The sequence below is a fragment of the Pseudophryne corroboree genome, chromosome 8 (genome assembly GCF_028390025.1).
Source record: "Pseudophryne corroboree isolate aPseCor3 chromosome 8, aPseCor3.hap2, whole genome shotgun sequence".
NCBI lineage: Eukaryota > Metazoa > Chordata > Amphibia > Anura > Myobatrachidae > Pseudophryne > Pseudophryne corroboree.
In genome coordinates this window covers 13,810,863-13,932,758 of record NC_086451.1, presented here as the reverse complement: position 1 = coordinate 13,932,758, position 121,896 = coordinate 13,810,863, and the positions used below count along the sequence as shown (strand labels likewise).

The 121,896-nt window shown below is 49.5% G+C and overlaps 2 protein-coding genes across 15 annotated transcripts; one reads left to right on the top strand and one right to left on the bottom strand.

Moving 5' to 3' along the window:
- Positions 1-405: 405 nt before the first annotated feature.
- Positions 406-12,121, top strand: BRD3OS (BRD3 opposite strand). Its single transcript, XM_063935931.1, has 2 exons — positions 406-514; positions 9,902-12,121. Exon 2 carries the CDS (start codon positions 10,133-10,135, stop codon positions 10,382-10,384), a length of 252 nt encoding a protein of 83 aa, XP_063792001.1. The 5' UTR covers positions 406-514; positions 9,902-10,132; the 3' UTR covers positions 10,385-12,121.
- Positions 12,122-13,643: 1,522 nt separating this feature from the next.
- Positions 13,644-81,071, bottom strand: BRD3 (bromodomain containing 3). Of its 14 annotated transcripts, none has more exons than XM_063935923.1 (15): positions 80,916-81,071; positions 35,478-35,622; positions 33,568-33,878; positions 33,064-33,201; positions 32,814-32,864; positions 32,254-32,404; positions 31,303-31,491; positions 30,465-30,682; positions 29,674-30,045; positions 26,527-26,655; positions 25,434-25,625; positions 23,103-23,368; positions 22,409-22,707; positions 21,105-21,230; positions 13,644-19,057 (listed from the first exon to the last, which is right to left on the bottom strand). In XM_063935923.1, the coding sequence occupies exons 3-15, from the start codon at positions 33,766-33,768 to the stop codon at positions 18,939-18,941; spliced, it is 2,451 nt and encodes an 816-aa protein (XP_063791993.1). In that variant the 5' UTR covers positions 33,769-33,878; positions 35,478-35,622; positions 80,916-81,071; the 3' UTR covers positions 13,644-18,938. The 14 variants fall into 14 exon arrangements, with proteins under 14 accessions (XP_063791993.1, XP_063791988.1, XP_063791986.1 ...); XM_063935918.1 differs by having other exon boundaries at positions 29,674-30,048; positions 80,884-81,070; XM_063935916.1 differs by having other exon boundaries at positions 29,674-30,048; positions 80,916-81,070.
- Positions 81,072-121,896: the final 40,825 nt, after the last annotated feature.

Below are 121,896 nucleotides of genomic sequence, written 5' to 3'. Positions count from 1 at the left end.
ATAATAATGGTCACCTATCACAATGCCTTGCCTGATGAGGTGCGGCCTATAGTGAGTGTCTCTAGATAGATAGATAGATAGATAGATAGATAGATAGATAGATAGATAGATAGATAGATAGATAGATAGACGACAGACAGATACTATAGATAGATAGATAGATAGATAGATAGATAGATAGATAGATAGATAGATAGATAGATACTGTAGATAGATGACAGAGAGAGAGAGACTGCAGATAGTTGATAGACAGATATGAGATAGATAATAGATGGATATTGTAGATAAATAACATAATGCAGGAGACATATACATGACATGATGATATACATGATATACAGGTGTACATGGTCACATGCAGATGATTCCTCCCCGGAACCTCAGCGCCGCCGCTCTGTTCCCGGGGGAAGGTAGGATGAGCGCACAGCGCAGGGCACAGCCGCCGCCGTTGCCATGGTTGCAGCGGGATTGGCGCTGGAGGGCAGCTGAGGAGGCCGGGGGGCGCAGGAAGCGGGTGAGTGCAGCTAGCAGGAGGCTCGGGTCACCCTGAGGCCACGGATATGTAATTTGATCTGTTCTGACACCCGAACCTGGCGTGCGTGGCGTGCTGGGACTTGTTGTTCTGCAGCTGCTGGGGGTCACCGGGCTGTAGCCTGTCACTACTGCCCAGATACATAATAACAACACTGTTACCCGGATTTGAGCGTAGGACTTGCTGCATAGTGTGATGCTGTACATGTGTGCTATGTATGTGTGTGTGTGTGTGTGTGTGTGTACTGTATGTATAAGGCTGTACATGTATGTGCACTGTATAAGGCTGTACATGTATGTGTGTGCACTGTATAAGGCTGTACATGTATGTATGTGCACTGTATAAGGCTGTACATGTATGTGTGTGCACAATATGAGGCTGTACATGTATGTGTGTGCACTGTATGTATATGACTGTACATGTGTGTGTGTGTGTGTGTGTGTGTGCACTGTATAAGGCTATACATGTATGTATGTATGTATGTATGTGTGTGTGTATTGTATGTATATGACTACATGTGTGTGTGCACAATATGAGGTTGTACATGTATGTATGTATGTTTGTTTGTGCATTGTATGTATATGACTGTACATGTATGTGTGTGCACTGTATATGACTACATGTATGTGTGTGCACAATATGAGGCTGTACATGTATGTGTGTGCACTGTATGTATATGACTGGTCATGTATGTGTGTGCACTGTATAAGGCTATACGTGTGTGTGTGTGTGTGTGTGTGTGTGTGTGTGCACTGTATGTATATGACTGATCATGTATGTGTGTGCACTGTATAAGGCTATACGTGTGTGTGTGTGTGTGTGTGTGTGTGTGTGTATTGTATGTATATGACTACATGTGTGTGCACAATATGAGGTTGTACATGTATGTATGTTTGTGCACTGTATGTATATGACTGTACATGTATGTGTACTGTATAAGGTTGTACATGTATGTGTGTGCACTGTATGTATATGACTGTACATGTATGTGTGTGCACTGTATATGACTGTACATATATGTATATGACTGTACATGTATGTGTGTGCACTGTATAAGGCTATACATGTATGTATGCATTGTATGTATATGACTACATGTATGTGTGCACAATATGATGTTGTACATGTAGGTATGTATGTATGTTTGTGTGTGCACTGTATGTGTGCACAGTATGATGCTGTACATGTATGTATGTATGTATGTATGTATGTATGTATGTGCACTGTATGTATATGACTGTACATGTATGTGTGTGCACAATATGAGGCTGTACATACGAGGCTGAAGTTAGCTTCTTATTCGGCCAGCTTCTTCTTGAGATCATTCAGATTTAGCAGGGTTAACTAGTCTCGGGCAATAAATTTGACACCTGAAGTCATGCAAGTGACCCCACTCCGTTATGACCCACATGTACTTTGTCTTTCCCAACACTGGTTTGGGCATGAAATACGCTGGCATAGTGGGCACATACACCATATTATGATTTACTATTTTGAATAAGTAGCTGTAGTTTAGCAAGGGTTAACGAGTCTCGGGCAACAAATTTGACACCTGAAATCAACAAAGCGTGGTCACTTACATATGACCCACTTATATTTTGAGTGAGGTCAATTGCATATGAACCACATGTATTTTGCCTCCACACACATTACTGCGCCCGGTGTGACGCGATGACATCACACCGCCCGTGTCGCTCACAGACTCCTCACTGCCCGGCTGCAAACAGAGTGCCACGCCTGATACCGACTCACCGAGCAGGAGCCAGCCAGTGTTCCTCTTAGGAGCACTGGACTACAGACGCTGCCTGCGGAGTTGGATCATTCTTTAGGAAAGCAGCGAAGAAGAAACAAAAAAAATAGAATTAGTAAATAAATGTGACTGACACCGACTTTACTGTGGTGGGCAGGGCAGGCGGGAGTGTAATATATAGCTCTTCTATAATAAAGTAGTCATTCATGTTTTAATAGTTTTACATTGATGCCTGGTAGGCGGTGATAGATACGCCCGGTAGGCGGTGATAGAGATGCCCCTCCAATTGTGCACCCTCTCATAAAATGTGCTGCGCATGCCTAATTCAGACCTGCTCACTAAGCTGCGTATGTTCGGCGTATAGGAAGCAGAGTAACGCGGTCCCTTAGAACGCCCCCAAACACCTGTGCAGGGCTGCGAACGGATGTTACTTACCATCGAAGGATTTCTCCTCCTGGCTCCGGCGCTTGCAGCTACCGCGTGAGCCATGACTCACGTGGCAGCTGGACGTATTTGTCCGAAATCGGAGCAGGCGCTGACGTCATGTGACTTCATCCACCCGCCCCAAACCGGCAGGGGAACGCCTGCATTCCCTGGGACGTTTCCAGCGTTTCTATATGCGCACTAGGAAACCGTCAATCAGGCAGCTAGCGCTCCAACAAATGAAAATTTTGCCAAAGCGCTCGCAGCGGGGGCCTGCACATGCGCATTAGTGCCTATGCACGGGCCCCCACAATCAGTGACGGGGCCAAATTCCATGTCAGATTTGTTGCCCAAGACTTATTAACCCTTGCAAAACTGAATGATCTGAATAAGAAGCTGGAGCTCGAATAAGACGCTAACTTCAGCCTCGTGATGTACATGTATGTGTGTGCACTGTATCTATGAGGCTGTACATGCATGTGTGTGTGCACTGTATGCATGAGGCTGTACATGCATGTGTGTGTGCACTGTATGCATGAGGCTGTACATGCATGTGTGTGTGCACTGTATGCATGAGGCTGTACATGCATGTGTGTGTGCACTGTATGCATGAGGCTGTACATGCATGTGTGTGTGTGCACTGTATGCATGAGGCTGTACATGCATGTGTGTGTGCACTGTATGGATATGGCTGTACATGTATGTGTGTGCGCACTGTATGGATATGGCTGTACACATACGTGTACAGCCATATCCATACAGTGCACACACATATGTGTGTGCACTGTATGTATAAGGCTGCACATGTATGTGTGCACTGTATGTATAAGGCTGCACACGTATGTGTGTGCACTGTGTGAGGCTGTACACGAATGTGTGTGCACTGTATGAGGCCGTACATGTATGTGAGCACCTATTAGACTGTACATGTGTGCAGTGTATGTATGAGGCTGTACCCGTGTGTGCACACTATGGGCCATCCATGCAAGCAAACTGTGCATCTCAGCGGTCAGGAGAGGAGCCTGGGAGGAAATAAGAGGCACTTGGGAGGATTGCTGAGTGAGGAAGATGGCGGCGCTGTAGGAGGAGGGGGTGAGAGCAGGACATCCTCCACTGGCGCTCAGCGGTGCAGGAGAGGAGCCTGGGAGGAAATAAGAGACACTTGGGAGGATTGCTGAGTGAGGAAGATGGCAGCGCTGTAGAAGGAGGGGGTGAGAGAGCAGGACATCCTCCACTGGCGGTCAGCGGTGCAGGAGAGGAGCCTGGGAGGAAATAAGAGACACTTGGGAGGAGTGCTGAGTGAGGAAGATGGCGGCGCTGTAGGAGGAGGGGGTGTGAGAGCAGGACATCCTCCACTGGCGCTCAGTGGTGCAGGAGAGGAGCCTGGGAGGAAATAAGACACACTTGGGAGGAGTGCTGAGTAAGGAAGATGGCGGCGCTGTAGGAGGAGGGGGTGAGAGAGCGGGACATCCTCCACTGGCGCTCAGCGGTGCAGGAGAGGAGCCTGGGAGGAAATAAGAGACACTTGGGAGGATTGCTGAGTGAGGAAGATGGCGGCGCTGTAGGAGGAGGGGGTGAGAGACCAGGACATCCTCCACTGGCGCTCAGCGGTGCAGGAGAGGAGCCTGGGGGGAAATAAGAGACACTTGGGAGGAGTGCTGAGTGAGGAAGATGGCGGCGCTGTAAAAGGAGGGGGTGAGAGAGCAGGACATCCTCCACTGGCGCTCAGCGGTGCAGGAGAGGGGCCTGGGAGGAAATGAGAGACACTTGGGAGGATTGCTGAGTGAGAAAGATGGCGGCGCTGTAGGAGGAGGGGGTGAGAGCAGGACATCCTCCACTGGCGCTCAGCGGTGCAGGAGAGGAGCCTGGGAGGAAATAAGAGACACTTGGGAGGAGTGCTGAGTGAGGAAGATGGCGGCGCTGTAGGAGGAGGGGGTGAGAGCAGGACATCCTCCACTGGCGCTTAGCGGTGCAGGAGAGGAGCCTGGGAGGAAATAAGAGACACTTGGGAGGATTGCTGAGTGAGGAAGATGGCGGCGCTGTAGGAGGAGGGGGTGAGAGCAGGACATCCTCCACTGGCGCTTAGCGGTGCAGGAGAGGAGCCTGGGAGGAAATAAGAGACACTTGGGAGGATTGCTGAGTGAGGAAGATGGCGGCGCTGTAGGAGGAGGGGGTGAGAGCAGGACATCCTCCACTGGCGCTCAGCGGTGCAGGAGAGGGGCCTGGAAGGAAATAAGAGACACTTGGGAGGATTGCTGAGTGAGGAAGATGGCGGCGCTGTAGAAGGAGGGGGTGAGAGAGCGGGACATCCTCCACTGGCGCTCAGCGGTGCAGGAGAGGAGCCTGGGAGGAAATAAGAGACACTTGGGAGGAGTGCTGAGTGAGGAAGATGGCGGCGCTGTAGAAGGAGGGGGTGAGAGAGCGGGACATCCTCCACTGGCGCTCAGCGGTGCAGGAGAGGAGCCTGGGAGGAAATAAGAGACACTTGGGAGGATTGCTGAGTGAGGAAGATGGCGGCGCTGTAAAAGGAGGGGGTGAGAGAGCAGGACATCCTCCACTGGCGCTCAGCGGTGCAGGAGAGGGGCCTGGGAGGAAATAAGAGACACTTGGGAGGAGTGCTTAGTGAGGAAGATGGCGGCGCTGTAGGAGGAGGGGGTGAGAGAGCGGGACATCCTCCACTGGCGCTCAGCGGTGCAGGAGAGGAGCCTGGGAGGAAATAAGAGACACTTGGGAGGATTGCTGAGTGAGGAAGATGGCGGCGCTGTAGGAGGAGGGGGTGAGAGAGCAGGACATCCTCCACTGGCGCTCAGCGGTGCAGGAGAGGGGCCTGGGAGGAAATAAGAGTCACTTGGGAGGATTGCTGAGTGAGGAAGATGGCGGCGCTGTAGGAGGAGGGGGTGAGAGAGCAGGACATCCTCCACTGGCGCTCAGCGGTGCAGGAGAGGAGTCTGGGAGGAAATAAGAGACACTTGGGAGGATTGCTTAGTGAGGAAGATGGCGGCGCTGTAGAAGGAGGGGGTGAGAGAGCGGGACATCCTCCACTGGCGCTCAGCGGTGCAGGAGAGGGGCCTGGGAGGAAATAAGAGACACTTGGGAGGATTGCTGAGTGAGGAAGATGGCGGCGCTGTAGAAGGAGGGGGTGAGAGAGCGGGACATCCTCCACTGGCGCTCAGCGGTGCAGGAGAGGAGCCTGGGAGGAAATAAGAGACACTTGGGAGGAGTGCTGAGTGAGGAAGATGGCGGCGCTGTAGAAGGAGGGGGTGAGAGAGCGGGACATCCTCCACTGGCGCTCAGCGGTGCAGGAGAGGAGCCTGGGAGGAAATAAGAGACACTTGGGAGGATTGCTGAGTGAGGAAGATGGCGGCGCTGTAAAAGGAGGGGGTGAGAGAGCAGGACATCCTCCACTGGCGCTCAGCGGTGCAGGAGAGGGGCCTGGGAGGAAATAAGAGACACTTGGGAGGATTGCTGAGTGAGGAAGATGGCGGCGCTGTAAGAGGAGGGGGTGAGAGCAGGACATCCTCCACTGGCGCTCAGCGGTGCAGGAGAGGAGCCTGGGAGGAAATAAGAGACACTTGGGAGGATTGCTGAGTGAGGAAGATGGCGGCGCTGTAGGAGGAGGGGGTGAGAGCAGGACATCCTCCACTGGCGCTCAGCGGTGCAGGAGAGGGGCCTGGGAGGAAATAAGAGACACTTGGGAGGAGTGCTTAGTGAGGAAGATGGCGGCGCTGTAGGAGGAGGGGGTGAGAGAGCAGGACATCCTCCACTGGCGCTCAGCGGTGCAGGAGAGGGGCCTGGGAGGAAATAAGAGTCACTTGGGAGGATTGCTGAGTGAGGAAGATGGCGGCGCTGTAGGAGGAGGGGGTGAGAGAGCAGGACATCCTCCACTGGCGCTCAGCGGTGCAGGAGAGGAGTCTGGGAGGAAATAAGAGACACTTGGGAGGATTGCTTAGTGAGGAAGATGGCGGCGCTGTAGAAGGAGGGGGTGAGAGAGCGGGACATCCTCCACTGGCGCTCAGCGGTGCAGGAGAGGGGCCTGGGAGGAAATAAGAGACACTTGGGAGGATTGCTGAGTGAGGAAGATGGCGGCGCTGTAGAAGGAGGGGGTGAGAGAGCGGGACATCCTCCACTGGCGCTCAGCGGTGCAGGAGAGGAGTCTGGGAGGAAATAAGAGACACTTGGGAGGATTGCTGAGTGAGGAAGATGGCGGCGCTGTAGAAGGAGGGGGTGAGAGCAGGACATCCTCCACTGGCGCTCAGCGGTGCAGGGGAGGAGCCTGGGAGGAAATAAGAGACACTTGGGAGGAGTGCTGAGTGAGGAAGATGGCGGCGCTGTAGGAGGAGGGGGTGAGAGCAGGACATCCTCCACTGGCGCTCAGCGGTGCAGGAGAGGAGCCTGGGAGGAAATAAGAGACACTTGGGAGGATTGCTTAGTGAGAAAGATGGCGGCGCAGTAGAAGGAGGGGGTGAGAGAGCAGGACATCCTCCACTGGCGCTCAGCGGTGCAGGAGAGGAGCCTGGGAGGAAATAAGAGACACTTGGGAGGATTGCTTAGTGAGGAAGATGGCGGCGCTGTAGGAGGAGGGGGTGAGAGAGCGGGACATCCTCCACTGGCGCTCAGCGGTGCAGGAGAGGAGCCTGGGAGGAAATAAGAGACACTTGGGAGGATTGCTGAGTGAGGAAGATGGCGGCGCTGTAGGAGGAGGGGGTGAGAGCAGGACATCCTCCACTGGCGCTCAGCGGTGCAGGAGAGGAGTCTGGGAGGAAATAAGAGACACTTGGGAGGATTGCTGAGTGAGGAAGATGGCGGCGCTGTAGAAGGAGGGGGTGAGAGAGCGGGACATCCTCCACTGGCGCTCAGCGGTGCAGGAGAGGGGCCTGGGAGGAAATAAGAGACACTTGGGAGGATTGCTGAGTGAGGAAGATGGCGGCGCTGTAGAAGGAGGGGGTGAGAGAGCAGGACATCCTCCACTGGCGCTCAGCGGTGCAGGAGAGGGGCCTGGGGAGGAAATAAGAGACACTTGGGAGGATTGCTGAGTGAGGAAGATGGCGGCGCTGTAGGAGGAGGGGGTGAGAGAGCGGGACATCCTCCACTGGCGCTCAGCGGTGCAGGAGAGGAGCCTGGGAGGAAATAAGAGACACTTGGGAGGATTGCTGAGTGAGGAAGATGGCGGCGCTGTAGAAGGAGGGGGTGAGAGAGCGGGACATCCTCCACTGGCGCTCAGCGGTGCAGGAGAGGAGCCTGGGAGGAAATAAGAGACACTTGGGAGGATTGCTGAGTGAGGAAGATGGCGGCGCTGTAGAAGGAGGGGGTGAGAGAGCGGGACATCCTCCACTGGCGCTCAGCGGTGCAGGAGAGGAGCCTGGGAGGAAATAAGAGACACTTGGGAGGAGTGCTGAGTGAGGAAGATGGCGGCGCTGTAGGAGGAGGGGGTGAGAGAGCAGGACATCCTCCACTGGCGCTCAGCGGTGCAGGAGAGGAGTCTGGGAGGAAATAAGAGACACTTGGGTGGATTGCTGAGTGAGGAAGATGGCGGCGCTGTAGGAGGAGGGGGTGAGAGCGAGACATCCTCCACTGGCGCTCAGCGGTGCAGGAGAGGGGCCTGGGAGGAAATAAGAGACACTTGGGAGGATTGCTGAGTGAGGAAGATGGCGGCGCTGTAGGAGGAGGGGGTGAGAGCAGGACATCCACCACTGGCGCTCAGCGGTGCAGGAGAGGGGCCTGGGAGGAAATAAGAGACACTTGGGAGGATTGCTGAGTGAGGAAGATGGCGGCGCTGTAGGAGGAGGGGGGTGAGAGAACGGGACATCCTCCACTGGCGCTCAGCGGTGCAGGAGAGGAGTCTGGGAGGAAATAAGAGACACTTGGGAGGAGTGCTGAGTGAGGAAGATGGCGGCGCTGTAGGAGGAGGGGGTGAGAGCGAGACATCCTCCACTGGCGCTCAGCGGTGCAGGAGAGGAGCCTGGGAGGAAATAAGAGACACTTGGGAGGATTGCTGAGTGAGGAAGATGGCGGCGCTGTAGGAGGAGGGGGTGAGAGCGAGACATCCTCCACTGGCGCTCAGTGGTGCAGGCTGTGTATATCCGGGCTTATTGGGAATGTAGGGCGCTGGTGACAGCCCGGTTGGCGCCATAATTGTTGAGAGGAGGGTTTAAGGAAGGGGTACCCAGCCATGGTCCTCAAGATGCACCAACAGTCCAGGTTTTAAGGAGAGCCATGCTTGAGCACAGGTGACTTACTTAGTACCTCAGTTATTTTTAAGTAACCACCTGTGCTCAACCATGGTTATCACTAAAACCTGGACCTGCCAGTGCCTTAAGGACCGATATTGGAAACACTGCTGCAGAGCAGGACCGCTACTGCTTGTAATGAGCGATGATTGGTTGATTCTGATTAACGCGAGTCCCTGGGAGCGATGACGTTCTCTGCCATGTCCGGCTGCGCACGTTGCAGATTATTGCGGTTAGTGACCGCCACTTCTATTCCTGTCACCTCTATGAGGATCCATGGATAGTGAGAGATGACATTGCCTCAGAGTGGCTTCGTGACCATTCCAGGGACACAGGACACTGGCTGAGAAACAAGACTCTGATAAACATCTGCACACACACAGAATGAGCCAGTCTCCAGGCACAGGCGGACAATGACCTCTAGACCTGTGCGTGGGGTGCTGCAGCGCTACCAGTCACCTGAGAGCCCCCTCGCCGGGCACTGAGCCAGGGATCAGTCTGTCCGGGGTCACTCTGTTAGCGGCTTCCTGTGATCAGTGAAACGCGTCCGGCTTTGGTAGATAATATATAGCAGCCGCGTGGGGGGGTACAGGCAGTCTGAGGCCCAGTTCACCCCACTCTTCAGATATCCTTAGACGCTACACGGTTTACCAGACATGAACTGATGGCAAATAACAAATTGTCATCACCCCGACTCGTGGGAGCACGTTCTGTAAATTCCTGGTGCCATGTGGCGCATTTTACCAGTGATGTTCCGGTCTGCCTGGTTCCACCGCAGCCACGAATATTCATTTTCTATTTTTATAACAAAACTCCCCAATATGTGACAGGGAAGGTGTGCGTTGCAGAGCTGCGATTGGGATTGCCACCGTTTCTCTCGGTAGGGTGTGACGTTTGGTTGCCGTCAGGAAGCGCTTTGTATGACTAAAGTCACATTTGCTATCGTTACCCGTTATCCTCTTATTGCAGATGTACGTTATACGCGTGGTCGCTGAACGGTGGATGCAGCTTTTCCCGATGAACAGATGAAGCATTTCTGCCCCCTTACACCCCCCTGCAAGTAGCGGATTTACAGGAGTCATTACGATGCTGATCCGGAACCTTCACATCTACGGACTGACCTGACCACAGAAAGGGAATGGACATCATTTTGTAGCATTTAGCCGGAGATCTAAATCTAAGTTGACCCCACCGGAGGCAATGAGTAGCGGGCAGGCGCCATTGGCCGAGAAGGCCATGTCGGAGGGATACGCTAGACTCCGGTACAGGGACACCTCTCTGCTTATCTGGCAGCAGCAGCAGCAGAAGCTCGAGACCGCCTCCCCTGGCACCTACCTGAACCGCAGCCAGAGCATGTGGTACTCCCAGTACGGCAATCAGTCCATCTTAGTCCGCGATAAAAACAGTATTTCCAGAGACACCGGCCAATCAAAGTTCTGCTCCCTGATGTGACAGCGGATGTACAGTTTTTAGCCAGAGCACTTTAATGAGTCACGTGACCAGCATATAACGCCACATTGTACTGTATTGCACGCGGATATAATACCGTACGGCTGGAGGGCGAGATGTAGATGGTAGAGGCTGGGGATTACTACACGGCACATTTCCGCAGTCGCACATCACTCTCCTCCAGTGTTTCACATATCTATTGGTTTACATCAACTATATATGAATGTAAAGAAGTGATTATCTGAGACACTACATCTGTGATAGGAATATTCATTTACAAGTGTTACCTTTTACTACAGTATTTTCAGGTCCTCCGTAACAGCAAATGCTTCATCAGGAATGCCAATGAGGAGACGGACTAAATGCACAAGATCTGATCTATAGCACCATTTGCCGGGCGGTGTCGGGAACACCCCTTCATACATGCAGTGGGGTGTGGTATGGAGCATTGACCAGAGTTAGGTCGACAACGGTTGATCAACAGTGACCAGGTCAAAAGGTCGACATAAGGTTTTTTTGGTGTCGTTTTCTCCATACAGTGACCGGGAACCCCAAATTAGTGCACCGTGTCCTCTCGCCATGCTTCAGCTAAGATTACTGTTCCCGATTATAGTCCACGTGGATCATATAAAAAAAAAAAAAAAAATAAGTGAAAAACTCATATGTTGACCTTGTGACCTGTCGACCTAAGCGTGGTCAACCTAGACACCAGATCCCCGTGCAGCTGTATCACGTGAACGCGCATCAACCCGGAATTTCTGCATGTGTGAAAGGTAACAATCCGAGACCAGGTTATAGCGCTAAGACGCGGGAATTTACCTGCTTGCTAGATCCGCCAAACTCCCGGGTCACATGTCTGAAAGCGGCAGAACAGGTTTAGAGGCGGTTTCTTCGCTTAATTGTAAATGGTTGCAGCCAATCAGTTCACTAGAAAGGGGTGACATTACTGCTGCAGCTAGTTTGTCACATGCCCCATCTCCTTTAGATTGTAAGCTCATAGGGACAGAGACCCCTTAATCTCTTGGATCTGGATCGCTGCTGTCATTTCCCTATAGTGTAATGTACTGCGTAATGGGTCGGCGCTATATAAATACTGGGAATAATAGATAAGGGAAAGGACCCAGCGCAGTCAGAGTAGACAGTCTCGCCTCACCCTGATCTGGTTCCTCCACTTTGTGCAGACGACAGGAACCTTGTAAATAGGAGATTGTGCTGAAACACCTCCCGTATGGCTGCAAGCTACTGAGTGCACAGCGTGTAGCAAGTAACCAGCAGCACAGTATCCGTTACAGCACGCGCTATACCAGGAGGCACGGTACACGTGTGGCACACGCTGCAACCCTCGTCCCCCTTACAACAAACACTAATTATGGCTCGTGGCCAAGAAAAAAAACAAGGTCTGTATTACACCCCCTGGTAGCAGCCGTCCAGCCTTCATTTTTTCCAAAGACGGAGCAGATGCTCATCTCGTACCCTCAGGTTTAATCCGTTGCACACAGTTGTTGCTGTATCACACCCGTGCAGAACGGTCTAAGTTATAAAGTGACATGTTATTATATTACATCTACAGCGTAAGGGACTGCAGCATACACGGTAAGGACGGTTGGTTGATGGCAGCTCGGTACAGATGGATGAGTATGGAGCAATACTTTCTCCATCTACAATGCATGATATTCCCTTCATCTCTCAAACACAGGGGCAGATGTATTAACCTGGAGAAGGCATAAGGAAGTGATAAACCAGTGATATGTGCAAGGTGATAAAGGCACCAGCCAATCAGCTCCAATATGTAAATTAACAGTTAGGATCTGATTGGCTGGTGCCTTTATCACCTTGCACATATCACTGGTTTATCACTTCCTTGCCTTCTCCAGGTTAATACATCTGCCCCTCAGTCCTCAGAACCCCCTCCAAACAGACCTGGTTTTAAATATATCCAAGTTTGAGAACAGGTGACTTAATTAGCTTTTTGCTTTAAACATCTGTGCACAAGCATGGATATCCTTAAACCCTGGACTGTAAAAAAAAAAAAAAAAAAAAAAAGACTTTAGGGATAGGGGGGCAGATGTATTAAGCCTGGAGACGGCATAAGGAAATGATAAACCAGTGATAAGTACAAGGTGATAAACGCACCAATCAGCTCCTAACTTAATTTACATATTGGAGCTGATTGGCTGGTGCATTTATCACCTTGCACTTATCACTGGTTTATCACTTCCTGATGCCTTCTCCAGGTTAATACATCTGCCCCAGAGTTTGGGTAACACTATTAGTCACCATTCCTTGTCCCATTTCCCCTCCTATCAAAGCATGGTGAGAGACGAAGGGGTCTATTCATGAAGCAGTGATAAAGGTGGAGAAGTGAGCCAGTGGAGAAGTTGCCCATGGCAACCAATCAGCACAGAAGTAACATTTATAATTTGCATGCTATACAATTGTACGGAGCAGCTGGTCAGCTTCTCCGCAGGCTCACTGCTTCATGAATAGACTCCCAAAGCTCTGAACTCATGCTACAGGCAGTATTTGAAAAAAAAAAAAAAAAAAGACAGGTAGCAGCTGATTGGTTGGAATATGGCAGCGCCCAACAAGGAACTTCTGAATGATTAGCCAAGGACACCGCTTCTCCCTCTGAAACAATTGGGAATTTTGAGAAAGTCGCATTCACTTTAAAATGGGACGTTTCTGTCGTCTGCAAGCTTTAAAGGGAAGTTGTATCTAGTACAATAGGTGGAAAGTCTTACTATTGTGAATAAAGGCTGCATTGTGTCTGTATAACCAATGTTTAGCATTGTATCATTATAATATCTATGAAACACATATAGGGAGAGATTTCTCCGCATAGAAGACATTACAGTACTGTGGGGTTTATGTGGATCAACGGAACACTTCACACACAAGAGATTCCCATAGAGAAGTGTTGGCACCACCTAGTGACCGGATGAAGTACTACAGATTTCCCAATGCATCACCAAAAACAGCTCGTTTCACTACTACAAATAAGAGAGAGTGCAAACGATGAGTTGGGATGCCAACATTTGTTTAATGAGGGGCCCTGTGAATGTTCAATATACACATTAGGGGCCCCTGGGCGCCAGCACACACACATACAGGGCCCCACATAAAAGCAGAATTGGCACCAATAGTCTTAATGCCAATTAATGAGCAGCCATTTATCCTGGTCCATTATCTGGGGTGGAGCAGCTCTGATTTAGCGCATACGCAGGAGTAAAAGAAGCAGAACAAATAAGACCACAGGGGCGGATAAGATTTTGTTTTAGTTTATTATGAAAAAACAAAAATGCCCAGAAGGGCTCATGATTACCAGAACATCAAAGAGTACGTTCTACCTTTAATATTTTTCTTTGCTTTAATGTTGTCTCGAGGCCAGCATTGCAATAAACAAGCTAAAACTACTTACATTGACTTGGTATCAATATAACTGACATGTACAGTAATATACTAGAAACAGCACTAAAAGATCGGAGAAGTTACAGGAAACTTGCATGCACATCATGAAAATAAAAGTTATGTATTTAGAGCAAAGCTAAAGTCGGACAACTTGCAGAGGGGGCTACGTACGCTTCCGTCAGCCGATTTAACTCCTCCGCCGCCAACGCGGACACTGGCAGGGGAAGGGTTAGACGGACTGACGACCGGCACATTACCTAAAATGGGGAGCATTGTGGCATATGAAAAAGCAAAAAAATAAAAAATATATATAAAATTTCCCAAAAATGCAAAAATCGAAAAGAAAAAATCCTATGTAGTAATATGTGCACCTTACAGCAAACAGCATACAAATCGCTGCAGTAGACAGCTTCTACAGGTCATTTCTCCAGATTTACCACAAACCCCGTCGCAGGAGAATATATTTTGATATCAAACCATTGTACTAAAATAAACCCACACAGTTGGAAGTTTTGCACACATTACATTAAAAAGTGGGTGTAAAGGACATAGATTTTACCTATACTGAGGGCTCTATCACCCCCATATTGGTGTAAAAAACAAAGTTTACCCCTGGACCTCTAAACTTGTCTCGTACTATTATTTCTTCTTTATTCGGGTTTGTAGATTGAAAACCTTCGGTTATTCCCGTGTTTGCGGCAAAGCTACAGAGACGATTTATAGAGAACGGCATGGGAAATATGGAAGAGAGACTGCTTGTTCCCATGTATTGTACACTATCAGCACAGGCTACAAATGCAGGACGCGCTCTCACCCGCCTCTGTACGGCAAAGACTGGGTGAGATAACCGCACCCCTTTCCCGCTGCTGGTCGTTACTAGAGTACAACAAGGCGTAACCATCGCATAGTACAGACACGCGGCCTTGGTGCTGGCTAGACATGGTTACTGGTAAGATGTGATCCCTTATAATGGGGGGCACAGACCCCCATAATGTGATCTGGTTATCCATCACACCAGATGTTTCTGGGCACATGATTCTTGTGCTGCGTGTCCTTGAAATTTGGAAAGCGAGCAACAGACAGCCTTTGCCCTAATACGTTTAGTTGCTCAGAAACAGGCCAAATGCTGCCGCGTCCCCACTACACTGACCCCTAAATATATTAAGGAGAGAAAGATTACATTAGACTGGTCAATATTAAACAGATCCTACCCTGTCACTTCTTCAGGCTTTCCATGGTGCTCCAGCTGCTGTGAGACTACAACTTCCAGCATGCCCTGGGGCTTGAAGTTCTAAAGCGGCTTTCAAAGTCCCCCAGTTTGCAACAACGGGATACAGAAAAGCCAATCGTGTACATACACTAGCGGCTGTTATATACAGGTAACATTTACAGAGAGCAGGATACATTATCGGAGCTTCCCGATGGTTACGGGTGGTGGCTGGAGGATAGGGTGTGATAATAACCGCACCATGGGGGGGGGGTCTGTCTGCATCAGGCTAAACTCGAGGCTGAGAAATAGGAGCTTAGAATAATACACGTAAGACTACACGTAATGTCTTGTGCGAGATTCCTGGACTGAACATTGTTCACAAGACAAACTAGAACCCGGTCATCTTTCTCTTCCCGATGTAGCTCGGTATAGAAGTAACTGCGCAGATAATACACGTCCTTCCGAATAAATATTACATATAACTTACACGTAAAGATGGCCGATCGTACAAATGACTACAACGTGTTTTTATTAGCCAATTACAAAGTACTTTACGGTTAGTTTACTAAAGGGATATTTCTTTAATAAAAGTGAAATCTATGAGCGGGTTGGGGGTTATTTACCAGACATGGAGAAAGAAGAGCAAACAGTAAATGCAGGAATATAAACATTAAGAGATGCTGGGTACAGTTAGGAGTCAGACTCAGAGTAGCTGTGCCAACCGTACCCACATGGGTAGACGGCCAGCTTCAGGGTTTGGTTTTCAGTGTCAGCCCAAAGTAACCATGACATCTTAGGATCACTTAGAACAACATATGAAGGTCTAACCTCCTGGTAATGGTATATAATCCGCTCATGACACAGTATTTTGTTGGGATATCAATTCTTAAATTAGCTTTGTGGGTTCTCAGATTTTCCAGTAATAAGAATTAAGCACTAGCCGGATGATTACGGGAAAGACTCCAAAATGCAACAAGGTGGTAAAATAAAATAAGTACATTCACATGATTCGGTCACTAGAGGCACGTACACACGTGCGGATCTTAGCTCTCGGTATATAATACATACGCCGTGTATTCAGCCTTGTACACTAACACCCCCCGGACAAGGCTAGGGAATCCCCAAAACATAACTATTTCAAACCGGTGGAAATTCAAGAACAAACATGGACAAAAAACGCAATTAGCCCCGTTACCTTTATTGCTGCTCTCATCAACCACCTTATTCCTCCTTACAGAAAATCTAACATCTAATAAACAGACGTAGCGCAATGGAAAAGGCACCCTTGTCAGCACAACCCTATCCTACCAATTTAAACATGGTTTAAAAGCAGAAACAAAATAATCGTTCTTCTGTACGGGCCATATTGCTCTACCCGTCACTAGTGCTCGCCGAATCTAGACATTGCCAACATTAAAAGCTCCCAGAACAAATATATCCGGTTATTGCGGAGAAAACCAAAACTTACAAAACAGTTTAAAAAACAGTTAAATAAAAATGCTATCTTTTAAAATTGCTACAATGCTAGGAGTTGAGTAAAGCAGCGTAGTATGTGCCGCTAGGTAGTGGTATGAGGGGGGCAACGTATTTGGTCTTGAACCCCATTATGTTCAGCAGGTGTAGCAATTACGGAGCTGCGTGAGGAAAACCAAAAACATTCCATCATAAACATTGACGCGGGAGAAATCGACTGTACGGTCCTCCCCTAGAATTTGCAGCCTTCTGTGACGAACCCCTAATTAGGCACATTTACGCTTCTGTAGCCCTAAATGGTAAAATGACATCACACCTACCAAAAACATTTCAATGGGTGGAATCGGGGGAGACAGGATACTAAGTAAAAAAAAATAAAAAAAAATATATAGTTTGAGTTTTATTAAAACGCTGGCTTATAAAGACTACATATAGACCAAGTAATATTATATTGAAATACAGAAAAAAGTACACATTTTACAATTAAAAATAGACAACTACTTTTATTTTTTTCCACAAACCCTTTAAAGTCTGCCAATACGAACAGTCTTTTACGCTAAAATCCTCGGAGCTGCCATTTATTTTGGGTAGCCTTTTAGAAATAAAGAAACAGAACCATCTCCTAAAGTCTGCGTGTCACTTTACAATGCAAGAAAGCACTGTACAGCTTGTGTTCCGGAGATTATATTAATATTGGCATTTCAACTATTTCAGCTTCTCTAAAAGGATTTGCGGTGGGGGGGGGGGGGGGGGAATTGTATATATTTATATATTTATAAAGTATATTGCAGCCGAGGGATCAAGAGCTACAAGTCTCTGCATAAAACTGTACAGGAAGAGACAACAAAAAAAATAGCATCGAGATGACGCACGAAGGGATGAGACGAAGAGTGACAGTTGGGCCACAAGCGACATCTTCATCCATCCACAGTTTTTGAAAAATAAAATAACATTGCGCAAATTTAGACTGGCATAGGGTGTTTAAACACAAAAGGTCCTTAATGGTTGGAAATCCTTGTACATGTGGCTTTAATGGTCCACTACAGGGCTTTCTACAAAAGATTAAAATGTTCTATTGGATGCTCCAAAATAAAAAGTAGAGTAAGAGGAATAAAAATGATAAAAACAAAACCCAAACGGTACTAAGAGTCCCTAGAATTCCATGCAAGTCTAGCGAAGCGACAACCCTCTGGCACGAGCAGCGAGGCATCGGTGAATACGCTCATGCAGCAGGCTATAAAACCGCTTCCGCGACCCTCAACTCAAATTCTGCAACTGAAAAATGGCGCTCCTGTTTACCGCCGGCATTGAGACACACAGATTTTTTTTAAATTCAAAAACAGATACAAAAACTCTGACGTGAGAAAGGCGGGAAAAAAAACAAAAAACAAACCCCTATAAATTCTTTACGTGGAGACAGATTGTCAAAGATTATTTTTCCAATGAAGGAACGTCTCAAATGCAAACCGCACTCGTCATCGGAAGGTAAACACGGACATTATAGTTCCTTTCCATTCCCAAGAGCTTTCACTGTATGGTTTCCTGTTGTAGTATATAATATACGGTATAAAAAAAAAAAAAATGCACAGCAGGAAGTCAAATGGTTAATAAATAACGTGTTTCTATGTACATGACAATAACTGAAAAAACAGAATCTATTGGAATGTGGAGCCGGGGGAGTTGGTGCATCCATCTGATGCTCGACGTAGCAACGGCCTGAAAAATAATGCGGTTTTACTCTATTTTGTTCTCAAATCAAAAGAAAAAATAAAACAAAATGACCCATCCAGGAAAAAAAACAAAAAAAAAAACACCTATATCTCGTCCGCAATATAGATCACTCCCCCATGTATCAGCTACAGCCTACGAGTGTCCTGTGCACACTTTATCCAGAGAGACCCCAAGAGGACTGGCAGAGGGCTGAAGCTGTAAACGTATGGTTAGTATATGTAGGTGCTATGGATGAGGGCACGCACTAATTACAAGGCGGACAGTCTGTAGAGATAAAGTACCATATCAAACAGGACAATCGGTGTTTGTAGGAGGGATGATTAACTGGGAGCTGGATTCCGTCTGTGTCTCCTTCATAGTAAAAGTCGTCCCTTCCCACCTTCCCCTCTCGAAGAGATACCATTCAGGCCAAACAGAGGGGAAGGAGGGGTTAAAAACGCAATTAAAACCTTCATAAAATTCAATGAAGGCAATAGGGCCTTCCGCCTGCTGGGTTATTGCTGTCACCTCTTTGCCAAAAAGGGAGAATTCGCTGCTTCGTCGTCTTTAAAAAATAAAATTAGTTTGTTGGTTGATGTTTTGAGGGTTTGTTTTGTATATATATTTAGTTTTTGTGTTTTTTGTTTTTTTTCTTCTTAAAACAGCACACCAAAGTGTTTACATAAGCCTCAGACAGGAACACTGGGGGGAGAGGGGGAGGAAGGGGCGATAATTCGTGATTCCAGGGGCAGGAGTTTACTCCGAGTCACTGCTATCAGAGCTCGAGCCGCTGGAACTGCTGCTTCCGGATTCCGAGGAACTGCTACTGCTGCTCAGCCGCGATGGGCCGCCGGCTCCCGCTGCGCCAGACTTCTCTATAGGGAGAACAAGGAGAAACAATTGTGCGTTAGGCTCTGCCGAATAATACTGGGACATATATTTAAGGTGGCGCCATATTGGGTCAATTTGTTTCATAAATGCATAAACAAAACACGATGCTGCATATAACGTGTACACGAACGTCCATTCAATATTCACTACTCTAAACCAATAGTCATTTACGACTTCTCATTCTGAAATACTTATAGATCATGCTGAAATGGTGGAAGAACATGCTACCAACATGGGTGTATTTATAAATGAATGTGCCTGTAATAATATATATAAAATGATATATATATATTCGTCATTCATTTATAAAGTGAAAGCATGTCCCATGACGAGCTTACATGAACATAACACAAGCTTGCAAACTAACTGGGAACAAAGGAAGCGATGCGACCACAGAGCGGCCAGGAGTAAACGCGCGTTCAGGACGGGGGCTAAGTAGCAGATTCCTTCCTTACGGAGCAGATTTCCCCGCCTGGCGGGTAACAGACAAGCGCAGTGCGGGGCACGGAATGAGGCGGAGGGAGCAGCGGGGAGTTAGAACCGGACGGTACGATAGACTCACTTGGGAATGAACGTTATTTAGGGACTGGGTACAGCAGGGGTCTGTTTAGATTATTCAGCCGTTAGCTTTGGTCAATTTTATTATTTGGACAATGGAATTATTTTATCATTAGTGAAAGGTAGAATTATGCATATGTAACCATTAGCAGAGGGGTGTGGCATAATGCGGTCATGTGACCAACGCCGGAATCCAGACACCGGGATACTGACAGCCCAAAAGGCGAGTATGGGGGTGGGGGTTAGGGTTAGGCACTAGGTAGGGGGTTAGCTGTAGCCGACACCCCCGGAGGGTTATCCCTAGCCGACACCCTCCGAGTGTTCGAGTTGGGTATGACAGCCGGTCATGTGACCACCGGCTTTCATACCCAACCCGGTGCAATAGATCAAAAATATCTAAGCAGAGAGTCCGTATCATACGGTCGTCATGTACAAAGTGTCGACAGATAAAAGGCAGACAATGGTTAAGGTCAACAAGTAGAAAAGGTCAACATGACAACAGTCAACAAAAATGGTTGACACAAGTTTTTTTTAATGTTTAAGCCACATCTTGTATATTCCAAGTTATGTGACTGCCATCAGCACAAAACGCGTACGCTCGCCACAGAACTACTATCCCCAACAACTGTCTATGTGGATAGAAAATCAAGCAAATTTTGGAAAACGTGGAGAATCCCAACAAACTTGTGTCGACCATTGTCGTGTCAACCTTTAGAACCTGTCAGCCATATAGTGTCGACCTACTGACTATCTATCTACCTCAGACACTGTAGATCTTCTGGATACCTTGGAAAATACAGATGCTAAATCAATGGGACTCCGCTTGTGGGTGCTGGTCCGATTCCACACGAGAACCAACCTCAATCACAGGAGGACCGGGGACACGTAGCGGAAACATTGCGCAGCCAGGAATGGGACGCGGCGATTAGGTCCGATATAACCTAAATTACAACTCTACGGTATAAATAAAATCATGTGCGCCAGCTGCAGCGGACCACTGGCGCCTATAACTCAGCGCAGAGCTAACACGCACCTCAGTCCTGCGCGATTACATCACCAGTGACCAATCCATAACCAAACCCTCTTGAACACTGATTAGGAGCGTGAGCGATGTCTCTGCATTCTGCAGGGGAGCGGTGGAAGGGAAATGAGTGAAGCAGCAGCTATTAGTGATCCCTACAACAGGAGTAGGGATCCCCCGGCACACCTAGAAGGTTCTGTACAGAATACTTCCTGCCAGGCCGGTTATTTATAGGTTCATCCTCTCATAGGGATCGTGAACGCTCTAATCCTAATCCCAGCCATTCCTCTATTGACACCTGATGTTTTGGCGTCATTATTCAGAGCTGCTACGGTCTATGCGGCTACGACGCCGGTAAGGAAACGCTTCTCTTGTTACGCGAGTCTGGCGCCGCTTGGCCATCTTAATCAGTTTAGCGCCAAGTCGTTCTCGCAGCAAATCTAACACGGTACCTTTTTTTGCGGGTTTCTTGTTATTTAATTGGCCGCTCACATCCTGGAGTCTCTTCTCCAGCTCCTTTTTCTTTTCCTGAGCCAACTCCTCCTTGGACTTTACGGCTTGCTTCTTCCCCGAGGCTGCTGGGAAAGTGAAGCAATGAGCCAGGAACGCTAGACACAGAGGTTCAGGTAACAACCTCCGGAGCAGTGTTTGCCAACTCTGCTCCTCAAGCCCCGCCGCAACGTGCAAGTTTTAAGGATTTCCTGATTGCAGACAGGTGGGTTCTAGTCGGAGGATCAGCCTTAAAAAGCACCTGTGATAAATCAAAGAAGATCCTGAAAACCTGACCTGTTGGGTGGGGCTTGAGGACTAGAGTTGGAAAACACTGCTCTAGAGGGCTCGAGGGAACTTTGTAGGACTCCCAACAGGCCAACATTTTAAGCATCTTTGCTTGAGCACGAGGGTCAGATCAGGAGGAGGAACCCGCTGGGTGATCCGCCTGTGCCCGAAGCAACGCCATGCTTAAAAATCGGATTAGGGACAATTGTGCACCAGACCGAGAAACCATTCTGAATTCAGCCTCGGGACAAACCCGCAAGACACAGTTATATGGCGTGAAATCAAATTTATAGACTATACATATATACAGATATAAGTAACTATAAATCTGGGGTGACTGTATACAGACGTCTTCATTCTCTCGGTATACGGTTGTCTGCTCGCTGACACACAAACAGAAACCTCACAGCGCTACGTACCGCAGCAAAGGGACAAAAGAAAGGAAAATTAACTGGAGCATGGAAATGACATGCGGTGGAATGAACATATTGCTATGAAGGACACGGTCTGTAGATTACAGCATATCTACACTATTCCAGTGCAGGTACAGTGGGTGTAGCATCTGCTATAGCCGCAGACGGCGCATGACTGATGCAGACTGCCTGTCGCCAACCTCACAACCAATATAGCGAAGAGATGGTTGCGTTCCGGCAGCGCCAGATTGTGGTGTTCACCTGAATGAGCCATGTTCCGTTCTGTGGACAGCAGAGGAAATTCTATGTGTAGAATAAAGGTTCCTCATCGTGTCGATCAATTGTCGGTAATCACCATGTATAATATCAATTACCTGTTTCGGGTCTTTAAAAATGGCGACTTACTGCAATGCACACATGAACACGAAACATTTACTCTAATTAGGGTCAGCGCAGATACAGATCTTTAAATATCTCTCACTGTAAAAGTATCAGAGAAATCCAGCTCATTCACCGGTCGCAGAGCGCGGAAAAGAACGCAAACGGAAAGAAACATGGCTACTCACAGAAAGGCTTCCTTTGCTTTTTCTGCAAACACGACTTGACGTATCGCTCCAGTTCCCGCAAAGTGGTGGGTTTCAAGGTCTCAAAATCAATTTCTATCTCGTCGGGGTTGGAGTCTCTTAGGGAAGGTTCTCGGGATTGTATGATGTGAACGACGCGGCCCAGCTTCTCGCCGGGGAGCCGGTTAATGTCCAGGCTTAGCTGCCTCTTCTCGTCGTAGGTCATGGGAAGACCTTCCTCTTCCTCGTCGGAGTCGAAGTTTGCAGTTGGAGGCTGTTTTCCTCCTTTTTTCGGTTGCTTGCTAGGCGTGGGAAAAGGAAAAGGTTGGACGTCAGGATTACAAAGAGGCTGTGCTGTAAAACTTGACTCGGATGGGTCTTCAACCTGCATCCCTCCAGCTGCTGTGAAACTACACATCCCAGCATGCCCTGCCACCGTTTTGCTATTAAGGTATACTAAAACTGAGGCAGGGCGTGCTGGGATGTGTAGTTCCACTGCAGCTGGAGGGCCACAGGTTGAAGACCCATGCTTCTAAAGCACACAGTTAAGAGTGGTCACAGTCACCCCGTCACAGTCATATGGATAACGTCTAACCGTATTTAAAAGTGAGCACATGAAGCAGTTATTGGGGCAACTAGAACCCAAATAAGGCACATGCTCAGTCCCAGCTGCAGAAGTTTATCAGCGTACACCTACCTATTTGGGGCTGGGGTGGCGGTACTGGACGCAGTGGTAGTCGCCGTGCTGTTTGCTTTCTTTGCCGGTGCTTTCTTCGGAGGGACGAGCTTGGCCGGTTGCGCTGGCTTGATTTTTTTCTCCTCTTCCGTTTTCACCTTGTGCTTGTCTTTCTCCTTCTCTTTCTCCTTTTTCTTCTTCTCTTTCTCCTTCTTCTCGCGTTTTTTCTTTGGTTTATTGACCGGGGCCTGGGATAACGCAGCCAGCTGCTCGTGTACGGCTTTCAGCTGCGGAGAGAGACGGAGTGAGCCAAGCGGTCAGAATAAACATAGGTGTCATGGATTAAAGGGAAATTATATTCTGACCGCTTGGCTCACTCAGTCTCTCTCCGCAGCTGAAAGCCATACACGAGCAGCTGGCTGCGTTATCCCAGGACCCGGTCAATAAACCAAACCGGGGCCTGGGATAACGCAGCCAGCTGCTCGTGTACGGCTTTCAGCTGCGGAGAGAGACGGAGTGAGCCAAGCGGTCAGAATAAACATAGGTGTCATGGATTAAAGGGTAATTATAGCAACCCAATTTATAATGTACATGTGGGGAGGACGGGAGCCGCATCCTACAGACAAGCAGAGGTTTGCGTTCATCTACACTTCACATAAACCGATCATTAAAGTACAGCAAACGGTTTCCCACTTACTTAGGCACTGGTTCAATTCAATTCATATCAAGTGTTTAAAAGTATAATGAACACCAATAGTTCTAGAATTTGTTGCTGTGATATGTTGAATTTAACATTTATTTTTACCTATCCTGCACTAAACTTTGCACAGAAACAAGTCTGGGGTATACAGAACACCTGTAGACATATTCAAGACTGGTGCACTGTATAAAACAAGCACCTTGCAATTCACGTACACTTTAGACTGTAAGCTTTGATGACGAGGCTATACTCACTTTGTGTTCCTGTAGGTTGTTACAGTACAATATTTATCCTGAACTATACAACACAGCAGAATGGGTTGGCTCTATACAGCTGTAACAACCACAGCTCGTAACATTGTGCAGTAAAGACGTTAAGAGTAACAGAGACGTTGCGGATTCCCAGACAGGGAGAATTATGGGAGAAGACACGGGAACTGACCAATGCAATGTTCTAGCTAAGGGCCCTAGATTTAACGACAAAAAGAGACCATTTCCACTGGTTCATAAGGATCTGTCCAGCAACCATATATTTGGATGCAGCGGACCATGATGTAATTTCTCTGGATCAATATCTATCTGCAAGGCCTGCAAGAGATGGTGGCCCACCATATGACCTGCTGAGATCCCATATGGTACCGCATACTGACCGTTAGGAGCCCACGCAGTAGACGCACCATACCGGTGATATTCCAGCCCTAACTCTACCTGCACCTATTATAAGCCCGGGGGGACGAGGGGGTTGATGCATCTCCCCTTGAATGTGAGAACATTCCATTGCACCTTTAAGACCGCTGTGTTCTGTATACTATGTTCTCCCTTCCCTACGGTAGAATGGAAAATGGGTTGTGCGGTGTGGCGATACTTCTGCGGGAATTGTAACAGTTTCTGGATTCAGCCGTTTGGATAGTATACATTTTTTTAATTAATAAATACATAATTTGTGGTTAGGCACAAAAACGGGAGCGTCCAAACCATTGATGGTGGATTCACTACCCCTTTATCCATCGGTAGAAACCACCGGCTTGCTGAATTAAAACTGCTACATCGATCAGAATTACAGCACGTAGCTATTTTCTGGTCGGATCTCAGAGACCCCAGTACATCTAGCCATCGATAAAGCGATGAAGATAATGCACCATAACTGGAACCTGACCGGTGAGCCCCGGAGGCGGCACCTACAGATAATTTGCGTCCAAGACCAAGAAATTACCAGGACAACTGAACACTGTAAATAACACACATAAAACATATACAGAGACCACATTCAGGGAAATTCCAGAAGGACTTTTATTTATATTAAGTTTTCTTTGTTTTAAAAACCCATAAACGTTCCCCCTCCCCACGAATGTTGAATCCGAATTGGGGCAAAAAATCCATCAGTCCTCCTTTCTTACCTTTCTAATTAAATAAATGTATACCCCATTTTTCCTACAATCCCCAAAATGTGGCTAGGGTTGGTACCTCCAATTTCAAAACACTCTAAATGCACAAAAGAAATAAAACGTTCAGGCCTATCCTTAATGGAGCTAGATAAAACGTGTGGTGACCACAGACGGAGGGTGACTATATTTAACGACACGATAAGCAATACCCTATATGTCAGGTTACAAGAGACAGAGTCAGTGACCCCTCCGCGGACTGTTCTCCCACCTGCTCCTGCAGTTCGGCCAGCCGCGTGGCCCTCTCCTCTTCAGAATCCGAACTGTCCGACTGGGAGGAGCTCTCCTCGCTGGTGTGGCTGCTCTCCATGCTTTTGCTGACCACCGGAGCTGCCGCTGGAGGTGGTGCGGGGGCCTCCGGCGGCTCATCTGGCATCTTCGCAAACCTCATCTCAAAAACATCCTGTGGGGAAATAAAAAGAGAGCAGGTCACATATTGAGAACATGGATGAAGATCAGCAGCAGGCTACGTGTAAGCAACAGGAGGAAGAGGATGATGATGGCGGCGGCGGGGAGAAGTTTCAGGGGCGAAAGGAAATCCATGTTTCCCCCGTCAGTGGCAGTTATACCAGTAAGGCAAAGCTTTGAACAGTCATGTGACACAAGTGGGCGGGGCAACACCTACAGTGAAGGATACAGGAAGCCTCTGAAGATACAATGGGGCAGATGTATTAAGCCTGGAGAAGTGATAAAGCAGTGATAAGTGCAAGGTGATAACGCACCAGCCAATCAGCTCCAATATGTAAATTGACAGTTACGAACTGATTGGCTGGTGCATTATCACCTTCCGCTTATCACTGCTTTATCATCTGCCCCAATGTATCGATTTTACGCTTGATGGCTCTTAATGATGAGGGTGGGAACATGGCAATAAGAGCTCACATCCACCCAAACGTAGTATCTCACCAACCTCCCGGCACAGCTAGTTAGACCGCGGTGGGGTTCTGGGGTCCGTGGCATCCTTTAACATGGACCTACAATAGGTGCAGGTCATTTTATAGGGCTAGAGATTAGGAACTCGGCTTAGAAAGCTGCCTTGTGGCTAGAATGGAGCAGGTTTTACAGAACACAACGCTTCCACTGCAGTATAAGTATATAAATAACTGGCCGGATGTTCACACGCACAAATATTACTCCTAACGATTTTAGGTTGCATAGGTCATGACGGCTACAGGCCATGCAGCAAGGATTTGCTGGTTACATTTTGTATCTCTGGCTGATAAACCGCTACATGGATCTCTGACTATTACAATCTGCGTTACGGCGGTCGGGGGGAGGGGCGGAGACGGATGTGTGCCGATTACCTGGAGTTTCCTGGCCATTGCGACCACCTCGTGGTCAGGTGGGTTGTACTTGTAACAGTTTGAGAACATTAACCGTATGTCTGCCGCGAAAGCCTGAGCATCCGGGTAATCGCGCCCATCCATTTTTTTCTGCAAGGGAAGAAAACGTATGCGATAAGTGAGGCTAGGCACGAACTTCAGCAGTAGATCTGCAGAACAGCTCTACAATAGCACTGCAACATTTTACCCCACGTTACAGGAATGCCCAACATTTAAAGACGCAAGTAACACACTCCTGAGACCTTATGTACTTACCTGCGAGGCACAGGAACCGGCGCAATTCTGGCGAGGCTACCTGTATTTCTAAAGCTGCAATAATTTAAAAGGCGAAACCAAGATCGCTTTTTAAATTGACGTTTTAAAAAATACAAGTTGACTCACAGAATTGCGCACATGCCTGCATCCCACTGGTTAATACATAAAGCCCATGAACTTAGACCAGTGTCCAGCACATCTTAGCTGCACATTATCATCCCATCACTATGAAGCTTACAGCGGTCGCAGCAACTGAGCAATAATAAAACTCTGTGCGTCAAACGTATCTCAGGGCCAAATGTTAGCTACATAGTCTGCGTTTTCCTGCTGCGATTTTAAGGCTTCAAAGAAAATCGTGGAACTAGTAGCCCTTAACCACAGTGAATCTGGTCCATGTATCAAGAAATTCTCCGATGTAATTGATCTAAACAGAGTTCAAATAGTGTTTTAGCTGCTGGGCTACAAATCCTGCCAACTACTCTTCCCGCTGGCAGCAGGTCTGTGTAATGCTCTGGTGACACCTAGTGGCTTACAGAGAGCGCTGCAGGTAAACCTCAACGCTGCTAGATCAAATACAAGACTATCCCAGAATACCCAGTCCGAGGACGAACGCTCTCAGGCAGCAGCGTCATTTTCATTCTTACACCGTCTGAACTAGTAAGTGGGTCCCGTGCCAACAGACACAGCTCGGAGATACTGGCCTCCTACAGTATAGAAGGAAAGGACTTCGCTTCCTGTTAGGAATACGGAGTCGCCTCTTCGTTCTGGGCGCAGGCAGCAGAAGGATTCATTCAAATGTTACACGTCTCCCACAGGGATGCGATCCAAATCCCAGCAGTCGGGATCCCGACAGATCCCGGGGGTAAATACAAGAGCAGTCGGGATCCCGACAGATCCCGGGGGTAAATACAAGGGGATTAGGGTTAGGACGAAACTAATTACCGGGATCCGTCTGGATTTCACTGTCTTCTGACTGTTGGGATCCCTACTGCCGGAATTTCATATCCAACCTCTCCCACCGCGCACACGGGACTCAAATAATTAAACACGCCGATTTCCATCGCCCGCTTTATACTTACAGTAGTGTCATAAACCTCTTTCTGTACAGGGAGGGCTACTGACAATCTGCTCTTAGACCAAAGCAGCTATCGGTTTTTAGGTGTCCAGTAAAGTAGGTTTAAGACACAGCGGTGATAAAGCGCAAACAAAATAATAAAAATGGTCAGTAATACAGGCGATACATATTAAGGCGAATATCTGAACGGGGTGGACGCGATAAGGGTGACAAATAAATTGCGGACTACATTTAACAAGTTATGCTATGTATTTGGTGTTAATTCAAAAGGAGGGGGAAGATTTATTACCGAAGAGCGGTTATTTAACCTTTCAAACATAAATAATCTCACATAATAATAAATTGGTTCCCTGTTCTGCCAAACTAAGATACGAAGCACAATGGAGGCCAGGTCAAACGTTATCCCAAAATTAATTCAGACACGGAAAATGTTTGGAAGTGACGGATGGTGGAATGGATACAGGTTTGGCTACAAGGCCAGGGACACGGTGTTGCAGTTGTAGTGTAATCTCATAGGACTGGGAGGTGACCACAAGCACAGACCATTCATGGTACAACTTGCCTACAAACACAAGCGGTATCTATAGATGATGCAAGACTTGTAACAGTCATGATACCGCAGAAGAGGGAAATGTTACGTCAGTAAAGAGTTCAGTATATAGAATCATATTAACTTCTTATTGAAGATGTCCCAGGCAGTTCTTGTTTAAAACAGGAAGACAACATCAGTGAAAGACAAAGGAGCTTGATCAACTAGACAAGCATGACAAAACGCAATGGCCCAGTTACAGATAACCTACCCGCAACCTTTCCAGGGTGACTAGGGGTAATGGGCAGGTGACTGGAACAGACTAGAAACGCCAATGTATTCATGAGCTATAATCCCCGATACGGTTACTAGGAATGTAGCTACCTAAAGGACCTCATTGGAGTCAATCATGGTCCTCCTAGTTTTCCAGGAGTGGGGTGGGGTTGGATGTGGACCGGCTGGCAAAACCATTCCCAAAGTTGGAATTAGGAGGCTGCTCCTACTCCTTACTGGTGTAGTAGAAAGTATCGATTTCAAAAGACTCCTAGGTAAATCGCCAAAAAGGACTCCAGACTCCAACTGGGCGGCCAAACACTACTGGACTTTTGCATCCTTGTCGACTGCTCTGAACAGGACCTCAACAGAGAAACTGCCTAATACAGACCAGCCCAAGACACTGACCAGGAAGCTAGATGTCAACGGAAGTAATAAAGGCTCTGAACTGTTCTACAAAGATCCAAGACGGACTGAAAGAAGGAACTGCCACAGGTGGGTCCAACGTGGGACCCTGACCGAATTTTGTTTTGTTGGTCGGACTCTACAGTGAGCATTGTGGGGTGACCCAGCCTTACTCCACTGCCCCTCATCAGGCAAACGGAATGCACTATGGTGTACCCAGTTTTAAAACAGTCCTCAACTCCTCCCTATAGAGAGCTAGAGACGGAGATGTGTAGCCCTCCTGGTCAATGACAGCGTTGTGTCAGAGATAGACCAGCAAAGTTACATGGATCGCAGCAATACCCTCCCACAATTTAGGAGGCCAAGGTCCATGGAACACAACTCCTCTCGTGTAGAAGAAAGATGACCCACATATATGGGCACCAATAGGTCGTCATTCAGAATAGATGCTGTCTAGTTACAGAAACAGGCGGAGCACAAGACTAAAGGCAAAGTTGAGGTTGCGACGGCGCTTAATGCTACAACCCAAAACTGGGAACAGACCCAATACAAGAAGCAAAGATGGACGTACTTTAACAGTGCTGAGGTCCATAGGATGCTTGATAATGTCATGATAGTCGTGCAGTTCCAAGGCCTCAGCGTCCACCGGTTTGTAGAATGGCCACGCGTAAGCCGCATGTTTCTTGGAGAGCATCTCCTTCAGGATGCTATCACAGTATTTAAGGTGCTCAGTCAATTTGCCTTTCTTCCCAGCGTGCTGAGGAATCTCCCCATCTTCCAAGTCCTTCTTTGGCGGCTTGATGGGGCGGCCCGTGCTCTCTCTCCTGTTCGACACTTTTGCTTGCTTGGGCTCTATGACCGGTACCGGCGACTCGCTGCGGCTGGCAGTTATGGCAGATGTGGTGGGCGTTGTGGTGTCTGCTTTTCTCTTTACCCCTTTTTTCTGCTAAAGGCAGGGAGGGAAAGAAAGAAACATAAAGCAAGTATACAAACCAGGAAGCCCATACACGCACACTCAAATACAATTGCTCTATACCCCCCCAAGATATCTCTCCGCCATTACATTTAAAGGTGACTAATAACACACCTAGAAAGGAGAAACGCGTTATGTATTAAAGTTACTTGTTAATAGAAAAATAAGAAGTAAAAAACCGAACTATGAAAAATTGAACAGTAACGTGATGCACTACCATAACTAAATTACTGGTTCTATATGTATGAGGGCAGAGGATTAACTTCGCTTTATATACAGACGAAGAAAGACGAAGAAAGACGACCTTCCTCCCCTATAGTTTAAAAAAAGTGAACCAATTAGACAATAAGCAAATCAAAATATAGTCCTTCATTCCCTTTCACAGTTACCTTAATAACCGGGGCTGCTGGTGGAACCACTGGTGCGACTGAAACTGGGGCGGCAGGGGGAGGCTGCGGTGCCGTGGTGGCAGCTGGTAGGGCGACGTTTGCCGTTATAGTTGGCACAGGAGTGGCGGCGATGACCGGCGTCTGGGATACTAGAGGAGCAATGTTGGTTAGTTGGACTGTTGGGCTGACGGTGGACATGGCGGCTGCTTGGCTTGCGGCTGAAATGACAAGAAAGTGGATCACCCATTTACAATCACCGATACGGAGTTCCCAAACTATTGACTTCTAAACCCACTGAAGATCATTGGGCCCAAGCTAGACTTCTATGCAGTGTAGAACTTCCCCCCCATTATAATGCACCCCACCAATATTAGAAGTTAGAACAGAAAGGTCCAACAAAGGAGATACTGGAATCCCTTTCTAGGCACATCCCAGTTGCTATATGTCCACCTCTACACAACTAATCTACGTACGCACCCTGTATGCAAGCTGCAATATTTAATAACCAAGATTGGGCTCAAAAAGGGACCAAAACTTCATATCCACTACAGAAAAACCCAAACAGCACGCCCCTTGCCGGCAGAGGAGAGAGCAGGGGACCCAAAACGATGGCCACCCAGTTCTAGACCTGCGGACACCATCATCATTCATGGCTCTCTCTCTGCTGGCTTGGGGTAGAGTGAGATTTCCGCTTTGGTGCTGAAAACTGCTTTGTCTGATTCAGTGAGTTTTTTCGCCATCTAAATCTCCCTACTCACCTTGCACCAAGTCTGAACCTTTGTGTCATTACCCACAAGTGTGTAGAGCACATGCAGAAGAACTCAAGAACATAATAGACCTTTATATCGCTCCCGACGCCTCTCCACAGGTGGCTCAGATCTTCTTCCGGAACTGCGCTCCACTACGACAGGCTTGGGGGGACTACGTTCCACTACGGTGGATTTTGGGGAAGTGCGATCCACAACTACAGGTTTGGGAGATGGCGGTGGAGGTGGTTTCTCCACGGGAGGCTCAGGTTCTGCAATGACTGGATAGAGGGGAGAAAACAAAAAGGGTATTAAAAAGAGACTATCACAAAACAAAAAAGAAAGTTCAGCAGTTTCAGATCCTGGATTGCAGAAGCGAAAAAAGACTTAATGAACCGCGTGGGGCAAGACAGCTTGTAGCGGCCAGTACAGACACTACACAGCTTCAGATTCCTCCTTGACCCCAGGGGTCTGCCTGTGACAGCTTAAAATGCACCATTAAATAAAGAAAGATCTCATGTCCCACAAATGATCAATGAAAGGTCACACATTTTATCAATTCTTTGTGTGCGTACATACGTACAGATCTATAGATGAATGGTTGCTTGGCACTCACTGCTGACAATTCATAAACCTGGGTGCCATCCGTTCAGAACGTGGATACCAATATAGAAAAAAGAACAGCAGCACTCCAGGATTTAATTAAAGGTACAACTTGTAATTGTGAAGAAAAAAAAAGCAATCGCATTAGGCCAACGTTTCGGGACCCATAGCCCCTTTGTCAAGGCATGAGTACTCACGCCTTGACAAAGGGGCTACGGGCCCCGAAACGTTGGCCTTATGCGATTGCTTTTTTTTCACAAATACAAGTTGTACCTTTAATTAAATCCTGGAGTGCCGCTGTTCGTTCTTTTCTGAGACGCTCGCTCAAAGGTTGGGTCTGTTTAATAAGAGACAGTTCTCACAATGTCACTCCCCGGTCTTTCATGTATTCCTATAGACAGCCAGTGCGATGATCAGAGGAGAGATGGGTAAACCGGTACCTGGGGTCTGCGCCGCCGGTGGAGTTGGTTTCTTCCCTTTGCCTTTAGGGACAGGGGGCAATAACTCTACTTCCTCCTGGGGCATCTGTGCTACTTTCTGCAGGAAAATCTTTTCCAACGCTTGGGCCATTAAAACGATGTCATCTGTGGACTAAAGGCAGCTTGTGTTACGTACAGTTACTCCCGTAAGTTACACATCACTGTTGGGAAGACAGGAAGCCGGTGAGATCCAGCAGACATTGCACCAGTGGTCGGAGGTGTTCCTATAACTGGGGGTAACACTGCAGCAGCACAACTCAGAACAGTAGCAGAGTGGAAGGGTTTGCTGTGCTCACCCAGTGGCAGAATGGGGCTGGGGGGAGGAGAGGATGGTGATCTCAACCACCGATAGGGAGGCGGGGGAAGGGGGAGGGAAATCAGGTTGATGGGCTCACCCACGACATCCTCAACAAACCCACCCCTGAAAATCCTTCTCCAGGACTCTGCCTGCCAGTGGATTATACAGACAACCTATGGAGAATGTGTTGCACATAAATGTGCACCTTTAGGGGGAGACTTACCAAATCTCTTATCACCCCGTCTATACCCAAATGTACATCCTCCAGTGTCCCCTAGTGGATGAAGGAGAAATGACATTTAGAAGCCGACTGATTTATTACAGCCAACTTCTCCAGCCTCCCCACTACACCCCATGCTAGTACGGGTTTCCCAACGCTCAGTAGCACACCCCAATGTCTAGTATTTGGGGGAAAGGGGGCGGGACCTGGATTTCCCTCTTTGCGCCCCGTGGGAGAACCATCCGGCGCTTACCTTGTTGTAGATGTAACAGTTTGTAAACATGGTGTTGAAGTCTTGCATGCATTCATTCGCACTCCAATAATAGTTATTTTCAAGTCTCTTTTTAATTGTCCCCATATCCATTGGATTCTTAATTATCTTGTGATAGTCCTAAAAAACAAAAGGGATAAAATAGAAAAAAAATATATATATAAATGTAAAAAAAAAAAAATTCTTCCCAGGAGTGTGAGCATTAGGTCACATAGTAAATACGGCAGTGTAGAGGTTAACACGTCGGGTTACTGCACCGAAACACTGAGGTTGTGAGCGCAACTCCAGGCTAAGGACCTTTCTGTGCAGAGTTTGCATGTTCTCCCCATGTTTGCAGGCTTCTGCCAAGTGATCTGGTTTCCACCCACCCTCCATAAGACTTACTACTCGGTTAACTGGCTTCTGAACAAAAACTAACCCTAGTGTGTATCTGTTCCAGGGAATATAGATCATTCCGCCCCCCCACCCCCCGGCAAAGCCACTCACAGGTAGGTTGAGCTTGATGCAGTCCACAGGTACGTAGAAAGGCCAGGCGAACTGGTGCTTCCAAAGAGTCTTCACCACCACATTCTGCATGTACTGCAGCTGGTTGGTCTTCCGGCCTGGCTTGTTGGAGTTTGTGACTTCTGGAGGGGGCAGGTTCACCGGCCCTTGGGGGGCCTGGGCAGCGGCGGTCGCAGCAGACATATCGCGTGTCTCTGGGTCACTTCCGTTCACGGCAGCTCTGCAACACAATCTTTTCCTTTATGGCCCCCACCAGGGAAGGACATCCCATTTCAGGGGTCCGACCATAAAACCTGAAGAGTTATAAAAAAGAAAAAAGTTAAACCATATCAGCATTCACATTATCGAAACCAAAGAACACAGGTTTCAAAATAAAAACTATATTTATGTAATAAAAAAAATATAATATATATATATATATATATATATATATATATATATATATATATATATATAACGTCCGATCCTGATTGCAATTTATCTAACACCCAGCTCATGGCATGCTACAAGTGTGGTCGCAACTTGCGCGACATTTTAGTTAAATCTGACATTTTTGAGCCTACTCCCAGTATCTACAGAGGCAAGTTAGGTTGTATTCACTGTACATGTGTTACTTGTAATTTTTTTTAATTCCGGCCGAGATATTTTACCATCTACATACCGGTAAAAAATTATCCATTCGGCATAGACTTACATGTAACTCCAAATTTACAGTTCATCAGATACTCTGCTCCTGTGGTCTATCCTATATAGGAAAGACTGAGCGTCCATTTAAAGAACGGATGGCTGCACATCGGACATCTATTAAATCCGCTTTAAGTACAGGTACGAGTGATCAACCAGTTGCGAGACATTTCGCACTGACCTCACACAATTTGACCACCCTCAAATATCGCATGATTGATCATGAGCCTTCATCTCTGAGGGGTGGGAATTGTGGCCTCAAACTATTAACAGTGCGAGGCACGTTAGATTTTTCGCCTTGGGACGTTAGTTCCCAGAGGTTTAAATGAACACTCTGGCATTAATTTGCTTGCCAGTAGTGGTTAAAATTCTATGTGCTGTTGCCATCCCTGTCATTAGTTTTAAAAGATTGTCAGTAGGTATTACGATCTTCTTATGTTTCATGTATTTTTTGCTTTCTTTACTATATAGGCCGTAGAGGTAGTTTTGATGGTTTAATGTGAACCTGTTGGATGATATGTATTATCCGTTTATTTGTTTTGTTTCAATATTTATGATTTAGTATTAGTCCAGCATCAGCCGTTCAGTTAGTGCGCCTGTGTACTTCCGTATCTTTTGTTATCTGTTACTATGGTGATGGTCTATTCACGCAATGCCTGGCTTACTCTCGTAGATTGCCATGACGTCATTTTGAGTGCGCGTCCGCCGGGTGTGCGGTCCCGCTGCGACGTTGGCGCCACACTGGGTGTTACCTGCTTTATAAGGCGAGCTATTTGTGTTGTGGATTGTACTACCTGATGAAAATGCCAAATGAATAAAAGGCATTGAAACGTTGTGTATCAAGCATGTTGTACGTAGAAATCATTGGAGTGCCGCACCATTTTTGCAGTACATCAAGTTGTTTGTGAGGGCACCCAGTGTACTAATTTACTAAGTGGCTGTGCCGGACCCCTGCCGTGTGTGTGTGTATTATATATATATATATATATATATATATATATATATATATATATATATATATATATATATATATATATATATATATACAGAAATTATGTATGATGAGAAATATATGATGAAAACAAATAACCTACACACTGAAAAAGGCCACCAGCTAAAATGTAGCAGTCTAGTCTCAAGATCGCAGCCATCAGAATGAGACCTCTCTGTTCCCTGTATCACCAAACACAACATTATGGCCTTCTTACGCTCTGGTGCTGTAGTCAGGAGTCGGCCATCTTGGATCTGGAGATCATTCCCAACACAGGAATCTTGTCACACAGCAATCGGATTTCCTCACCAGACGCAGGACTGCTTCTTCAGAAACACCACAACAGGGTCCTTTCCACAATACTGCAGAGCATGGAGACAGACAGGGAAGGTCAGAATGTTATTTATAACATGCAGCCCTGTCCTCACTGACACACCACTCGTCTCCTGATATACTCTGTGCTGCTGGGGACCCTGCTCCTCCCACTATATAACTCTCAGTCTCTGGCTTCCTGCTGCCACCAAAGCCTCCAGTGACCATAGAGATTTAGCAATGCTCCAGTGCTATCACCATATGCTACCACGGTATGGCCGTATCTTATATATAGATAGTGGTGTTGTGGCCCCAGAGCCCAGCGGTATATAGGAATTACAGGGCGGATGCCAGGGATAGTTACATATATAACACACAGCAGAAATGCAGAACTGTACAGTAAGTACCAAAGTGCCAGGTACTCCCTAATCTATATATATTCCCTCAGATCAATGAAATTCACAAAAGTATTTTTATTTAAAAATATTGATAAATATAAGCGACAATACACCCCCAGCCGCACGCTAACAACACGAAACGCACTGATACTACGATGGCAATAGTGCAGCCATCAGATGCATAAAAACATTTACTAGAAGGAAGAAGAGAATTACCATTACATCTATCGCCAACTTACTACACAGCGCTGTGCAGAGAATATTTACACATGGACATCTGTCCCTGCGCCATGGGAGCTTACAGTCTAATTTCTCCACTACACACATAGCAATGAATCTACTTGTACGTTTCTGGCTGGAGATAAAGAACAGACACTGGTAAAACTGGGGCACACTACCACAGCGACACTGGTCTCAGGGGTCTCCTGACTGAGTTCAGGGGGAGTATAATACCACCATTATTTAAAGTATTGTTTATTACACAAGAGGAAGATACTATTGATTGGTAAAGGTATTGGAATGCCTGTTGAATTGGCACAGTCACACCCGCATGTTGCATATATCACAGCTCTCCACAATAAAACACAACACTTGCGGCTGTGTTCCCAAACACGAACGAATCTGCGCCTGCTGCAAAAAGAAGAAGGGACGTGGCCTTCCTGAACTGGGCGTGGCCTTGCTTAAAGGGGTGTGGCATTGCAGGAAAGGACTACCTTATACCCAGACGTTGGCCATTACAGGAAAAAAGAATAATCCTGATTCATAACCCTTATATTATTTGTCATTTTTCCTCCTTATAGTAATGCCCAGTATACATTATGCCACACACAGTAATGCCCATGACACAATATGCCACACACCATAATGCCCCCGACACATTATGCCACACACCGTAATGCCTGTGACACATTATGATACGCATCGCAATACCCGTTATACATTATGCCACACACTGCAATGCCCATGATACATTATACCACAATGCCCGTGATATAGTATACCACACACCATAATGCCTGTGACACATACCGCAATGCCCATTATACCCTATGCCACACACCGCAATGCCAGTTATACATTATGCCACACACCGCAATGCCCATTATACATTGTCACACACCGCAATGCCCATTATACCTTATGCCACACACCGCAATGCCCATTATACATTATGTCACACACTGCAATGCCCGTTATACCTTATGCCACACACAATGCCCATTGGGGCAGATGTATTAACCTGGAGAAGGTATAAGGAAGTGATAAACCAGTGATATGTGCAAGGTGATAGAGGCACCAGCCAATCAGCTCCATTATGTAAATTAACAGTTAGGATCTGATTGGCTGGTGCCTTTATCACCTTGCACATATCACTGGTTTATCACTTACTTATGCCTTCTCCAGGTTAATACATCTGCCCCATTATACCTTATGTCACACACCACAATGCCCGTTATACATTATGCCACACACTGCAATGCCCGAGACATTATACCACAATGCCCGTGATATATAATGTAATGCCTATGACACATACCGCAATGCCCGTTATACCTGTATGCCACAAACCGCAATGCCCATGACATCTGTATGCCACACACCACAATGCTCATTATGTCTGTATGCCACACACCGCAATGCCCGTTATACCTGTATGCCACACAATGCCCGTGACACAATATGCCACACACCGTAATGCCTGTGACACATTATGCCACGCATCGCAATGCCTGTTATACATTATGTTACACACCGCAATGCCCCTGAGACATTTTACCACATACCACAATGCCTGTGATATAGTATACCACACACCGTAATGCCTGTGACACATACCGCAATGCCCATTATACCCTATGCCACACACCGCAATGCCCGTGATATAGTATACCACACACCGTAATGCCTGTGACACATGACACACCGCAATGGCCGTTATACCTGTATGCATACACACTGCAATGCCCGTTACACCTGTATGCCACACACTGCAATGCCCGTTACACCTGTATGCATACACTGCAATGCCCATTATACCTGTATGCCACACACTGCAATGCCCATTGTACCTGTATGCCACACACTGCAATGCCCGTTACACCTGTATGCATACACACTGCAATGCCCGTTATACCTGTATGCATATACACTGCAATGCCCGTTATACCTGTATGCATATACACTGCAATGCCCGTTATACCTGTATGCATATACACTGCAATGCCCGTTATACCTGTATGCATACACACTGCAATGCCCGTTACACCTGTATGCCACACACTGCAATGCCCGTTACACCTGTATGCATACACACTGCAATGCCCGTTACACCTGTATGCCACACACTGCAATGCCCGTTACACCTGTATGCCACACACTGCAATGCCCGTTACACCTGTATGCCACACACTGCAATGCCCGTTACACCTGTATGCATACACTGCAATGCCCGTTACACCTGTATGCCACACACTGCAATGCCCGTTACACCTGTATGCATACACACTGCAATGCCCGTTACACCTGTATGCATACACACTGCAATGCCAGTTACACCTGTATGCATACACACTGCAATGCCCGTTACACCTGTATGCCACACACTGCAATGCCAGTTACACCTGTATGCCACACACTGCAATGCCAGTTACACCTGTATGCATACACACTGCAATGCCAGTTACACCTATATGCATACACACTGCAATGCCAGTTACACCTGTATTCATACACACTGCAATGCCAGTTACACCTGTATGCATACACACTGCAATGCCCGTTATACCTGTATGCACACACACTGCAATGCCCGTTACACCTGTATGCATACACACTGCAATGCCAGTTACACCTGTATGCATACACACTGCAATGCCCGTTATACCTGTATGCACACACACTGCAATGCCCGTTACACCTGTATGCATACACACTGCAATGCCAGTTACACCTATATGCATACACACTGCAATGCCAGTTACACCTGTATGCATACACACTGCAATGCCAGTTACACCTGTATGCATACACACTGCAATGCCCGTTACACCTGTATGCATACACACTGCAATGCCCGTTACACCTGTATGCATACACACTGCAATGCCAGTTACACCTGTATGCATACACACTGCAATGCCCGTTACACCTGTATGCATACACACTGCAATGCCCGTTACACCTGTATGCATACACACTGCAATGCCCGTTACACCTGTATGCATACACACTGCAATGCCAGTTACACCTGTATGCATACACACTGCAATGCCAGTTACACCTGTATGCATACACACTGCAATGCCCGTTACACCTGTATGCATACACACTGCAATGCCCGTTACACCTGTATGCATACACACTGCAATGCCAGTTACACCTGTATGCATACACACTGCAATGCCAGTTACACCTGTATGCATACACACTGCAATGCCAGTTACACCTATATGCATTAAAGAAAGATATTAGCGCTTAAGGTCACAAATGCAAAAGTGGGTCACATTCAATTCACAATTTATTAGAAAAATAAAATAAAATGCAATGCATAATAGTGGTTAATTACCACGTATAGAAAATGCTGATAAAATGCTAATAATAAAATTGTGTAGCTCCCAATATTGGTTTAGCCTGTTGGAAATTAGTAGGAAGCATGGACCTGTTCCTATATTAGTCCCCTTAGAGAGAAAAGTTCAATGTCCCAAATGTGGATTCAATAGTTACCACCAGTGTGTCACGAGGCAATTAAGCGAATCTGCGTCCGCAAAGATGCTGTTCCTCGGTAGGTGATGAAAGGATGGCTTTCCACAATAATAGGGAGATCCTTGTATCCAATGGAAATGTTCAACGGGGACTTGGTCCAGGTCCAGAGGTTCCAAAGGTGTGGGAGAATACACAAGTAGACAGGCTACACCGACGCGTTTCGTTGCATCTGGGCAACTTTTTCAAGGTGTTGAGAGTCCTGCTAATAGTGGTTTATATACCTTACCAATATGGTTGCTCATTAGCATATGTGATTGACATGTGACCACTTATATACATAAAATGACCAAATAATGACAGACATCGGAGAAGTAATATATTAATAATTAATGATAATGTGATTTATACATTTTGTATATCATTATATTTAAAATTCAAAATAATTCATTTAATAAAAACCAGTCACGTGACCTCTATTTAGTATATCCTGATTAGGTTCTACAAATACCTGGAAAAATAATAAATAGCTAATGTACTGTGGCTATTGATATGATAGTTGGGATATATCCCATGTTTTCCATAGAGCTAAGGGAACATCCCCCCCCCCCTTCCCCTCCGCTGGAAATCGCGCGGGAATGGGGCCGATGACGTGGTATTGGGGAAGTGTAGCCCCAGCCAATAGGCTGTCCGTGGATGCAGATGGACACAGTGTGTTTGTATCACATCATTCCCCTGCGTCTATGGGGACGATGTGTGGCTAAGTTGCCATGGTGACGCGTGACGTCACCGGCGTGTTAACGCAGGCAACTGCCGCGATAACTCACTCCGGGATTATTTCCGGAAGTAACATGCTGGTATACATCAGACGCAGCCAGTTGCCATGGTGACGCCTGTCAACAAATGACGCCATGGCAACTATTCTGCTGACATCTGCTTTGTATGCAATAAACTTTAAATAATATCAGTCTCAAATAAAAGATGATAATAATTAGCAATGGGGCATACAAAAATGTGTATTATGACCATATATAAGTTGTGCAGGATAGGAGTGATTACATCACCGAAGCCAATAGACAACTAAATAATGAGGATTTTTATAAAAAGTTAACTAAAGATCCGACGCCAAATTTTCTGAGAGAATTACAACATCTCCTAGATGATGCCCTGGCTGATGGAGTTATCTCCAAAGATGAATTTAATTTTTTGTTTAATAGACACCCCACAGTTCCTATCTATTATCACCTCCCCAAAATACATAAGTCACTTGTCTCACCTCCCGGGCGTCCCATTATCTCCGGTATAGGTTCTCTATCTTCTAATTTATCATTTTATGTTGATTCCTTTTTGCAACCCCGTGTCTCGACTCTGAGGTCACACATCAAGGACACTACACATTTCCTTCAACTGTTACAGGGCTTTGTTTGGAAAGAGACTTATGCTTTCATGACCCTAGATGTACAAAGCCTTTATACCAACATTCCACACGACTTGGGTCGTAATGCTATAGCAACCAGACTACATGCCGATGGTGACCTCACAGCGAGACACGAGATTTTTCTTTTGGATGCTATTTCTTTTATTTTACAGCACAATTATTTTCTCTTCATGGACACGTATTATTTACAGGTGATGGGAACGGCCATGGGGACCAGATTTGCGCCCAGTTACGCCAACCTGTACATGGGTGGGTTCGAGGACATCCATGTGTGGGGCGGGGACTGTGGCGCGAGTCTGGTCCTCTATGGCCGCTATATAGATGATCTTTTTATCATTTGGGATGGGGACTACACTTCAGCACAAAAATTTGTTTCCAGTCTCAACTCTAATTATTTTAATTTACAGTTCACTCACACCTATCACCCTACCACTATTAATTTTTTGGATTTAACTCTTGAAGCCAGGGAAGGTAGAATTTATACGTCAAATTATATTAAGGAGGTTTCTACCAACTCCTACCTACACTACCGGAGTGCCCACTATCCCCCGTGGAAGAGGAATATCCCTAGAGGACAGTTCCTACGCCTGCGGAGAAATTGTACAGATAGGGCAAAATATATGGAACAAGCAGAATCTATGGTAGAGGCATTCTCTCTAAGAGGCTACCCACGACCTCCCCTGGAGAGAACTATGAAAGAAGTGGCTGATCTTGATAGAGATATTTTACTTTGCCCGAAGGAACCAGTTGTTGAAAATAACCTCGGTAATAATAATAAAAATAAAACTAGATTAGATCTTTCCAATGACCAATTGGATGATTTAGCTTTTATATCTACATATAATAGGGATAGTATGCAAATCAAGAAAATAATCTCAAAAAACTTCGGTATATTGAATCAAGATAATATACTTAGGGCCTATTTACCTCCAAGACCTCAATTTATCTTTAAGAAAAATCGCTCTTTCAAGAATATTCTAGCACCGAGTTTCTTGAAAGACACATCCATCTCTATACCAGGGGGCACAATACAAAATACTTGGTTACCCTCCAGACCGAAAGGTTTCTATCGTTGTGGGGCTACCAAATGCACAACTTGCAAACACATCCCTAGAAAGACCACCCACATTGTCATTGAAAATGGAGAGAGATACAGTCTAACCAGTTTTATGAATTGTGACACCAATTACATAATCTATCTCCTTACATGTGGCTGTAATCAGAAATATGTGGGTCGCACCACTCGTAGCATTAAGATCCGTTTCATGGAACATCGCCGCAATATTATTAACAAGGTATCCACCCATAGTGTCTCTCGTCATTTTAGGGACAATCACGGTGGTGACCCCATTTCCTTGAGCCTAACAGCCATTGAACATATAGCATTAACTAAAAGAGGAGGGGACCGTTATAAAATACTTTGTAAACAGGAACTCTATTGGATGTATAGGTTGGATACTATTCATCCATCTGGATTGAATGAGGCGGTTGAGCTTAACTCTATACTGTGATGTACATATCCTGAATACCTCACCCCTTCTTCTTTAGTTTCATGTATTTAGTCCTTCCCATCCCAATTCCTTTTTTAGATTAATTTAAAATAAGGATTGATTATTTACTGGAGTTACAATTTTTTATTGTGATATTCATAGATTGTTTCTCTACAGAGATTATTTATTAAAGTTGTGGGCATATCTATTTTCATATGTTCCTTTTTATTTTATTTTCATTATATATATTTTATTAAAGAAAACTTTATTTTTCTTATTTTTTGTAATATACTTATGATTGTATTATTAAAGAACATATAGAGGTTGTATCAATAGGGATTAAGCTGTAAGAATTTCAATGGATATGAAAAAATGATGCTTGAAGAGATATGTGTATATATATACATATTTATCACTCCTTCTATTGACTGTTTCTTTTGTCATCCCTTTTATTTCATAATGCTAATCATATTGCCAGATGTTCTTTAATTCAAACCAGTTGCAGCACTTACTATTATTATAATAAAAAATCTTTTAAACTGATTTAACTGGATCACAACACCAACAACATATGTCCGATAAGAGTGAACCGGGTCAAATACGGGCACTTGTCGCCGTGATAATTGTTTTCATATTGTGTGGCTAATAACCATTACTTTCCATAAAAACTTATATATGGTCATAATACACATTTTTGTATGCCCCATTGCTAATTATTATCATCTTTTATTTGAGACTGATATTATTTAAAGTTTATTGCATACAAAGCAGATGTCAGCAGAATAGTTGCCATGGCGTCATTTGTTGACAGGCGTCACCATGGCAACTGGCTGCGTCTGATGTATACCAGCATGTTACTTCCGGAAATAATCCCGGAGTGAGTTATCGCGGCAGTTGCCTGCGTTAACACGCCGGTGACGTCACGCGTCACCATGGCAACTTAGCCACACATCGTCCCCATAGACGCAGGGGAATGATGTGATACAAACACACTGTGTCCATCTGCATCCACGGACAGCCTATTGGCTGGGGCTACACTTCCCCAATACCACGTCATCGGCCCCATTCCCGCGCGATTTCCAGCGGAGGGGAAGGGGGGGGGATGTTCCCTTAGCTCTATGGAAAACATGGGATATATCCCAACTATCATATCAATAGCCACAGTACATTAGCTATTTATTATTTTTCCAGGTATTTGTAGAACCTAATCAGGATATACTAAATAGAGGTCACGTGACTGGTTTTTATTAAATGAATTCTTTTGAATTTTAAATATAATGATATACAAAATGTATAAATCACATTATCATTAATTATTAATATATTACTTCTCCGATGTCTGTCATTATTTGGTCATTTTATGTATATAAGTGGTCACATGTCAATCACATATGCTAATGAGCAACCATATTGGTAAGGTATATAAACCACTATTAGCAGGACTCTCAACACCTTGAAAAAGTTGCCCAGATGCAACGAAACGCGTCGGTGTAGCCTGTCTACTTGTGTATTCTCCCACACCTTTGGAACCTCTGGACCTGGACCAAGTCCCCGTTGAACATTTCCATTGGATACAAGGATCTCCCTATTATTGTGGAAAGCCATCCTTTCATCACCTACCGAGGAACAGCATCTTTGCGGACGCAGATTCGCTTAATTGCCTCGTGACACACTGGTGGTAACTATTGAATCCACATTTGGGACATTGAACTTTTCTCTCTAAGGGGACTAATATAGGAACAGGTCCATGCTTCCTACTAATTTCCAACAGGCTAAACCAATATTGGGAGCTACACAATTTTATTATTAGCATTTTATCAGCATTTTCTATACGTGGTAATTAACCACTATTATGCATTGCATTTTATTTTATTTTTCTAATAAATTGTGAATTGAATGTGACCCACTTTTGCATTTGTGACCTTAAGCGCTAATATCTTTCTTTACTGCTTGTATTATTTGGGGTCTGACCAACCCGTGTTTATATACAGCTGCTGTGGTGAACCTCGCATCAAGCGCCTGAGAGTAGAAACACCTTTTGAGTGTTCCCTTCTTTATACACCTATATGCATACACACTGCAATGCCAGTTACACCTGTATGCATACACACTGCAATGCCAGTTACACCTATATGCCACACACTGCAATGCCCGTTACACCTGTATGCCACACACTGCAATACCAGTTATACCTGTATGCCACACACTGATCTGTACAAGAACTTCTACACACACTATGCACAGCACAGAGAAGAGGTGACCAGCAGTACAGGTGGTATGCTCAGTGCTGCACCCATCCGTTACTCCCCTCCCTGCTTGCACTGATTACCCCGTAATGGCTGGGCTCCATGTTGCTGTGCGCACCTGCGGCACTGGTGAGAGGCTTCTGGTGGCGTTGGTCTTCCCTCCCTGCAGTACAGATGCGGCCGCGGGTTTTAGGAGGATGAAGGTGGCGGTGTTAGAGCTGGGGTGGGACTTCCGGGTAAGGCTTCATGCGCTTGGGCGCCTCCAATCCTCCGCAGTGGCTGCGGGGGCTGTAGTTACGCCAGTGCACTAGCGTTCATTTTGGGAGCCAATTAACCACTTAACTGACAAGTTTTTCCCCCAAAAAAAACGCTCCAACATTATTGGGGCTTTTTATGAGTGAATTAGGTGAAGAACATGAATTTAACCTTCTCCAAAATGATGTTAGTTAAAAAAATAAAAAAAAAATTTGTAAAAAATAATAAAAATTCTCAAACATCGGAACATCGGTTGGGAAGATCGGTAACATTGGAAAATCGGTAACATCGCGACATTATTTTTTTACTAAGACAGCTGCCAGGTATACAGGGAGGTGGGTCTGGGGTTGGCTTGGGGGTTGTTTTACACTTTCCCAGCAGCTGCCATTGTCTGCAGCCGCTGGAGGAGGGGGTCCTGCTGTTCTGACCAATCAGCAGTGATCGGCAGCTCGGCAACACTAAGGGGAGAGTGCAGGGAGGCTGAGGGACCTGACAGCAGCAGCGGAGGGAAATTTCCCTTCCCTGCGGCTGCTAACACCGTATCTGACTGGCCGCATCCTGTGCCACCAGGTTAGTTCAGACGATTGCTGGTGTGGTCGCATATGAAGCCACCATACCAGGTAAGTGGTTAACCTACCAGTATATTTTTGGATTATAGGAGGAAACCCACGCAAGCATGGGGAGAATATACAAACTCCACACAGTTAGGGCCATGGTGGGAATGAACCCATGACCTCAGTGCTGTGAGGCAGTAATGCTGACCACTACACCGTCCGTGCTGCCCTAATATCCGCTCAGGCCCGTTTTCGGCTGATTGAGTGTGGACTCCCACAGACATATATATTTTATAATCTGTATATGTAGTGTGTGGCTGCTGTAGTATAGAAAGCTGCGGACATCTGGTCACGTGACATTTGTTACCACCATCAGGGCGAGAAGCCGCTGCACAGGTGGAGGAAAGCAGAATTTGGCTCCAAGAATTTCCTGCATTTGCGGCTGATGCGGACACTGGAATACATACGCAAGGTTTGCTTTTAAAGTCACCTTACAGGAAACATCCTGCCACCGTGCACAACAAATACCAGCAGATAAAAAGCCCCACTCCAACACATCGCGTACCAGACGGCACGGCAGATCCCACATTCACCTTAGGTCACAGTGTCTCAAGCTCGGTCCTCAGGACCCTTAACAGGTCATGTTTTCCTTATCTCCTAGCTAGCGCACAAGGGCAGTCATTACCATATCATACTTTTTTTTTTTTTTTTTTAGAAGATTTGCTGGTGGTCTGTAAAACATGAACGGCTGGGGGTCCTGAGGACATGACAACGGCTTAGGTTATGGATACAAGTTCTCACGGGTCTGGGACTGAGGGTCGACAGCAAAAAGGTCGACACACCTTAGGTTGAAGCCAATTGGTCGACACACCTTAGGTCGACAGGAACAAAAGGTCGACAGGAACAAAAGGTCGACAGGAACAAAAGGTCGACATGGAAAAAGGTCGACATGAGTTTTTAATGTTTTTTTGTGTCGTTTTCTTCGTAGAGTGACCGGGAACCCCAATTAGTGCACCGCTTCGCTCGCCATGCTTCGGGCATGGTGCCTTCGCTCCGCTACCGCTTTGCTCGGCACACTTTACCGTTCCAATCGTAGTCCACGTGGATCGTTAAGTATGAAAAGGTTCCAAAAAAGAAAAAAAATCATGAAAAAGTCATGTCGACCTTTTTCCATGTCGACCTAAGGTGTGTCGACAAATTGGCGTCGACCTAAGGTGGGTCGACCTTTTTGCTGTCGACCTGGAGTCCGGATACCAGTTCTCACACAGGTAAATACTCAGATTATTACCTGCTTGGCTTACAGAGAATACGCTCTCTCACGGCAGATTACTATGAGGAAAGCTGAGACTTTAGTATCCAATGCCACCTCTCCTCAGGTGCCCTTAACCTGCCTGATTTACCCCCCAAAAGGGTTAATGGCCGCAGGGGAGCAGGTAACAGGAGGCTGATAAAAATGGGCACATGGCCCTCTATAATACCAGCACATGTACTACACTTCATGCCACGTACACTGTACCCAGTATATCAGACGTTCCACATGATCAGCCACCAAACTGGAAAGCACCTTTCTCTCTCCAAGTGTTGATAAATCTCCCCCATAATTACATGCCAGTTACACGTTTTCCAGTGACTGTTGTGATACCGACCTCTAAAGAACTCATGTAGGGAACAGAACAGGATCCTACGCCAGCTACGTGGGCCACAGACACTGAACAGAGTGATTAAATTGTTTTGTGCGCCCCCTGCTGGACATCTATACAAATAGAGCAAATTAAATGCGTCTCCGTTCGGGCGCCCATTAATATTGATGCACCTAAAAGTACCGGGTTTAGCCATGCACGGTGGCTAAACTGGTCTAAAGTGGTTAGGGCGCCCAAACAGCGGACCATGCACACATTTCTCCTCACACCTCAGGAGGCCGTGAGAAGAAAGGTCTCCCCCCCCCCCCCATGGCTAACAGGCGTCTACACTGCCCCCTTATTGTCCATCCAGCCATCTAATTAAAAGCACATGCACAAAAAAAGGTCAACTTGTAAAAAAAGCAACAACAAAAAAATAAGATTTTACTCACCGGTAAATCTATTTCTCGTAGTCCGTAGTGGATGCTGGGAACTCCGAAAGGACCATGGGGAATAGCGGCTCCGCAGGAGACTGGGCACAACTAAAGAAAGCTTTTAGGTCACCTGGTGTGCACTGGCTCCTCCCACTATGCCCCTCCTCCAAGCCTCAGTTAGGACACTGTGCCCGGACGAGCTGACATAATAAGGAAGGATTTTGAATCCCGGGTAAGACTCATACCAGCCACACCAATCACACCGTATAACTCGTGATACCATACCCAGTTTAACAGTATGAAAACAACTGAGCCTCTCAACAGATGGCTCAACAATAACCCTTTAGTTAACAATAACTATGTACAAGTATTGCAGACAATCCGCACTTGGGACGGGCGCCCAGCATCCACTACGGACTACGAGAAATAGATTTACCGGTGAGTAAAATCTTATTTTCTCTGACGTCCTAGTGGATGCTGGGGACTCAGTAAGGACCATGGGGATTATACCAAAGCTCCCAAACGGGCGGGAGAGTGCGGATGACTCTGCAGCACCGAATGAGAGAACTCCAGGTCCTCCTCAGCCAGGGTATCAAATTTGTAGAATTTTGCAAACGTGTTTGCCCCTGACCAAGTAGCAGCTCGGCAAAGTTGTAAAGCCGAGACCCCTCGGGCAGCCGCCCAAGATGAGCCCACCTTCCTTGTGGAATGGGCTTTTACTGATTTAGGATGCGGCAGTCCAGCCGCAGAATGCGCCAGCTGAATTGTGCTACAAATCCAGCGAGCAATAGTCTGCTTAGAAGCAGGAGCACCCAGCTTGTTGGGTGCATACAGGATAAATAGCGAGTCAGTTTTCCTGACTCTAGCCGTCCTGGAAACATAAATTTTCAAGGCCCTGACTACGTCCAGCAACTTGGAATCCTCCAAGTCCCTAGTAGCCGCAGGCACCACAATAGGTTGGTTCAAGTGAAAAGCTGATACCACCTTAGGGAGAAACTGGGGACGAGTCCTCAATTCCGCCCTATCCATATGGAAAATCAGATAAGGGCTTTTACATGACAAAGCCACCAATTCTGACACACGCCTGGCTGAAGCCAAGGCCAATAACATGACCACTTTCCACGTGAGATATTTTAGATCCATGGTTTTAAGTGGCTCAAACCAATGTGATTTTAAGAAACTTAACACCACGTTGAGATCCCAAGGTGCCACTGGAGGCACAAACGGGGGCTGAATATGCAGTACTCCTTTCACAAACGTCTGAACTTCAGGTACTGAAGCTAGTTCTTTCTGGAAGAAAATCGACAGAGCCGAGATCTGTACCTTAATGGAGCCTAATTTCAGGCCCATAGTCACTCCTGCTTGTAGGAAATGCAAAAATCGACCTAGTTGAAATTCCTCTGTTGGGGCCTTTTTGGCCTCACACCAAGCAACATATTTCCGCCATATGCGGTGATAATGATTTACAGTTACATCTTTCCTGGCTTTAATCAGCGTAGGAATGACTTCCTCCGGAATGCCCTTTTCCTTCAGGATCCGGCGTTCAACCGCCATGCCGTCAAACGCAGCCGCGGTAAGTCTTGGAACAGACAGGGCCCCTGCTGCAGCAGGTCCTGTCTGAGCGGCAGAGGCCATGGGTCCTCTGAGATCATCTCTTGAAGTTCCGGGTACCACGCTTGTCTTTGCCAATCCGGAACCACGAGTATTGTTCTTACTCCTCGTTTTCTTATTATTCTCAGTACCCTTGGTATGAGAGGCAGAGGAGGGAACACAAACTGACTGGTACACCCACAGTGTCACTAGAGCGTCCACAGCTATCGCCTGAGGGTCCTTTGACCTGGCGCAATATCTCTCTAGTTTTTTGTTTAGGCGGGACGCCATCATGTCCACCTGTGGTCGTTCCCATCGATTTACAATCAGCGTGAAGACTTCTGGATGAAGTCCCCACTCTCCCGGGTGGAGGTCGTGCCTGCTGAGAAAGTCTGCTTCCCAGTTGTCCACTCCCGGAATGAACACCGCTGACAGTGCTAGTACGTGATTTTCCGCCCATCGGAGAATCCTTGTGGCTTCTGCCATTGCCATCCTGCTTCTTGTGCCGCCCTGTCGATTTACATGGGCGACTGCCGTGATGTTGTCTGACTGGATCAGTACCGGCTGGTGTAGAAGCAGGGATTTTGCCTGACTTAGGGCATTGTAAATGGCCCTTAGTTCCAGAATATCTATGTGTAGGAAAGTTTCCTGACTCGACCATAGTCCTTGGAAGTTTCTTCCCTGTGTGACTGCCCCCCAGCCTCGAAGGCTGGCATCCGTGGTCACCAGGACCCAGTCCTGTATGCCGAATCTGCGGCCCTCTAGAAGATGAGCACTCTGCAGCCACCACAGCAGAGACACCCTGGTTCTTGGAGACAGGGTTATTAGGCGATGCATCTGAAGATGCGATCCGGACCATTGGCCCAACAGGAAAGATTCTGGCATGAAACCTGCCGAAAGGAATTGCTTCGTAAGAAGCCACCATCTTTCCCAGGACCCGCGTGCAGTGATGCACCGATACCTGTTTCGGTTTCAGGAGGTCTCTGACTAGAGATGACAGCTCCTTGGCTTTCTCCTCCGGGAGAAACACTTTTTTCTGGACTGTATCCAGAATCATACCCAGGAACAGTAGACGTGTCGTCGGAACCAGCTGTGATTTTGGAATATTCAGAATCCAACCGTGCTGGTGTAGCACCTCCTGAGATAGTGCTACTCCCACCAACAACTGCTCCTTGGACCTCGCCTTTATTAGGAGATCGTCCAAGTACGGGATAATTAAAACTCCCTTTCTTCGAAGGAGTATCATCATTTCAGCCATTACCTTGGTAAACACCCTCGGTGCCGTGGAGAGTCCAAACGGCAGCGTCTGGAATTGGTAATGGCAATCCTGTACCACAAATCTGAGGTACTCCTGGTGAGGATAGTAAATGGGGACATGCAGGTAAGCATCCTTGATGTCCAGGGATACCATGTAATCCCCCTCGTCCAGGCTTGCAATAACCGCCCTGAGCGATTCCATCTTGAACTTGAATTTTTTTATGTATGTGTTCAAGGATTTCAAATTTAAAATGGGTCTCACCGAACCGTCCGGTTTCGGTACCACAAACAGTGTGGAATAGTAACTCCGTCCTTGTTGAAGTAGGGGCACCTTGACTATCACCTGCTGGGAATACAGCTTGTGAATTGCCTCTAGCACAGCCTCCCTGCCTGAGGGAGTTGTCGGCAAGGCAGATTTTAGGAACCGGTGGGGTGGAGACGCCTCGAATTCCAGTTTGTACCCTTGAGATACTATTTGCAGGATCCAGGGATCCACCTGTGAGCGAGCCCACTGATGGCTGAAATTTTTGAGGCGGCCCCCCACCGTACCTGGCTCCGCCTGTGGAGCCCCACCGTCATGCGGCGGACTTGGAAGAAGCGGGGGAGGACTTTTGCTCCTGGGAACCTGCTGTTTGTTGCAGCCTTTTTCCCCTACCTCTGCCTCTGGACAGAAAGGACCCGCCTTTTCCACGCCTGTTTTTCTGAGTCCGAAAGGACTGTACCTGATAAAACGGCGCCTTTTTAGGCTGTGAGGGAACATGGGGTAAAAATGCTGACTTCCCAGCAGTTGCTGTGGAAACTAGGTCCGAGAGACCATCCCCGAATAACTCCTCACCCTTATAAGGCAAAACTTCCTTGTGCCTTTTTGAATCTGCATCCCCTGTCCACTGGCGAGTCCATAAGCCTCTCCTAGCAGAAATGGACAATGCACTTATTTTAGATGCCAGCCGGCAGATCTCCCTCTGTGCATCTCTCATGTATAAGACTGAGTCTTTGATATGCTCTATGGTTAGCAGAATAGTGTCCCTGTCTAGGGTGTCAATATTTTCTGACAGGGAATCCGACCACGCAGCGGCAGCACTGCACATCCATGCTGACGCAATAGCTGGTCTAAGTATAATGCCTGTGTGTGTATATACAGACTTCAGGATCGCCTCCTGCTTTCTATCAGCAGGTTCCTTGAGAGCGGCCGTATCCGGAGACGGTAGTGCCACCTTTTTAGACAAACGTGTGAGCACTTTATCCACCCTAGGGGGTGTCTCCCAATGTGACCTATCCTCTGGCGGGAAAGGGAACGCCATTAGTAACTTCTTAGAGATTTACCAATCTTTTATCAGGGAAAGCCCACGCTTCTTCACACACTTCATTTAATTCTTCTGATGGGGGAAAAAATAAGAATTTACTTACCGATAATTCTATTTCTCATAGTCCGTAGTGGATGCTGGGAACTCCGTAAGGACCATGGGGAATAGCGGCTCCGCAGGAGACTGGGCACAAAAAGTAAAAGCTTTAGACTAGCTGGTGTGCACTGGCTCCTCCCCCTATGACCCTCCTCCAAGCCTCAGTTAAGATACTGTGCCCGGACGAGCGTACATAATAAGGAAGGATCTTGAATCCCGGGTAAGACTCATACCAGCCACACCAATCACACCGTACAACTCGTGATCTGAACCCAGTTAACAGTATGATAACCGTAGGAGCCTCTGAAAAGATGGCTTCCAACAATAAACAACCCGATTTGTTTGTAACAATAACTATATACAAGTATTGCAGACAATCCGCACTTGGGATGGGCGCCCAGCATCCACTACGGACTATGAGAAACAGAATTATCGGTAAGTAAATTCTTATTTTCTCTGACGTCCTAGTGGATGCTGGGAACTCCGTAAGGACCATGGGGATTATACCAAAGCTCCCAAACGGGCGGGAGAGTGCGGATGACTCTGCAGCACCGAATGAGAGAACTCCAGGTCCTCCTCAGCCAGGGTATCAAATTTGTAGAATTTAGCAAACTTGTTTGCCCCTGACCAAGTAGCTGCTCGGCAAAGTTGTAAAGCCGAGACCCCTCGGGCAGCCGCCCAAGATGAGCCCACCTTCCTTGTGGAATGGGCTTTTACAGATTTTGGCTGTGGCAGGCCTGCCACAGAATGTGCAAGTTGAATTGTACTACAAATCCAACGAGCAATCGTCTGCTTAGAAGCAGGAGCACCCAGCTTGTTGGGTGCATACAGTATAAACAGCGAGTCAGATTTTCTGACTCCAGCCGTCCTGGAAACATATATTTTTAGGGCCCTGACTACGTCCAGCAACTTGGAGTCCTCCAAGTCCCTAGTAGCCACAGGTACCACAATAGGTTGATTCATGTGAAACGCTGAAACCACCTTAGGGAGAAATTGAGGACGAGTCCTCAATTCCGCCCTATCCGAATGAAATATCAGGTAAGGGCTTTTATAGGATAAAGCCGCCAATTCTGATACGCGCCTGGCTGAAGCCAGGGCCCACAACATTACCACTTTCCATGTGAGATATTTCAAATCCACTGTGGCAAGTGGTTCAAACCAATGTGATTTTAGGAACCCTAAAACTACATTGAGATCCCAAGGTGCCACTGGAGGCACAAAAGGAGGCTGTATATGCAGTACCCCTTTGACAAACGTCTGAACTTCAGGCACTGAAGCCAGTTCTTTCTGGAAGAAGATCGACAATGCCGAAATTTGAACCTTAATGGATCCTAATTTTAGGCCCATAGACAATCCTGCTTGCAGGAAATGTAGGAAACGACCCAGTTGAAATTCCTCCGTAGGGGCCTTCTTGGCCTCACACCACGCAACATATTTTCGCCAAATGCGATGATAATGTTTTGCAGTTACATCCTTCCTGGCCTTGATCAGGGTAGGGATGACTTCATCTGGAATGCCTTTTTCCTTCAGGATCCGGCGTTCAACCGCCATGCCGTCAAACGCAGCCGCGGTAAGTCTTGGAACAGACAAGGTCCCTGCTGGAGCAGGTCCTTCCTTAGAGGTAGAGGCCACGGGTCCTCCGTGAGCATCTCTTGCAGCTCCGGGTACCAAGTTCTTCTTGGCCAATCCGGAGCCACGAGTATCGTTCTTACTCCTCTCCTTCTTATGATTCTCAGTACTTTTGGTATGAGAGGAAGAGGAGGGAACACATATACCGACTGGAACACCCACGGAGTTACCAGAGCGTCCACCGCTATTGCCTGAGGGTCCCTTGACCTGGCGCAATATCTGTCCAGTTTCTTGTTGAGATGGGACGCCATCATGTCCACCTTTGGTTTTTCCCAACGGTTTACAATCACTTGGAAGACTTCTGGATGAAGTCCCCACTCCCCCGGGTGGAGGTCGTGTCTGCTGAGGAAGTCTGCTTCCCAGTTGTCCACTCCCGGAATGAACACTGCCGACAGTGCTATCACATGATTTTCCGCCCAGCGGAGAATCCTTGCAGCTTCTGCCATTGCCCCCCTGCTTCTTGTGCCGCCCTGTCTGTTTACGTGGGCGACCGCCGTGATGTTGTCCGACTGGATCAATACCGATTGACCCTGAAGCAGAGGCCTTGCTTGACTTAGGGCATTGTAAATGGCCCTTAGCTCTAGGATATTTATGTGAAGAGACGTTTCCATGCTTGACCACAAGCCCTGGAAATTTCTTCCCTGTGTGACTGCTCCCCAGCCTCTCAGGCTGGCATCCGTGGTTACCAGCATCCAATCCTGAATGCCGAATCTGCGGCCCTCTAGAAGATGAGCCTTCTGTAACCACCACAGGAGAGATACCCTTGTCCTTGGAGATAGGGTTATCCGCTGATGCATCTGAAGATGCGATCCGGACCATTTGTCCAGCAGATCCCACTGAAAGGTTCTTGCATGGAATCTTCCGAATGGAATCGCTTCGTAAGAAGCCACCATTTTTCCCAGGACTCTCGTGCACTGATGCACTGACACTTGTCCTGGTTTTAGGAGGTTCCTGACTAGCTCGGATAACTCCCTGGCCTTCTCCTCCGGGAGAAACACCTTTTTCTGGACTGTGTCCAGAATCATCCCTAGGAACAGTAGACGTGTTGTTGGAATCAGCTGTGATTTTGGGATATTTAGAATCCACCCGTGCTGACGTAGCACTACCTGAGATAGTGCTACTCCGACCTCTAACTGTTCCCTGGACCTCGCCCTTATCAGGAGATCGTCCAAGTAAGGGATAATTAATACGCCTTTTCTTCGAAGAAGAATCATCATTTCGGCCATTACCTTGGTAAAGACCCGTGGTGCCGTGGACAATCCAAACGGCAGCGTCTGAAACTGATAATGACAGTTTTGTATCACAAACCTGAGGTACCCTTGGTGAGAAGGGTAGATTGGGACATGGAGATAAGCATCCTTGATGTCTAATGATACCATATAGTCCCCTTCTTCCAGGTTCGCTATCACTGCTCTGAGTGACTCCATCTTGAATTTGAACCTTTTTATGTAAGTGTTCAAAGGGGTCAATTCTATTCGGCAACTAAAGAATAGCGCCGGGAATTAGCTCCCGACGCTATTCAATTCAGCTAAAGTTAAGTCGGCGATGTCCCGTTCTCGCCGACTTAACAGGTAGTTTTGTCGGGAGAACGGGCATTCTCCGACTTAACTACCCGGCGCGAGGCTGATTCCCGACAGAATCAGCCTCGCGCCGGCCGCGAGGCAGCACTTTTGTCGGGTTTCTTCTCTCATCCCCCGGGGATGAGAGAAGAATTCCCGACAATTGCGGGCAACTAGTAGCAGAATTGAATAGCGTCGGGAGCTAATTCCCGGCGCTATTCTTTAGTTGCCGAATAGAATTGACCCCAAAGATTTTAGATTTAAAATTGGTCTCACCGAGCCGTCCGGCTTCGGTACCACAAACAGCGTGGAATAATACCCCTTTCCCTGTTGTAGGAGGGGTACCTTGATTATCACGTGCTGGGAATACAGCTTGTGAATAGCTTCCAATACTGCCTCCCTGTCGGAGGGAGACGTTGGTAGAGCAGACTTCAGGAACCGGCGAGGGGGAGACGTCTCGAATTCCAATTTGTACCCCTGTGATACTACCTGCAGGATCCAGGGGTCCACTTGCGAGTGAGCCCACTGCGCGCTGAAATTCTTGAGACGGCCCCCCACCGTGCCCGAGTCTGCTTGCAGAGCCCCAGCGTCATGCTGAGGACTTGGCAGAAGCGGGGGAGGGCTTCTGCTCTTGGGAAGAGGCTGCATGGTGCAGTCTTTTTCCCCTTCCTCTGCCCCGGGGCAGGAACGAGCGGCCTTTTTCCCTCTTGCCCTTATAGGGACGAAAGGACTGGGTTTGAAAAGACGGTGTCTTTTTCTGCTGAGAGGTGACCTGGGGTAAAAAGGTGGATTTTCCAGCCGTTGCCGTGGCCACCAGGTCCGATAGACCGACCCCAAATAACTCCTCCCCTTTATACGGCAATACTTCCATATGTCGTTTGGAATCCGCATCACCTGACCACTGTCGCGTCCATAACGTTCTTCTGGCAGAAATGGACATCGCACTTACTCTGGATGCCAGGGTGCAAATATCCCTCTGTGCATCTCGCATATATAGTAATGCATCCTTTAAATGCTCTATAGTTAATAATATACTGTCCCTATCCAGGGTATCAATATTTTCAGTCAGGGAATCCGACCAAGCCACTCCAGTGCTGCACATCCAGGCTGAGGCGATCGCTGGTCGCAGTATAACACCGGTATGTGTGTATATACCTTTTAAGATATTTTCCAGCCTTCTATCAGCTGGTTCCTTGAGAGCGGCCGTATCAGGAGACGGTAACGCCACTTGTTTTGATAAGCGTGTGAGCGCCTTATCTACCCTAGGGGGTGTTTCCCAACGTGCCCCAACCTCTGGCGGGAAAGGGTATAGTGCCAATAATTTATTAGAAATCAGCAGTTTTTTATCGGGGGAAACCCACGCTTTATCACACACCTCATTTAATTCATCTGACTCAGGAAAAACCACTGGTAGTTTTTTCACACCCCAAATAATACCCTTTTTTGTGGTACTTGTAGTGTCAGAAATGTTCAAAACCTCCTTCATTGCCGTGATCATGTAACGTGTGGCCCTACTGGACATTACGTTTGTCTCGTCACCGTCGACAGTGGATTCAGTATCCGTGTCAGGGTCTGTGTCGACCATCTGAGGTAACGGGCGTTTTAGCGCCCCTGACGGTGTCTGAGACGCCTGAACAGGCACTAATTGATTTGTCGGCTGTCTCATGTCGTCAACAGTTTTTTGCAAAGTGCTGACATTGTCACGTAATTCTTTAATTACTACCATCCAGTCAGGTGTCGACTCCCTAGGGGGTGACATCACTAACACAGGCAATTGCTCTGCTTCCACATCATTTTCCTCCTCATACATGTCGACACAATCGTACCGACACCCAGCACACACACAGGGAATGCTCTGATAGAGGACAGGACCCAACTAGCCCTTTGGGGAGACAGAGGGAGAGTTTGCCAGCACACACCAGAGCGCTATATATATACAGGGATAACCTTATATAAGTGTTACTCCCTGTTATAGCTGCTGTATTTATATATTAGCTGCCAATAGTGCCCCCCTCTCTGTTTTACCCTGTTTCTGTAGTGCAGGACTGCAGGGGAGAGTCAGGGAGCCGTCCTTCCAGCGGAGCTGTGAAAGAAAATGGCGCTTGTGTGCTGAGGAGAAAGGCTCCGCCCCCTTCACGGCGGCCTTTTCTCCCGCTTTTTTCAGGAAACTGGCAGGGGATAAATGCATCCATATAGCCCAGGAGCTATATGTGATGCATTTTTTTTAGCCATATAAGGTTTTTATATCGTTTTTATTGCGTCTCAGGGCGCTCCCCCCCAGCGCCCTGCACCCTCAGTGACCGGAGTGTGAAGTGTGCTGAGAGCAATGGCGCACAGCTGCAGTGCTGTGCGCTACCTTATTTGAAGACAGGAACGTCTTCTGCCGCCGCTTTCTCCGGACCTCTTCGCTCTTCTGGCTCTGTAAGGGGGCCGGCGGCGCGGCTCCGGGACCCATCCAGGCTGAACCTGTGATCGTCCCTCTGGAGCTAATGTCCAGTAGCCAAGAAGCCCAATCCACTCTGCAGTCAGGTGAGTTCGCTTCTTCTCCCCTTAGTCCCACGATGCAGTGAGCCTGTTGCCAGCAGGACTCACTGAAAATAAAAAAACCTATTTAAACTTTTACTTCTAAGCAGCTCAGGAGAGCCACCTAGCTTGCACCCTTCTCGTTCGGGCACAAAAATCTAACTGAGGCTTGGAGGAGGGTCATAGGGGGAGGAGCCAGTGCACACCAGCTAGTCTAAAGCTTTTACTTTTTGTGCCCAGTCTCCTGCGGAGCCGCTATTCCCCATGGTCCTTACGGAGTTCCCAGCATCCACTAGGACGTCAGAGAAACTACGGGTAGTTTTTTCTCCCCAAACATAATACCCTTTTTAGTGGTACCTGGGTTTATATCAGAAATTTGTAACACCTCTTTCATTGCTTCAATCATGCAACGAATGGCCTTAGTGGACATTAGACTAGACTCATCGTCGTCGACACTGGTGTCAGTATCCGTGTCGACATCTGCGTCTGCCATCTGAGGTAGCGGGCGTTTTAGAGCCCCCGATGGTCTTTGAGACGCCTGGACATGCACGAGCTGAGAAGCCGGCTGTCCCACATTTGGCATGTCGTCAATTTTTTTGTGTAAGGAGTCGACACGTGCACGCAATTCCTTCCATAAGTCCATCCACTCAGGTGTCTGCCCCGCAGGGGGTGACATCCCTTCTATAGGCATCTGCTCCGCCTCCACATCATTATCCTCATCAAACATGTCGACACAGCCGTACCGACACACCGACACACACACAGGGAATGCTCTAACAGAGGACAGGACCCACAAAAGCCCTTTGGGGAGACAGAGTGAGAGTATGCCAGCACACACCAGAGCGCTATATAATGCAGGGACTAACTGAATTATGTCCCCTATAGCTGCTGTTATATATACTGCGCCTAAATTTAGTGCCCCCCCCCTCTTTTTTACCCTTTTCTGTAGTGTAGACTGCAGGGGAGAGCCAGGGAGCTTCCTTCCAGCGGAGCTGTGAGGGAGAAATGGCGCCAGTGTGCTGAAGGAGATAGCTCCGCCCCTTTTTCGCAGACTATTCTCCCGCTTTTTAATGGATTCTGGCAGGGGTAATTATCACATATATAGCCTCTGGGGCTATATATTGTGGTATTTTTGCCAGCCAAGGTGTTTTTATTGCTGCTCAGGGCGCCCCCCCCTAGCGCCCTGCACCCTCAGTGACCGGAGTGTGAAGTGTGTATGAGGAGCAATGGCGCACAGCTGCAGTGCTGTGCGCTACCTTGGTGAAGACTGATGTCTTCTGCCGCCGATTTTCCGGACCTCTTCTTGCTTCTGGCTCTGTAAGGGGGACGGCGGCGCGGCTCCGGGACCGAACACCAAGGCCAGTTCCATGCGGTCGGTCCCTCTGGAGCTAATGGTGTCCAGTAGCCTAAGAAGCCCAAGCTAGCTGCAAGCAGGTAGGTTCGCTTCTTCTCCCCTTAGTCCCTCGCTGCAGTGAGCCTGTTGCCAGCAGGTCTCACTGTAAAATAAAAAACCTAATTCTATACTTTCTTTCTAGAAGCTCAGGAGAGCCCCTAGTGTGCATCCAACCTCGGCCGGGCACAAAATCTAACTGAGGCTTGGAGGAGTGTCATAGTGGGAGGAGCCAGTGCACACCAGGTGACCTAAAAGCTTTCTTTAGTTGTGCCCAGTCTCCTGCGGAGCCGCTATTTCCCATGGTCCTTTCGGAGTTCCCAGCATCCACTAGGACGTCAGAGAAACAGAGATGAAGTAAAGCCAAGACACGTCTTGTGGAGAACTGCAGGTCACAGGACAGAAAGGATGATGGGTATCTCCAAAGACCAATAGTAAAAGGCGCATGGCCTACATCAGGCTTCAACAAGCTGACCCTGGAGGACCAACTGTACGGCCACAAATTGCCTCCCTGTTGTATGGTGGGCACAGGTGAACCGGACACACTTGGTGAGTATTCAGTGGTAGGGGCTTGTGGCATTCCCACGGGTCGGTCAGCCACTAGCACAGCACTTCTCAAACGCGAGAACTAAATGGAGGCTAGCGCTTACATTGGGGGGACACTGTGCCCTCGTCTGTGCAGAGCGGACCCCGCCGTAGGTTCTTAAGGCACAACGCATATGGAAAAAGTTAAGCAGTTTACCAGTTACCTCACGAACTAGACTTCCACCATTGTTACAGCCTTTATTATGGTGTCCACAATAACGCTATATTCCAAAGATTTCCCTTTAAGACTCCGTTCAGTGTCAACACGTCAAGAAATATAAGCATATTATTATTACATTTTATTTCTAAGGCGCCACAAGTGTTTCGCAGCGCCGTACAAAGGACAGTACAGGGAGACAAAACTTACATTACAGTAAATAAATAACAGAAATAGAGTACAAGTAACAGAGCACCACAACTCTCATACATAATACAGCTAATATGTAAGTATCGAGGGAGTGATCACCGTACTACTAGGGGCTGGCGGCCATAGATAGAGATGAGCCGTTACCAGCAGGAGAAAAGCAGGTAAAGATGGTCGCTGAGTAGGAGAGAGCTGTGAGTGAAATGTGAGAAGAGGGCTTAGATAACAAGAGGAAAGAGGGCCCTGCTCTGAAGAGCTAACAATCTAGTGGGAAGGGGCGACAGGCAGATGACATGAGGTGCAAGCGAGCGGGAGGAAGCCTGATGGCAGGATGTAAGCTAAGCAGAGATGGTCAAGGCATGAGGCAGGGGGATGGAGGAGCGGCCTCAGGACTAGGTTGCATCGGGAGGGTATGCTTTGATGAATAGGTGGGTTTTCAGTGCACGTTTGAAGCTTTGCGAGGTCAGGGAGAGTCTGATGGAGCGGGGGAGCGCGTTCCACTGAAGGGGTGCAGCACGGGCATAGTATTGAACTTATGCATGGGAAGCAGTGACCAGGGCAGAGGAGAGGCGACGGTCATCGGCCGACCGTAGTGGGTGGGAGGGAGTATGAAGGGAGAGGAGGTTGGAGATGTAGGGAGCAGTGGAATTAGAGATGGCCTTGTATGTGAGGGTGAGGAGTGTGAGGAGGATTCTGTAGGGGAATGGGAGCCAGTGCAGGTAGGGATTGGCAGAAGTGGAGCAGCGGGAGAGGAAGATGAGCCTAGCTGCGGAGTTCAGGACAGATTGGAGGGGAGCAAGATGGGAGCAAGCGAGGACAGTGAGGAGAAGCATACTATACATACCACCACCAACAGCCCTACAGACCAGCTGTTGGATTGGCAGTTTGGGCCTACCACAGTCACAGGGCACCTGGTCTCTCAACGAGGCTTCCCTCCAGTCAGGGTTGTGAAACGCTTAGGTGGGGATGTATCAAACTGTGACGATCAAGCGGAGAGAGGTCAAGTACCAATGACCCAGGGTCTAACTGCCATGTTACAGGCTCTGATTGCAAAATGACAGTTAGGAGCAGATAGGCTGGTACTTTATCTCTCTCCAAGGTTTGATACACCTCCCCCCTTAAGCTGGGTACACACTTCATGACTTGTCGTGCAATCACAGTACCTGCGACAACACTGCAAGATCATTGTGTAGTGTGTACACAATACACTGCTGGATGAATTGCGTAGTCTTCCCACCTGATGTGCTGCACGCCTGTCGGGACGATGCGGAGCTTCTACATTAACCGTGACAGACCATGCGGACCGCGCAGTGTACATGCCATACGATATATATCGATACATTTATTGGTCTATCACAAGATCGCTGGTTCGTCAAACTTTGTACCTGGCTTTGGTAACGGGCTATTACTTCTGTTGTCAGCCTTGTATATGCAGAAAAAAGGGGTGGTGTCTAAGGGAGCTAGACCCAATAATACCTTCCAGAATTTGACCACAATTCACTTTAAAAGAATTTTTTTTTTTAAATATATTTATATAAAAGTATTCAACAATCACAGTGAATGACAAATGGCTGACATGATCAAAATGCAGACATCAGATATTAACAACGTATATTGCGGACAATTTGTTAATCCAATGTGGTTTTCTTAATTCGTACATATCCGATGTTCTTATATCCGAACCAGAACCCCAACGGCGTTTCGTCCAACTGGACTTCATCAGGGGCTCATTATCAGAACTAGTCGGAAGAACATAAAGAAATGGATAACCAATTAATGATCGTATTAATCCCACATCAGTAAAACAGGCTTTGCAATAACAGATGGATAATACTCAGCAGGACTGCTGACTAGGAAAAGCCACTCTTCCTGCTGAGTATTATCCACGTAAACGATATTGTGGCTTATACCGAATACAGCATTATTGTATTACTGTTTGCCTTACTGAATTGGCACATTCAATAAAAATCAAGCTGTGAAATCAGCGCATTCTTTATTGCATCTGAAACGCGTTGGGGTTCTGGTTCGGATATAAGAACATCGGATATGTACTAATTAAGAAAACCACATTGGATTAACAAATCGTCCGCAATATACGGTGTTCATATCTGATGTCTGCATTTTGATCATGTCAGCCATTTGTCATTCACTGTGATTGTTGAATATATATATATATATATATATATATATATATATATATATATATATATATGAGATTTTACTCACCGGTAAATCTATTTCTCGTAGTCCGTAGTGGATGCTGGGTACTCCGTAAGGACCATGGGAATAGACGGGCTCCGCAGGAGACTGGGCACTCTAAAAGAAGGATTAGGTACTACATCTGGTGTGCACTGGCTTCTCCCTCTATGCCCCTCCTCCAGACCTCAGTTAGGGAAACTGTGCCCGGAAGAGCTGACATTACTAGGAAAGGATTTGGAATCCCGGGCAAGACTCATACCAGCCACACCAATCACACCGTATAACTTGTGATACTATACCCAGTTAACAGTATGAACAACAACTGAGACTCATTCAACATATGGCTCATAACAATAACCCTATAGTTAAGCAATAACTATATACATGTATTGCAGAAAGTCCGCACTTGGGACGGGCTCCCAGCATCCACTACGGACTACGAGAAATAGAATTACCGGTGAGTAAATTCTTATTTTCTCTGACGTCCTAGTGGATGCTGGGTACTCCGTAAGGACCATGGGGATTATACCAAAGCTCCCAAACGGGTGGGAGAGTGCGGATGACTCTGCAGCACCGAATGAGCAAACTCAAGGTCCTCCTCAGCCAGGGTATCAAACTTGTAGAATTTTGCAAAAGTGTTTGATCCCGACCAAGTAGCAGCTCGGCAAAGTTGTAAAGCAGAGACCCCTCGGGCAGCCGCCCAAGAAGAGCCCACCTTCCTCATGGAATGGGCTTTTACTGATTTAGGATGCGGCAGTCCAGCCGCAGAATGTGCAAGTTGAATCGTGCTACAGATCCAGCGAGCAATAGTCTGCTTTGAAGCAGGAGCACCCAGCTTGTTGGGTGCATGCAGGATAAACAGCGAGTCAGTTTTTCTGACTCTAGCCGTCCTGGAAACATAGATTTTCAGGGCCCGGACTACGTCCAGCAACTTGGAATCCTCCAAGTCCCGAGTAGCCGCAGGCACCACAATAGGTTGGTTCAAATGAAACGCTGATACCACCTTTGGGAGAAATTGGGGACGAGTCCTCAATTCTGCCCTGTCCATATGGAAAATCAGATATGGGCTTTTACAGGACAATGCCGCCAATTCTGACACACGCCTAGCTGAGGCCAAGGCCAACAGCATGACTACCTTCCACGTGAGATACTTCAACTCCACGGTCTGAAGTAGCTCAAACCAATGTGATTTTAGGAAATCCAACACAACGTTGAGATCCCAAGGTGCCACTGGAGGCACAAAAGGGGGCTGAATATGCAGCACTCCCTTAACAAACGTCTGAACTTCAGGCAGTGAAGCCAGTTCTTTTTGAAAGAAAATAGACAGGGCCGAAATCTGGACTTTAATGGATCCCAATTTTAGGCCCATAGTCACTCCTGACTGTAGGAAGTGCAGAAATCGACCCAGCTGAAATTCCTCTGTTGGGGCCTTCCTGGCCTCACACCAAGCAACATATTTTCGCCATATGCGGTGATAAGGTTTTGCTGTCACATCCTTCCTAGCTTTTATCAGCGTAGGAATGACTTAATCTGGAAAGCCCTTTTCCATTAGGATCCGGCGTTCAACCGCCATGCCGTCAAACGCAGCCGCGGTAAGTCTTGGAACAGACAGGGCCCCTGCTGTAGCAGGTCCTGTCGGAGCGGCAGAGGCCAAGGGTCCTCTGAGATCATTTCTTGTAGTTCCGGGTACCAAGTTCTTCTTGGCCAATCCGGAACGATGAGTATAGTTCTTACTCCTCTCTTTCTTATTATCCTCAGTACCTTTGGTATGAGAGGAAGAGGAGGGAAAACATAAACCGACTGGTACACCCACGGTGTCACTAGAGCGTCCACAGCTATCGCCTGACGGTCCCTTGACCTGGCGCAATATCTTTTTAGCGTTTTGTTGAGGCGGGACGCCATCATGTTCACCTGTGGCCTTTCCCAACGATTTACAATCAGCTTGAAGACTTCTGGATGAAGTCCCCACTCTCCCGGGTGGAGGTCGTGCCTGCTGAGGAAGTCTGCTTCCCAGTTGTCCACTCCCGGAATGAACACCGCTGACAGTGCTAGCACGTGATTCTCCGCCCATCGAAGAATCCTTGTGGCTTCTGCCATCGCCATCCTGCTTCTTGTGCCGCCCTGTCGGTTTATATGGGCGACCGCCGTGATGTTGTCTGACTGAATCAGCACCGGTTGGTTTTGAAGCAGGGGTTCTGCTTGACTCAGGGCATTGTAAATGGCCCTTAGTTACAGAATATTTATGTGTAGGGAAGTCTCCTGACTCCACCACTGTCCTTGGAAGTTTCTTCCCTGAGTGACTGCCCCCCAACCTCGGAGGCTTGCATCCGTGGTCACCAGGACCCAGTCCTGAATGCAGAATCTGCGGCCCTCGAGAAGATGAGCACTCTGCAGCCACCACAGCAGAGACACCCTGGCCCTCGGGGACAGGGAGATCAACCGATGCATCTGAAGATGCGATCCGGACCACTTGTCTAACAGATCCCACTGAAAGATCCTTGCATGGAACCTGCCGAAGGGAATTGCTTCGTAAGAAGCTACCATCTTTCCCAGGACTCGCGTGCAGTGATGCACCGACACCTGTTTTGGTTTCAGGAGGTCCCTGACCAGAGATGACAATTCCTGGGCCTTCTCCTCCGGGAGAAACACCTTCTTCTGTTCTGTGTCCAGAATCATGCCCAAGAACAGCAGACGCGTCGTAGGAATCAGCTGCGACTTTGGGATATTCAGAATCCAGCCGTGCTGTTGTAGCACTTCCTGAGATAGTGCTACTCCGATCAACGACTGCTTCTTGGACCTCGCCTTTATAAGGAGATCGTCCAAGTACGGGATAATTATAACTCCCTTCTTTCGAAGGAGTATCATCATTTTGGCCATTACCTTGGAACACACCCTCGGTGCCGTGGACAGACCAAACGGCAACGTCTGGAATTGGTAATGGCAATTCTGTACCACAACCTTGAGGTACTCCTGGTGAGGTGGGTAAATGGGGACATGTAGGTAAGCATCCATGATGTCCAGTGACACCATAATATCCCCCTCTTCCAGGCTTGCAATAACCGCCCTGAGCGATTCTATTTTGAACTTGAACTTCCTTATATAAGTGTTCAAGGATTTCAAATTTAAAATGGGTCTCACCGAACCGTCTGGTTTCGGTATCACACACATTGTGGAATAGTAACCTCGTCCCTGTTGAAGGAGAGGAACTTTGATTATCACCTGCTGGAGGTACAGCTTGTGAATTGCCGCCAGTACTACCTCCCTTTCCTTGGGAGTAGCAGGCAAGGCTGATTTGAGGTTACGGCGAGGGGGAGACGTCTCGAACTCCAGCTTGTATCCCTGAGATACCTGTAAAACGCAGAGATCCACACGTGAGCGAACCCACTGGTCGCTGAAGTTCCGGAGACAGGCCCCCACCGCACCTGGCTCCACCTGTGGAGCCCCAGCGTCTTGCGGTGGACTTAGTGGAAGCAGGGGAGGATATTTGTTCCTGGGAACTGGCTGTCTGGTGCAGCTTTTTCCCTCTACCCCTGCCTCTGGGCAGAAAGGACGCGCCTCTGACCCGCTTGCCTTTCTGAGGCTGAAAGGACTGTACTTGATAATACGGTGCTTTCTTAGGCTGTGAGGGGACCTGAGGTAAAAAGGTCGACTTCCCAGCTGTTGCTGTGGACACGAGGTCCGAGAGACCGTCCCCAAACAATTCCTCACCCTTATAAGGCAAAACTTCCATGTGCCTTTTAGAATCAGCATCACCTGTCCACTGCCGAGTCCATAATACTCTTCTGGCAGAAATGGACATTGCATTAATTCTAGATGCCAGCCGGCAAATGTCCCTCTGTGCATCTCTCATATATAAGACTACGTCTTTAATATGCTCTATAGTTAGCAAAATAGTGTCCCTGTCAAGGGAATCAATGTTATCTGACAGGGAATCAGACCATGCTGCTGCAGCACTACACATCCATGCTGAAGCAATAGCAGGTCTCAGTATAGTACCTGAGTGTGTATACACAGACTTCAGGATAGCCTCCTGCTTTCTATCTGCAGGCTCCTTTAGGGCGGCCGAAGCCTGAGACGGCAGTGCCACCTTTTTTGATAAGCGTGTGAGCGCTTTGTCCACCTTAGGGGATGTCTCCCAGCGTAACCTATCCGTTGGCGGGAAAGGGTACGCCATTAGTAACCGCTTAGAAATTACTAGTTTCTTATCTGGGGAACCCCACGCTTCTTCACACTCGTTTAACTCATCAGATGGGGGAAAAGTCACTGGCTGCTTTTTCTCCCCAAACATAATACCCTTTTTTGTGGTAACCGGGTTAATGTCAGAAATGTGCAACACATTTTTCATTGCCGTAATCATACATCGGATGGCCCTAGTGGATTGTATATTTGTCTCATCCTCGTCGACACTGGAGTCAGACTCCGTGTCGACATCTGTGTCACCCATCTGAGGTACCGGGCGTTTTTGAGCCCCTGAAGGCCTCTGAGATGCCTGGGCAGGCGCGGGCTGAGATGCCGGCTGTCCCAAAGCTGCGTCATCGAACCTTTTATGTAAGGAGTTGACACTGTCGGTTAATACCTTCCACATATCCATCCACTCCGGTGTCGTCCCCGCAGGGGGTGACATCACACTTATCGGCACCTGCTCCACCCCCACATAATCCTCCTCATCAAACATGTCGACACAGCCGTACCGACACACCGCACACACACAGGGAATGCTCTGACTGAGGACAGGACCCCACAAAGTCCTTTGGGGAGACAGAGAGAGAGTATGCCAGCACACACCACAGCGCTATATAATCAGGGATTTACACTAACAAAGTGATTTTTCCCTATAGCTGCTTTTCATGTACAGTTTGCGCCTAAATTTAGTGCCCCCCCTCTCTTTTTTACCCTTTGAGCCTGGAAACTGCAGGGGAGAGCCTGGGGAGCAGTCTTCCAGCGGAGCTGTGAAGAGAAAATGGCGCCAGTGTGCTGAGGGAGATAGCCCCGCCCCCTTCACGGCGGACTTCTCCCGCTCTTATATTAATATTATGGCAGGGGATTTTTGCACATATATAGTTTATTAGACTATAATATGTGCTGTTTGCCAATGTAAGGTACTCTAATTGCAGTCCAGGGCGCGCCCCCGCCCCGCCCCCCCCCCCCCCCCCCAGCGCCCTGCACCCATCAGTGACCGGTGTATGTGGTGTGCATAGGGAGCAATGGCGCACAGCTGCAGTGCTATGCGCTACCTTAATGAAGACCGGAGTCTTCAGCCGCCGATTTCCAGGACGTTCTTCTTGCTTCTGGCTCTGCAAGGGGGGCGGCGGCGCGGCTCCGGGACCGGACGACCGAGGCTGGGCCTGTGTTCGATCCCTCTGGAGCTAATGGTGTCCAGTAGCCTAGAAGCCCAAGCTAGCTGCAAGCAGGTAGGTTCGCTTCTCTCCCCTAAGTCCCTCGTAGCAGTGAGTCTGTTGCCAGCAGATCTCACTGAAAATAAAAAACCTAATAAATACTTTCTTTACTAGAAGCTCAGGAGAGCCCCTAGTGTGCATCCAGCTCTGGCCGGGCACAGATTCTAACTGAGGTCTGGAGGAGGGGCATAGAGGGAGGAGCCAGTGCACACCAGATAGTACCTAATCTTTCTTTTAGAGTGCCCAGTCTCCTGCGGAGCCCGTCTATTCCCCATGGTCCTTACGGAGTACCCAGCATCCACTAGGACGTCAGAGAAATAACTAGTCCTATAATGAGACTGCATAGGAGACCACAAATAGGTTGAACTCGATGGACAATTGTCTTTTTTCAACTTTAGTTACTATGTTACACTGGGGCAGATGTATTAACGTGGAGAAGGCATAAGGAAGTGATAAACCAGTGATATGTATATGGTGATAAACGCACCAGCCAATCAGATCCTAACTGTTAATTTACATATTGGAGCTGATTGGCTGGTGCCTTTATCACCTTGCACATATCACTGGTTTATCACTTCCTTATGCTGTCTCCAGGGTAATACATCTGCCCCTATGTTACCAGGGTCAAACGGGAACGATCTTATTTTTTAAATGATTATTTATCATCTACCGATACAACGGCTCCACCACAAATCACTTAACTGCGAATATTGGGGATATGAGCGAACGTTACAGATTGCAGCAAGCGAACATTATTTTATTTCAATTACTCAAGCTGCCCAATAGCTCACCTACCAGACTTGGTCTGACACTACAAGACCCAGCATGCCCTGCAGACAAAGGCCTTTTAGTGAGCATCCAGCTGCCTTAGCACAACAAACCCCAGGGAAGTGTTGCAGTCACACACAGAGTGCCCGACACACCAGGACCTCCGGCAGGTAGATGCTTGTGGGTGACCCGAATGGCTAAATTCATTACATTTCCAGTCTGGGGCTGATCAAAGCATTTATCCAGCGTGAAACCACAACTGTATTGAGATGGGGAGACACGCCAACATTTATACCCAACCTGGTATTAAACAGACCTTCGCCCAGGGTGCTGCGTGTTAGGCAGCTCAGGACTATTGTACAGGCAGCACCCATGGGATAGAAGGGTGAGGAACAACTAAAGTGCAAAATAAAAACCCTATACGCCTCCAAACCTGGACAGCGCTATTAGCCAAAGGACAGAAAGCGCACGTTTTGAACAATCAGACATTGTTTTGCCTTATTAAACATTCATGAAGTTTCCAAACTGGATCTATAACTTATCAGCTGGAGACAAGTCATTCTATTGCGACCTGTCAAACGATACATTGCAATAGCTTATGATATGGTAGCGTGCGGTGTATCACCTCGGCTCACCAGTGTCATCTAGAACACGCGCTAGTGATGCTTTTAACATTATGCATGATCCCAAGTCAATGGGGTCAATTCTATTCAGTGACAGTTGAATAGCGCCGGGAATTAGATCCCGACGCTATTCAATTCAGCTCCTGTTAAGTCGGCGATGGCCCGTTCTCGCCGACTAAACAGGTTGAATTGTTGGAGGACGGGCATTCTCCGACTTAACTACCCGACGCGAGGCGAGGCTAATTCCCGACAGAATCAGCCTCGCGCTGGCCGCGCGCCAGCACTTTTGTCGGGTTTCTTCTCTCATCCCCCGGGGATGAGAGAAGAATTCCCGACAATTGAGGGTCACTCATCGCTATATTGAATAGTGCCAGGAGTTTCCAGCGCTATTCAACTGTCAGTGAATTGAATCGACCCCAATGTGTTTCACACGGATTGCGAGTTGCAACATGTACTTAAGTAGCAGCCAAGTGCGGATCTCAGTACAGCGGCTCTGGTCACACAGGACAGTCCACACCGCTATGTAATGGGAACTGCAGATGGCAACAGTTGCCCAGACCGCTAAGCCAACAGGCTAAAGACCTTCGCTCTGCTCAACGATGCCCAGGAATCCGAATCACATGGCCTGATTCAATTAAGCGTGAGATGAGTAGCACCAGGCAGGAGGTCACGGAGCTAGTCAATTGACTGCACTGTTATGTTGGAAAATGGCGGTTCTCACGCTTTAAACAGGGAGTTTAGTTGCGTTAACAGGCATTCTCCGACTTAAGTGCCTGCCGCAATGCTGTCTGCATCGCACTAAAGGCAGAGGTTTAGTCTGATGTTTGTTTTCACGCATAACAGCACGCTCATTTGAATTGCTATTCAGATCTCGCAGAATTGAATTTACCCCACAGAGATAAAAAACCAACCAATATAATTGATCTGTCACCAAACTGCATAAGGAAATCCATGTCCAGTATGGAGAAATAACCATCATCCTTTATTTATAATGACGCCACAGCGCCTAACAGAGTACGTAAACACGAGCACACAAGAAAACCGTGAATTACAAAACAAGACTAATATGTAACAATGTGTGAAATCAAACAAACAAATCTCTAAGCACTAACAGTAGGTACACTGCTGAATGGTTGTGCAAATCAGTGATGTGATACAATACATCACACTGCTGCACACACTACACTATGCGGATGATTCAATTGTCCCGGTTAGACAGGCTTTTTAGACGCCCAAAACAATTGAATCAGCCCCCTATACGTCATGAGACAACGTAATATCACTGCATGCTTAATGTAACACTGCATCGTTTGTGGAATCGCCCCACCTGACGTGCAGCTCATCAGACAGGACAATGCAATGAAGAATGCGTGTAAACGATAGATTCGGCCTACACACTACATCAGAGGTTCTCAAACAGCTCATGTTTTCCAGGTCTCCTCGCAGTGAAATAATGTATCAGTGAGTAGTGAATACACCTGTGCAGCGTATGGGTGACCTGGGAAATGTGAGCTGTTTGGGGTCCTGGGGACAGAGTTTGAGAACCTATGATAGTCGTACAGATTGGTCAAAAGTACCAAGACTGCACAATATACTGTATAGTCTCAATACTGTGTTCTCAACGCAATATTGTTATTCTGCCAATGCCCTGTATACAAGGCCCAGTCCATATACCAGAGATGCCAGTATTCCTGTGTATTTAAATAAACAAAAACTAGGCTTAATATACTTGAAATAAGATAACCAATGCGGTCCATCACAATCTCTGTTAACCTATGTAGCAAGTTAACAAGTGAAGATTGGGGGGTAGTATCCTATAAAATGGCAGATATCAGCGCACAGACTTGCTTAGAACAAATGTTCTGTCACTTCCCACGGGGGCGGAGCCAGTGATGTCACAGCAACTCAAATGACTGCATTCTTATCTGAAGGCGTCTAGTCTTCATTTACATACAGCACTGACCCCAGGGTGATATAAAACACTAATCTAAAGCGTCTGGCATAAAATACATGTATATATAACACATATAGCGCTCAAATATTTTATTTATATGTACTGTGTGTTTGGAGACGCTCAATACAGCGCATTCTACGTAACATTTATATCATGAAATACACACCATTTTTTTGTGCTTTACGGATGAGGTTAATATGAGGGGTCAGGCTCCACTACTGGGCGGATTTTTGCACGTGCAAATAAAACGGGATACGTTTAAGTGACCAACGAATATAGACGCTGGGATCCCGGCATCTGAAAATCCTGGCGGTCGGCGTGCCGACCAACATGGACTATTCCCACATGTGGGTGTCCACGACACTCAGAGTGGGAATAGAATGGCGCAGCAAGCCCGCAAGGGGCTTCCCTTGTGCTCGCCCCCCTGCTGGCCATCCAACGGCCGAGATCCCAGCGTCTGTATTGTGGTCGCCGGTCACACATACCCAACACGATAAAACAATGCTACACACAGACCCCTGAAACAGGCAGAAGGGCCCTCATACTACGATACAGGGGCCGCAGTGGAGTCACTGACTTTAGATATCCATATTGCAACACCTAACAAATGGCACCAAGCACTAAAAACAGCGGTTCCCAACCGCAGTCCTGAAGGTACACCAACAGTCCAGGTTTTAAGGATAGCCGTATTCCAGCACAGGTGACCTTAGTGCCTCAGTTATTTTGATTTAATCACCTGTGCTTAAGCATGGCTATCACCCAGGGTTCCGGTATGACTGGTCGACAGTCATTAGGTCGACCACTATTGGTCGACATTGACATGGTAGACATGGACAAAAGGTCGACACGTGAAAAAGCCGACATGAAAAAGCCGACATGGATTTTTGAACTGTTTTTGGTGTCATTTTTTCCGTAACATGACCAGGAACCCCAATCAGTGTACAGCGTCCCCTTGCATGGCTCGCTCTGCTACCGCTGCGCTCGGCACAGGTTACTATTCCCAAGCGTAGTCCACGTGGAAGGTAAAGTATGAAAAAGTTAAAAATCTATTTTTTTTTTCTTTCAAAAAGCCACGCTGACCTTTTTATGTGTCGATCTTTCATGTGTAGACCATTTTCACGTGTCGACCTTAAAATTGTCGACCATCTGAACGGATACCATCACCCAGACCTGGACTGTGAGTGTGCCCTGAGGATGGGAAACCCTGCACTGAAAGCATCCCTGTTCTATAGGAGCGGGCATTCTACCAGTGGGGCACGCGTCCGAGCCCTCTGGACAGGAACGTCAGAATACGATGAGCTCTTTATATTCAAGAGTTATTTGTTATGTACTTTATATCGTAACGCACAACGGAAGACAAAGAGAAGTGGGAGGGCTTGAAAAATTGGTCTAATTACAGTCAAAAACAAAAGTATCACCGTATTCCCCAAAAGAGGGATAACACTGTACATTTATCCACGTTCCCCAGAGGCGGCAAGTAACTAATCAGGCTCCGGAATTCCCCACAGGACTATTATGTTACGGGCAACACATGTAATAAGGCAACTCGGCAACTGTATGTACAGGCTGGATGGGCCGGAGATGACACACCTGGTGCTTATAACTCTGACAACACACAGGGTCATAAGAAATCCCCCTCCCCAAATCATCCTATGGAACAATAACCTGACACAAAGCTACAACTGCTACTGGGGCATCAACCCGACAGAGCCACAACCGCTACGAGGGCATCAACCCGACACAGAGCCACAACCGCTACGAGGGCATCAACCCGACACAGAGCCACAACCGCTACGAGGGCATCAACCCGACACAGAGCCACAACCGCTACGAGGGCATCAACCCGACACCGAGCCACAACCGCTACGAGGGCATCAACCCGACACAGAGCCACAACCGCTACTAGGGCATCAACCCGACACCGAGCCACGACCGCTACTAGGGCATCAATCCGACACCGAGCCACAACCGCTACTAAGGCATCAACCCGACACCGAGCCACAACCGCTACTAGGGCATCAACCGGACACCGAGCCACAACCGCTACTAGGGCATCAACCGGACACAGAGCCACAACCGCTACTAGAGCATCAACCCGACACCGAGCCACAACCGCTACTAGGGCATCAACCTGACACAGACCCATAACCGCTACTAGGGCATCAACCTGATACAGAGCCATAACCGCTACTAGGGCATCAACCCGACACAGCCACAACCGCTACTAGGGCATCAACCTGACACAGACCCATAACCGCTACTAGGGCATCAACCTGACACAGAGCCACAACCGCTACTAGGGCATCAACCCGACACCGACCCATAACCGCTACTAGGGCATCAACCTGACACAGACCCATAACCGCTACTAGGGCATCAACCTGACACAGACCCATAACCGCTACTAGGGCATCAACCTGACACAGAGCCACAACCGCTACTAGGGCATCAACCCGACACCGACCCATAACCGCTACTAGGGCATCAACCTGACACAGACCCATAACCGCTACTAGGGCATCAACCTGACACAGACCCATAACCGGTACTAGGGCATCAACCTGACACAGACCCATAACCGGTACTAGGGCATCAACCTGACACAGACCCATAACCGGTACTAGGGCATCAACCTGACACAGACCCATAACCGGTACTAGGGCATCAACCTGACACAGAACCATAAACGCTACTAGGGCATCAACCTGACAGAGCCATAACCGCTACTAGGGCACCAACCTGACACAGAGCCATAACCTCTACTAGGGCATCAACCTGACACAGACCCATAACCGCTACTAGGGCATCAACCTGACACAGAGCCATAACCGGTACTAGGGCACCAACCTGACACAGACCCATAACCGCTACTAGGGCACCAACCTGACACAGAGCCACAACCGCTACTAGGGCATCAACCTGACACAGAGCCACAACCGCTACTAGGGCATCAACCCGACACCGAGCCACAACCGCTACTAGGGCATCAACCTGACACCGAGCCACAACCGCTACTAGGGCATCAACCCGACACCGACCCATAACCGCTACTATGGCATCAACCTGACAGAGCCATAAACGCTACTAGGGCATCAACCTGACACAGAGCCACAACCGCTACTAGGGCATCAACCCGACACAGAGCCATAACCGCTACTAGGGCATCAACCTGACAGAGCCACAACCACTACTAGGGCATCAACCTGACAGAGCCACAACCGCTACTAGGGCATCAACCTGACACAGACCCATAACCGCTACTAGGGCATCAACCTGACACAGAGCCACAACCGCTACTAGGGCATCAACCCGACACAGACCCATAACCGCTACTAGGGCATCAACCTGACACAGACCCATAACCGCTACTAGGGCATCAACCTGACACAGAGCCACAACCGCTACTAGGGCATCAACCTGACATAGAGCCACAACCGCTACTAGGGCATCAACCCGACACAGAGCCATAACCGCTACTAGGGCATCAACCTGACACAGAGCCATAAACACTACTAGGGCATCAACCCGACACAGAGCCACAACCGCTACTAGGGCATCAACCTGACACACAGCCACAACCGCTACTAGGGCATCAACCTGACACAGACCCATAACCGCTACTAGGGCATCAACCTGACACAGAGCCATAACCGCTACTAGGGCATCAACCTGACACAGAGCCATAAACACTACTAGGGCATCAACCCGACACAGAGCCACAACCGCTACTAGGGCATCAACCTGACACACAGCCACAACCGCTACTAGGGCATCAACCTGACACAGACCCATAACCGCTACTAGGGCATCAACCTGACATAGAGCCACAACCGCTACTAGGGCATCAACCCGACACAGAGCCATAACCGCTACTAGGGCATCAACCTGACACAGAGCCATAAACACTACTAGGGCATCAACCCGACACAGAGCCACAACCGCTACTAGGGCATCAACCTGACACACAGCCACAACCGCTACTAGGGCATCAACCTGACACAGACCCATAACCGCTACTAGGGCATCAACCCGACACAGAGCCATAACCGCTACTAGGGCATCAACCTGACACAGAGCCATAAACACTACTAGGGCATCAACCCGACACAGAGCCACAACCGCTACTAGGGCATCAACCTGACACACAGCCACAACCGCTACTAGGGCATCAACCTGACACAGACCCATAACCGCTACTAGGGCATCAACCGAACACAGAGCCACAACCGCTACTAGGGCATCAACCCGACACAGACCCATAACCGCTACTAGGGCATCAACCGAACACAGAGCCACAACCGCTACTAGGGCATCAACCCGACACAGAGCCACAGCCACAACCGCTACTAGGGCATCAACCTGACAGAGCCACAACCACTACTAGGGCATCAACCCGACACAGAGCCACAACCGCTACTAGGGCATCAACCCGACACAGAGCCACAACCGCTACTAGGGCATCAACCCGACACCGAGCCACAACCGCTACTAGGGAAAAGTAAGTAACAATCCAAACTGCATAAGACGCTATAAACTAGCTAAAACTATACACGATATCTCCCTATCATACCAGTAACTAATAGTAGGTACACTCCTGAACAATTTCACGGTCGCTCGACTTTAGGGCCCTACACACTGTGCGATATGAACGATTTTTCAGTAACGATTTTTTGCATACACACTAACCGATTTGTATGAACGATTTTACAAACGTCTGAGCGATTCAACGACAGACACCATCCGATCTGGAGCGTGCACACTAGCGATTTATGCTTCCGATCCGTACGACGATCTGTCCTAAGAGGGGATGTTTGCAAAGAAACTAACAGCAGAAATGATGGACGGGTCGGAAATTCGTACACACTGCAAAATGCGCACAACGGCGGCTCATCGTGCCACAGCAGGGCAGATCCAATCATCCCATCCGACTAGTTCCGGTACAATTATCTGGCTCCGGGTGCTGCGTACAGATCAGACCGAGCGGCTGGAAATCGTCTCATCGCTGTACGGCGTGTACCCAGCCTGGGCGTAGCAAAGGACTTAATACTTCAAAGCAGTTTAGCAAAGTCAGGAGTTCAAACAGCAGGAATATAAAGCATTAAAAAGAATCAACAGGTGCTTTGTATATAACTAGCCACGTTAAAGTTACAGAACAGATTATATTTATACACGGTACACACACAATAAATACTGTATACTGCGCATCAGAAAAAGCAGATAATATGTTGCAATATCAAGTGCAATAATAAAACATAATTTGTAGAAAATAACAATTTCACAACACACCTTAGAGGCACCGCTCTTACCTCACTCCCAAACCTGCCACGACAACCTCTCACACACTGTAACACCTCACAATCAGCACCTGTAGCATCTATCAGAGACCCAATCAGAGGACAGACATCCCACCACTACCACACAGTGCAGCACAGGAACAGGTTAATCACAGAAGACAATTAGCAAAGCACTGAAGGATCCCCTCTGTTCAGCATTAGAGCGTCAGCTCCTACTTACTAATTGCACAAAGCACAAGCAAAGAAGTGTCACCACAAGGAGATGCCATCGCTAATGATCAGACGGGGACATACACAGCAGAATCACTAAACAAGCAGCACACAGACTTTTAATAAAGTTTGGTTGCTGTCAAAGTGAGACCTTTAAAAACAGAGGGGACTGGTGCCATGCGGGCAGGACAGGGTACCGCTACTACGCTGCAGGCAGAGCGGAAAGCACATATGGTTCTTCTTAGATACACAGTAATAACCTGACACCTAAGGCAGCGCAGAACCGCCTCAAACATAATAAAAGTCATTCATGGCTGGGGATATATAGAGACGTTACAATGTAACCTATCTGCACTGGAGAGGGTCAGACGGGAGCCTGGGGGCAGCACAGGAGTTTTACATGTTCTGCTGAAGGAACTGGGATATAGGAGAAACACTTGCAGAAGTTCAGTGTTGTGATACTGGCAGGATAACAGAGCAGAGCATGGACTGTACACATGGAAGTTACATACAGAGCAGAGCCTGGCAGAGCAAGGACTGTACACATGGAAGTTACATACAGAGCAGAGCAAGGACTGTACCCATGGAAGTTACACACAGAGCAGAGCCTGGCAGAGCAAGGACTGTACACATGGAAGTTACATACAGAGCAGAGCAAGGACTGTACACATGGAAGAGCAGAGCCTGGCAGAGCAAAGACTGTACACATGGAAGTTACACACAGAGCAGAGCCTGGCAGAGCAAGGACTGTACACATGGAAGTTGCATACAGAGCAGAGCAAGGACTGTACACATGGAAGTTACATACAGAGCAGAGCAAGGACTGTACACATGGAAGTTGCATACAGATCAGAGCAAAGACTGTACACATGGAAGTTACATACAGAGCAGAGCAAGGACTGTACACATGGAAGAGCAGAGCCTGGCAGAGCAAAGACTGTACACATGGAAGTTACACACAGAGCAGAGCCTGGCAGAGCAAGGACTGTACACATGGAAGTTGCATACAGAGCAGAGCAAGGACTGTACACATGGAAGTTACATACAGAGCAGAGCAAGGACTGTACACATGGAAGTTGCATACAGATCAGAGCAAAGACTGTACACATGGAAGTTACACACAGAGCAGAGCCTGGCAGAGCAAAGACTGTACACATGGAAGTTACACACAGAGCAGAGCAAAGACTGTACACATGGAAGTTACATACAGAGCAGAGCAAGGACTGTACACATGGAAGTTACATACAGAGCAGAGCCTGGCAGAGCAAGTACTGTACACATGGAAGTTACATACAGAGCAGAGCAAGGACTGTACACATGGAAGAGCAGAGCCTAGCAGAGCAAAGACTGTACACATGGAAGTTACATACAGAGGAGAGCAAGGACTGTACACATGGAAGTTACATACAGAGCAGAGCAAGGACTGTACACATGGAAGAGCAGAGCAAAGACTGTACACATGGAAGTTACATACAGAGGAGAGCAAGGACTGTACACATGGAAGAGCAGAGCAAAGACTGTACACATGGAAGTTACATACAGAGGAGAGCAAGGACTGTACACATGGAAGTTACAGACTGATCAGAGCCTGGCAGAGAAGTTACATACAGAGCAGAGCCTGGCAGAGCAAGGACTGTACACATGGAAGTTACATACAGAGCAGAGCAAGGACTGTACACATGGAAGTTACATACAGAGCAGAGCAAGGACTGTACACATGGAAGTTACATACAGAGCAGAGCAAGGACTGTACACATGGAAGTTACATACAGAGCAGAGCAAGGACTGTACACATGGAAGTTACAGACTGATCAGAGCCTGGCAGAGCAAAGACTGTACACATGGAAGTTATATGCAGAGCTAGGACTATACTCATGGAAGTTACAGACAGAGCAGAGCAAGGACTGTACACATGGAAGTTACACACAGAGCAGAGCCTGGCAGAGAAGTTACAGACTGATCAGAGCCTGGCAGAGCAAAGACTGTACACATGGAAGTTATATGCAGAGCTAGGACTATACTCATGGAAGTTACACACAGAGCAGAGCCTGGCAGAGAAGTTACATACAGAGCAGAGCCTGGCAGAGCAAAGACTGTACACATGGAAGTTACATACAGAGCAGAGCCTGGCAGAGCAAGGACTGTACACAGGGAAGTTACACACAGAGCAGAGCCTGGCAGAGAAGTTACATACAGAGCAGAGCCTGGCAGAGCAAAGACTGTACACATGGAAGTTACATACAGAGCAGAGCCTGGCAGAGCAGACTGTACACATGGAAGTTACATACAGAGCAGAGCCTGGCAGAACAAAGACTGTACACATGGAAGTTACATACAGAGCAGAGCAAGGACTGTACACATGGAAGTTACATACAGAGCAGAGCCTAGCAGAGCAAAGACTGTACACATGGAAGTTACATACAGAGCAGAGCCTGGCAGAGCAGACTGTACACATGGAAGTTACATACAGAGCAGAGCAAGGACTGTACACATGGAAGTTACATACAGAGCAGAGCCTAGCAGAGCAAAGACTGTACACATGGAAGTTACATACAGAGCAGAGCCTGGCAGAGCAGACTGTACACATGGAAGTTACATACAGAGCAGAGCAAGGACTGTACACATGGAAGTTACATACAGAGCAGAGCAAGGACTGTACACATGGAAGTTACATACAGAGCAGAGCAAGGACTGTACACATGGAAGTTACATACAGAGCAGAGCAAAGACTGTACACATGGAAGTTACATACAGAGCAGAGCAAAGACTGTACACATGGAAGTTATATGCAGAGCTAGGACTATACTCATGGAAGTTACAGACAGGGCAGAGCAAGGACTGTACACATGGAAGTTACACACAGAGCAGAGCCTGGCAGAGAAGTTACATTCAGAGCAGAGCCTGGCAGAGCAAGGACTGTACACATGGAAGTTACAGAGAAGAGCCTGGCAGGGAAAGGACTGTACACACAGAAGTTGCAGAGCCTGGCAGAGGAAGGACTGTACACATGGAAGTTACAGAGAAGAGCCTGGCAGGGAAAGGACTGTATACCCATGGCCCTAGGACTGCACATATGGAAGTTACACACAGCAGAGCCTGGCAGGGGGAAGGACAGTACACACAGAGGTTGCAGAGCCTGGCAGGGGGAAGGACAGTATACACACAAGTTGCAGAGCCTGGCAGGGGAAGGACAGTACACACAGAAGTTGCAGAGCCTAGCAGGGGAAGGACAGTACACACAGAAGTTGCAGAGCCTAGCAGGGGAAGGACAGTACACACAAGTTGCAGAGCCTGGCAGGGGGAAGGACAGTATACACACAAGTTGCAGAGCCTGGCAGGGGGAAGGACAGTATACACACAAGTTGCAGGGCCTGGCAGGGGGAAGGACAGTATACACACAAGTTGCAGGGCCTGGCAGGTGAAGGACAGTACACACACAAGTTGCAGAGCCTGGCAGGGGAAGGACAGTACACACACAAGTTGCAGAGCCTGGCAGGGGGAAGGACAATACATACAAGTTGCAGAGCCTGGCAGGGGGAAGGACAGTACACACAAGTTGCAGAGCCTGGCAGGGGGAAGGACAGTATACACACAGGTTGCAGAGCCTGGCAGGGGGAAGGACAGTATACACACAAGTTGCAGAGCCTAGCAGGGGAAGGACAGTACACACACAAGTTGCAGAGCCTGGCAGGGGGAAAGGACAGTACACACACAAGTTGCAGAGCATAGCAGGGGAAGGACAGTACACACACAAGTTGCAGAGCCTGGCAGGGGGAAGGACAGTACACACACAAGTTGCAGAGCCTAGCAGGGGAAGGACAGTACACACACAAGTTGCAGAGCCTGGCAGGGGAAGGACAGTACACACACAAGTTGCAGAGCCTGGCAGGGGAAGGACAGTACACACAAGTTGCAGAGCCTGGCAGGGGGAAGGACAGTACACACAAGTTGCAGAGCCTCCTGCACAGGGTCCCAGCAGGGGAGAAGTTCCTGTCACCACTCAGACATCCCCCAGCCCGGGTCCCTCCCACAGTAACCGGCATCTACCCGGGGAAGGGGGGCCCGATGTGCAGCCGGAACCCCGGCCTGACCTCCACTGTCACAGTACTGGGGAAGCCTGGAGGCCCCGGTCTCTGGTTGCCACTCACTGCCCGGCGGGGTGGCTGCCGCCCGGGATCCGCCTCTCCCCCCGGCCCGGGGCCTCCCACAATTCTTCCCTTTAAAAGATGGCGGGCAGGGAAAATGCCCCCTGCTCCCCGGGCTGGAGCCCCCCTCGGCGGGCCCCCGCGGATACAATGTATCAGTCAGAGGCTTTGTTACATTGTTGCTCGGCCGGAGCGGCCGCTGCCGCGGGGTGGGGGGTAGAGGAGGGGGGGTGAGTGAGGGCCCCCCCTCCCGGCCGGGTCCCCGCCCTGCACCCCGCTGCCAGACACACACACAGGGATAGAGGGGAGAGGGTGGCGGATTACTTGTCCCCCGGCCGCTCCGCAGCGCTGGCCGCACGGTCCCTCCGGCGCCTCCTCCTCGGTCTCCTCTTTTTTCCCTTCACCAGGGCAGCAGCATAATAGACGAGCTCGGGGTGAGCGGCGCGCATGCGCGGGACCCGCACAGCCCGCTGGGATTTGTAGTCTCCGGGCCGCATGCGCCGCCGCTGGCGGACATGGGGATGGGAGGCCCGGGGAGACTACAACTCCCAGCGCCGCCCCCTGCCGCCCTGTCCCTCCTCTCTCCGCTCGGTGGAGCGGCCGGGAAGGGGAGAGAGAGGGGTAGTCCGGGGGGTGAGGCCACGGTCAGCGGGTGCGTGTGACCCGAAGGCTCGGCCGGAGGGGTCACTGCTGCGGTGGGGGAGCAGCAGGACAGGGGTCTGAGGGCGGCTGTCCGGGGAGCGGGGAGGCCCCCAGGTCCCCCTCCCTCCCAACATGACCTCCCTCCATTCTACCCAGTGCAGGCAGCTGGGAGCTCATTGTCACACTCTATATATATCCCTTACACACTGTCCTGTCAGGGGGCTATTATACTCTGAGGGTGTTACTGTACTGTCAGGGGGCTGGGGGTATTATACTCTGAGGGTGTTACTGTCCTGTCAGGGGGCTGGGGGTATTATACTCTGAGGGTGATACTGTCCTGTCAGGGGGCTGGGAGTATTATACTCTGAGGGTGATACTGTACTGTCAGGGGGCTGGGGGTATTATACTCTGAGGGTGATACTGTACTGTCAGGGGGCTGGGGGTATTATACTCTGAGGGTGTTACTGTACTGTCAGGGGGCTGGGGGTATTATACTCTGAGGGTGATACTGTCCTGTCAGGGGGCTGGGGGTATTATACTCTGAGGGTGACACTGCCCTGTCAGGGGGCTGGGGGTATTATACTCTGAGGGTGACACTGCCCTGCCAGGGGGCTGGGGGTATTATACTCTGAGGGTGACACTGCCCTGCCAGGGGGCTGGGGGTATTATACTCTGAGGGTGATACTGTACTGTCAGGGGGCTGGGGGTATTATACTCTGAGGGTGATACTGTACTGTCAGGGGGCTGGGGGTATTATATACTGAGGGTGACACTGTCCTGTCAGGGGGTATTATACTCTGAGGGTGATACTGTACTGTCAGGGGGCTGGGGGTATTATACTCTGAGGGTGATACTGTACTGTCAGGGGGCTGGGGGTACTATACTCTGAGGGTGATACTGTACTGTCGGGGGGCTGGGGGTATTATACTCTGATGGTGATACTGTACTGTCAGGGGGCTGGGGATATATACTGAGGGTGATACTGTACTGTCTAGGGGCTGGGGGTATTATACTCTGAGGGTGATACTGTCCTGTCTGGGGGCTGGGGGTATTATACTCTGAGGGTTATACTGTCCTGTCAGGGGGCTGGGGGTATTATACTCTGAGGGTGACACTGTCCTGTCAGAGGGCTGGGGGTATTATACTCTGAGGGTGACACTGTCCTGTCAGGGGGCTGGGGGTATTATACTCTGAGGGTGATACTGTACTGTCAGGGGGCTGGGGATATTATATACTGAGGGTGATACTGTACTGTCTAGGGGCTGGGGGTATTATACTCTGAGGGTGATACTGTCCTGTCAGGGGGCTGGGGGTATTATACTCTGAGGGTGATAGTGTCCTGTCTGGGGGCTGGGGGGTATTATACTCTGAGGGTGACACTGTCCTGTCAGAGGGCTGGGGATATTATATACTGAGGGTGACACTGTCCTGTCAGAGGGCTGGGGGTATTATACTATGAGGGTGACACTGTCCTGTCAGAGGGCTGGGGGTATTATACTCTGAGGGTGACACTGTCCTGTCAGGGGGCTGGGGGTATTATACTCTGAGGGTGATACTGTACTGTCAGGGGGCTGGGGATATATACTGAGGGTGATACTGTACTGTCTAGGGGCTGGGGGTATTATACTCTGAGGGTGATACTGTCCTGTCTGGGGGCTGGGGGTATTATACTCTGAGGGTTATACTGTCCTGTCAGGGGGCTGGGGGTATTATACTCTGAGGGTGACACTGTCCTGTCAGGGGGCTGGGGGTATTATACTCTGAGGGTGATACTGTACTGTCAGGGGGCTGGGGGTACTATACTCTGAGAGTGATACTGTACTGTCAGGGGATGGGGGTATTATACTCTGAGGGTTATACTGTACTGTCTAGGGGCTGGGGTATTATACTCTGAGGGTGATACTGTCCTGTCAGGGGGCTGGGGTATTATACTCTGAGGGTGATACTGCCCTGTCAGGGGGCTGGGGGGTATTATACTCTGAGGGTGATACTGTACTGTCAGGGGGCTGGGGGTATTATACTCTGAGGGTGATACTGTACTGGCTGGGGGGTATTATACTCTGAGGGTGATACTGTACTGTCAGAGTGGTGGGGGTATTATACTCTGAGGGTGATACTGTCCTGTCGGGGCTGGGGGTATTATACTCTGAGGGTGATACTGTACTGTCTAGGGGCTGGGGTATTATACTCTGAGGGTGATACTGTACTGTCTGGGGGCTGGGGGGTATTATACTCTGAGGGTGATACTGTACTGTCTAGGGGCTGGGGTATTATACTCTGAGGGTTATACTGTACTGTCAGGGGGCTGGGGGTATTATACTCTGAGGGTGATACTGTACTGTCAGTGGGCTGGGAGTATTATACACTAAGGGTTATACTGTCCTGTCAGGGGGCTCGGGGTATTATACACTGAGGGTGATGCTCTCCTGTCTGGGGGCTGGGGGTATTATACTCTGAGGGTGATACTGTCCTGTCAGGGGGCTGGGAGTATTATACTCTGAGGGTGATACTGTCTTGTCAGGGGGCTGGGGGTATTATACTCTGAGGGTGATACTGTACTGTCAGGGGGCTAAGGGTATTATACTCTGAGGGTGATACTGTCCTGTCAGGGGGCTGGGGGTATTATACTCTGAGGGTGATACTGTACTGTCAGGGGGCTGGGGGTATTATACTCTGAGGGTGATACTGTCCTGTCAGGGAGCTGGGGGTATTATACTCTGAGGGTGATACTGTACTGTCAGGGGGCTGGGGGTATTATACTCTGAGGGTGATACTGTACTGTCTGGGGGCTGGGGGGTATTATACTCTGAGGGTGATACTGTCCTGTCAGGGGGCTGGGGGTATTATACTCTGAGGGTGATACTGTCCTGTCAGGGGGCTGGGAGTATTATACTCTGAGGGTGATACTGTACTGTCAGGGGGCTGGGGGTATTATACTCTGAGGGTGATACTGTACTGTCAGGGGGCTGGGGGTATTATACTCTGAGGGTGTTACTGTACTGTCAGGGGGCTGGGGGTATTATACTCTGAGGGTGATACTGTCCTGTCAGGGGGCTGGGGGTATTATACTCTGAGGGTGACACTGCCCTGTCAGGGGGCTGGGGGTATTATACTCTGAGGGTGACACTGCCCTGCCAGGGGGCTGGGGGTAATATACTCTGAGGGTGACACTGCCCTGCCAGGGGGCTGGGGGTATTATACTCTGAGGGTGATACTGTACTGTCAGGGGGCTGGGGGTATTATACTCTGAGGGTGATACTGTACTGTCAGGGGGCTGGGGGTATTATATACTGAGGGTGATACTGTACTGTCTAGGGGCTGGGGGTATTATACTCTGAGGGTGATGCTCTCCTGTCTGGGGGCTGGGGGTATTATACTCTGAGGGTCATACTGTCCTGTCAGGGGGCTGGGGGTATTATACTCTGAGGGTGACACTGTCCTGTCAGGGGGCTGGGGGTATTATACTCTGAGGGTGATACTGTACTGTCAGGGGGCTGGGGGTATTATACTCTGAGGGTGATACTGTACTGTCAGGGGGCTGGGGGTACTATACTCTGAGGGTGATACTATACTGTCAGGGGGCTGCGGGTATTATACTCTGATGGTGATACTGTACTGTCAGGGGGCTGGGGATATATACTGAGGGTGATACTGTACTGTCTAGGGGCTGGGGGTATTATACTCTGAGGGTGATACTGTCCTGTCTGGGGGCTGGGGGTATTATACTCTGAGGGTTATACTGTCCTGTCAGGGGGCTGGGGGTATTATACTCTGAGGGTGACACTGTCCTGTCAGAGGGCTGGGGGAATTATACTCTGAGGGTGACACTGTCCTGTCAGGGGGCTGGGGGTATTATACTCTGAGGGTGATACTGTACTGTCAGGGGGCTGGGGATATTATATACTGAGGGTGATACTGTACTGTCTAGGGGCTGGGGGTATTATACTCTGAGGGTGATAGTGTCCTGTCTGGGGGCTGGGGGGTATTATACTCTGAGGGTGACACTGTCCTGTCAGAGGGCTGAGGATATTATATACTGAGGGTGACACTGTCCTGTCAGAGGGCTGGGGGTATTATACTATGAGGGTGACACTGTCCTGTCAGAGGGCTGGGGGTATTATACTCTGAGGGTGACACTGTCCTGTCAGGGGGCTGGGGGTATTATACTCTGAGGGTGATACTGTACTGTCAGGGGGCTGGGGATATATACTGAGGGTGATACTGTACTGTCTAGGGGCTGGGGGTATTATACTCTGAGGGTGATACTGTCCTGTCTGGGGGCTGGGGGTATTATACTCTGAGGGTTATACTGTCCTGTCAGGGGGCTGGGGGTATTATACTCTAAGGGTGACACTGTCCTGTCAGGGGGCTGGGGGTATTATACTCTGAGGGTGATACTGTACTGTCAGGGGGCTGGGGGTACTATACTCTGAGAGTGATACTGTACTGTCAGGGGATGGGGGTATTATACTCTGAGGGTGATACTGTACTGTCGGGGGGCTGGGGGTATTATACTCTGATGGTGATACTGTACTGTTAGGGGGCTGGGGATATATACTGAGGGTGATACTGTACTGTCTAGGGGCTGGGGGTATTATACTCTGAGGGTGATACTGTCCTGTCTGGGGGCTGGGGGTATTATACTCTGAGGGTTATACTGTCCTGTCAGGGGGCTGGGGGTATTATACTCTGAGGGTGACACTGTCCTGTCAGAGGGCTGGGGGTATTATACTCTGAGGGTGACACTGTCCTGTCAGGGGGCTGGGGGTATTATACTCTGAGGGTGATACTGTACTGTCAGGGGGCTGGGGATATTATATACTGAGGGTGATACTGTACTGTCTAGGGGCTGGGGGTATTATACTCTGAGGGTGATACTGTCCTGTCAGGGGGCTGGGGGTATTATACTCTGAGGGTGATAGTGTCCTGTCTGGGGGCTGGGGGGTATTATACTCTGAGGGTGACACTGTCCTGTCAGAGGGCTGGGGATATTATATACTGAGGGTGACACTGTCCTGTCAGAGGGCTGGGGGTATTATACTATGAGGGTGACACTGTCCTGTCAGAGGGCTGGGGGTATTATACTCTGAGGGTGACACTGTCCTGTCAGGGGGCTGGGGGTATTATACTCTGAGGGTGATACTGTACTGTCAGGGGGCTGGGGATATATACTGAGGGTAATACTGTACTGTCTAGGGGCTGGGGGTATTATACTCTGAGGGTTATACTGTCCTGTCAGGGGGCTGGGGGTATTATACTCTGAGGGTTATACTGTCCTGTCAGGGGGCTGGGGGTATTATACTCAGAGGGTTATACTGTCCTGTCAGGGGGCTGGGGGTATTATACTCTGAGGGTGACACTGTCCTGTCAGGGGGCTGGGGGTATTATACTCTGAGGGTGATACTGTACTGTCAGGGGGCTGGGGGTATTATACTCTGAGGGTGATACTGTACTGTCAGGGGGCTGGGGGTACTATACTCTGAGGGTGATACTATACTGTCAGGGGGCTGGGGGTATTATACTCTGATGGTGATACTGTACTGTCAGGGGGCTGGGGATATATACTGAGGGTGATACTGTACTGTCTAGGGGCTGGGGGTATTATACTCTGAGGGTGATACTGTCCTGTCTGGGGGCTGGGGGTATTATACTCTGAGGGTTATACTGTCCTGTCAGGGGGCTGGGGGTATTATACTCTGAGGGTGACACTGTCCTGTCAGAGGGCTGGGGGTATTATACTCTGAGGGTGACACTGTCCTGTCAGGGGGCTGGGGGTATTATACTCTGAGGGTGATACTGTACTGTCAGGGGGCTGGGGATATTATATACTGAGGGTGATACTGTACTGTCTAGGGGCTGGGGGTATTATACTCTGAGGGTGATAGTGTCCTGTCTGGGGGCTGGGGGGTATTATACTCTGAGGGTGACACTGTCCTGTCAGAGGGCTGAGGATATTATATACTGAGGGTGACACTGTCCTGTCAGAGGGCTGGGGGTATTATACTATGAGGGTGACACTGTCCTGTCAGAGGGCTGGGGGTATTATACTCTGAGGGTGACACTGTCCTTTCAGGGGGCTGGGGGTATTATACTCTGAGGGTGATACTGTACTGTCAGGGGGCTGGGGATATATACTGAGGGTGATACTGTACTGTCTAGGGGCTGGGGGTATTATACTCTGAGGGTGATACTGTCCTGTCTGGGGGCTGGGGGTATTATACTCTGAGGGTTATACTGTCCTGTCAGGGGGCTGGGGGTATTATACTCTGAGGGTGATACTGTACTGTCAGGGGGCTGGGGGTACTATACTCTGAGGGTGATACTATACTGTCAGGGGGCTGGGGGTATTATACTCTGATGGTGATACTGTACTGTCAGGGGGCTGGGGATATATACTGAGGGTGATACTGTACTGTCTAGGGGCTGGGGGTATTATACTCTGAGGGTGATACTGTCCTGTCTGGGGGCTGGGGGTATTATACTCTGAGGGTTATACTGTCCTGTCAGGGGGCTGGGGGTATTATACTCTGAGGGTGACACTGTCCTGTCAGAGGGCTGGGGGTATTATACTCTGAGGGTGACACTGTCCTGTCAGGGGGCTGGGGGTATTATACTCTGAGGGTGATACTGTACTGTCAGGGGGCTGGGGATATTATATACTGAGGGTGATACTGTACTGTCTAGGGGCTGGGGGTATTATACTCTGAGGGTGATAGTGTCCTGTCTGGGGGCTGGGGGGTATTATACTCTGAGGGTGACACTGTCCTGTCAGAGGGCTGAGGATATTATATACTGAGGGTGACACTGTCCTGTCAGAGGGCTGGGGGTATTATACTATGAGGGTGACACTGTCCTGTCAGAGGGCTGGGGGTATTATACTCTGAGGGTGACACTGTCCTGTCAGGGGGCTGGGGGTATTATACTCTGAGGGTGATACTGTACTGTCAGGGGACTGGGGATATATACTGAGGGTGATACTGTACTGTCTAGGGACTGGGGGTATTATACTCTGAGGGTGATACTGTCCTGTCTGGGGGTATTATACTCTGAGGGTTATACTGTCCTGTCAGGGGGCTGGGGGTATTATACTCTGAGGGTGACACTGTCCTGTCAGGGGGCTGGGGGTATTATACTCTGAGGGTGATACTGTACTGTCAGGGGGCTGGGGGTACTATACTCTGAGAGTGATACTGTACTGTCAGGGGATGGGGGTATTATACTCTGAGGGTTATACTGTACTGTCTAGGGGCTGGGGTATTATACTCTGAGGGTGATACTGTCCTGTCAGGGGGCTGGGGTATTATACTCTGAGGGTGATACTGCCCTGTCAGGGGGCTGGGGGGTATTATACTCTGAGGGTGATACTGTACTGTCAGGGGGCTGGGGGTATTATACTCTGAGGGTGATACTGTACTGGCTGGGGGGTATTATACTCTGAGGGTGATACTGTACTGTCTGGGGGCTGGGGGTATTATACTCTGAGGGTGATACTGTACTGTCAGAGGGCTGGGGGTATTATACTCTGAGGGTGATACTGTCCTGTCTGGGGGCTGGGGGTATTATACTCTGAGGGTTATACTGTACTGTCTAGGGGCTGGGGTATTATACTCTGAGGGTGATACTGTACTGTCTGGGGGCTGGGGGGTATTAAACTCTGAGGGTGATACTGTACTGTCTAGGGGCTGTGGTATTATACTCTGAGGGTTATACTGTACTGTCAGGGGGCTGGGGGTATTATACTCTGAGGGTGATACTGTACTGTCAGGGGGCTGGGAGTATTATACACTAAGGGTTATACTGTCCTGTCAGGGGGCTCGGGGTATTATACACTGAGGGTGATGCTCTCCTGTCTGGGGGCTAAGGGTATTATACTCTGAGGGTGATACTGTCCTGTCAGGGGGCTGGGGGTATTATACTCTGAGGGTGATACTGTACTGTCAGGGGGCTGGGGTATTATACTCTGAGGGTGATACTGTCCTGTCAGGGAGCTGGGGGTATTATACTCTGAGGGTGATACTGTACTGTCAGGGGGCTGGGGGTATTATACTCTGAGGGTGATACTGTACTGTCTGGGGGCTGGGGGGTATTATACTCTGAGGGTGATACTGTCCTGTCAGGGGGTATTATACTCTGAGGGTGATACTGTACTGTCAGGGGGCTGGGGGTTATTATACTCTGAGGGTGATACTGTCCTGTCAGGGGGCTGGGGGTATTATACTCTGAGGGTGATACTGTCCTGTCAGGGAGCTGGGGGTATTATACTCTGAGGGTGATACTGTACTGTCAGGGGGCTGGGGGTATTATACTCTGAGGGTGATACTGTACTGTCTGGGGGCTGGGGGTATTATACTCTGAGGGTGATACTGTCCTGTCAGGGGGCTGGGGGTATTATACTCTGAGGGTGATACTGTCCTGTCAGGGGGCTGGGGGTATTATACACTGAAGGTGATACTGTACTGTCAGGGGGCTGGGGGTTAATATACTCTGAGGGTGATACTGTCCTGTCAGGGGGCTGGGGGTATTATACTCTGAGGGTGATACTGTACTGTCTGGGGGCTGGGGGTATTATACTCTGAGGGTGATACTGTACTGTCAGGGGGCTGGGGGTATTATACTCTGAGGGTGATACTGTACTGTCTGGGGGCTGGGGGTATTATACTCTGAGGGTGATACTGTCCTGTCAGGGGGCTGAGGGTATTATACTCTGAGGGTGATACTGTCCTGTCAGGGGGCTGGGGGTATTATACTTTGAGGGTGATACTGTACTGTCAGGGGGCTGGGGGTATTATACGCTGAGGGTGATACTGTACTGTCTGGGGGCTGGGGGTATTATACTCTGAGGGTAATACTGTCCTGTCAGGGGGCTGGGGGTATTATACTCTGAGGGTGAAACTGTCCTGTCTAGGGGCTGGGGGTATTATACTCTGAGGGTGATACTGTCCTGTCTGGGGGCTGGGGGTATTATACTCTGAGGGTGATACTGTCCTGTCAGGGGGCTGGGGGTATTATACTCTGAGGGTGATACTGTCCTGTCAGGGGGCTGGGGGTATTATACTCTGAGGGTGATACTGTCCTGTCAGGGGGCTGGGAGTATTATACTCTGAGGGTGATACTGTACTGTCAGGGGGCTGGGGGTATTATACTCTGAGGGTGATACTGTACTGTCAGGGGGCTGGGGGTATTATACTCTGAGGGTGTTACTGTACTGTCAGGGGGCTGGGGGTATTATACTCTGAGGGTGATACTGTCCTGTCAGGGGGCTGGGGGTATTATACTCTGAGGGTGACACTGCCCTGTCAGGGGGCTGGGGGTATTATACTCTGAGGGTGACACTGCCCTGCCAGGGGGCTGGGGGTATTATACTCTGAGGGTGACACTGCCCTGCCAGGGGGCTGGGGGTATTATACTCTGAGGGTGATACTGTACTGTCAGGGGGCTGGGGGTATTATACTCTGAGGGTGATACTGTACTGTCAGGGGGCTGGGGGTATTATATACTGAGGGTGATACTGTACTGTCTAGGGGCTGGGGGTATTATACTCTGAGGGTGATGCTCTCCTGTCTGGAGGCTGGGGGTATTATACTCTGAGGGTTATACTGTCCTGTCAGGGGGCTGGGGGTATTATACTCTGAGGGTGACACTGTCCTGTCAGGGGGTATTATACTCTGAGGGTGATACTGTACTGTCAGGGGGCTGGGGGTATTATACTCTGAGGGTGATACTGTACTGTCAGGGGGCTGGGGGTACTATACTCTGAGGGTGATACTGTACTGTCGGGGGGCTGGGGGTATTATACTCTGATGGTGATACTGTACTGTCAGGGGGCTGGGGATATATACTGAGGGTGATACTGTACTGTCTAGGGGCTGGGGGTATTATACTCTGAGGGTGATACTGTCCTGTCTGGGGGCTGGGGGTATTATACTCTGAGGGTTATACTGTCCTGTCAGGGGGCTGGGGGTATTATACTCTGAGGGTGACACTGTCCTGTCAGAGGGCTGGGGGTATTATACTCTGAGGGTGACACTGTCCTGTCAGGGGGCTGGGGGTATTATACTCTGAGGGTGATACTGTACTGTCAGGGGGCTGGGGATATTATATACTGAGGGTGATACTGTACTGTCTAGGGGCTGGGGGTATTATACTCTGAGGGTGATACTGTCCTGTCAGGGGGCTGGGGGTATTATACTCTGAGGGTGATAGTGTCCTGTCTGGGGGCTGGGGGGTATTATACTCTGAGGGTGACACTGTCCTGTCAGAGGGCTGGGGATATTATATACTGAGGGTGACACTGTCCTGTCAGAGGGCTGGGGGTATTATACTATGAGGGTGACACTGTCCTGTCAGAGGGCTGGGGGTATTATACTCTGAGGGTGACACTGTCCTGTCAGGGGGCTGGGGGTATTATACTCTGAGGGTGATACTGTACTGTCAGGGGGCTGGGGATATATACTGAGGGTGATACTGTACTGTCTAGGGGCTGGGGGTATTATACTCTGAGGGTGATACTGTCCTGTCTGGGGGCTGGGGGTATTATACTCTGAGGGTTATACTGTCCTGTCAGGGGGCTGGGGGTATTATACTCTGAGGGTGACACTGTCCTGTCAGGGGGCTGGGGGTATTATACTCTGAGGGTGATACTGTACTGTCAGGGGGCTGGGGGTACTATACTCTGAGAGTGATACTGTACTGTCAGGGGATGGGGGTATTATACTCTGAGGGTTATACTGTACTGTCTAGGGGCTGGGGTATTATACTCTGAGGGTGATACTGTCCTGTCAGGGGGCTGGGGTATTATACTCTGAGGGTGATACTGTACTGTCAGGGGGCTGGGGGTATTATACTCTGAGGGTGATACTGTACTGTCAGGGAGCTGGGGGTATTATACTCTGAGGGTTATACTGTCCTGTTAGGGGGCTGGGGGTATTATACTCTGAGGGTGATACTGTACTGTCTGGGGGCTGGGGGTATTATACTCTGAGGGTGATACTGCCCTGCCAGGGGGCTGGGGGTAATATACTCTGAGGGTGACACTGCCCTGCCAGGGGGCTGGGGGTATTATACTCTGAGGGTGATACTGTACTGTCAGGGGGCTGGGGGTATTATACTCTGAGGGTGATACTGTACTGTCAGGGGGCTGGGGGTATTATATACTGAGGGTGATACTGTACTGTCTAGGGGCTGGGGGTATTATACTCTGAGGGTGATGCTCTCCTGTCTGGGGGCTGGGGTATTATACTCTGAGGGTGATACTGCCCTGTCAGGGGGCTGGGGGGTATTATACTCTGAGGGTGATACTGTACTGTCAGGGGGCTGGGGGTATTATACTCTGAGGGTGATACTGTACTGGCTGGGGGGTATTATACTCTGAGGGTGATACTGTACTGTCAGAGTGGTGGGGGTATTATACTCTGAGGGTGATACTGTCCTGTCGGGGCTGGGGGTATTATACTCTGAGGGTGATACTGTACTGTCTAGGGGCTGGGGTATTATACTCTGAGGGTGATACTGTACTGTCTGGGGGCTGGGGGGTATTATACTCTGAGGGTGATACTGTACTGTCTAGGGGCTGGGGTATTATACTCTGAGGGTTATACTGTACTGTCAGGGGGCTGGGGGTATTATACTCTGAGGGTGATACTGTACTGTCAGTGGGCTGGGAGTATTATACACTAAGGGTTATACTGTCCTGTCAGGGGGCTCGGGGTATTATACACTGAGGGTGATGCTCTCCTGTCTGGGGGCTGGGGGTATTATACTCTGAGGGTGATACTGTCCTGTCAGGGGGCTGGGAGTATTATACTCTGAGGGTGATACTGTCTTGTCAGGGGGCTGGGGGTATTATACTCTGAGGGTGATACTGTACTGTCAGGGGGCTAAGGGTATTATACTCTGAGGGTGATACTGTCCTGTCAGGGGGCTGGGGGTATTATACTCTGAGGGTGATACTGTACTGTCAGGGGGCTGGGGGTATTATACTCTGAGGGTGATACTGTCCTGTCAGGGAGCTGGGGGTATTATACTCTGAGGGTGATACTGTACTGTCAGGGGGCTGGGGGTATTATACTCTGAGGGTGATACTGTACTGTCTGGGGGCTGGGGGGTATTATACTCTGAGGGTGATACTGTCCTGTCAGGGGGCTGGGGGTATTATACTCTGAGGGTGATACTGTCCTGTCAGGGGGCTGGGAGTATTATACTCTGAGGGTGATACTGTACTGTCAGGGGGCTGGGGGTATTATACTCTGAGGGTGATACTGTACTGTCAGGGGGCTGGGGGTATTATACTCTGAGGGTGTTACTGTACTGTCAGGGGGCTGGGGGTATTATACTCTGAGGGTGATACTGTCCTGTCAGGGGGCTGGGGGTATTATACTCTGAGGGTGACACTGCCCTGTCAGGGGGCTGGGGGTATTATACTCTGAGGGTGACACTGCCCTGCCAGGGGGCTGGGGGTAATATACTCTGAGGGTGACACTGCCCTGCCAGGGGGCTGGGGGTATTATACTCTGAGGGTGATACTGTACTGTCAGGGGGCTGGGGGTATTATACTCTGAGGGTGATACTGTACTGTCAGGGGGCTGGGGGTATTATATACTGAGGGTGATACTGTACTGTCTAGGGGCTGGGGGTATTATACTCTGAGGGTGATGCTCTCCTGTCTGGGGGCTGGGGGTATTATACTCTGAGGGTCATACTGTCCTGTCAGGGGGCTGGGGGTATTATACTCTGAGGGTGACACTGTCCTGTCAGGGGGCTGGGGGTATTATACTCTGAGGGTGATACTGTACTGTCAGGGGGCTGGGGGTATTATACTCTGAGGGTGATACTGTACTGTCAGGGGGCTGGGGGTACTATACTCTGAGGGTGATACTATACTGTCAGGGGGCTGCGGGTATTATACTCTGATGGTGATACTGTACTGTCAGGGGGCTGGGGATATATACTGAGGGTGATACTGTACTGTCTAGGGGCTGGGGGTATTATACTCTGAGGGTGATACTGTCCTGTCTGGGGGCTGGGGGTATTATACTCTGAGGGTTATACTGTCCTGTCAGGGGGCTGGGGGTATTATACTTTGAGGGTGACACTGTCCTGTCAGAGGGCTGGGGGTATTATACTCTGAGGGTGACACTGTCCTGTCAGGGGGCTGGGGGTATTATACTCTGAGGGTGATACTGTACTGTCAGGGGGCTGGGGATATTATATGCTGAGGGTGATACTGTACTGTCTGGGGGCTGGGGGTATTATACTCTGAGGGTGATAGTGTCCTGTCTGGGGGCTGGGGGGTATTATACTCTGAGGGTGACACTGTCCTGTCAGAGGGCTGAGGATATTATATACTGAGGGTGACACTGTCCTGTCAGAGGGCTGGGGGTATTATACTATGAGGGTGACACTGTCCTGTCAGAGGGCTGGGGGTATTATACTCTGAGGGTGACACTGTCCTGTCAGGGGGCTGGGGGTATTATACTCTGAGGGTGATACTGTACTGTCAGGGGGCTGGGGATATATACTGAGGGTGATACTGTACTGTCTAGGGGCTGGGGGTATTATACTCTGAGGGTGATACTGTCCTGTCTGGGGGCTGGGGGTATTATACTCTGAGGGTTATACTGTCCTGTCAGGGGGCTGGGGGTATTATACTCTGAGGGTGACACTGTCCTGTCAGGGGGCTGGGGGTATTATACTCTGAGGGTGATACTGTACTGTCAGGGGGCTGGGGGTACTATACTCTGAGAGTGATACTGTACTGTCAGGGGATGGGGGTATTATACTCTGAGGGTTATACTGTACTGTCTAGGGGCTGGGGTATTATACTCTGAGGGTGATACTGTCCTGTCAGGGGGCTGGGGTATTATACTCTGAGGGTGATACTGCCCTGTCAGGGGGCTGGGGGGTATTATACTCTGAGGGTGATACTGTACTGTCAGGGGGCTGGGGGTATTATACTCTGAGGGTGATACTGTACTGGCTGGGGGGTATTATACTCTGAGGGTGATACTGTACTGTCAGAGGGCTGGGGGTATTATACTCTGAGGGTGATACTGTCCTGTCTGGGGGCTGGGGGTATTATACTCTGAGGGTTATACTGTACTGTCTAGGGGCTGGGGTATTATACTCTGAGGGTGATACTGTACTGTCTGGGGGCTGGGGGGTATTAAACTCTGAGGGTGATACTGTACTGTCTAGGGGCTGTGGTATTATACTCTGAGGGTTATACTGTACTGTCAGGGGGCTGGGGGTATTATACTCTGAGGGTGATACTGTACTGTCAGGGGGCTGGGAGTATTATACACTAAGGGTTATACTGTCCTGTCAGGGGGCTCGGGGTATTATACACTGAGGGTGATGCTCTCCTGTCTGGGGGCTAAGGGTATTATACTCTGAGGGTGATACTGTCCTGTCAGGGGGCTGGGGGTATTATACTCTGAGGGTGATACTGTACTGTCAGGGGGCTGGGGTATTATACTCTGAGGGTGATACTGTCCTGTCAGGGAGCTGGGGGTATTATACTCTGAGGGTGATACTGTACTGTCAGGGGGCTGGGGGTATTATACTCTGAGGGTGATACTGTACTGTCTGGGGGCTGGGGGGTATTATACTCTGAGGGTGATACTGTCCTGTCAGGGGGCTGGGGGTATTATACTCTGAGGGTGATACTGTACTGTCAGGGGGCTGGGGGTATTATACTCTGAGGGTGATACTGTACTGTCAGGGAGCTGGGGGTATTATACTCTGAGGGTTATACTGTCCTGTTAGGGGGCTGGGGGTATTATACTCTGAGGGTGATACTGTACTGTCTGGGGGCTGGGGGTATTATACTCTGAGGGTGATACTGTCCTGTCAGGGGGCTGGGGGTATTATACTCTGAGGGTGATACTGTCCTGTCAGGGGGCTGGGGGTAATATACACTGAAGGTGATACTGTACTGTCAGGGGGCTGGGGGTTATTATACTCTGAGGGTGATACTGTACTGTCTGGGGGCTGGGGGTATTATACTCTGAGGGTGATACTGTCCTGTCAGGGGGCTGAGGGTATTATACTCTGAGGGTGATACTGTCCTGTCAGGGGGCTGGGGGTATTATACTTTGAGGGTGATACTGTACTGTCAGGGGGCTGGGGGTATTATACGCTGAGGGTGATACTGTACTGTCTGGGGGCTGGGGGTATTATACTCTGAGGGTAATACTGTCCTGTCAGGGGGCTGGGGGTATTATACTCTGAGGGTGAAACTGTCCTGTCTAGGGGCTGGGGGTATTATACTCTGAGGGTGATACTGTCCTGTCTGGGGGCTGGGGGTATTATACTCTGAGGGTGATACTGTCCTGTCAGGGGGCTGGGGGTATTATACTCTGAGGGTGATACTGTCCTGTCAGGGGGCTGGGGGTATTATACTCTGAGGGTGATACTGTCCTGTCAGGGGGCTGGGAGTATTATACTCTGAGGGTGATACTGTACTGTCAGGGGGCTGGGGGTATTATACTCTGAGGGTAATACTGTACTGTCAGGGGGCTGGGGGTATTATACTCTGAGGGTGTTACTGTACTGTCAGGGGGCTGGGGGTATTATACTCTGAGGGTGATACTGTCCTGTCAGGGGGCTGGGGGTATTATACTCTGAGGGTGACACTGCCCTGTCAGGGGGCTGGGGGTATTATACTCTGAGGGTGACACTGCCCTGCCAGGGGGCTGGGGGTATTATACTCTGAGGGTGACACTGCCCTGCCAGGGGGCTGGGGGTATTATACTCTGAGGGTGATACTGTACTGTCAGGGGGCTGGGGGTATTATACTCTGAGGGTGATACTGTACTGTCAGGGGGCTGGGGGTATTATATACTGAGGGTGATACTGTACTGTCTAGGGGCTGGGGGTATTATACTCTGAGGGTGATGCTCTCCTGTCTGGAGGCTGGGGGTATTATACTCTGAGGGTTATACTGTCCTGTCAGGGGGCTGGGGGTATTATACTCTGAGGGTGACACTGTCCTGTCAGGGGGTATTATACTCTGAGGGTGATACTGTACTGTCAGGGGGCTGGGGGTATTATACTCTGAGGGTGATACTGTACTGTCAGGGGGCTGGGGGTACTATACTCTGAGGGTGATACTGTACTGTCGGGGGGCTGGGGGTATTATACTCTGATGGTGATACTGTACTGTCAGGGGGCTGGGGATATATACTGAGGGTGATACTGTACTGTCTAGGGGCTGGGGATATTATACTCTGAGGGTGATACTGTCCTGTCTGGGGGCTGGGGGTATTATACTCTGAGGGTTATACTGTCCTGTCAGGGGGCTGGGGGTATTATACTCTGAGGGTGACACTGTCCTGTCAGAGGGCTGGGGGTATTATACTCTGAGGGTGACACTGTCCTGTCAGGGGGCTGGGGGTATTATACTCTGAGGGTGATACTGTACTGTCAGGGGGCTGGGGATATTATATACTGAGGGTGATACTGTACTGTCTAGGGGCTGGGGGTATTATACTCTGAGGGTGATACTGTCCTGTCAGGGGGCTGGGGGTATTATACTCTGAGGGTGATAGTGTCCTGTCTGGGGGCTGGGGGGTATTATACTCTGAGGGTGACACTGTCCTGTCAGAGGGCTGGGGATATTATATACTGAGGGTGACACTGTCCTGTCAGAGGGCTGGGGGTATTATACTATGAGGGTGACACTGTCCTGTCAGAGGGCTGGGGGTATTATACTCTGAGGGTGACACTGTCCTGTCAGGGGGCTGGGGGTATTATACTCTGTGGGTGATACTGTACTGTCAGGGGGCTGGGGATATATACTGAGGGTGATACTGTACTGTCTAGGGGCTGGGGGTATTATACTCTGAGGGTGATACTGTCCTGTCTGGGGGCTGGGGGTATTATACTCTGAGGGTTATACTGTCCTGTCAGGGGGCTGGGGGTATTATACTCTGAGGGTGACACTGTCCTGTCAGGGGGCTGGGGGTATTATACTCTGAGGGTGATACTGTACTGTCAGGGGGCTGGGGGTACTATACTCTGAGAGTGATACTGTACTGTCAGGGGATGGGGGTATTATACTCTGAGGGTTATACTGTACTGTCTAGGGGCTGGGGTATTATACTCTGAGGGTGATACTGTCCTGTCAGGGGGCTGGGGTATTATACTCTGAGGGTGATACTGCCCTGTCAGGGGGCTGGGGGGTATTATACTCTGAGGGTGATACTGTACTGTCAGGGGGCTGGGGGTATTATACTCTGAGGGTGATACTGTACTGGCTGGGGGGTATTATACTCTGAGGGTGATACTGTACTGTCAGAGTGGTGGGGGTATTATACTCTGAGGGTGATACTGTCCTGTCGGGGCTGGGGGTATTATACTCTGAGGGTGATACTGTACTGTCTAGGGGCTGGGGTATTATACTCTGAGGGTGATACTGTACTGTCTGGGGGCTGGGGGGTATTATACTCTGAGGGTGATACTGTACTGTCTAGGGGCTGGGGTATTATACTCTGAGGGTTATACTGTACTGTCAGGGGGCTGGGGGTATTATACTCTGAGGGTGATACTGTACTGTCAGTGGGCTGGGAGTATTATACACTAAGGGTTATACTGTCCTGTCAGGGGGCTCGGGGTATTATACACTGAGGGTGATGCTCTCCTGTCTGGGGGCTGGGGGTATTATACTCTGAGGGTGATACTGTCCTGTCAGGGGGCTGGGAGTATTATACTCTGAGGGTGATACTGTCTTGTCAGGGGGCTGGGGGTATTATACTCTGAGGGTGATACTGTACTGTCAGGGGGCTAAGGGTATTATACTCTGAGGGTGATACTGTCCTGTCAGGGGGCTGGGGGTATTATACTCTGAGGGTGATACTGTACTGTCAGGGGGCTGGGGGTATTATACTCTGAGGGTGATACTGTCCTGTCAGGGAGCTGGGGGTATTATACTCTGAGGGTGATACTGTACTGTCAGGGGGCTGGGGGTATTATACTCTGAGGGTGATACTGTACTGTCTGGGGGCTGGGGGGTATTATACTCTGAGGGTGATACTGTCCTGTCAGGGGGCTGGGGGTATTATACTCTGAGGGTGATACTGTCCTGTCAGGGGGCTGGGAGTATTATACTCTGAGGGTGATACTGTACTGTCAGGGGGCTGGGGGTATTATACTCTGAGGGTGATACTGTACTGTCAGGGGGCTGGGGGTATTATACTCTGAGGGTGTTACTGTACTGTCAGGGGGCTGGGGGTATTATACTCTGAGGGTGATACTGTCCTGTCAGGGGGCTGGGGGTATTATACTCTGAGGGTGACACTGCCCTGTCAGGGGGCTGGGGGTATTATACTCTGAGGGTGACACTGCCCTGCCAGGGGGCTGGGGGTAATATACTCTGAGGGTGACACTGCCCTGCCAGGGGGCTGGGGGTATTATACTCTGAGGGTGATACTGTACTGTCAGGGGGCTGGGGGTATTATACTCTGAGGGTGATACTGTACTGTCAGGGGGCTGGGGGTATTATATACTGAGGGTGATACTGTACTGTCTAGGGGCTGGGGGTATTATACTCTGAGGGTGATGCTCTCCTGTCTGGGGGCTGGGGGTATTATACTCTGAGGGTCATACTGTCCTGTCAGGGGGCTGGGGGTATTATACTCTGAGGGTGACACTGTCCTGTCAGGGGGCTGGGGGTATTATACTCTGAGGGTGATACTGTACTGTCAGGGGGCTGGGGGTATTATACTCTGAGGGTGATACTGTACTGTCAGGGGGCTGGGGGTACTATACTCTGAGGGTGATACTATACTGTCAGGGGGCTGCGGGTATTATACTCTGATGGTGATACTGTACTGTCAGGGGGCTGGGGATATATACTGAGGGTGATACTGTACTGTCTAGGGGCTGGGGGTATTATACTCTGAGGGTGATACTGTCCTGTCTGGGGGCTGGGGGTATTATACTCTGAGGGTTATACTGTCCTGTCAGGGGGCTGGGGGTATTATACTCTGAGGGTGACACTGTCCTGTCAGAGGGCTGGGGGAATTATACTCTGAGGGTGACACTGTCCTGTCAGGGGGCTGGGGGTATTATACTCTGAGGGTGATACTGTACTGTCAGGGGGCTGGGGATATTATATACTGAGGGTGATACTGTACTGTCTAGGGGCTGGGGGTATTATACTCTGAGGGTGATAGTGTCCTGTCTGGGGGCTGGGGGGTATTATACTCTGAGGGTGACACTGTCCTGTCAGAGGGCTGAGGATATTATATACTGAGGGTGACACTGTCCTGTCAGAGGGCTGGGGGTATTATACTATGAGGGTGACACTGTCCTGTCAGAGGGCTGGGGGTATTATACTCTGAGGGTGACACTGTCCTGTCAGGGGGCTGGGGGTATTATACTCTGATGGTGATACTGTACTGTCAGGGGGCTGGGGATATATACTGAGGGTGATACTGTACTGTCTAGGGGCTGGGGGTATTATACTCTGAGGGTGATACTGTCCTGTCTGGGGGCTGGGGGTATTATACTCTGAGGGTTATACTGTCCTGTCAGGGGGCTGGGGGTATTATACTCTAAGGGTGACACTGTCCTGTCAGGGGGCTGGGGGTATTATACTCTGAGGGTGATACTGTACTGTCAGGGGGCTGGGGGTACTATACTCTGAGAGTGATACTGTACTGTCAGGGGATGGGGGTATTATACTCTGAGGGTGATACTGTACTGTCGGGGGGCTGGGGGTATTATACTCTGATGGTGATACTGTACTGTTAGGGGGCTGGGGATATATACTGAGGGTGATACTGTACTGTCTAGGGGCTGGGGGTATTATACTCTGAGGGTGATACTGTCCTGTCTGGGGGCTGGGGGTATTATACTCTGAGGGTTATACTGTCCTGTCAGGGGGCTGGGGGTATTATACTCTGAGGGTGACACTGTCCTGTCAGAGGGCTGGGGGTATTATACTCTGAGGGTGACACTGTCCTGTCAGGGGGCTGGGGGTATTATACTCTGAGGGTGATACTGTACTGTCAGGGGGCTGGGGATATTATATACTGAGGGTGATACTGTACTGTCTAGGGGCTGGGGGTATTATACTCTGAGGGTGATACTGTCCTGTCAGGGGGCTGGGGGTATTATACTCTGAGGGTGATAGTGTCCTGTCTGGGGGCTGGGGGGTATTATACTCTGAGGGTGACACTGTCCTGTCAGAGGGCTGGGGATATTATATACTGAGGGTGACACTGTCCTGTCAGAGGGCTGGGGGTATTATACTATGAGGGTGACACTGTCCTGTCAGAGGGCTGGGGGTATTATACTCTGAGGGTGACACTGTCCTGTCAGGGGGCTGGGGGTATTATACTCTGAGGGTGATACTGTACTGTCAGGGGGCTGGGGATATATACTGAGGGTGATACTGTACTGTCTAGGGGCTGGGGGTATTATACTCTGAGGGTTATACTGTCCTGTCAGGGGGCTGGGGGTATTATACTCTGAGGGTTATACTGTCCTGTCAGGGGGCTGGGGGTATTATACTCAGAGGGTTATACTGTCCTGTCAGGGGGCTGGGGGTATTATACTCTGAGGGTGACACTGTCCTGTCAGGGGGCTTGGGGTATTATACTCTGAGGGTGATACTGTACTGTCAGGGGGCTGGGGGTATTATACTCTGAGGGTGATACTGTACTGTCAGGGGGCTGGGGGTACTATACTCTGAGGGAGATACTATACTGTCAGGGGGCTGGGGGTATTATACTCTGATGGTGATACTGTACTGTCAGGGGGCTGGGGATATATACTGAGGGTGATACTGTACTGTCTAGGGGCTGGGGGTATTATACTCTGAGGGTGATACTGTCCTGTCTGGGGGCTGGGGGTATTATACTCTGAGGGTTATACTGTCCTGTCAGGGGGCTGGGGGTATTATACTCTGAGGGTGACACTGTCCTGTCAGAGGGCTGGGGGTATTATACTCTGAGGGTGACACTGTCCTGTCAGGGGGCTGGGGGTATTATACTCTGAGGGTGATACTGTACTGTCAGGGGGCTGGGGATATTATATACTGAGGGTGATACTGTACTGTCTAGGGGCTGGGGGTATTATACTCTGAGGGTGATAGTGTCCTGTCTGGGGGCTGGGGGGTATTATACTCTGAGGGTGACACTGTCCTGTCAGAGGGCTGAGGATATTATATACTGAGGGTGACACTGTCCTGTCAGAGGGCTGGGGGTATTATACTATGAGGGTGACACTGTCCTGTCAGAGGGCTGGGGGTATTATACTCTGAGGGTGACACTGTCCTTTCAGGGGGCTGGGGGTATTATACTCTGAGGGTGATACTGTACTGTCAGGGGGCTGGGGATATATACTGAGGGTGATACTGTACTGTCTAGGGGCTGGGGGTATTATACTCTGAGGGTGATACTGTCCTGTCTGGGGGCTGGGGGTATTATACTCTGAGGGTTATACTGTCCTGTCAGGGGGCTGGGGGTATTATACTCTGAGGGTGATACTGTACTGTCAGGGGGCTGGGGGTACTATACTCTGAGGGTGATACTATACTGTCAGGGGGCTGGGGGTATTATACTCTGATGGTGATACTGTACTGTCAGGGGGCTGGGGATATATACTGAGGGTGATACTGTACTGTCTAGGGGCTGGGGGTATTATACTCTGAGGGTGATACTGTCCTGTCTGGGGGCTGGGGGTATTATACTCTGAGGGTTATACTGTCCTGTCAGGGGGCTGGGGGTATTATACTCTGAGGGTGACACTGTCCTGTCAGAGGGCTGGGGGTATTATACTCTGAGGGTGACACTGTCCTGTCAGGGGGCTGGGGGTATTATACTCTGAGGGTGATACTGTACTGTCAGGGGGCTGGGGATATTATATACTGAGGGTGATACTGTACTGTCTAGGGGCTGGGGGTATTATACTCTGAGGGTGATAGTGTCCTGTCTGGGGGCTGGGGGGTATTATACTCTGAGGGTGACACTGTCCTGTCAGAGGGCTGAGGATATTATATACTGAGGGTGACACTGTCCTGTCAGAGGGCTGGGGGTATTATACTATGAGGGTGACACTGTCCTGTCAGAGGGCTGGGGGTATTATACTCTGAGGGTGACACTGTCCTGTCAGGGGGCTGGGGGTATTATACTCTGAGGGTGATACTGTACTGTCAGGGGGCTGGGGATATATACTGAGGGTGATACTGTACTGTCTAGGGGCTGGGGGTATTATACTCTGAGGGTGATACTGTCCTGTCTGGGGGTATTATACTCTGAGGGTTATACTGTCCTGTCAGGGGGCTGGGGGTATTATACTCTGAGGGTGACACTGTCCTGTCAGGGGGCTGGGGGTATTATACTCTGAGGGTGATACTGTACTGTCAGGGGGCTGGGGGTACTATACTCTGAGAGTGATACTGTACTGTCAGGGGATGGGGGTATTATACTCTGAGGGTTATACTGTACTGTCTAGGGGCTGGGGTATTATACTCTGAGGGTGATACTGTCCTGTCAGGGGGCTGGGGTATTATACTCTGAGGGTGATACTGCCCTGTCAGGGGGCTGGGGGGTATTATACTCTGAGGGTGATACTGTACTGTCAGGGGGCTGGGGGTATTATACTCTGAGGGTGATACTGTACTGGCTGGGGGGTATTATACTCTGAGGGTGATACTGTACTGTCTGGGGGCTGGGGGTATTATACTCTGAGGGTGATACTGTACTGTCAGAGGGCTGGGGGTATTATACTCTGAGGGTGATACTGTCCTGTCTGGGGGCTGGGGGTATTATACTCTGAGGGTTATACTGTACTGTCTAGGGGCTGGGGTATTATACTCTGAGGGTGATACTGTACTGTCTGGGGGCTGGGGGGTATTAAACTCTGAGGGTGATACTGTACTGTCTAGGGGCTGTGGTATTATACTCTGAGGGTTATACTGTACTGTCAGGGGGCTGGGGGTATTATACTCTGAGGGTGATACTGTACTGTCAGGGGGCTGGGAGTATTATACACTAAGGGTTATACTGTCCTGTCAGGGGGCTCGGGGTATTATACACTGAGGGTGATGCTCTCCTGTCTGGGGGCTAAGGGTATTATACTCTGAGGGTGATACTGTCCTGTCAGGGGGCTGGGGGTATTATACTCTGAGGGTGATACTGTACTGTCAGGGGGCTGGGGTATTATACTCTGAGGGTGATACTGTCCTGTCAGGGAGCTGGGGGTATTATACTCTGAGGGTGATACTGTACTGTCAGGGGGCTGGGGGTATTATACTCTGAGGGTGATACTGTACTGTCTGGGGGCTGGGGGGTATTATACTCTGAGGGTGATACTGTCCTGTCAGGGGGTATTATACTCTGAGGGTGATACTGTACTGTCAGGGGGCTGGGGGTATTATACTCTGAGGGTGATACTGTACTGTCAGGGAGCTGGGGGTATTATACTCTGAGGGTTATACTGTCCTGTTAGGGGGCTGGGGGTATTATACTCTGAGGGTGATACTGTCCTGTCAGGGGGCTGGGGGTATTATACTTTGAGGGTGATACTGTACTGTCAGGGGGCTGGGGGTATTATACGCTGAGGGTGATACTGTACTGTCTGGGGGCTGGGGGTATTATACTCTGAGGGTAATACTGTCCTGTCAGGGGGCTGGGGGTATTATACTCTGAGGGTGAAACTGTCCTGTCTAGGGGCTGGGGGTATTATACTCTGAGGGTGATACTGTCCTGTCTGGGGGCTGGGGGTATTATACTCTGAGGGTGATACTGTCCTGTCAGGGGGCTGGGGGTATTATACTCTGAGGGTGATACTGTCCTGTCAGGGGGCTGGGGGTATTATACTCTGAGGGTGATACTGTCCTGTCAGGGGGCTGGGGGTAATATACACTGAAGGTGATACTGTACTGTCAGGGGGCTGGGGGTTATTATACTCTGAGGGTGATACTGTCCTGTCAGGGGGCTGGGGGTATTATACTCTGAGGGTGATACTGTCCTGTCAGGGAGCTGGGGGTATTATACTCTGAGGGTGATACTGTACTGTCAGGGGGCTGGGGGTATTATACTCTGAGGGTGATACTGTACTGTCTGGGGGCTGGGGGTATTATACTCTGAGGGTGATACTGTCCTGTCAGGGGGCTGGGGGTATTATACTCTGAGGGTGATACTGTCCTGTCAGGGGGCTGGGGGTATTATACACTGAAGGTGATACTGTACTGTCAGGGGGCTGGGGGTTAATATACTCTGAGGGTGATACTGTCCTGTCAGGGGGCTGGGGGTATTATACTCTGAGGGTGATACTGTACTGTCTGGGGGCTGGGGGTATTATACTCTGAGGGTGATACTGTACTGTCAGGGGGCTGGGGGTATTATACTCTGAGGGTGATACTGTACTGTCTGGGGGCTGGGGGTATTATACTCTGAGGGTGATACTGTCCTGTCAGGGGGCTGAGGGTATTATACTCTGAGGGTGATACTGTCCTGTCAGGGGGCTGGGGGTATTATACTTTGAGGGTGATACTGTACTGTCAGGGGGCTGGGGGTATTATACGCTGAGGGTGATACTGTACTGTCTGGGGGCTGGGGGTATTATACTCTGAGGGTAATACTGTCCTGTCAGGGGGCTGGGGGTATTATACTCTGAGGGTGAAACTGTCCTGTCTAGGGGCTGGGGGTATTATACTCTGAGGGTGATACTGTCCTGTCTGGGGGCTGGGGGTATTATACTCTGAGGGTGATACTGTCCTGTCAGGGGGCTGGGGGTATTATACTCTGAGGGTGATACTGTCCTGTCAGGGGGCTGGGGGTATTATACTCTGAGGGTGATACTGTCCTGTCAGGGGGCTGGGAGTATTATACTCTGAGGGTGATACTGTACTGTCAGGGGGCTGGGGGTATTATACTCTGAGGGTGATACTGTACTGTCAGGGGGCTGGGGGTATTATACTCTGAGGGTGTTACTGTACTGTCAGGGGGCTGGGGGTATTATACTCTGAGGGTGATACTGTCCTGTCAGGGGGCTGGGGGTATTATACTCTGAGGGTGACACTGCCCTGTCAGGGGGCTGGGGGTATTATACTCTGAGGGTGACACTGCCCTGCCAGGGGGCTGGGGGTATTATACTCTGAGGGTGACACTGCCCTGCCAGGGGGCTGGGGGTATTATACTCTGAGGGTGATACTGTACTGTCAGGGGGCTGGGGGTATTATACTCTGAGGGTGATACTGTACTGTCAGGGGGCTGGGGGTATTATATACTGAGGGTGATACTGTACTGTCTAGGGGCTGGGGGTATTATACTCTGAGGGTGATGCTCTCCTGTCTGGAGGCTGGGGGTATTATACTCTGAGGGTTATACTGTCCTGTCAGGGGGCTGGGGGTATTATACTCTGAGGGTGACACTGTCCTGTCAGGGGGTATTATACTCTGAGGGTGATACTGTACTGTCAGGGGGCTGGGGGTATTATACTCTGAGGGTGATACTGTACTGTCAGGGGGCTGGGGGTACTATACTCTGAGGGTGATACTGTACTGTCGGGGGGCTGGGGGTATTATACTCTGATGGTGATACTGTACTGTCAGGGGGCTGGGGATATATACTGAGGGTGATACTGTACTGTCTAGGGGCTGGGGGTATTATACTCTGAGGGTGATACTGTCCTGTCTGGGGGCTGGGGGTATTATACTCTGAGGGTTATACTGTCCTGTCAGGGGGCTGGGGGTATTATACTCTGAGGGTGACACTGTCCTGTCAGAGGGCTGGGGGTATTATACTCTGAGGGTGACACTGTCCTGTCAGGGGGCTGGGGGTATTATACTCTGAGGGTGATACTGTACTGTCAGGGGGCTGGGGATATTATATACTGAGGGTGATACTGTACTGTCTAGGGGCTGGGGGTATTATACTCTGAGGGTGATACTGTCCTGTCAGGGGGCTGGGGGTATTATACTCTGAGGGCGATAGTGTCCTGTCTGGGGGCTGGGGGGTATTATACTCTGAGGGTGACACTGTCCTGTCAGAGGGCTGGGGATATTATATACTGAGGGTGACACTGTCCTGTCAGAGGGCTGGGGGTATTATACTATGAGGGTGACACTGTCCTGTCAGAGGGCTGGGGGTATTATACTCTGAGGGTGACACTGTCCTGTCAGGGGGCTGGGGGTATTATACTCTGAGGGTGATACTGTACTGTCAGGGGGCTGGGGATATATACTGAGGGTGATACTGTACTGTCTAGGGGCTGGGGGTATTATACTCTGAGGGTGATACTGTCCTGTCTGGGGGCTGGGGGTATTATACTCTGAGGGTTATACTGTCCTGTCAGGGGGCTGGGGGTATTATACTCTGAGGGTGACACTGTCCTGTCAGGGGGCTGGGGGTATTATACTCTGAGGGTGATACTGTACTGTCAGGGGGCTGGGGGTACTATACTCTGAGAGTGATACTGTACTGTCAGGGGATGGGGGTATTATACTCTGAGGGTTATACTGTACTGTATAGGGGCTGGGGTATTATACTCTGAGGGTGATACTGTCCTGTCAGGGGGCTGGGGTATTATACTCTGAGGGTGATACTGCCCTGTCAGGGGGCTGGGGGGTATTATACTCTGAGGGTGATACTGTACTGTCAGGGGGCTGGGGGTATTATACTCTGAGGGTGATACTGTACTGGCTGGGGGGTATTATACTCTGAGGGTGATACTGTACTGTCAGAGTGGTGGGGGTATTATACTCTGAGGGTGATACTGTCCTGTCGGGGCTGGGGGTATTATACTCTGAGGGTGATACTGTACTGTCTAGGGGCTGGGGTATTATACTCTGAGGGTGATACTGTACTGTCTGGGGGCTGGGGGGTATTATACTCTGAGGGTGATACTGTACTGTCTAGGGGCTGGGGTATTATACTCTGAGGGTTATACTGTACTGTCAGGGGGCTGGGGGTATTATACTCTGAGGGTGATACTGTACTGTCAGTGGGCTGGGAGTATTATACACTAAGGGTTATACTGTCCTGTCAGGGGGCTCGGGGTATTATACACTGAGGGTGATGCTCTCCTGTCTGGGGGCTGGGGGTATTATACTCTGAGGGTGATACTGTCCTGTCAGGGGGCTGGGAGTATTATACTCTGAGGGTGATACTGTCTTGTCAGGGGGCTGGGGGTATTATACTCTGAGGGTGATACTGTACTGTCAGGGGGCTAAGGGTATTATACTCTGAGGGTGATACTGTCCTGTCAGGGGGCTGGGGGTATTATACTCTGAGGGTGATACTGTACTGTCAGGGGGCTGGGGGTATTATACTCTGAGGGTGATACTGTCCTGTCAGGGAGCTGGGGGTATTATACTCTGAGGGTGATACTGTACTGTCAGGGGGCTGGGGGTATTATACTCTGAGGGTGATACTGTACTGTCTGGGGGCTGGGGGGTATTATACTCTGAGGGTGATACTGTCCTGTCAGGGGGCTGGGGGTATTATACTCTGAGGGTGATACTGTCCTGTCAGGGGGCTGGGAGTATTATACTCTGAGGGTGTTACTGTACTGTCAGGGGGCTGGGGGTATTATACTCTGAGGGTGATACTGTCCTGTCAGGGGGCTGGGGGTATTATACTCTGAGGGTGACACTGCCCTGTCAGGGGGCTGGGGGTATTATACTCTGAGGGTGACACTGCCCTGCCAGGGGGCTGGGGGTAATATACTCTGAGGGTGACACTGCCCTGCCAGGGGGCTGGGGGTATTATACTCTGAGGGTGATACTGTACTGTCAGGGGGCTGGGGGTATTATACTCTGAGGGTGATACTGTACTGTCAGGGGGCTGGGGGTATTATATACTGAGGGTGATACTGTACTGTCTAGGGGCTGGGGGTATTATACTCTGAGGGTGATGCTCTCCTGTCTGGGGGCTGGGGGTATTATACTCTGAGGGTCATACTGTCCTGTCAGGGGGCTGGGGGTATTATACTCTGAGGGTGACACTGTCCTGTCAGGGGGCTGGGGGTATTATACTCTGAGGGTGATACTGTACTGTCAGGGGGCTGGGGGTATTATACTCTGAGGGTGATACTGTACTGTCAGGGGGCTGGGGGTACTATACTCTGAGGGTGATACTATACTGTCAGGGGGCTGCGGGTATTATACTCTGATGGTGATACTGTACTGTCAGGGGGCTGGGGATATATACTGAGGGTGATACTGTACTGTCTAGGGGCTGGGGGTATTATACTCTGAGGGTGATACTGTCCTGTCTGGGGGCTGGGGGTATTATACTCTGAGGGTTATACTGTCCTGTCAGGGGGCTGGGGGTATTATACTCTGAGGGTGACACTGTCCTGTCAGAGGGCTGGGGGTATTATACTCTGAGGGTGACACTGTCCTGTCAGGGGGCTGGGGGTATTATACTCTGAGGGTGATACTGTACTGTCAGGGGGCTGGGGATATTATATACTGAGGGTGATACTGTACTGTCTAGGGGCTGGGGGTATTATACTCTGAGGGTGATAGTGTCCTGTCTGGGGGCTGGGGGGTATTATACTCTGAGGGTGACACTGTCCTGTCAGAGGGCTGAGGATATTATATACTGAGGGTGACACTGTCCTGTCAGAGGGCTGGGGGTATTATACTATGAGGGTGACACTGTCCTGTCAGAGGGCTGGGGGTATTATACTCTGAGGGTGACACTGTCCTGTCAGGGGGCTGGGGGTATTATACTCTGAGGGTGATACTGTACTGTCAGGAGGCTGGGGATATATACTGAGGGTGATACTGTACTGTCTAGGGGCTGGGGGTATTATACTCTGAGGGTGATACTGTCCTGTCTGGGGGCTGGGGGTATTATACTCTGAGGGTTATACTGTCCTGTCAGGGGGCTGGGGGTATTATACTCTGAGGGTGACACTGTCCTGTCAGGGGGCTGGGGGTATTATACTCTGAGGGTGATACTGTACTGTCAGGGGGCTGGGGGTACTATACTCTGAGAGTGATACTGTACTGTCAGGGGATGGGGGTATTATACTCTGAGGGTTATACTGTACTGTCTAGGGGCTGGGGTATTATACTCTGAGGGTGATACTGTCCTGTCAGGGGGCTGGGGTATTATACTCTGAGGGTGATACTGCCCTGTCAGGGGGCTGGGGGGTATTATACTCTGAGGGTGATACTGTACTGTCAGGGGGCTGGGGGTATTATACTCTGAGGGTGATACTGTACTGGCTGGGGGGTATTATACTCTGAGGGTGATACTGTACTGTCAGAGGGCTGGGGGTATTATACTCTGAGGGTGATACTGTCCTGTCTGGGGGCTGGGGGTATTATACTCTGAGGGTTATACTGTACTGTCTAGGGGCTGGGGTATTATACTCTGAGGGTGATACTGTACTGTCTGGGGGCTGGGGGGTATTAAACTCTGAGGGTGATACTGTACTGTCTAGGGGCTGTGGTATTATACTCTGAGGGTTATACTGTACTGTCAGGGGGCTGGGGGTATTATACTCTGAGGGTGATACTGTACTGTCAGGGGGCTGGGAGTATTATACACTAAGGGTTATACTGTCCTGTCAGGGGGCTCGGGGTATTATACACTGAGGGTGATGCTCTCCTGTCTGGGGGCTAAGGGTATTATACTCTGAGGGTGATACTGTCCTGTCAGGGGGCTGGGGGTATTATACTCTGAGGGTGATACTGTACTGTCAGGGGGCTGGGGTATTATACTCTGAGGGTGATACTGTCCTGTCAGGGAGCTGGGGGTATTATACTCTGAGGGTGATACTGTACTGTCAGGGGGCTGGGGGTATTATACTCTGAGGGTGATACTGTACTGTCTGGGGGCTGGGGGGTATTATACTCTGAGGGTGATACTGTCCTGTCAGGGGGCTGGGGGTATTATACTCTGAGGGTGATACTGTACTGTCAGGGGGCTGGGGGTATTATACTCTGAGGGTGATACTGTACTGTCAGGGAGCTGGGGGTATTATACTCTGAGGGTTATACTGTCCTGTTAGGGGGCTGGGGGTATTATACTCTGAGGGTGATACTGTACTGTCTGGGGGCTGGGGGTATTATACTCTGAGGGTGATACTGTCCTGTCAGGGGGCTGGGGGTATTATACTCTGAGGGTGATACTGTCCTGTCAGGGGGCTGGGGGTAATATACACTGAAGGTGATACTGTACTGTCAGGGGGCTGGGGGTTATTATACTCTGAGGGTGATACTGTCCTGTCAGGGGGCTGGGGGTATTATACTCTGAGGGTGATACTGTCCTGTCAGGGGGCTGGGGGTATTATACTCTGAGGGTGATACTGTACTGTCAGGGGGCTGGGGGTATTATACTCTGAGGGTGATACTGTACTGTCTGGGGGCTGGGGGTATTATACTCTGAGGGTGATACTGTCCTGTCAGGGGGCTGGGGGTATTATACTCTGAGGGTGATACTGTCCTGTCAGGGGGCTGGGGGTATTATACACTGAAGGTGATACTGTACTGTCAGGGGGCTGGGGGTTAATATACTCTGAGGGTGATACTGTCCTGTCAGGGGGCTGGGGGTATTATACTCTGAGGGTGATACTGTACTGTCTGGGGGCTGGGGGTATTATACTCTGAGGGTGATACTGTACTGTCAGGGGGCTGGGGGTATTATACTCTGAGGGTGATACTGTACTGTCTGGGGGCTGGGGGTATTATACTCTGAGGGTGATACTGTCCTGTCAGGGGGCTGAGGGTATTATACTCTGAGGGTGATACTGTCCTGTCAGGGGGCTGGGGGTATTATACTTTGAGGGTGATACTGTACTGTCAGGGGGCTGGGGGTATTATACGCTGAGGGTGATACTGTACTGTCTGGGGGCTGGGGGTATTATACTCTGAGGGTAATACTGTCCTGTCAGGAGGCTGGGGGTATTATACTCTGAGGGTGACACTGTCCTGTCAGAGGGCTGGGGGTATTATACTCTGAGGGTGATACTGTCCTGTCAGGGGGCTGGGGGTATTATACTCTGAGGGTGATACTGTCCTGTCAGGGGGCTGGGAGTATTATACTCTGAGGGTGATACTGTACTGTCAGGGGGCTGGGGGTATTATACTCTGAGGGTGATACTGTACTGTCAGGGGGCTGGGGGTATTATACTCTGAGGGTGTTACTGTACTGTCAGGGGGCTGGGGGTATTATACTCTGAGGGTGATACTGTCCTGTCAGGGGGCTGGGGGTATTATACTCTGAGGGTGACACTGCCCTGTCAGGGGGCTGGGGGTATTATACTCTGAGGGTGACACTGCCCTGCCAGGGGGCTGGGGGTATTATACTCTGAGGGTGACACTGCCCTGCCAGGGGGCTGGGGGTATTATACTCTGAGGGTGATACTGTACTGTCAGGGGGCTGGGGGTATTATACTCTGAGGGTGATACTGTACTGTCAGGGGGCTGGGGGTATTATATACTGAGGGTGATACTGTACTGTCTAGGGGCTGGGGGTATTATACTCTGAGGGTGATGCTCTCCTGTCTGGAGGCTGGGGGTATTATACTCTGAGGGTTATACTGTCCTGTCAGGGGGCTGGGGGTATTATACTCTGAGGGTCACTGTCCTGTCAGGGGGTATTATACTCTGAGGGTGATACTGTACTGTCAGGGGGCTGGGGGTATTATACTCTGAGGGTGATACTGTACTGTCAGGGGGCTGGGGGTACTATACTCTGAGGGTGATACTGTACTGTCGGGGGGCTGGGGGTATTATACTCTGAGGGTGATACTGTCCTGTCAGGGGGCTGGGGGTATTATACTCTGAGGGTGATACTGTACTGTCAGGGGGCTGGGGGTATTATACTCTGAGGGTGATACTGTCCTGTCAGGGAGCTGGGGGTATTATACTCTGAGGGTGATACTGTACTGTCAGGGGGCTGGGGGTATTATACTCTGAGGGTGATACTGTACTGTCTGGGGGCTGGGGGGTATTATACTCTGAGGGTGATACTGTCCTGTCAGGGGGCTGGGGGTATTATACTCTGAGGGTGATACTGTCCTGTCAGGGGGCTGGGAGTATTATACTCTGAGGGTGTTACTGTACTGTCAGGGGGCTGGGGGTATTATACTCTGAGGGTGATACTGTCCTGTCAGGGGGCTGGGGGTATTATACTCTGAGGGTGACACTGCCCTGTCAGGGGGCTGGGGGTATTATACTCTGAGGGTGACACTGCCCTGCCAGGGGGCTGGGGGTAATATACTCTGAGGGTGACACTGCCCTGCCAGGGGGCTGGGGGTATTATACTCTGAGGGTGATACTGTACTGTCAGGGGGCTGGGGGTATTATACTCTGAGGGTGATACTGTACTGTCAGGGGGCTGGGGGTATTATATACTGAGGGTGATACTGTACTGTCTAGGGGCTGGGGGTATTATACTCTGAGGGTGATGCTCTCCTGTCTGGGGGCTGGGGGTATTATACTCTGAGGGTCATACTGTCCTGTCAGGGGGCTGGGGGTATTATACTCTGAGGGTGACACTGTCCTGTCAGGGGGCTGGGGGTATTATACTCTGAGGGTGATACTGTACTGTCAGGGGGCTGGGGGTATTATACTCTGAGGGTGATACTGTACTGTCAGGGGGCTGGGGGTACTATACTCTGAGGGTGATACTATACTGTCAGGGGGCTGCGGGTATTATACTCTGATGGTGATACTGTACTGTCAGGGGGCTGGGGATATATACTGAGGGTGATACTGTACTGTCTAGGGGCTGGGGGTATTATACTCTGAGGGTGATACTGTCCTGTCTGGGGGCTGGGGGTATTATACTCTGAGGGTTATACTGTCCTGTCAGGGGGCTGGGGGTATTATACTCTGAGGGTGACACTGTCCTGTCAGAGGGCTGGGGGTATTATACTCTGAGGGTGACACTGTCCTGTCAGGGGGCTGGGGGTATTATACTCTGAGGGTGATACTGTACTGTCAGGGGGCTGGGGATATTATATACTGAGGGTGATACTGTACTGTCTAGGGGCTGGGGGTATTATACTCTGAGGGTGATAGTGTCCTGTCTGGGGGCTGGGGGGTATTATACTCTGAGGGTGACACTGTCCTGTCAGAGGGCTGAGGATATTATATACTGAGGGTGACACTGTCCTGTCAGAGGGCTGGGGGTATTATACTATGAGGGTGACACTGTCCTGTCAGAGGGCTGGGGGTATTATACTCTGAGGGTGACACTGTCCTGTCAGGGGGCTGGGGGTATTATACTCTGAGGGTGATACTGTACTGTCAGGAGGCTGGGGATATATACTGAGGGTGATACTGTACTGTCTAGGGGCTGGGGGTATTATACTCTGAGGGTGATACTGTCCTGTCTGGGGGCTGGGGGTATTATACTCTGAGGGTTATACTGTCCTGTCAGGGGGCTGGGGGTATTATACTCTGAGGGTGACACTGTCCTGTCAGGGGGCTGGGGGTATTATACTCTGAGGGTGATACTGTACTGTCAGGGGGCTGGGGGTACTATACTCTGAGAGTGATACTGTACTGTCAGGGGATGGGGGTATTATACTCTGAGGGTTATACTGTACTGTCTAGGGGCTGGGGTATTATACTCTGAGGGTGATACTGTCCTGTCAGGGGGCTGGGGTATTATACTCTGAGGGTGATACTGCCCTGTCAGGGGGCTGGGGGGTATTATACTCTGAGGGTGATACTGTACTGTCAGGGGGCTGGGGGTATTATACTCTGAGGGTGATACTGTACTGGCTGGGGGGTATTATACTCTGAGGGTGATACTGTACTGTCAGAGGGCTGGGGGTATTATACTCTGAGGGTGATACTGTCCTGTCTGGGGGCTGGGGGTATTATACTCTGAGGGTTATACTGTACTGTCTAGGGGCTGGGGTATTATACTCTGAGGGTGATACTGTACTGTCTGGGGGCTGGGGGGTATTAAACTCTGAGGGTGATACTGTACTGTCTAGGGGCTGTGGTATTATACTCTGAGGGTTATACTGTACTGTCAGGGGGCTGGGGGTATTATACTCTGAGGGTGATACTGTACTGTCAGGGGGCTGGGAGTATTATACACTAAGGGTTATACTGTCCTGTCAGGGGGCTCGGGGTATTATACACTGAGGGTGATGCTCTCCTGTCTGGGGGCTAAGGGTATTATACTCTGAGGGTGATACTGTCCTGTCAGGGGGCTGGGGGTATTATACTCTGAGGGTGATACTGTACTGTCAGGGGGCTGGGGTATTATACTCTGAGGGTGATACTGTCCTGTCAGGGAGCTGGGGGTATTATACTCTGAGGGTGATACTGTACTGTCAGGGGGCTGGGGGTATTATACTCTGAGGGTGATACTGTACTGTCTGGGGGCTGGGGGGTATTATACTCTGAGGGTGATACTGTCCTGTCAGGGGGCTGGGGGTATTATACTCTGAGGGTGATACTGTACTGTCAGGGGGCTGGGGGTATTATACTCTGAGGGTGATACTGTACTGTCAGGGAGCTGGGGGTATTATACTCTGAGGGTTATACTGTCCTGTTAGGGGGCTGGGGGTATTATACTCTGAGGGTGATACTGTACTGTCTGGGGGCTGGGGGTATTATACTCTGAGGGTGATACTGTCCTGTCAGGGGGCTGGGGGTATTATACTCTGAGGGTGATACTGTCCTGTCAGGGGGCTGGGGGTAATATACACTGAAGGTGATACTGTACTGTCAGGGGGCTGGGGGTTATTATACTCTGAGGGTGATACTGTCCTGTCAGGGGGCTGGGGGTATTATACTCTGAGGGTGATACTGTCCTGTCAGGGGGCTGGGGGTATTATACTCTGAGGGTGATACTGTACTGTCAGGGGGCTGGGGGTATTATACTCTGAGGGTGATACTGTACTGTCTGGGGGCTGGGGGTATTATACTCTGAGGGTGATACTGTCCTGTCAGGGGGCTGGGGGTATTATACTCTGAGGGTGATACTGTCCTGTCAGGGGGCTGGGGGTATTATACACTGAAGGTGATACTGTACTGTCAGGGGGCTGGGGGTTAATATACTCTGAGGGTGATACTGTCCTGTCAGGGGGCTGGGGGTATTATACTCTGAGGGTGATACTGTACTGTCTGGGGGCTGGGGGTATTATACTCTGAGGGTGATACTGTACTGTCAGGGGGCTGGGGGTATTATACTCTGAGGGTGATACTGTACTGTCTGGGGGCTGGGGGTATTATACTCTGAGGGTGATACTGTCCTGTCAGGGGGCTGAGGGTATTATACTCTGAGGGTGATACTGTCCTGTCAGGGGGCTGGGGGTATTATACTTTGAGGGTGATACTGTACTGTCAGGGGGCTGGGGGTATTATACGCTGAGGGTGATACTGTACTGTCTGGGGGCTGGGGTATTATACTCTGAGGGTAATACTGTCCTGTCAGGAGGCTGGGGGTATTATACTCTGAGGGTGACACTGTCCTGTCAGAGGGCTGGGGGTATTATACTCTGAGGGTGATACTGTCCTGTCAGGGGGCTGGGGGTATTATACTCTGAGGGTGATACTGTCCTGTCAGGGGGCTGGGAGTATTATACTCTGAGGGTGATACTGTACTGTCAGGGGGCTGGGGGTATTATACTCTGAGGGTGATACTGTACTGTCAGGGGGCTGGGGGTATTATACTCTGAGGGTGTTACTGTACTGTCAGGGGGCTGGGGGTATTATACTCTGAGGGTGATACTGTCCTGTCAGGGGGCTGGGGGTATTATACTCTGAGGGTGACACTGCCCTGTCAGGGGGCTGGGGGTATTATACTCTGAGGGTGACACTGCCCTGCCAGGGGGCTGGGGGTATTATACTCTGAGGGTGACACTGCCCTGCCAGGGGGCTGGGGGTATTATACTCTGAGGGTGATACTGTACTGTCAGGGGGCTGGGGGTATTATACTCTGAGGGTGATACTGTACTGTCAGGGGGCTGGGGGTATTATATACTGAGGGTGATACTGTACTGTCTAGGGGCTGGGGGTATTATACTCTGAGGGTGATGCTCTCCTGTCTGGAGGCTGGGGGTATTATACTCTGAGGGTTATACTGTCCTGTCAGGGGGCTGGGGGTATTATACTCTGAGGGTCACTGTCCTGTCAGGGGGTATTATACTCTGAGGGTGATACTGTACTGTCAGGGGGCTGGGGGTATTATACTCTGAGGGTGATACTGTACTGTCAGGGGGCTGGGGGTACTATACTCTGAGGGTGATACTGTACTGTCGGGGGGCTGGGGGTATTATACTCTGATGGTGATACTGTACTGTCAGGGGGCTGGGGATATATACTGAGGGTGATACTGTACTGTCTAGGGGCTGGGGGTATTATACTCTGAGGGTGATACTGTCCTGTCTGGGGGCTGGGGGTATTATACTCTGAGGGTTATACTGTCCTGTCAGGGGGCTGGGGGTATTATACTCTGAGGGTGACACTGTCCTGTCAGAGGGCTGGGGGTATTATACTCTGAGGGTGACACTGTCCTGTCAGGGGGCTGGGGGTATTATACTCTGAGGGTGATACTGTACTGTCAGGGGGCTGGGGATATTATATACTGAGGGTGATACTGTACTGTCTAGGGGCTGGGGGTATTATACTCTGAGGGTGATACTGTCCTGTCAGGGGGCTGGGGGTATTATACTCTGAGGGTGATAGTGTCCTGTCTGGGGGCTGGGGGGTATTATACTCTGAGGGTGACACTGTCCTGTCAGAGGGCTGGGGATATTATATTCTGAGGGTGACACTGTCCTGTCAGAGGGCTGGGGGTATTATACTATGAGGGTGACACTGTCCTGTCAGAGGGCTGGGGGTATTATACTCTGAGGGTGACACTGTCCTGTCAGGGGGCTGGGGGTATTATACTCTGAGGGTGATACTGTACTGTCAGGGGGCTGGGGATATATACTGAGGGTGATACTGTACTGTCTAGGGGCTGGGGGTATTATACTCTGAGGGTGATACTGTCCTGTCTGGGGGCTGGGGGTATTATACTCTGAGGGTTATACTGTCCTGTCAGGGGGCTGGGGGTATTATACTCTGAGGGTGACACTGTCCTGTCAGGGGGCTGGGGGTATTATACTCTGAGGGTGATACTGTACTGTCAGGGGGCTGGGGGTACTATACTCTGAGAGTGATACTGTACTGTCAGGGGATGGGGGTATTATACTCTGAGGGTTATACTGTACTGTCTAGGGGCTGGGGTATTATACTCTGAGGGTGATACTGTCCTGTCAGGGGGCTGGGGTATTATACTCTGAGGGTGATACTGCCCTGTCAGGGGGCTGGGGGGTATTATACTCTGAGGGTGATACTGTACTGTCAGGGGGCTGGGGGTATTATACTCTGAGGGTGATACTGTACTGGCTGGGGGGTATTATACTCTGAGGGTGATACTGTCCTGTCGGGGCTCGGGGTATTATACACTGAGGGTGATGCTCTCCTGTCTGGGGGTATTATACTCTGAGGGTTATACTGTACTGTCTAGGGGCTGGGGTATTATACTCTGAGGGTGATACTGTACTGTCTGGGGGCTGGGGGGTATTATACTCTGAGGGTGATACTGTACTGTCTAGGGGCTGGGGTATTATACTCTGAGGGTTATACTGTACTGTCAGGGGGCTGGGGGTATTATACTCTGAGGGTGATACTATACTGTACTGTCAGGGGGCTGGGAGTATTATACACTAAGGGTTATACTGTCCTGTCAGGGGGCTCGGGGTATTATACACTGAGGGTGATGCTCTCCTGTCTGGGGGCTGGGGGTATTATACTCTGAGGGTGATACTGTCCTGTCAGGGGGCTGGGAGTATTATACTCTGAGGGTGATACTGTCTTGTCAGGGGGCTGGGGGTATTATACTCTGAGGGTGATACTGTACTGTCAGGGGGCTAAGGGTATTATACTCTGAGGGTGATACTGTCCTGTCAGGGGGCTGGGGGTATTATACTCTGAGGGTGATACTGTACTGTCAGGGGGCTGGGGGTATTATACTCTGAGGGTGATACTGTCCTGTCAGGGAGCTGGGGGTATTATACTCTGAGGGTGATACTGTACTGTCAGGGGGCTGGGGGTATTATACTCTGAGGGTGATACTGTACTGTCTGGGGGCTGGGGGGTATTATACTCTGAGGGTGATACTGTCCTGTCAGGGGGCTGGGGGTATTATACTCTGAGGGTGATACTGTACTGTCAGGGGGCTGGGGGTATTATACTCTGAGGGTGATACTGTACTGTCAGGGAGCTGGGGGTATTATACTCTGAGGGTTATACTGTCCTGTCAGGGGGCTGGGGGTATTATACTCTGAGGGTGATACTGTACTGTCTGGGGGCTGGGGGTATTATACTCTGAGGGTGATACTGTCCTGTCAGGGGGCTGGGGGTATTTTACTCTGAGGGTGATACTGTCCTGTCAGGGGGCTGGGGGTATTATACTCTGAGGGTGATACTGTACTGTCAGGGGGCTGGGGGTATTATACTCTGAGGGTGATACTGTACTGTCTGGGGGCTGGGGGTATTATACTCTGAGGGTGATACTGTCCTGTCAGGGGGCTGGGGGTATTATACTCTGAGGGTGATACTGTCCTGTCAGGGGGCTGGGGGTATTATACACTGAAGGTGATACTGTACTGTCAGGGGGCTGGGGGTTAATATACTCTGAGGGTGATACTGTCCTGTCAGGGGGCTGGGGGTATTATACTCTGAGGGTGATACTGTACTGTCTGGGGGCTGGGGTTATTATACTCTGAGGGTGATACTGTACTGTCAGGGGGCTGGGGGTATTATACTCTGAGGGTGATACTGTACTGTCTTGGGGCTGGGGGTATTATACTCTGAGGGTGATACTGTCCTGTCAGGGGGCTGGGGGTATTATACTCTGAGGGTGATACTGTCCTATCAGGGGGCTGGGGGTATTATACTTTGAGGGTGATACTGTACTGTCAGGGGGCTGGGGGTATTATACGCTGAGGGTGATACTGTACTGTCTGGGGGCTGGGGGTATTATACTCTGAGGGTAATACTGTCCTGTCAGGGGGCTGGGGGTATTATACTCTGAGGGTGATACTGTCCTGTCTAGGGGCTGGGGGTATTATACTCTGAGGGTGATACTGTCCTGTCTGGGGGCTGGGGGTATTATACTCTGAGGGTGATACTGTCCTGTCAGGGGGCTGGGGGTATTATACTCTGAGGGTGATACTGTCCTGTCAGGGGGCTGGGGGTATTATACTCTGAGGGTGATACTGTACTGTCAGGGGGCTGGGGGTATTATACTCTGAGGGTGATACTGTCCTGTCAGGGGGCTGGGTGGTATTATACTCTGAGGGTGATACTGTACTGTCAGGGGGCTGGGGGTATTATACTCTGAGGGTGATACTGTCCAGTCGGGGCTGGGGGGTATTATACTCTGAGGGTGATACTGTACTGTCAGGGGGCTGGGGGTATTATACTCTGAGGGTGATACTGTCCTGTCAGGGGGCTGGGGGTATTATATACTGAGGGTGATACTGTACTGTCAGGGGGCTGGGGGTATTATACTCTGAGGGTGATACTGTACTGTCAGGGGGCTGGGGGCATTATACTCTGAGGGTGATACTGTACTTTCAGGGGGCTGGGGGTATTATACTCTGAAGGTGATACTGTACTGTCAGGGGGCTGGGGGTATTATATACTGAGGGTGATACTGTACTGTCAGGGGGCTGAGGGGTATTATACTCTGAGGGTTATACTGTACTGTCAGGGGGCTGGGGGTATTATACTCAGGGTTATACTGTACTGTCAGGGGGCTGGGGGTATTATACTCTGAGGGTGATACTGTCCTGTCAGGGGGCTGGGGGGTATTATACTCTGAGGGTGTTACTGTACTGTCTGGGGGTATTATACTCTGAGGGTGATACTCTCCTGTCAGGGGGCTGGGGGTATTATACTCTGAGGGTGATACTATACTGTCAGGGGGCTGGGGGTATTATACTCTGAGGGTGATACTGTACTGTCAGGGGGCTGGGGGTATTATACTCTGAGGGTGATACTGTACTGGCTGGGGGGTATTATACTCTGAGGGTGATACTGTACTGTCAGAGGGGTGGGGGTATTATACTCTGAGGGTGATACTGTCCTGTCGGGGCTCGGGGTATTATACACTGAGGGTGATGCTCTCCTGTCTGGGGATATTATATACTGAGGGTGATACTGTACTGTCAGGGGGCTGGGGGGTATTATACTCTGAGGGTGATACTGTACTGTCAGGGGGCTGGGGGTATTGTACTCTGAGGGTGATTCTGTACTGTCAGGGGGCTGGGGGGTATTATACTCTGAAGGTGTTACTGTACTGTCAGGGGGCTGGGGGGTATTATACTCTGAGGGTTATTCTGTACTGGCTGGGGGTATTATACTCTGATGGTTATACTGTCCTGTCAGGGGGCTGGGGGGTATTATACTCTGAGGGTGTTACTGTACTGTCAGGGGGCTGGGGGGTATTATACTCTGAGGGTTTCCTGTACTGGCTGGGGGTATTATACTTTGATGGTTATACTGTCCTGTCAGGGGCCTGGGGGTATTATACACTGAGGGTGATACTGTACTGTCTGGGGGCTGGGGATATTATACTCCGACTGTTATTCTGTCCTGTCAGGGGGCTGGGGGTATTATACTCTGAGGGTTGTACTGTCCTGTCAGGGGGCTGGGGTATTATACTCTGAGGGT

Coding starts and splice junctions, on each gene's coding strand:
- BRD3 (XM_063935918.1), bottom strand. CDS start 33,768: ATGTCTGCTGCGACCGCCGCTGCCCAGGCCCCCCAAGGGCCGGTGAAC. Junction 30,049..30,464: donor CAGCAGCCCCGGTTATTAAG/GTAACTGTGAAA, acceptor CCCTGCCTTTAG/CAGAAAAAAGGGGTAAAGAG. Junction 25,626..26,526: donor CAATGGCCAGGAAACTCCAG/GTAATCGGCACA, acceptor ATTTCCCCACAG/GATGTTTTTGAGATGAGGTT.
- BRD3OS (XM_063935931.1), top strand. CDS start 10,133: ATGAGTAGCGGGCAGGCGCCATTGGCCGAGAAGGCCATGTCGGAGGGA.